This window comes from Patella vulgata, chromosome 5 (assembly GCF_932274485.2).
Source record: "Patella vulgata chromosome 5, xgPatVulg1.2, whole genome shotgun sequence".
Lineage (NCBI taxonomy): Eukaryota > Metazoa > Mollusca > Gastropoda > Patellidae > Patella > Patella vulgata.
The window spans coordinates 66,584-190,867 of NC_065883.2; the positions used below are offsets into that span (position 1 = coordinate 66,584).

Here is a 124,284-nt window from a genome sequence, read left to right on the forward strand (position 1 = left end):
CCCTTTCCCCCCACTTCTGCATGGGATAGAATTTCTATTTCTGCCAGGTTTTGGTGATATTCATGATATTGGGGCGGAAGGATCAGGAATAAACTGACATGAATTAAGCCGCTCGCCTACTAAAATGACGTCACTGCCTATTATATATATTCCCGACCAGCCCAAGCACAAAATCCAACTGGGTAAGCCCAGAGGCGTAAATGTGAAGCCCCCCCCCCCCCCAACCAGGAAAATCAAAAGTTGTACTCAAAATTATGCATCGCCGAGTAATCAAACAATGCCAGAATAGAAGGGGAAAATTCAAAATACTTAATATAGTCTATGTATGAATATATTTGTGTATATTTGTGTATACGTATGATTACGATGACTTGATAACACAATACGAGCCAGCTTTTTTTAAAAGCTCAAATTAGTAAAAACTGTTATGCATTCAGTAATGAAACAGGCACTCCTCAATGAACTATTGACCCTTGTGTGTGAGCGTGACCTGACGGACACGATCGGTCTTGACATAATCGTTAACGACACCTGCGCTAGCTGTGGTCATGATGGTCATGATGGTCATGAGAGCGCTACCTGCCAGGTGGATTTGTGTTGTATCAATTGCAAGGGTAGGCACTTTGTTTATTCTGGGTAAAGATCATACGAATCCTACCAACTATCGTCCGATCGCTTTAACTAGCTGCATTTGCAAAACTATGGAGATTTTGATCAATCGAAGGCTTGTTTGGTACCTCAAGTCCAACAACCTCATTACTGACCTCCAATGTGGATTTCGGTCCCAAAGGAGCACTCTTGATCATCACTTTCGATTTGAAACGTTCGTCAGGGACGCTTTCATCCAGAAGCAGCATTTAGTTGCAATATTTTTTGATCTGGAGAAAGCATATGATACTACATGGAAACGTGGTATCATGCCCGACCTCCATAACCTCGGTCGCTTACCTATCTTCATTAAAAATTTCCTGGAAGATAGGTCATTTAAGGTACGACTAGGATCAATATTCTCTGACCCATTTCCTGAATAAATTGGGGTTCCACAGGGAAGTATTTTATCTCCAACTCTTTTTGCGAAAAAAATTAATACTATCCAAGCGTGCCTTAAACCAGATACAAAGGGCGCTCTTTATGTTGATGACTTTCAGATCGATGTGCATGCATGTCTGTCCGAAACGAGGTTTACATCCAGATCCAGAACTTTTCTTGGATGGCAACCGCCTTCCAGTTGTGGATGAAACCAAATTTCTGGGGCTGATATTTGATAAGAAGTTATCATTTATCCCCCACATTAAAAATCTAAAAACGAAATGTCTGAAACCCCTAAACATATTGAGAGTCTTATCAAATACTGACTGAGGGGCTGACCGTAAGGTCTTAGGTCTTGCTCCGATTATTAGATCAAAACTCGATTATGGGTGTATTGTGTATGGGTCTGCCCGCGAGTCATATCTCAAAGAGCTCGACACCGTACACAACCATCGACTTAGAATCAGTTTAGGAGCATTTCGTACATCCCCAGTGGACAGTTTATACGTCGAGGTGCACGAGCACTCACTGCACATTTAGTTGCAATATTTTTTGATCTGGAGAAAGCATATGATACCACGTGGAAACATGGTATCATGCCCGACCTCCATAACCTCGGTCGCTTACCTATCTTCATTAAAAATTTCCTGGAAGATAGGTCATTTAAGGTACGACTGGGATCAATATTCTCTGACCCATTTCCTGATTAAATGGGGGTTCCACAGACGTGATAAGCTGGCCCTGCAGTATGCTCCGAAAATAGCTTCTTTACCAAACCATATTTCACCATATTTAGACCATATCATGAGCATTTATATCTTCTCAAGTCTAAAGTTATTCCACCATTTGGTATTCGCATACAACCCCCTTTGTCTGAGGCTGGTATCAGCCTTGACAGTATTGCGAATATCCCTTTCTTTAGAACTCCACCGTGGTCTATATCTCCCCCAAAGATCGTTTTCGATCTTACGCAACATAAAAAGAGAGATACTAGCTCTACGGTGTTTCAGTCTCTCTTTCGAGAGCTAAGGTCTAAATATGGTGATTATGCTCCAATATATACAGATGCTTCGAAATATGATGATCTGGTAGCTTCGGCTACCGTGACACCATCTGAGACCATTTCTGTAAGCCTTCCACCTGCTGCTTCTATTTTTACAGCTGAGCTTCGGGCTATTCTCCAGGCCTTGGGAGTTCATCCAGTCCTCATCAGATTTAAAATACATCATCTTTTCTGATTCTTTGTCCTCACTACAAGAAATTAATAACAGACAGCCTGGACATCCATTGGTAGCAGATGTCTATCGTAGGTTACTATCTTATGGGTTTGTCAGCAAAGACATCGTCTTTTGCCGGCTCACCAGTTACGTTGATATAAAGGGGAATGATAAAGCAGATTTTTAATTCCATATCAAGATTTTAAGTCATCAATAAATCATCTCATTTATGACCGCTGGGATCTTGCTGGCACAAATATCAAGCTTCTCCTTGGGGATTGGCCCAACTCCTATAGTACCAACAGGGGGGGATGAAGTTGTTGGGTGTCGTTCTCGCGTTGGTCATACTTTTTTAACACATTTTTTCATCTGAAAGCGAGAGCCTCAAACAGTATGTGAACACTGTCTAGTACCTTTGACGATGAAGCACACTTTGATTGAGTGCAAGTATCTTGGAAATAATAGATCTAATTATTACCGTTGTCAGGTATTACACCATTTCTTTGCTCAGCCGGAGCTATATTGTAAAATCCTAAACTTTTTAAAAGAGACAAAATTTTATTATAAGTTTTAATTGTATACATGTAACCCGTTTTCTTTCATTTTAATTATTTATATTCTTAAAGTATTTGATATTTATTTTTAATTGTATCTATTATCTGTGATATTTGTTTTTATTTATGGATATAAATATATTTCTGTGATTTCTTTTATTTTGTCTCGAATATTTTCACAATATATTTGGCGCAATATAGCCCGGTTGGAGCTGACGTGCCATAAAACCTCATTTCATTCATTCATTCATTCATAAACGTTTGAATATATCACCGTTACACCCTAATGACGGCCGAGTTCGAATTTCGTGAAAATGGAACCATAACTGCCGGACAAAATGGCCGCCTCTCGTGCGCAAATAGTGTAAAAATATGTTATATCAAGTTTGTGAACCCTCTAGAAGTAACAACTTTAATAAGATATTTATGAAACTTGAAATATATCTTTATAACCCAAAGATCTTGATTCCTGTCGATATTCGCGCATATTGGATCGTAAATCCCAGAAGTATGGCCCTTGATTGTACGAAAAATCGCTTTTTGTTTAGCTTGTTCTCTATCCATCTCTTGCAAAATGTGGGCGTATCCTGCCTGGCAGCCGCTGGTAGTTTGTCTACGTGGGATCCGTCTTGTCTATTAGTAAGTGCAGGGGGACTGCACCACACATAATTTACACAAAAACAAACATACGGACAAGACATATTACGCAGAACTCACAAACAAACGAACAATTCAGATAAAGTGAATAGATCCGTGGGCTAGCCGTAAGCGTCCACTGCGCTGTACAGTCCCGGGCCTGTAGTGACACAGACTTCACTCAAATTTGAAAACAATCAGGAATACAATCATGTGAATATTTAATAAACCTACATATTACTATCTATATGTTACCACAGATTAGTATAATAGAGCTTATTTATATATGTCACAAATTAGTCATTTATTATTTAAAGGGACAATAACACCCTTGTTGGCTTCAAAGCTCCAGAAAATAAATAATATCTCTATCTAAGTACAAGATGTATAAGTGTCCTACCTGTTGTGTAAATTATCCATTATATCCTATTTTACTTGTTCAGAGGGTTCGAAAATATTTTTAAATCGAAGTTTCATTTGAAAAGGTTTACGTTAGACGTTTCAAAACATTATGTTGAATTTTTCAAAATTTTTAAATAAGGTGTGTTAAGATGAAATTTGTATCATCCATTAATTGAAATATTGTAAAATAGTACAATTTGTTGACCAGAATAAAGATTGGGACATATTATTCAGTTACAACAGGAGTGGTATTGAGCCTTTAAGTGCAAATCTTGATTTTTTCGTTGTTGACTAAATGAAGACAGGGATCTTGTTGGTTGTTAATATTTTTATAATCAACATAAATTACAGCAAATATAAAAATTATTGGTTCAATGCTTAATAGTAGATGAGGCTCAATATGGATATGGTGTTTGGCATAAACTTGTGTCTCAAAATATCCAAATACAGGTAAATATCCAAAAAAAGGTAAATAAGTATTTATTCTATCATCTAGGTGGCAAATTAAGTGTCTGAAATCTAATAAAATACTAATTTTACTTTTTTTTAAAATTAATTTAATACCGAGAATAAAAACATTTTGTCTGGAGCGACTTTACTTTGTGCGACATTTTTCGGGTTCCGATTATTATTTGTGAATGCAGCTGCAACAGTCTGACTGGGTGATTAGAATTCAGGTCGGCATAGGGTGGGATTTCCGTTGCAAAGCCATTGGACAATTTTGAAGCTCCTCGAATAGAAGAATAACGCAATTCGTCAATAGGCAGACGAAGTGACTTATCTTCCTACCGCAAACTATTGACGATAAGTCACTTCGTCTGCCTATTGACGAATTGTGTCAGTTAAAGTAGCTAAGTATCTAACTCAATATCATCAAAAATCTTCGACATTGAAAACACGAAATATTAGTCAATTCAAATCAACATTGGTCTTGTGATCTTACATGGGAAAAGATGGGCTTCTGATATCCAATATTCACGACAAAAATAACAAATTTACCATTGGTACACGAATCGTGTATCATAATGCGTTTCAGCGCCATTTGGAACAAGGGACTCAAAGAACGCGGCTAGACACATTCCACAAGTCAGGTCAAATGGTGACGCTATGTTCTTATCTGGAGAGCATGTGCAATAAATATCATCGGTGTAGACTGGAATAACCAGACGCTAAAGATGTAATACAATATCATTTGAGACCTTTAATTTCAATATTGTATTCTTAATTCATATTTTATTTGTAACTCAATTTTAGACATATATTAACTGACAGATTAATTGTAAGATTTAATTTATATCAGGTGTAGGTTGTTGAAATAGTATTATGTAAGATTTAATGGATTGTACAAACATGTATACTCGGAGTGTCTATATGATATAAGATTCAGGCTTAACACGTATTGAAACCTTTTGTCTTGAGCTAAGATGTGTGAATCTTAATAATTACTTTTCATTGTTCTGATTACGAATGGTATTAACTATGGCGTGCCTTAACCGATATAAAAAGCCTAGTTTACAAGCAGGCAGGCAAGGGTACAAAGAAGGGTACAAAGGAGGGACAAGAGAGGCCCGTAGAGGCTGGGAGGTCTTCCGGACCTCGGGAGAGGGTCTGCCCTCGACACCAGGCAGAGGGGTCCTGTGAGGCCGAGGGGAAGCAGCTATAGCTAGACGTAACTTCACCCAACCAAAAGATGTTGTTATGTACCTAAGATAGAAGAATTTTATTAAGTAAGTATTTTTCTGATCCTAAGCATGGCCACGGTCAATGATAGTGTGATGTTTAATAATTTAACTGCCGAAATAAGCGGTTTGTCTTCAACGCTTAAACATTATGTAGTAACTCAATTAGCTCAACCATTTTCTAGTGTTAAGAAATATGATATTCATCTGTTGTATCTTATTCAAAAATTAAAGATATTGCTAGTAGTGGAACAGTACTCAACTATTTGTATAAAAATTACTAAAACAAACATTTACTTTGTTTTACAATGAGTTATGTTGATTTTTTTAAAATAATATGTAAATTATAATTGTTTTGAACACATATTTTGGCTAAAAATTAGTAGTAACTATTATATGCCTATAATTCGAAGTGAAATGTTTTATGATTGTTTAATTAACTGGAATCGAGTTATGCGTATCCTAATTGAGAGATATAACTCATTAATATTCACACGGTATAAACGGTTTTATCTCTTATATTTTTTTGTTGTTGTTTTGTCTATATATATATATATATTTTGCCCCGGGTTTTACAGGAGAGATTTTAATTGTGTTAACCCCAATAATGCCCGATATGTTACGGGAAGAGTTTTATGTGCAATTCCTATAAGGTGGGATTAGTTTAACCCCGGGATTTACGGGATGTCACGATATGTTACGTGAGAGAGAAGTTTTATTTGTGTTAACCCCAATAATATGCGATTGGGAAGCCCGAGATGTTACGGGAGAGTTTTTATGTGAAATTCCCATACGGCGGAATGGGTTTCACCCCAGGCGGGTCTTGCTCGGAATTAAGAGCGAATGTGATGTATTGTTTTGTGTTTTGTTTAAAAATTATAGAGATAAAACCACCGTTAATTTTGATAGGTTCTTTCCAAAATATCTTATTTAAGATTAGTTAAATGTGACCTCCTACTTTCAGTTTAGTTTATGTCAATTCTAATGTAAATATATTAAAATAGTCTGTTCCACTTACTAATTTGATTAAAAGTTAATTGAGTTCACTCCATGATATAATAAGCAGATGATAAAACTTGGGCACGCATGGCAGTTAAAATATTTCTCATGACACGACATGTCATTAAGCACCGTTGGCCAGGCGGTATGGAAAGGAAAAAGACTAACCGACAAGAATAATAGCGGCCAATAAATAAACAAAGAAGGTGACGATACCGTGTATAAAGTATTGAAGAAGATGGTGACGGCTAAAAGCCACAAGCCGCAGTGAGCTTGAGAAAGAAGAAATTATCCATTCACCATACCTCGACAAAGCAGAGCATACGAAATATATGCTGACATGATGAAGAATATATGCATACATGGTGATGCATACATGGTGGAAAATATAATTATGCCGACATGAAGAAGAATATGCATCCATGGTTATGCATACATGGTGGAAAATATAATTATGCTGACATAAAGGAGAATAGGTGCATACATGGTGATGCATACATGGTTGAAAATATATGTTTAAATGGTGGATTCCCTAATTTGGATCGCGTGTGAAGATGATTATGTTCGTGTATTTCATTTATCATTTATATGACATTCATTTGTGTGACGATTTTTCCGCGAACTGTGTTCCCACGTAGATGTGCCTTTATTCATAGAATATACTGATCTAGGTTCTAGGACCAGTGACGCTTATACTTTTGTGAATATTTTTAGTTTCGATGTTGTGCTTCTTGTATATAACTTTTGCGACACTATATTTACCCCGGCGTTACTCCGTAGACTACTGAACATTTTTTTTTTAACCATTGAAAATATCTGCTTTTATTGTGATCTAAATTTCAATATTGTATTATGCTTTAATCTTTTATTGTTTTAAAATCGTTTCATATATTATTTTATATATTCCACTATTTTAAAATTGTGGTTAAGGGAAGAATGTAATACAATATCATTTGGGATCTAAATTTTATTATTGTATTTTGAATTCATATTTTAAATTATATTTTTCATTTGTAACTCATTTTGGACATGTGACAGATTAATTGTAAAATGTAATCTGCATCAGGTGTGTGAGGGTTATTTCATAGTATTATATAAGATATAATGGGTTACTCAAACAATGTATAGCCGGCTTGTCTTAGAGAGAGAGAGAGAAATGGGGTTTAACGTCCACTCGACACAAACTAGGTCATTTCGTGACTAACATATGGTTTAATATTATTTACATAATTCGCTTGCGCGTAGGGGTCTTTAGCAGTGGGAGGAAACCGGAGGACCCGGAGAAAACCCACGAGGTTGGACAGGCGACCCTACTCCTTGCCACGTACAACCGGGGATTCGAAACCACGCCAGTCGACTCAATGACCGACTTTATGATACAGCGCGCGCACGCTAACCATTCAGCCACCCAACCCCCCGGCTTGTCTTAGACAAGTATATTATGATATAAGGTTTAGGTAACAAGCATTAACACATATTGTCTAGAGATAAGATGTGTGAATCTTAATAATTACTTTTCATTGTTCTGATTACTAATGGTATTAACTATGGCGTGCCTTAACTGATATAAAAAGCCTAGTTTACAAGCAGGCAGGAAATACAAAGGAGGGACAAGAGAGACCCGTAGAGGCTGAGAGGTCTCCCGGACCTCGGGAGAGGGTCTGCCCTCGACACCGGGCAGAGGGGTCCTGTGAGGCCGAGGGGAAGCAGCTATAGCTAGACGTAACTTTACCCAACCAAATGATGTTATTATGTACCTGTAAATATGTTATCCAGTATTAAAATATCTTTTTAATAAATAAGAGTTATGTATTCTATCACAAAGATTGCCATTCAATTAAGACTTCTGGCGTATTTCGTCGAACATAACTGATTAGAAATTACATCAAAGACAGAAACGGTTGAATGTAAATCAGTTTATATACATTCACATTACATTATTATATGTGTTGCGACCCATTTGTGTCAATTTCTAGGTCCCAAATATTAGCGATTTAGCTCCTTTAAATTTTCAAATTTTTCGCGGGAAGCGCAAGGCCTCTCCTTCCCCATACACCACAAGGACCGACTTCACCAGCCGTAGACTAAACGATTGATTGGTTGTTTGGAATTCAGACTAGCCAGCTAAGTTAGGCTAAGCCTATATTGGCCCACGTTGAAATTGCTGTATCCACGGGTTGGAATAACAGGAGACGCATTTGCGGCCTTTAAATGTTCAAAATTGTCTACCGACGGTTGCGTCTCTTGTGGACTGTAAACCATTGATTGGTTGATTGGAATTAAGGACAACCACCTAATGTAGTAATACCTGACTTCTTTGTTGTGTTTTCTTCGTGATCGTAAATATAACTACAGATTAAGTCGTTTATACAACTTTATTATTAAAACCTCTTAGCATCAATGTTACTCGTTCTCAATATCGTGTATATAGCTTTGATGGCTGCTCTGACAGACTGGTGAGCTCTCCTGAATTTCACTCAACACCCTCTTTTATAACACCCCAATCCTTTTACGTCATAGACGGACCTTGGTGTTAATTCCCTTCAAAGTATGGAATAAACATCCCCTATACCCCGGAGACCGAGAGGAGAACATTGCCTTATCTGGTCTACAAAACAAATGTCTGTCTGGTTACATGTATTGTTTGTTTAAACATCAGAGAAAAGAAAGTAATAAAATAGGCTAGACATATAGCATATACACATAGGCCTATATTTGAATAGGCAATTTTTTTTAAATGAAGACATTAAAATTACAGGCTATACTGTCCAAAATACCAAAGAAATAACTAACTGGGCGTCAAATCTTAGTTCCTCCCCCTCACCCCTTATAAAATTAACTGTGAAATTACAGAAAAGTATAGACGAAAATGCTATAAGTCCTATAATGTATCTTTGTATATATTTTATGATATAATTTTAGTTAAAGTAGTAATTGACCGATGTCCGAATTGATATTTCATTAATCTTTCAAGTCTTTTAACTGTTTAGGTTTATATACTTAATGTAACGATATGTATCGCGTAATTATAGTCATCCCAACAAAGCTGGTTTGGGTGGTTTTAGAAGCAGCATGGGCGTACCCTTTGTTTATTGAGCCAACGAACCTCCCCTCGAATCAGGGTGCTAGGAAATTTGCAATGATATAAATCGAAACGCCACCATAGGAAGTTAATGAACTTTGGCATGTTCATACCTTATGTGTCAGTCCATACTTGGTAAAATAAAGATCTTGGAGCCATCAAAACTAGAGTTTGTGTGCTTTTTGATGTAAAATGGACATAGGCCCCTTTGGCTTTTTTGCGTGCTCAGTTAGCCTAGTGTGCGATATTTTAGTATGTTTGCGGTAATAGTCTTGGGTTTATATGTATATATATATATATATATATATATATATATTGTATACATTATTAATCCGAAGACGCCTATAGAAGACAGACAGCTAGCGTATATGATTTAATGTATGTCAGAATGAAGTAAAGTGGAGAGTGTTTTACCAGGAGTATTTTTTATTTTTTGCATTAATATGTCTTAAAATGCCCAGTTTGCCTAGTGTGCGATATTTTAGTATCTTTACAGTAATAGTCTTGGGGTTTTCTAACTGCCAAGTGATCGTTTACGTGAACACCAATGCGTACATGGGACCTCGGTTTTTCGTTCATTCCGAAGGACTAGACAGCTGTCCTTAATTGACAGGCCCGCCATTCGGCCTTCACCAATGACAAAGGCCAAAGGGGGGAACCTTGCCATTGGGGCGGGAAGAGGATGGATATATTATGCATTAATAGGTCTTAAAAGTTAAAATAAAGGCAACAATTTTATAATAGGAAGGTAACAAGTATTATCGTGATTAATACAGGAATATGTATGCTATCTTCTTTTCGAATCCGGATGTAGGAATACGGCATTCGCTACACACAACATCCCAAACTTAGGCTGCCTATCTACAGCTAGCTCCGGCTGACATTCTGGGCAGTATGGCGTAGATGGGTCGCTGCGTGCAGTGTGTACACACAAGTCTCCGCTCACTCGGCAAACCTCGGCAGATTCCGGTACCTGTCGAGATTTGCCGAATGGATATCCGCTATTCAGCATAGTGTGAACTATGGAAGACAACTCTGTTTGGGAGATTGGGAATGCGAGTGCGAGAGGGTTAGTCTATTAGATAAGGCCAACGTCAAGTTTGGTCAAAGGTCACGAGATGTAAACACAGCTAGCGCTAATCCCAACCCTGACCCTAAGGCTTACCCTAACCCTAACCTACAATCTCGCCAACAATCACGTGCTCTAACACCTTATTGAAATCTCAGCGACCTTGACGGAAATTGAGTTGGCCTTAACAAATAGATCAAGCTGTTGAGAGATTGTTCAAGGAAGTAAATTATTCAATTTTTACGCAATAGAGAATAGAGAATTGTTTATAGACATCAGTTTAATTGTCATCATGTAAACCATTTGGAATATTACGTGATGGGTTATGTGTTTTCATTGATTGGGGTAAGTAGGCCTCTCTGTTTTAAAAATACGCTGTTCTAAAAACAAGATACTGTGTCACTCAACTTAAGATAACAGAACCGTATTACCATGAAAAGTTTTACTGATTCTACGAATTATGGCCCAAACCGGAGCAATCATACGCATCAATAAATAAGATTTCTGTCGTAAGAGGTAAACAAAGAATTGAATAACACTGTGTTTACGTTTGGCTCAACAAAACTAGAGTCGGTGGGTCGGTGGAATAAAAAACAGCATTAACTTTTAAAGGACCGGACCAGTAGTAAAAAAGAAGAAAAAGTTATGGATCAGCGATTGGTGAAGCGGTAGCGGTAATGTATGCGATAGAGCCTTAATAATAACCACATGAAAGTATATTTAGGAGTAGTCCTACTAGTTGAAACAAATTAGTTTCATTTGTCATAGGCCTACAAACAAGAGGGAGCAGTGCCCCCCCCCCCCCAACTTTCGTGCAATTTTACTTTTTAGGCAGACAGGTAAAGTGTAAACAAAAATTATTATTTCATCTAGTTGGCAAAATAAAGTGCCCAAAATCTAATTAAACACAAATTTTACTTTTCTTTCAATTGGTACTGAATTGACTAGGTCTATGGTTTAAAATATTTTGTCTGGACCCTTTCTGGTTCTGAATCCCCGGTTGTACATGACAAGGAGTAGGGTCGCCTGTCCAACCTCGTGGGTTTTCTCCGGGTCCTCCGGGAGGTTGGATGGCTGAATGGTTAGCGTGCGCGCGCTGTATCAGAAAATCTGTCATTGAGTCGACTGGCGTGGTTCTGAATTCCCGGTTGTACATGACAAGGAGTAGGGTCGCCTGTCCAACCTCGTGGGTTTTCTCCGGGTCCTCCGGTTTCCTCCGGGGGGGGGGGGGTATGGATGGCTGAATGGTTAGCGTGCGCGCGCTGTATCAGAAAGTCTGTCATTGAGTCGACTGGCGTGGTTTCGAATCCCCGGTTGTACGTGGCAAGGAGTAGGGTCGCCTGTCCAACCTCGTGGGTTTTCTCCGGGTCCTCCGGTTTCCTCCCACTGCTAAAGACCCCTACGCGCAAGCGAATTATTGAAATAAAATTAAACCATATGTTAATCCTGAAATGACATAGTTTGTGTCGAGTGGACGTTAAATCCCATTTCTCTCTCTCTCTCTCTCTCTGGAGCCACTCTACTTTGTGGTTAAATTTTCTGGAGATGATTGATTGGTTGTTTAGGATTCAGGTCAGCCACTTAGGGTAGGCTATATTTGACCACATTAAAGTTGCTGTATTTTTGGGCTGGAATAGCAGTCAAAGGAGATTGCGGCAATTAAATTTCCTGTGGACTATGAACAGTTAGTTAGTTGGTATTCAAGTCATCAACCTAAGTAAGACCATATTAGATTACTTTGAAGTTGCTGTTTTCATGGGATGGAATAGCAGGAAAAACCGTTTGTGGCCGTCAAATATTTAAAATTTTCTTGGTGTGGGGGGTCCTTACACAATTAACTCTCCGCCTTTGCCTTTCGCAGATGACCGATGCCAAGGTCTGTAACCCCAAATTTTTCGGGCATTTCAAGTTCTGCCCCCTTCACATTCATCGAGCCCGTACACCTATGTCATTTCTTCTAACCTGGTAGTCTTAAGTTATTTTTATTCAAATACTGATGTGATGTCATCCTCTGATGTTAGAGTACCGTTATTTCAAATAATGTATGGGCAACTTGAACATCGTGCATTATTTATATTATTCGATGAAATATTGGATTTGTGCGATATATTTCATCATTTACATAATATGAAATATTGGACTCGTGTGACGTATTTCATTGAAAAGGACGTGCGGGATAGTGTCTTTATTTAATGGTCTCTGTTGAGTGATTTAGTATAACCACTAATTTGATACAGACGTTATGACGTAATGTTGAAAGAGACTATAGTGAGTCTGCACGTGTAGTGGTCAGTTAGGGACAGTAGAGTTCTGGATCTCATGAGAGTAGGTCGTCTGTCATTATGCTACGTTGATATGCTTACTTATGGTTTTGTATATTTAGTTATTTCCTATAATACAAGTAGTATTATCCTGATCCTGACTTTGTTATATATATATTGGGTCTATAATACAAGTAGTATTATCCTGATCCTGACTTTGTTATATATATATTGGGTCTATAATACAAGTAGTATTATCCTGATCCTGACTTTGTTATATATATATTGGGTCTATAATACAAGTAGTATTATCCTGATCCTGACTTTGTTATATATATATTGGGTCTATAATACAAGTAGTATTATCCTGATCCTGACTTTGTTATATATATATTGGGTCTATAATTATGAAGTATGAAATGGGGCCAGTCTGTCATGCCAAGCAACCAGCAGCACGCATTATATATGAATGCAACATGGTGTCAGAAGTAAACAGGTTTACCTTAAAGTTGTGTTAGGACATTAAATTCGTTCATCAACTGAGAAGAGGATTGTAGCACAGTTGTGTTGGGACATTAAATTCGTTCATCAACTATGTTCATAAAGCTGACAAAATACAATGGCGAAATTGAGACAACCAGAAAAGTTCCAGTTTGACAAGCCCAATGAATGGCCAGTTTGGAAGCAGTCATTTTGTCGTTATCGCAAAGGATGCAAATTACACGAAGAAGACGGAGATATTCAGGTCAGTGCTTTTATCTTCTGTATGGGTGAAACTGCTGAGAAAATTTTTAATATGTTCACATTCGACGAGGATGAAGACAAGGAAAATTATGATAAAGTGTTAAAGAAATTTGACAATTATTTTGTGCCGAAGAGAAACGTCATATTTGACAGAAGTGTTTTTAATACAATGACCCAAGAAGACGATGAAAGCGTATAATTATTTATCAGGAGATTATATGAAGCCAGTGAACATTGTGATTTTGATGACGTTGACAGGAGAATTTTGGATAGACTTGTCGTTGGATTAAAGGATAAATCAGTGTCATTAAAACTACAAATTGAATCAAATACTTTAACTTTGGATAGAGCTATAGAAATCGCGCGAAATACAGAACTGGTGAAAACGCAAAATAAATTTGAAACGGAGGAGTCTAGACTAGACATTAATTCGATGAGTAGACAAGGTCACAGAAATCGAGACAGTTTCAAACGCTATAGCCCTCAGAACGCGTCGTCACCATGGGTACCGCGTAAATACTTGTCTCCGCAAAAGACATCAAATCCACAACATCTCTTTAATAAAGGATACAATAATAAACAATGTTTATATAAATTTAACAGTAATCGTGTACAATATGAACATCAAAGGAATCGGTATAGACGTAACAACTGTTCATCGTGTAATCGACGTCATAGTTATAATAATTGCCCAGCTTCACGTGAACATTGTAGAAAGTGTGGAAACTTAGGACATTTTGCTGTCAGATGTCATTCAAAAAGAATAAGTGAAGTTAATAGTTCTCATAATAAGCGGTATTATAATCAAGATAGAGAATTTGGACAAATGTGTCAAGAATTTGAAAATGCCTCAATTCAGAATGTATCTTTAGAACAGAAAGTAGTGCCTTCGAATAATTCGTGTCAAAATTCGTCCTCATTTCTTGGAAGTGTTTATAGTGACGTAAACAAATGTAATGATAAATCAGAACCACCGTGGCATGTGAGTTTGCCAATTTTTGGAAAGCTTATTGACCTTAAAATTGATTCAGGTGCGGATACCGCAGTATTTTGTGAAGAAACATATAGTCAATTAAATCCGAAACCGAAATTAAAACCGTGTGATATTGTTTTAAGTAGTCCAGGAGGAAAATTAATGTGTTTAGGATGCTTTAGCGTAGAAACTTTGTATAAAAATCAGTGGTATAGTTTTGATGTTTACAAAATTAAAGGACAAAGTTCTCATAATTTATTAGGTCATGCAACTGCTGTTAAAATGGGATTAATAAAACGAATTGAAACGGTGAATGATGAAGTTTTTGGACCAGTAGGATTATTAAATTGTCAACCCGTTCATATTACGTTAAAGGACGATGCTGTTCCTTATGCTGTTTACACGGCAAGACGAGTCGCGATACCGTTACAAGAGAAAACAAACGACGAAATCAAGAGATTAGTTGAGAATGATTTATCGAATCTGTAACAGAACCATCAGATTGGTGTGCGCCCATAACACATATTTTGAAACCTTCGGGTCAAGTGCGACTGTGCGTCGATTTAAGACAGTTAAATAAAGCTGTTAAACGTGAAAGATACGTCTTACCAACGTTTGAAGACATTTTACATAAGTTAGCAAATGCGCGTTACATAAGTCGGTTAGACGCTTCAGGTGGATTTAACCAGGTACCTCTCGACGAGGAGAGTCGGAAATTGACAACGTTTATAACATCATCGGGACGATATAGGTTTAAGAGACTACCGTTTGGTATTTGAAGCGCTCCCGAAATTTTTATTCGTATAATGCATCAGATTTTAGTAAATTTTCAAGGAACCACCACTTACATGGATGATATTTATATTTTTGGATCAAACCTCGAGGAACATGATAGAAATCTTCAAAATGTGTTAATAAGGTTAAACGAAAGTGGTTTAAAACTCAATAGAGAAAAGTGTATATTTCGGAAAACGGAGATTGATTTTCTGGGACATAAAATTACGCCGAATGGGGTAATTCCCCAACCTAATAAAGTATCTGCTATCAATAACATTGAAGTGCCGAAAAATGTTCCAGAATTGCGCCGTATTATCGGTATGATCAACTATTTAGGATGTTATATACCAAACCTTTCGAGTGTTATGCAACTGTTAAACGAGTTATTACACAAAGATGTTGCTTGGAGATGGGATAAAGCCCAAGACTTAGCTTTCAATAAAATTAAGGATATTTTAACTTCGAAACCTGTGCTAGCTGTATTTGACATTCATAAACCAACAATGGTTAGTGGGGACGCAAGTTCCTATGGATTAGGAGGCTGTATCATGCAAGAGCATGATGGTATTTGGAAACCCGTAGCATTTTGCTCATGAACTTTGACTGACGCAGAAAAACGTTACGCCCAAATCGAAAAGGAGTGCTTATCGCTAGTGTGGGCATGTGAAAAATTTGACAAATACCTTTGGGGATTAAATTCTTATCGACTAGTTACGGATCATAAACCTTTAATTCCTCTAATAAATAGGAAAGATATTGACCAAATTCCTATTCGCTGTCAAAGAATGATAATGCGCCTTATGCGTTACAATCCAATCGCCGAATACTCACCGGGAAAAACAATGCTTATCAGCGATACATTGTCAAGAAGTCCACAACGGGAAAATTTCATAAATGAACTTGAAAGTGACGTAAATATGTACATGAGCCCAATTGTGAGTTCATGGCCAGCTTCTGATAAACAGTTAAATAATATTCGTCAAGCTACTTTAAACGATGAAACGTCACAAGATGTTTTACGTTTTGTACGCGATGGTTGGCCACAATATAAACGCGATGTTAATCCGAGATTATATGATTATTATTCTGTTCGCGAGAGACTTACAGAAGTTAACGGATTATTAGTATACTGTAGTAGAATTGTCATTCCTGTGTCTATGCGTGAAGAGATGATAGAGCGAATTCATGCAGGACATCTAGGCATCAACAAGTGTCGAGAACGAGTAAATATGAGCATTTGGTGGCCTAGAAGTGTTAAAGATATTGATCATCGTGTTCAATCGTGTGAATTTTGTCAAAGTCAAAGACCGAATCAACATAAAGAACCTTTATTACCAACACCACTACCAGATCGTCCTTGGAAACATTTAGGTGCAGATTTATTGACTTTCAAGGGCAAGGAATATATGGTAATTGTGGATTATTTTTCGCGATACATTGAAATTGTTTATTTAAGTACTACCACAAGCCGAAATGTTATTCATAAATTTAAAGATAGTTTCGCGAGATTCGGAATACCAGAGTTACTAACTACTGACAACGGACCTCAGTTTGCATCTAGGGAATTTTCTAATTTTTGTTGTGACTTTGGAATTAATCATGTCACAACAAGCCCTTACTTTGCGTCCGCGAATGGTGAAGCAGAGAGAGCTGTACAAACCGCGAAAAAGATATTAAATCAACCTGATCCAACATTAGCATTAATGGTCTACAGATCAACCCCGTTACAAGTTACAGGTGTGAGTCCTACTCAATTACTGATGGGACGACAAATTCGTACAACTCTACCAACTTTACCAAGTACTTTAAAACCGAAATGGCCTAATTTTAAAAATGTGAGGAGAAGAGATGACAATAGAAAGTTTCAAACGCGTAGAAATTTTAATAGACATCACAACACACGCGAATTAGAAGAACTGAAACCGAGTGATAAAGTTATTTCCAAACTCGATGGAGAAAAGTCGGGTACACCCAGTGTTGTTATTAAGAAATGTATTCAACCTAGATCATACATAATTGAAAATAAGTTTGGTTTATATAGATGTAATCGTCGCCACTTACACATTGCTAACAAAGTACGATTTTCTGCTAATGCCTTTGATAAGCCTAATGATGTTGAAATTGATTTCAATTTGCCAAATGAAAACGATGATTATCGTCAGAATGTGAATCCACCTGATCCGCCTGATATTCAACCTCGTCGTTCAGGTCGTAATATTGTACCACCTGCACGATTCAAAGACTTTGTAAGATATTAAAAATTTAGATTAGTAAAGCAGTAAATTGGAATTTGAACAAAGTTTATTAGGTTATTAAGTAAATAGCATTAATATTTAGTTCATTATTATAATAGTAGGCCTACATCTATATTGTATTCAAACATGTCAAATTAGTGTCTTACAGTTTTAAGAAATTCAATTTTGAATGTTAATTATATAAAAGGGGGAGATGTTGAGTGATTTAGTATAACCACTAATTTGATACAGACGTTATGACGTAATGTTGAAAGAGACTATAGTGAGTCTGCACGTGTAGTGGTCAGTTAGGGACAGTAGAGTTCTGGATCTCATGAGAGTAGGTCGTCTGTCATTATGCTACGTTGATATGCTTACTTATGGTTTTGTATATTTAGTTATTTCCTATAATACAAGTAGTATTATCCTGATCCTGACTTAGTTATATATATATTGGGTCTATAATACAAGTAGTATTATCCTGATCCTGACTTTGTTATATATATATTGGGTCTATAATACAAGTAGTATTATCCTGATCCTGACTTTGTTATATATATATTGGGTCTATAATACAAGTAGTATTATCCTGATCCTGACTTTGTTATATATATATTGGGTCTATAATACAAGTAGTATTATCCTGATCCTGACTTTGTTATATATATATTGGGTCTATAATTATGAAGTATGAAATGGGGCCAGTCTGTCATGCCAAGCAACCAGCAGCACGCATTATATATGAATGCAACAGTCTCGAGCTAAAAAAATTGTATAAAATATTTAAAAAACACTCAGTCTAACGCCCTTGTGCAGTTTCAGTAAATTACTTAATGTCTCACTTTAAACCATTTAACTACACTTATTACAATATCTCCTGCTATAACAAATAAAAATACATTACAAGAAATAAACAACAAACAATTATCAATTCATTCATAACAAAACACAACACAGGGTATATATGGATATAACTACTTCTCTATAACTATTCATAACAAAACACAACACAGGGTATATATGGATATAACTACTTCTCTATTATTTAATAACCACGTTTCGTAACACATACAATTCACTCATTGAATAAATGACTTGCGATAAATTTGGAATAACAAAGTGGAGAAAAGATTGACCTGATTTCCTTGTCAATATAGTCATCTGAAATAGTCTCAGATAAAACCTCTAGGCATCTAGATTTTAAAAAATTTTCAGAGGGAGGCCCACCAGAGAATTTATTGATGTATTTTGTTGTGTACCGTACGCTACCATATCTTTTAACTTATAGTTTTACGATTCAAAATCATAAAAATATTAGAGAAAATTATCATTATTTTATTATTTATTGATTGGCCTACATAATACGGCAAATAAAGAGGCCTAGCTCTAGGGCACACTGTGAGAGTTTGTATTACTCTACACAGAACAGGTCACTTTCACCAATACGAATCTAGCAGGAAGTTGTAGTTGCAGGGGAGGAATTTAATCTGAATGATTTTAGAACCAGCATGTCCTTCTTTCCTTCCTGTAGCTGTATAACTTTGTATTATAATTATAGAGTGTTACAATCCAAGGATTGTTGAAAGATATTGTATTTTATGTAATAATAGCCTGGACCTAATTTTATATATTTTTATTACAGGTTTATAGTGCAACCATTTAGTATTATTGATAACTGGACATGTGATTAGCAGGAAACATGTTAAGAAATTACTGTTTCTTGTTCCTGTTTACTATTCTATCCCATGGCCAGGATGCAGATGCAGATGCTACTTTATGTTTGTTCGATACTAGTAAATGCATTGGTGGTGAGTATTAGTCCCGACAATATTTATAGGGTTAGGGTTAGCCCCAACAATATTTATAGCCATATTTGTAATATTAGGGTTCAGAATTAGCAAGGCATCTGTCCTACTAAACTTAGGCTATCTGTCTACAGTTTGAGTTAGCACCGCTAGAGAACCGACACTAGGCCGCTAATCACGATTTTTGTCGAAAACACTAAGAGAGAGAGAGAGAAATGGGGTTTAACGTCCACTTGACACAAACTAGGTCATTTCGGAACTAACACAAGATTCAATTTTATTTCAATAATTCACATGTGCGTATTGGTCTTTAGCAGTGGGAGGAAACTGATAGACCCAGAGAAAACCCACTTGGTGAAAACACTTAGAATACTTCTAGATACTGTTTTTGAACCAAGAACTGAAAACACTGCTTTCCTTGGGTTTTTTTTTTCTTGTGGACGACGCTCGTCGAAAAAGCCCACGACTCCGCCAATTAAATACGATAGACATGAAACTGGCATACTTGTTCCTTGGACAATTGCACACTGATTGATGAACTTTAATTTTGGATATGACGTCACGATTCTGAGATAACAGTGATGACATCATGCTCAGTTTCTGGTCCATACTTCTCGTACTTGTTCTGTAAACCGGTCTTCAAATTCCATTTATCTAAATGCAGACATACTTTATGTAGATTGGGAGTTTTTATTCATTTAAAACTTAAAACTATCAGAAATGATTTCTTTTACTAATGAATGGTAATATTATTGCTGGCCTGCAAAATGGTTAGTGTAAAACTCTGAATACCGGCATGAAATGTATTAATATTCTCTTGTGAATTAATTTATTTATTTACAGAGTTATTGACTTGACGGTAAAGTATTTATATAATAGAAAATTCTAATTTGGTGAATATTAAATAGAATGATTAATATATAAACAAAAAGAAATGCTGTTTTATGGCCATCAGGACCCACATAATTACAAATTAATTAATATAGATAAATGTGATTTATACAAAAGGGTTTCACCATTATAATACATTGTAATTTGTATATGTGTGATATGTGATAGGCCTTGGTTTCACTATTATAATACATTGTAATTTGTATATGTGTGATATGTGATAGGCCTTGGTTTTACTGTTATAATACATTGTAATTTGTATGTATGTGATAGGCCTTTAAAGTTAAAGTTTATAAATAGTAAAACTTTTAATTTGATTGAAATTTATTTGTTGATTATTTCTATATTAAGTACTGAGGACTGAGTAATTTTGTGTTAACATTTGTAAATAAATCAACCTCTGCCCACTCGAAGGATATTTAAATTTAATTGTACAATGCTGCTCACCTTTTTAATCGAATAATAAATTAGATAAAACCAATTTAACTTTTATATATCCAAGTGTTTGCTCTTGGATACCAAAAATTGGTCTTTTTTTGAAAATTTACTAGTTAAAGAATATTTCAAGTTTATTCACTAGAATATATCATGTTACTGTTCTTTTAAAATTCCACAAACCTAAAATCATATTTTCCCACAAAGCAAATGCTTGCTTATATTCAAAGTTCCCTTGTATTCCTGATTGCACCTCGTGAAGAGTAAGTATTCACAGTCCTTCACACAGTCTTACGAACTCAGGTCAACTTCTAGAACTTCACACAGTCTTACGAAGTCGGGTCAAATTAAAATGGTGTTTAACACCAACTGGGCTACTGAAGATAGGCATATGCCTTACATTGTGCTATGAAGGACGTTTCCGCTTCTTCATTGTCGAATTCCAAATGCCAAGGGTTGTTTTATGTGAATGTCCGCGTGCAAACTGGACCTTGTTTTTTGTTCTGTCCTACGAACTCGGGTCACATTAAAATGGTATTTGGAATGAAATGGGGTTTAACGTCCTACTGTTCTGCTCCTAACCTGGGCTAATGAAGACGGGCATACATCATACAGTGTGCTATGAGGGAAATTTTGCCCGGGCAGCGGCACTATCGCCTACTCTTATATCGAATTCCAACTGCCAAGGGATCTTTTACGTGCATTCCAATGTGTACACGCGACTAGACAGCAGTCCTTGTCAGGCCCTCCGTCCTGCATCACTGACAAGGGGGAACCATGCCGGAAAATCTGGATGAACTTTCTCGGCCAATGCAGGGATCGAACACCCGACCTCCAGGTTAGCGAACCAGCATCTTACCCACTTAGCCACATGATCCCCAAAATGGTGTTTAACCTTCTAATCTATTGTTTTACACCAACTGGGCTACTGAAGATAGGCATATGTCTTACATTGTGCTATGAAGGACGTTTTCACTTCCTCGTTTTCAAGGGTTGTTTTATGTGAATGTCCGCGTGCAAACTGGACCTTGTTTTTTGTTCTGTCTGAATAACTAGACGCTGTTCCTTCCTAGAACCTGTTCTGTATGACTGACAAGGCCCAGATTCTGTATATTTGATATACTTTAATTCATTTCTCCTTATTGGCCATTACGTCGCTTTTCTGGCGAACCGACGAATCTGAAATATTTAAGTATTGAGAATTATGCGCTTGAAATTTGCGTTCTGTTAGACCAACAATAACCCTAAGGGCTTATGTTACTAGGCCCATAAACAAGCATGCCCCCCCCTCCCCCCTCCACCCCTCCAAATTAATTAAGCTTCAACCAAAAAAACAAACATTTTCCAGGGCTTTGTGCACCCGAACCCTTACCTGAACCTGCTACCTTTCTCTCATGACATACAGTTTACCACTTGGAAGGCAATGTTGCATACTGATATCCGTTAGTTGTCGTCTGTCGGTCCATCTATGAACCCTTGTTTAGTTTTTTTTTCAGATTTGTGTAGATAGCTCATATGGTTATTAGGACGATTCCCTGGGGGAGCTCAAATGACAAAAATAAAAGGGTATCACTTATAATTGGCAACCGGTTGAATGAAGAAGGGAGGTCTTGATATGTGTTGATATTTATTGTAAAATGACAGCAAGTGATGACAAATACAACCAACATACGCCCTCCCTCATTGAAGTCATGTGACAAACAAGGCCGCTTAAAAAAATTGATTAAATTGTTTTGAGAGGGATTTGTCTAGACATCTTTGAAGGTTTTATAATGCCAGTATTTGTTTTAATAGAATGAATATTACTTTTCAGAATTAAAACCTGACAATCCATTTGTTTACATTGGTGATGAGTTGGTGTTGAATTGTTCTTTAAATACCCCTCAAGATGGTTCTTACAATGCATTGGATCTACGATTCACACATCATGATGATATAGATGTGGCGGAGGAAGACATTCATATACTCAGTGAATATTTAGCTCAGCTAAGATTAACAATAACAAGCCCCAAGAATAAAAGTCATTATATGTGCATCCTTAATAATCAAATTGTGGGAGTTCAAGATTTATCTCTAGAATGTAAGTATATTTACAAAAAGATGATGGGAACCTTTAGGCCCTAGCAAACAGATGATGGGAGCCTTTAAGCCATAATAAACAGATGATGGGAGCCTTTAAGCCCTAACAAACAGATGGTGATACATGTACATCGATTCAATGAGATGTCATGTCTGCAATAGTTAATTGTTTTATCAGCTTAATGGGTTGTGTTGTTTTTTGGTTTCTTTTTCAGATCGTCCACGACCAGTTGAGAATGTGAGCTGTGTGGTTGCTAATTGGGACACTATGACATGTAATTGGCAACTAGGACCCTATGTTAAAGTGGAAGATATTAATATTTTACCATACTGGTGGGTTCAATCGGGGTAAGTCTACGCTAGGTTCCCACAATCGTGCGATGTGTTACGACAGGATTGTCCCTACTCAGTCCATGATCTGATACGTGCAGATACGTTTCGATACGATCAACACGATTGTAACAACGGAATTCAATATATGATAGGATCAAAATGACTACTCCACGATTAAAACCCTGAATCGTGATAGAGGGATGCAAACTAACAAGCCTATGACAACTTGGTGTAGATCTTTATTCCATGAATGCCTTGACTGAGTTGGATGATAAACAGAGATGAATAATTTGATTTGTTTGAGATAATTTTGCTTCCTATATGAAATCAATGAAAATGTTGTTTTCCACAATTGTTCAGGTTCAACTTTGAGGTATTTGATTGAAAGTTAGTACACTCTTTTACATAGCAAACCTATTCTGGGAAAATCTTTTATCCGATTTTGATCAAACTTAAAATGTATGTTTATAACCTAAACTTTTTGGTTCCTTTCGATATTGGCGCATATCGAACCTTGACATCCTGGATTATGGTCTTGCTTTTAGTTTGTGAGCCCTCTAGAACTAGTAGCACTAACAATTTTTATTATACGCCCACATTGAAATGTGGTCGTATATTGTCATCGCCCCCGTACGGCGGTCCGGCGTCCACAATTTCTTGTGGGCGCTCTAGTTTAATGTTGCTGAAACTTGAAATATATGTTTCCAGTGCACTCTGTCACATCCGACATCATATGGGATCGTTACAATATGTCGGATTACGCAGAGTGTCGGAATACCCAGTTTTCTCAAAACCGGAAATATTGTAACTTTGAAAACCGGAAGTATTATTATAATGTAGCTTCGAACATAGAACTTTGAATCACCAGAATGTTATTCCCTTTAAAAATGATAAACCTTTCTGTACATTCAAAATTTTATTACATTAATTTTTGTTTCATTTAAAATGCGTAAGTATTTTGAATAGGTCAAGTCTGTCGTTAATTTATCTTCTTCGCCGTCTTCAGTTGATCGCACTCTTGTCTTTGCTATCATGTGTTCATTGATAATGGGCGTACTCGATTGAACGTTCCGGAATTGAATTCTCTCAATCCCAAAAATAGTGACAAACGAGTGAAAATGGGTACTTCCAGCTACAAAGCATGCGACGACTGGATATATAAATATCTCATCCAACCATGCAGCCGAAACCTGTTCGTCATGTTTAATTACGTCACAATTCTACTCACACCACCTCCGTTGTCGGGACTAACAGAACTGTGACAGGGCTGAATTCCGCGTCACTCGATTGCTATTCTTTCAATTCGGGACGTTCCGGACTGTGAATCAAGCATCCCCAGGTCGTCGTCACGCGGTTCGAAGAGATCCATAGGGTGACCAAACTTATAGGTTATTCAGGTTCAATCGGCATGCGCAAGGAATGTTTCCAACAGGTGCTAGGAATATTTTTACGACTGTGAATTTGGGGGTAAAATTCGTGGATATTCTTGAGTATTTGTCACAACTGTTGTACAAGAGATTAAAATTATCAAAGTAATCAACAAAGACCCACTGTAGCAAGTTTTAATCTCACAGATAATTGATTGGTGATTGCTTGTGAATCTTTTGTCGCTTCACACCCATCCAGTTTTAATCTCACGGATAATTGATCGGTAAGTGTTTGCTTCACACTCACCGATTGAGGGCCGGATTATACGGTGTCGATTCAATGGAAATCGTATGACGGGACGGCTGATTGATGTCGTAATCCAGAACGTACAGAGGTCGAATTACCCAGAGATTTTTTGGCTGAAGTAATAAGGAAATAAATCGGGACATGAAAATGGTTTCAGATGTAACAGAGTGCCAGAGTGATCAGAGGTCGGTTGTGACAGAGTGCACTGTATATCCAAAAGGTCTTGGGTCCTTTTGATATTGACGCATGTTGAACCGTAAGATCCTGGATTATGGCCCCTTTTTGTACGAAAATCGCTTTTTTTTTTAGCTTGTTCTTCGCTGTCCATCTCTTGCAAAATGGGGGCGTATCTTGCATGGCAACCACTTGTTTATGTACCAAAAAGTTGATTATTTTATTCGTAACTCTGTTTAACCCTTAACCGGTCGACGTCATTTTGACGTCATGACTTCAAGTGCTCAGGCTAAATAAAGGCTAAAGTGGAATATTTTGTATGCCTATTTCAATCGACTACTGCCGGATAATTATAAGTGATAGACTCTTGATACCAAGACAAAAGTTGAAGGGGATAAGTTGATCTATAATTTGCAAATCATTCTAAATCAATTTCATCAGAAATATCGTCTTCAGAATCGGTGTCATCGATATAATCCAAGTCGGAATAATTCATAAGGATTTCAACCACTTTGGGAGTCTTTAACCTTCCCAACATCGTTAAATTACGTTTTTTGTCAAAAAATGTTGAACAAAGACATGTTTTTCTCAATGCCCTTGACAAGACAAGTTTCTCTCTGACACACATGCGTGGCGATATCAATTAAATACAAAACTAAATACTCAAATGGGGCTTATGAAAAAGGTTCTTGTTGTGGTCGACTTTAGTCAACCGTGACCACTTAGCTGCAGGGCTGCCGACAACCAGTATCGCAGCGCAATTTGCGATGCATATTTTGTTCGTTGCTAATCAAAAATTAAAATCTAATGTTTTTGATTCGCAGTAACTGCAAATCATTACAGAATCATTAATATGCCTGTTATTTTGGATATTGACACGAAGATTTATCCACATTTCTCAACACTTTCAACGTGTATAAAATTTCAAATAAATTTTATAAGCAAAACTGAATTCTCCGTGTGACATTTTCTTCTCGAACTTCCCAGACTCAATTCATTATAATATATAATACAGGGACATAACTCTATGAATTGGGACTATTAAACCGAAACTAGGGAATCAAGTAGTACCACTCATGTTGCAAGACATGACAATTTCGAGTAATTATATCAGTATTCAATTTGAACAAAATAAATTCAGTGTATTCCCCAAGTATTGTCAATAAAATATAAAAAATAAATATGTGTAAGCGTATCGTAAAATGAGAAATCAAAGTAAGAATTCCCGTAAAATATTATTGTTTAAATCGCGTGCGTCTAGTTAATCGAGATAATTCGTAAAAATCTATGTGCGTCCGAATGAAAAAAAAATGGTAACAATAGTAACACATGATAAAAACCAGACAAAATTGTTTTCTAAAGAAGAAATAAGTTCGAAGCCACTGCCAAGAATTGGCTTCAGACATAACCAAAAGTCTACATTCAGAAATGTTCACAGCTACCTGTAGCAGTGCTAAAATTCTAAAAAAATCCGAAGAATGAAATTAATCATTTGTTATAAATTAAAGTAATCTTGTTATTTACTATATTTAGGTGTTTTATGTTGAAACCGAAAAACTGCTAATCAATTTTTAAATTTGCTAATCAAATTTGGCAAAATTGGACTTTTTGGTTAGCAGTGCTGCTAATCATCTGTGAAAAATTACCGACAGCCCTGCTTAGCTGTATAGAGTTGTGGTGATTAAAGGTTAATGTGAAATTATAGTCCTGTTTGACATTATAGCATTATAGCCCTGTTTGACATCACCTTCCATTAAATTCATCTACTTATTGTTTTTTTTTGTTTCAGAAATGGATATTATACATGTGATCGTTCAAGCCAAACTTCATGTTTTTTTAATGCTAGTAGTTACAATGAAGGAAACATGTACACTATGATGATAGAAGTTAGTTATAAACCAAAAAATCGAGAAATGTATATTACTAACGGGAATTACACAATCTATGCTGATCAACTAGGTAAGTTGCCATACATCTGCTGATCGATTCGTATACTGGCCCCAAGATTTACTTGGCTGTAATAAAAACTTTATTAATCTGTGTTTATAAAACTAACATTAAACTAACCTCACCAATCATACAATAATTGGACCATCAAACACATCCATTTAAACTAACCTCATCCATAATCGCCACAAGGAATAAATTATCACCATTAATATAGTAAAACTATGGTATTTATTATAGTAAAACTATGTTGTTTATTAAAATAAAACTATGTTATTTATTATAGTAAAACTATGTTGTTTATTATAGTAAAACTATGATGTTTATTGTAGTAGTAAAACTATGTTGTTTATTGTAGTAGTAAAACTATGTTGTTTATTATAGTAAAACTATGATGTTTATTGTAGTAGTAAAACTATGATATTTATTGTAGTAGTAAAACTATGTTGTTTATAATAATAGTAAAACTATGTTGTTTATTGTAGTAGTAAAACTATGTTGTTTATTATAATAGTAAAACTATGTTGTTTATTATAATAGTAAAACTATGTTGTTTATTATTATAGTAAAACTATTGTAGTAAAACGATGTTATTTATTATAGTAAAACTATGTAATTTATTATAGTAAAACCAGATCCTGTAGCTGATCTGACAGCTAATGCAGTCAACTCCACATGCTTACATTTAACCTGGTCACATTCTAGAAGTGAAAAAAATCTAAAATATAGATTAAGATATTATTCTCAGTGGGATAAAGAAACTGAGGTAAGTATAAATATGAATACATAATAAATCAAGAATCATTTCAAGTAATAAATACATACGACATGTGTGCTGTGGAATATCTAATCCACCCACAACATACAAATAATGATTTAATTTCATCTGGAATCTTTACCGTAATGAAGAAATCTTTGTCTCCTCGTGTTCTACTAAATATCCTATTTCAGCTTTAGTTGGCAGCAACATTTTGTCCTCATATACGTAATAAACTAAATTTGATTTTGTTCAACCTTCAGATATTGTTAAATCCTGGACGATCCTTGAAACATACAGTTTGTGGTCTTCATCCTAATACATTATATAATTTCACCGTGGCAGCACATCCTAGAACACAAGGTTTTTGGAGTGAGACAGTTCACACAAGTACAACTACATTAGAAGATGGTAGGTAGACACCAAATATAATGATAAAGTTGGCATAAGCCAAGTTTGTGTTTTAAACCTTTTGTATCCTAATATATATACAAGTACGTTAAAGACCACATAAGAGGGGAAATCTAAATTTCATGTACGTATAGCCAATGGTTACTATATCCACTTTACGGCAAGTTCACACCAATCTGATTAAAATTAATTTGGCTGTTAACGTTCAAGTATCGGACACGCCAAAACGCTTTTCAATTTTTCAATTACAACCTTAATCCGGTTGATTGGCTGGTGACGTCACAGGCACTACACATAGGATATACATTATCTATACAATATCTCACTGTCTGTACAATATAGCACTATCAATACACACCACCAGTTGACAAGGGTCTATTGACCGTCCAATTACCACGTGACTGGTCTAATCATAGTCACCAAATTATTGTCTTACATTGTTATAGATTAGACATTTGTGATTGGAATATTTTAGAGTGAATTTAAAATACAGCATCATGCCGTACATCCATTTAAGCGTCCTTTGTTTAAATTGGCCACGTGACAAATGAAGAAGACCCACGCAATTAGCGTATTTATCTGTAATTTGGATAACCTCGTAATACTTGATACCCAACCTATTCCCTGTAAGTACAGAAATACAAATGGTGCCAGTCATTTGTTGATATATTCATTATAATAATAATGACCATTTCTTTCACACAAAGACCAACTTTTATCGCAACTCCATTTGAAATTCACAGCGAATATGGTATTGTCCGATGACTATATGCATAACAATAGATCACCCTGATTTCTCAGCCAATCAACACTGGGAATCTTATTACCTTGTACGGCTCTATGCACTACGGGCGTAGTAACTGGGGTTAAACTTTGACATTAAAATTGCACGAGATTCATGGACATGAATATCAAATACACTTGAACATACGCAGAGTTCCTGATGCCGTTTGGTGAGCGATTAAACTGTCAATGTAATTGTAAAATACCTTTATTATAAAAAAGTTAAACGATGTTAGACATTATAACCTTATCTTATCACAAACGTTTATTTGTGTGAGTTAGTTGTATTTTACGTCCGCTTCTACCGAGGTGATATCGCAGACAAACGTTTATCCATCCAATGATTTATATTCAGATTCCAGGTCAAGTCAATTAAATGTTGTTTAAACGCCAATCAACAAATAATACGAGGCTACTTTATTACAAAAACATCAGGGAACAAAGCTAATTGATCTGGCCGGCGTAAAAAAAGATAATTACCTAATCAGCATTCTTAATTAATTTATGACCCTATATCTGTGCAACTTTAGTCGGATTGATTAATTAATGACAGATATAAACGACACTACAATTGCCATATTATTATCAACACACAAAGATAGTTAGACGACCCTTCTTAATCTGTTATTCCATTTACCAACAAAATTTATTTGTACTGTTAATTCTAACGTATATTGAGATATTTTTTCGTATTTCATTTTTACGGTCTATTTCAGAGTAATAAAGTCAAATCCACATACAGAAAGAAATGCGCCATACGATGGCTACAGGAAAACAAGATATTCTGATAACGGATCGACATTTACAAATCGTGTTCCAATCATGTTTGACTTTTATGATACATTTTGCATGAGCACATCTTTTTACTCGGGAAATCAGAACCACAATACTCTTCTGAAGAAAAAGTGTCGCGAATCTTTTGGACTGCGCACAATGTAGAGGGACTCTATCAAAAAGTCACTTTAAAACACAGTATTAAAATCGCTGTCGTGAGAAGAGAGGGCGGGACATTATTATACAAATTCTAAATTGGACCTTTAATTAAAATAAATTACAAAACAAACTATTTTGTAGTCAATTGTTTTATTTAATCAGGGAATTAAGGAATCAGTCAGACGTTAATGAATACACACGACGGCTATATATAGGTAATTAGGGAATAAACATTCTAAGTATGCATTCGGTCACTGTGACGTCACTGGCATCTGAGGGGATTAAGAGTGTTTTAGATAATTAACAAAGTCGTTTTTACGGGAGGTCCATTTTTGTGACTTTAAGTGAAGATAGCTGAATTAATTTCAAACAGATTGGTGTGAACTTGCCACAAAATGGATATAGTAACCATTGGCTATACGTACCTCAAAGTTTCCAGGTCCATCTTATGTGCACTTTAAATGACCCTGACCTGTCTGGTAAAATTGCACTATTTTCAATGACAAAATATAAAATTGCAAATCATCCAAGACGGGATATTCTTCAAGTAAGAGAAATTTTTCTGAAATATACATGTTCTAAGATTTCTCAATGCCACATTTCCATCATTTTGTTCCATAGTTAAAAAAAAAAACTCTAAAACTCAATGAACACAAAATGAAATGAAATGGGGTTTAACTTCCTACTGTTTTGCTCCTAACCTGGGCTAATGAAGACGGGCATACGCCATACAGTGTGCTATGAGGGAAATTTTGCCCGGGCAGCGGCACTATCGCCTACTCTTATATCGAATTCCAACTGCCAGGGGATCTTTTACGTGCATTCCAATATATACACGGTACCTCGGTGTTTCGTCTCATCACTGGTTCATAGAGAAATAAACCAATAAGGAGATATTCCCTTTTATGGCAAGGTTTGGAGGCTTTTGTGTAGAATTATCTCCCTGTGTGGTATTACATTCCACAAAATGTTTCACTTAGAATAATTTTGTAAGATTTTTTTGGTGACTGTGGGTGTTTTTCACCACAAGAGTTCCAGAAGCTGTTAGACTCCAAAATTTCTTCACAAACCCCCTTATCTCACTGTTTGGTACTACATTCCATAAGAATTTCGACTTGTTTTTCATCACAAGAGTTCCACAACACATTGGGTTCAAACCTCCTTATCTCCCTGTTTGGTACTACATTCCACAAGTTTTTTGATAGAGCATTTTTGGTCTGTGATGATTTTACCAAAAGAGCTTCACATAATATTAGGTCGGTGCCGTGGGCATTCACAGATAAAATTGACATATAGACGATTTGACCATGTATGCCTTTTGACTTCACACTTGGGTTAGCTAATAAAAATTGTTCACCTAAAAATTCTCTTTGCACCATTACACGGGCGCTGCGGAGGCAATGTTACGCGGGCGCTGCGGAGGCATTGTTACGCGCGCGCTGCGGAGGCAATGTTACGCGGGCGCTGCAGAGGCAATGTTACGCGGGCGCTGCGGTGGCAATTTTACGCGGGCGATGCGCAGGCAATGTTACGCGGGCGCTGCGGAGGCACTGTTACGCGGGCGCTGCGGAGGCAATGTTACGCGGGCGCTGCGGAGGCAATGTTACGCGGGCGCTGCGGAGGCAATGTTACCCGGGCGCTGCGGAGGCAATGTGAATAAATTACTGACTTATTAACCAGGAGGTGTCTAGTCATTCGAATGGGACAAAAAAACGAGAACTTGTTTACATATTGACAGCTGGAATTGGATATAAGAGTATGTCGTAGTGTCGCTGCCCGGGCAAAATGTCTCTCATGGCACACTGTATGCTGTCATGACCTTCTTCATTAGCCCAGTCGGAGCAGAAGAGTAGGAATGTAAACAACGTTTCATTTCATTTTGTATTTTAGTCATTCGGATTTTGAAATTAGAGTTTTTGGCTTTTTGACCATGTTTGCCTGGTAAAAAGGCATAGATCCTTGTTTTAATGGTTACTGTAGGTTAGAGGGTTTGGGGGGGGGGGGGGCTAGTAGTTGCATGTAAAACCATCAGGCCTATAATTGAGTCAAGTTGTATGGTTCTCCTTGTGCGCGACAAGAAGTAGGGTCGCCTCTCCAACCTCGTAGGTTTTCTCTGGGCCCTCTAGTTTACTCCTACTGCTAAAGACCCCTATGCACAAGCGAAATATTGGAGTAAAATTGAACAATATGTTTGTCCCGAAATGACCTATTTTGTTACAAGTGAAGGTTAAACTCTCTCTCTCCCTCTCTCTCTCTCCCTCTCTCTCTCTCTCTCCCTCCCTCTCTCTCTCTCCCTCTCTCTCTCTCTCTCTCTCTCTCTCTTGTATAATTAACATTGAAGAAGGATGTCCGGGTACAATTCTTTGACCTCAGAAACACATAATCCTCCTAACTTTCCTATTTTTGCTCATCTACACAAAATAATAACATGGTTCCGCATAGGTAACTTTCAATGGCTGTATATCCTGGTATCCTATTTACATCTACACGTACACATCCCCCATTTAGACATTCAATGTGGGTGTTTTATTCAAACTTTAACTGTGGGTCATTAGTTTAAAGGGACATGGCCAGATGTTTTATCTGTGTTTAACTAGACAGGATTTTCTCGTTGTTAGTTGTCGCAATACGTCTAACAATGCAGTTGTAAGATTTTCAAGATTCCCAAAGACTGATTTGTTCGTCAGATCCATTGTATGGTAAGGGTACCTGTTTGAGGGTTATTTAACTAAGCGTGAATGCGAAAGTGAACGTGGCGATTATATTTGATTGATTTAAAAATCCAACCATTGGTGGAATTTCTTTCGAGCCAAGATCACTTCCAGAGTTTTTTGCGAATGTTTTTCATTAGCCAATCAGCCAGAATGTAAAGTCAAAAGGTATATATGGTCAAATCTTCTATGCGGCAATTTCATCTGCAAATGTCTGTGCTCACAACACAAACGATGATTCATGGGTAAAGTTGCATTGGGCAGTAGTCACATTCGCACTCAATAGAAATGGCCCGTTACTCACTGGCACACAAACATTTAATCGCGGTTCTCCAGGCCTCATTTGGATCCATGATGGATCATTAGTGGATGGTGTGAAAAGTGCGTTGTCGTTAACACGTCAAAAACGACTAGGCAACTGGAATTTGAAATAAGTATAAGTCGTAGTGGTGCTGTCCGAGAAAAATGTCTCTTATACCACAAAAGCAGGACGTTAAACCTCCCTTCATTTTATTTGTTTCCCTTCCAGCAGGTGATCAAAAGTAAAATGTCCTGATATCACCAAATTCTACAAACATCTTTATCTAGTCGTAATATCATCCATGTGAACATTAAATAAACAAACTAAGTAAAAAAAGCAAAATATAGCTTCCTGAAACTCAAGACTTGTTTTTATCACACGGGAGAAGGATGTAATTCTACAAACCAATACTTTATATTGTAATATAATCCACATCACTATTAATTAAAAATAACTTTTTCCTTAAAGGCTCAATACCACTCTTGTTGTAACTGAATAATATGTCCCAATCTTTACTTTAATCAACAAATTGTACTATTTTACAATATTCCAATTAATTGATGATACAAATTTCATCTTAAAACACCTAATTTAAAAAATTGAAAAAATTCAACTAAATGATTTGAATAGCCTAACATAAACCTTTTCAAATGTGACTTGGATTTAAAAATATTTTCGAACCCTCTGGACAAGTAAAATAGGGTGTAATGGATAATTTACACAACAGGTAGGACACATAAACATCTAATACTTAGAATAAGGCTATTATTTATTTTCTGGAGCTGTCAAGCCAGCAAGAGTGTTATTGTCTCTTTAAAAAGGATCAAAATATAGCTTCATTCTATAAAAATCTGTTATCTGATCCAGGATGTTGTTGTTATATTCTAGTGTGTATGATGTATGATGTTTTACATCCAACTGTTTGTTACCTATATAGTAGAACCTGAGTATTAAAATTGTTTTTACCGCTGTAGAAGGCAAATCAGCAATTGATCAGTCCAAGATCTTATAGAATGGGGTAACACACAAGGAGTTCAAGGTGGTGGGGGGGAGGGAAAGAAATTTTAAAAACCTTTTTTTTCCAAGTCAAAGACTATGTGGGATATTGAACCAAAAAGATATTTTTGAAAATATAGAACTAAATTCTATGTCCAATATCTTGTGGAACTCTTGTTGTAAAAAACACTACAGACCAAAAACACTCTATGAAAATTATTGTCAAAGATCTTGTGGAAATATTTGAAAAAATTGAATTTTTTTCGAAGAACAATATCTTGTGGAACTCTTGTGGTCCAGCTTTTTGAAACGCGCCCCAAACCTTGCCATTCCAACTGATATTTTGAATTTTATGCTTCCACTTGATGTAAAATTGGTTATACAATCTCTTGTAAAATTAGCTGGTGTTTATTTGATATACCACATTAGCTGTATCGCTGGTGTTTATTTGATATACCACATTAGCTGTATCGCTGGTATTTATTTGATATACCACATTAGCTGTATCGCTGGTGTGTATTTGATATACCACATTAGCTGTATCGCTTGTTTTTTTTTGATATACCACATTAGGTTTCTAACATATAATTATTATATTTTTATATACATCTATGGTTAAGTAAACTTATGATCATTATGATCAGTAGAGCTGCTTCTAGCAAGAGACATGTTTTGAAATATCACTAGTACACTCTGTACGTGTCCACTGCTTTGTGTGAATGTTTAAAGGCTTTCTATTAATAAATGAATAATTTGTATGACACAAGATTTAACATGGTGTAACACAGATATAGCTCAGATTAATCATCGGAATGATACAAATGTCTAATCTATAACAATGTAAGACGATAATTCGGTGATTATGATTAGGCCAGTCACATGGTAATTGGACCGTCAATAGACGCTTGTCAACTGGTGGTGTGTATTGATAGTGCTATATTGTACAGACAGTGATATATTGTATAGATAATGTATATACTATGTGTAGTGCCTATGACGTCACCAGCCAATCAAACGGATTAAGGTCGTAATTGAAAAATTGAAAACGTTTTGGCATGTTGGATACTTAAACGTTAACAGCCGTAATAATTTTAATCAGATTGGTGTGAACTTGCCGTAAAGTGGATATAGCAACCATGGTCTATACGTACATGAAATTTTGATTTTTCATCTTATGTGGTCTTTAAGATTAAACATTGTAATGATACAATCTTACATGTAATTACCTCATTTTATAGTGCCAAGTTTTGGTCCAGCAACAACTAATGGTGGTTATTTTGAGTACCCGTGTGAGTATGGACATAGGAAGATTGATATATTTTTTAAGGTATGGATCTAAGATGATAGTTTAATTAGTAAAATTTATGTGGAATAATTGTGTCAGTTAGATTACCAGGTGCATAGATATTTTTGAATATTTAAAGGTAAGGAATGAGAGAAGCTTCCCATAACAATGTTAGAATTGACAGCTATGGGTGTAGTTTCATAAGGCTTGGGTAACAATGTTAGAATCAATAGATATGGATATAGTTTCACAAAGCTTGTGTATCAGTGTTAGAATCAACAGATATGGGTGTGTTCACAAAGCTTGTGTATGTTAGAATCAGTAGCTATGGATATTCACAAAGCTTATGTATCTTAGGTATTCGTGTAAAATCATGTTTTAGTCCATCGGAACATTTTCCAACCATTTCACGATTAGTATGTTAGGTTCAATTGATATCTTAACACAGGAACAATCTTGATTTTTTTTACGCCCACATTTTCATGTGGACGTATATTGTCGTCGTCCATGTCCGTCCGTCCACAATTTGTTTGTGGACACTCTACAGGTCACAATTCTTATCCGATATTGCCATGTATCAGCTCGAGACTTAGATGGATTATTTTACGGAAAATCAGGTTTTCAACTTGTGGACACTCTAGAAGTCACAATTTTTATCCGATTTAGATGTATGTTAATAACCCAAAGATCTAGGTTCGTTTCGGTATATCAGTACGCAGATTTCTGGATCATGTCACCTGATTGTACGAAAAATTAGGTTTTTAGCTTTATGGTCCCCCTAGAGGTCATAATTTTTATCTGATGTAACAAAACATTAAAATATATGACCGTTACACCATAGTGAGCTTGAATTTTGTGAAAATCAGATGGAAACTGCCGGACAAAATGGTCGCTTCTCATACGCAAATAGTGTTAAAGTATGGTATATCAAGGTTGTGGACCCTCTAGAGGTCACAATTTTGAACCAGTTTTGATGAAACTTAAAATATATGTTTACATCCCAAAGATCTTGGTTCCTTTTCGATATTTGCGTAGAACACACCATAACTTCCTGTATTATGGCTCCTGATTGTACAAAAAATCACTTCTTCTTTTGAGCTCGTCCTCTGTCCATCTCTTGCAAAATGTTGGCGTATCTTGCATGCCAACCACTTCTCCTATATTGTAGATGGGGGGGTCGCCTGTCCAACTTTGTGGGTTTTCTCCGGGTCCTCCAATTGCTTAAGACCCCTACGTGCAAGCAAATTATTGAAATAGAATTGAACCATATGTTAGTCCCAAAATTACCTTGTTTCTGTGGTCGGACATTAAACCAATTTCTCTCTGTATATATATATATATATTTATTAATATCATTATCAATCTTGTAGCATGTTGCCAAAGAGAATGAAAATGGTGTCATTATTGAATATGGGGCTGATGTCAGAATGACTTCGACTGACGTAGAAAATTTTGTAGCTGCAGCAGACTCAAACAAGATCACTGTTCGTCTTCCGTGTCATGTCGGTTATTACGTCGATTTGTATGCTCGTACAAAGATTGGAAAATCTAAAAACAACACAAAAATCTTTTTACGAGCAATAAGAACAGGTAAATGGTGTTTATGGGTAGTTATTTATTCAACAAATAATTTTATAACATTGGTGTAAAATAATTCAGGCCATACATTTCAAGGTTCACAGGAATTGACTTACTTAATTAATAAAATTCACTTACACATGCAAGAGCTAATTCTGCAGATTGCAGGTCTGAAATGTTTTATAAACTATTAATTAGACATTAATTAACAAAACAAGACCATAATCAACTCACTATGGCATCGGATACTCGAGATTTTAACTAGATTACAACGTTTCAGAATTTAAATATTTAGTTAAAAATGGGAAAGCGAGGCTAAGTTTCGAATATAACAGTGCCCTGGTTACCACTATGCACACATCTTGTCAAAACTACAAACAGTGATAACTTGGCTCAGAGTCAAGTAATTTCAATGAAATTTTTAATATCTTCATTTTACATTTTCTATTTTTGAGCTATATTATTGCAAGAATGGTCAGTTCTTTATCTAAATCGTACCATAATGTATCTTTAATTAATAAGATTTACCCTGTTGACCTGTTTTATTGTGGACATTGTGTTTGTGTCAGAAATCAACTGTACATGATCGTAACTTGACAAAGGTAATTGGAAACCACAGGCTTGTACGAGACAGAAATTAGTCAAACTTGTTGGGTTAACGCATGCATGTGAAATCATAAGGTCTGTCATTGAGTCGAGTGGCATGGTTTTGACTCCCCGCTTGAACATGACAAAGAATAGGGTCGCCTGTCAAACCTTGTGGATTTTCTCCAGGTTTTCTGGATTCCTCCCATTGCTAAAGACCACCCCTTCGTGCAAGCTAAAGACCACCCCTTCGTGCAAGCTAAAGACCACCCCTTCGTGCAAGCTAAAGACCACCCCTTCGTGCAAGCTAAAGACCACCCCTTCGTGCAAGCCAATTAATGAAATAAAATTGAAACATATATTAGTCCAGAAATGACCTAGTTTTTGTCAAGTGGACGTTAAATTTATGTCTGTTGAAATTCCAAAATCTTTCAGATATGTACATTTAACAAGCATCTTCAGCACACAATATATTAGAGGTTGTTAATATGGCTCACCTGTATAAAATATATTACAGGTTGTTAATTGTGGTTTACCTGTATATTGTATATTACCTGTATGAAATATGTATGTTATTTAGAATAAATTCTAGATTGAATTAATCACAATAATCTGATTTAACTAAACTCAACCTTTTAACACAGTTTTTGTCAGATTCTTTTCACATTTTATTGAATTTTTGGATCACAAACTTTCTCTTTAGACACGTAAATCATAATATGGAACACAATTACTATTTTAATTAAAACAACGTTTCATTCAGGATTCTCTCAGCGTTATCAAGGAAAACATTGAGAAAACCCTCAATGAAACTTCACTTTAATTTAAATAGTAATTGTGTTCCATATTATGTTTTACGTGTGTCAATTGCTAAATGCTGCTCATCGAAGAAGCTTTTCTATGTTTTTGTTTTTATACGCCCACATTGAAATGTGGTCGTATATTGTCGTCGCCCCCATCCAGCGGTCCGGCGTCCACAATTGCTTGTGGACGCTCTAGAGGCTAAAGTTAATATCTGATTGACTTTAAATTTATACACAGTGTTTAAGGTCTTGAGACGAAGAAGCCTATTGATTTTCAGCGATTTCCGATAATTACTGCCAGAGTTATGGCCCTTGATCACTTTGAAAAATCTTGTGGACGCTCTAGAGGCCAAAGTTAATATCCAATTGACCTTAAATTTATACACAGTGTTTGAGGTCATGAGACGAAGAAGCCTATTGATTTTCAACAATTGCGGCCAGAGTTATGGCCCTTGATTACTTCAAAAAATCTTGTGGACGCTCTAAAGGCCAAAGTTAATATCCGATTGACTTCAAATTTATACACAGTGTTTAAGATCATGAGACGAAGAAGCCTATTGATTTTCAGCGATTTCCGATAATTACTGCCAGAGTTATGGCCCTTGATCACTTCAAAAAATCTTGTGGATGCTCTAATGGCCAAAGTTAATATCCGATTGACTTTAAATTTATACGCAATGTTTAAGGTCATGAGACGAAGACACCTATGGATTTTCAACGATTTCCGATAATTACTGCCAGAGTTATGGCCCTTGATCACTTCAAAAAATCTTGTGGATGCTCTAGAGGCTAAAGTTAACATCCGATTGACATTAAATTTATACACAGTGTTTAAGGTCATAAGATGATGAAGCCTATTGGTTTTCAGCGATTTCTGATAATTACTGCCAGAGTTATGGCCCTTGATCACTCTGAAAAATCTTGTGGATGCTCTAGAAGCGAAAGTTAATATTCGATTGACTTTAAATTTATACAGTGTTTAAGGTCATGAGACGAAGAAGCCTATTGATTTTCAGCGATTTCCAATATTTGCTGCCAGAGTTATGGCCCTTGATCACTTCAAAAAATCTTGTGGATGCTCTAGAGGCTAAAGTTAATATCCGATTGAGTTTAAATTTATACACAGTGTTTGAGGTCATGAAACGAAGATTCCTATTGATTTTCAATGATTTCCGATAATTACTGCCAAAGTTATGGCCCTTAAGTTATCATCCGATTGACTTCAGATTGATACACAGAGTTTAAGATCTTGAGACGAACAAGTATATTGATTTTTAATGAATTTTTATGACTTGAACAGTTAAATCCATGATATTAAAAGCTTTGCATACAAAACGTTAGCATGGGGCAGAACTTTATAAAAACCAAACAAATTCTAATAGTTTTCTGATAATTACTTTGTGAGTTGTTGCTCTTAATCAGATTTTAGTGTATTATAAAGGTTTCATTACCGAAAAAAGTAAAAATGTGCGACAACCCTTGTTGACTGCCCGGACGATTTAGTTGCTGTGGGCGTATGTTTCGTTGCCTGGCAACCTATCTTTGATTTGGGTGTTCTTTTGAATTGTTTGTTTTGTTTTACCAGTTTTTTAATGTAACAATGCCTCACCTCACATGCCTTTTATACTGAAATATAAACAGGTGTAATTACTTATTGATAATACAAATATAAACACATGGAATTACTTATTGATGAAATGAAATGAAATGAAATGGGTTTAACGTCCTAATGTTCTACTCCTATGCTGGCTAATGAAGACGGGCATACGCCATACAGTGTGCTATGAGGAAAATTTTGCCCGGGCAGCGGCACTATCGCCTACTCTTATATCGAATTCTACTGCCAAGGGATCTTTTACGTGCATTCTAATGTATACACGGGACCTCGGTTTTTTGTCTCATCCGAAAGACTAGACAGCTGTCCTTGTCAGGCCATCTGTCCTGCATCACTAACAAGGGGAAACCACGCCGAAAAATTTGGATGAAATTTCTCGGCCAATGCAGGGATCGAACACCCAACCTCCAGGCTAGCGAGCCAGCATCCACCCACTTAGCCACGTGATCCCAGGTCTAAATTGATCATACCAACAGTTAACTAATTAAAACAATGAGACCACAACCATTAAATTTTCTGTTCTTTGTGGAACACAAGTAAAAATTTTCCTTATTTCTTTGAGGAAAAGACTCATTTAAAACCCAAAAATACTTTGTTGTGCTGTTCAAAAACTTTTAATTCCAAATTTAAGGTTTGAGATTTATCAAATCCCTAAAGAATAGAAACTCCAGTTGGTGTGGTAATTCAAATATTTCCCCAAATTATTTTCCAAAACACTTCAATAGACTATAACATATGGAGGAAAATTACTAATTTATTTGCGCGTCTAGATAAATCAGTATGTGTTATAGTTTATTGCTCTATCCAGTTACTAAATACCTCTAAAGAATTACTTCAATAGACATTTCAAAATAAACATGTTAAAATATTTGTTAGATGAGTGTTTTAAGCCTAGTAAAATGTTTGAGTGATATTTAGAGTTATGTGATGATATAAGTGTAGCAGGTAGCTTAAAGTGTGCTGTATATTTTGTTTTTTTATTTAAAGTTACAACAAATGTTCAGGTACATATTGTTTATTTTGTTGTTTCTTTTATCTAAAGTTACAGCAAATGTTCAACTACATATTGTTATATCTAATGATACTGGTGCTGGTAATCAAGTTAAAGCTGTATGGAGGAATACATCACCTACTCTTAAACCAGTTTATATCTACTGGTGTCAAAGTGCATTAACTAATGTTTGTCAGGTATGATATGGACTCAGACTACTAATTAATTATTTCCCCTTATTTCATGATAAAACCAATTATGATAGCGTAATTTTCCATTTTGCATGTCAGTTTTTGTTGACTTTCTGGTTTAGAATCAGAGAAAAGTTCTGCAGGTTTGGGAGAATATTTGTAGATAGTCAACCACCATTTTCGGTATTCCCAGTGGCATCGTTCCATTTTATTCCACTAACCTCTGGGTCCATCCACGGGTTTTTCACAAATTCGTAGCTTCTATGCACCAATCGAAAAACAGTTTACATACCAGTCTTAGCGTCATTGTTTACATTGACTACAATAACCTTAGTTGCAATAAATATTATATAAAATGTTATATAAATTATTAGTTAGATATTAATTAACTTATCCAAACCATAATCAGCTATCGATGCCATCACTAGACTGCAATATTTAGTGGATTGGAATACATTTTGTGAATGTTAATTAAATGTAAAAGTGTATAATTGAGACTTTGGTTTTTTTTATCGCACCGACTTTAGTAATGATGATCGAAGCTAGTCTAAAATTCAAAAGCTAATATCTCTGTTCACAGTGGAGCATTTGACTGAAATTTTCAGCATATTCTATTTAACTATTATAGCAAAAACTGTCAACTCTTTATGTCATCTCCGATAATGCTCCCTTTAAATTGAAAGATGGCCTGGGCAAATATACTAACGCTGTATTATGTATTGTTGTTTTAAATTTAACAGGGAGATTTAAATTGGTTACCAATTGAAGATGATGATACTGACATGATATTACCTGTTTCTGTGAATGAAACTGAAGCTAAAGAATATATATTTGCCATTTCTTTCATGGTCGGTAACAGTCCTAGTTCGATGATATTTTCAGAGTGTATCTACAGGAGATATTCTGGTATATTTTCTTAGTTTCTCTTAGTTTTGTTGGTTTTCGCTAGTAAATATAATTGTTTCAGGACTGGTTATAACATATTTTAGCTTTCCTTCCATCTATAAATATTTTATTTCTACTCATTCAATCTTATCTTAGACAAATAGTTTATCCAGATAATTATTTACAGAGTTAATTCCCTTGTTTGGAAAATCTCATCAACAAATTGAAGACTGAATTTTAAATGTTTATGTAATTGAAGGCATAATGTGGGAAACGGGAGGTTGCATAATGCTGAGAATCAATAGGGTTCGTGGTCCCTTGAGCCCCCCGATGCTTCAGAAATGTGGGCATAGCTCCTGAAAGGAAGGTCGCAGAGTGCTAAAATCTGATAGGGTTCATATATACTCTCTAGACAAAATTTGAAAAAAAAATCAGTTAAAAACATTTCCCTCTATCGCATTCACAAGGTTAACGTAAAAAGGTGGGGAGGGGGTAACAAGGGAACAGAAGGTCATGGCTTCACACTTAATTTGAAACAAGTGTGTTAATCTCTGTGGTGTTAACAAGGGAATTGTTCACTGACCGAAGTACAAGGGCCATATAAGAAATGTGTTATATGGGAGAGAGTCATGGTTAAAATTAATGATATCAGATTTGAATTGGTTAATTTCTTTGATTTATTATAGAAACAAACAAACCCTACATTGACAGTTTATATAGTAAAAACTCTGAATTATATTTTTCAGTTCCTGCGGACCCTCCTGAAGGATTCCAACTAGATAAAGAGAATCCTGATTTATCTTTAGGACTAAGTTGGTCATCTAAACAATGTGATCATCAATCATTGATATACATCGACAATTATAATGTTCACTATTGTCCAACTGATAAACAAGGTGGCTGTTCAAGTAGGTAGCTTTCTTACGATGAGGGGTGGGGGTGGGGAATGTACATACCTTTCTAACTATATGGTGGGGAGTTGGGTGGTACATACCTTCCTAACTATATGGTGGGGAGTTGGGTGGTACATACCTTTCTTACTATATGGTGGAGAGTTGGGTGGTACATACCTTCCTAACTATATGGTGGGGAGTTGGGTGGTACATACCTTTCTAACTATATGGTGGGGAGTCTAGTGGTACATACCTTTCTTACTATATGGTGAGGAGTTGGGTGGTACATACCTTTCTAACTATATGGTGGGGAGTTGGGTGGTACATACCTTCCTAACTATATGGTGGGGAGTTGGGTGCTACATACCTTTCTTACTATATGGTGAGGAGTCTAGTGGTACATACCTTTCTAACTATATGGTGGGGAGTTGGGTGGTACATACCTTTCTTACTATATAGTGGGGAGTTGGGTGCTACATACCTTTCTAACTATACTATTCAAAAAAAGTAGGGGATATTTGATTTTTAAGTGTTATTAAAGTCACCTAATGAAACTGACGAAGAAACAAATGACAAAATGAAATGAAGTTCACATTCATCGATTTATTCCAAATGATCGTTAGACTAAGTAAGGCACAGACTGACCATTATAAGGGTAAAATGATACCCGGGGTCAAACAGCAAAGTTACCACAGCATCACAACCAAGTCAGTAACGGGTAAATCCTCCTCTGTTTGCCAAACAAGCATTGATCCGACGTGGCATACTCCTAATGAGACGTCTAAGGTCATTTTGGTCCAGATTGTCCCATTCCTGTTGCAACGCAGCAGCAAGTTCTTGGACATTGGCAGGACGTTGTTGACGTTGACGTAACCTCTGTCCAAGCATGTCCCAGACATGCTCGATGGGGGAGATGTCGGGAATCAGTGCTGGCCAAGGTAATGTGGTGATGTTCTGTTGTTGGAGGTAACCTGTAACGATCCTGGCCCTGTGACATCTTGCGTTGTCATCCTGGAAGATGAAACGGCGGCCATGACGTCGTGCGAACGGCACAACATGGACTGCCAAGATGTTGTCCCGGTAGTACTGGCCTGTAACACGCCCTGCAACAACATGTAAAGCCGTTCTTCCAGCAACAGTGATGCCTCCCCACACCATAACAGAACCACCCCCAAATCGATCATGTCTGATGACGTTAATGTCTTGGAAGCGCTCGTTTCGACGACGCCACACCCTCCTACGTCTGTCCAAAAAATCAACAGTGAACCTTGACTCATCTGAAAACATCACATTGCTCCAGCGTCGATTATCCCAGTGTTGACGATCCCTACACCAACGACGTCTTGCCTGAATGTGATGATCTCTCAAACAAGGGATCACGCGAGGACGTCGGGCGCGAAGGTGACCCCTATGCAGTCGATTCCGAATCGTCTGGCCACTCACTCTCACACCAGTGTCTGTTTGAAGACGATCGCTGATCTGATTTGCTGTGATGACACGATTTCTCAAGGCCAAGGTACGGATAAATCGATCCTGGGCTTGAGTTGTCGCCCTTGGTCGACCTGAGCATGGTCTGTCCTGTACAGATTGTGTATCACGGTATCTGGACCATAGCCTGCTTATGACAGACTGAGAAACATTCATCGTCCGCGCCACAACCGCCTGTGTTGTGCCGATCTGTAGCATGTCAAAGGCACGTAACCTTTCATTTTGGGTAAGCCGACGCATATCAAAATTTGTTTTCTGGTCACTAAAACAATTAAACTGATGTTTCCACCCTGGAATTCAATGCCACAATGACTGTAACATTCAAAGTCAGAGTCGTGCAAATCTTGGGTTGGACCCTCATGATGATCCCAAGCATCACCTGCATTCCATGCGGTAGCTATTGGTGCGTTTGGGCGTCACATGTAACTGGAAATGTTTCTTCTGTTAGGTTCTATAGTGACTTTTTTCGTAGTCATTTGCATATTTTAGTATTATGCCCCCAAAATCAAATATCCCCTACTTTTTTTGAATAGTATATATAGTGAGGAGTTGGGTGCTACATACCTTTCTTACTATATAGTGAGGAGTCTAGTGGTACATACCTTCCTAACTATATGGTGGAGAGTTGGGTGGTACATACCTTTCTTACTATATGGTGGGGAGTCTAGTGGTACATACCTTTCTAACTATATGGTGAGGAGTCTAGTGTTACATACCTTTCTTACTATATGGTGGGGAGTCTAGTGGTACATACCTTTCTAACTATATGGTGAGGGAGTTGGGTGCTACATACCTTTCTTACTATATGATGTGTTAGTTCCAAAATGACCTAGTTTGTGTCGAGTGGACGTTAAACTTGATTGTTTTCTTGCTCTGTGGTGGCCTGGTTGCTATATTACTTATAGATACAGTCAAAATCTGAATGTCATCTTTTTTAGTATCCTGACAACATTTATCTAATTGGCATTTATTTTTTACTTTCCAGAACAACAGCAGACAGTAAAAGTTTACAGCAGTCATAGCCGATATCAATTAAATGATCTAAAAGCAGATGTAAACTACAGTGTGTGGCTTCAAGCTGAATCATCTGGTGAACTAGGACCAGAAAGTCTTCATCTATATGCGATACCAACTGACTCAAGTACGTATTATATATTAGCTTGGTTAGTTCTAAACATCAGACAAGGATATGTCCTTCATTTCGGCAACACATGGAAATATATCAACACATTAACCAACTGGAATCCCACAATGACTACAGTCATTAGATAAATGACATCACACGATGACTACAGTTATTAGATAGATGACATCACACGATGACTACAGTCATTAGATAGATGACATCACACGATGACTACAGTCATTAGATAGATGACATCACACAATGACTACAGTCATTAGATAGATGACATCACACGATGACTACAGTCATTAGATAGATGACATCACACGATGACTACAGTCATTATATAGATGACATCACACAATGACTACAGTCTGTGTACACATTGACGTGCATGTAAAAGATCCCTTGGCAGTTAGAATTCAAAGTAGAAGTAGGCCGTAGTGCCAATGTCTGTGCAAAATCTCCCTCATATCACACTGTGTGGCATATGCTTGTCTTCATTGGCCCAGTAAGAGCTGATCATTACGACGTTAAACTCCATTTCATTTCTTTTTTTTAGTGAATTATTTTAGTTAAATGTAAATTGTTGCAACATAGCGCTATTTTTAGCACCTATATTGATATGTTTTTATTTCGGGATTATGTACAGGTGCTATAATAGGTATATATGTTTATATTTCAGGATTATCTACAGTTGCTATAGTAGTTATATGTATTGTGTTGATTATCGTCGTAGCTGTAGCTGCAGTCGGAGTGTATTTCATAGTCGTTAGGTAATTATGTTAAAATATCAAGAAAATACCATGTCTACTTTGTCTTACAGTAGAAATTATCGCCTAAACAGTTCATGTGGGTTATGTAACGCCTAGGTCCCATTGTGCATTTGTTGTCACGACTTATTGGTCAATTTGAATCAACATTGATGTTATCTTACCGTTTAAAGATGGGCTTCTGATATCCAATATTTAAAACAAAATGAAAATTTAAAAATTGGCCAGAATGTTTTTCGAGCGCCATTTCCAATGAAGCTACTTGATGAACAAATCCCACAGGAGAATACTATATGTGAAGACTTTAATAACCAGACACCAAAGACTGCCATTCAATTTGGACACTTTGCGTGATACGCGGGACATAACTGATTAGAAATTGCAGTAAAAACAGAAACATTGAATGTAAATGGGTTTATATACATTCATATTACATTATTATATGTGTTGCGACCCATTGGCTCGATGGCATGTGCATTGTTTACACATTACGTAGTAACATAAGCTGGTCCGGGTAGAATGGTGCCTTTTACTCTTTTTATCTACCCATTTACAGTAAATAGGATTTATTTTTTATCCAGATATACTAATACTTCAAAAAAAATGTTCTAGAATTTAATTTGCAGAAGGAAAAATGTTAATATTACGAGCTAATTAATCCGCACGAATGTTATCCCCATCAGTGATTGTGTAGTGAACATTCACTGCTGATCAGTGTGATGTCATCCCTATCTGTGATTGTGTAGCGAATATTCACCGCTGATCAGTGTGATTTGTTGTATGTCGAATAAAGTTCCCTACTATAAAGTTGTTGACAATGTTCATAATTCTGAAATAACCATTTTATTTTAGGAGATGTAAAAAACTTATTCAACCATATAAAATTAGAGCTGACCTTGAAGTAAGTATAGGATATATAATATCAATAATATTATCATGTTTAAACTATGTCCAGTCAAATAAATACAGTGTACCATTTACAAGCAATTTGATTGGTCAAGACTTTTAGAGCACGATCACTGTGATTCTAATCGATCACTGTGATTCTAATCGAGTGAAACTTTGTGTATAATTTCATTACCTCAATACCTTGACTAGGAAAGAGAGAGAGAGAGAGAGAGAGAGAGAGAGAGAGAGAGAGAGAGAGGAATGGGGTTTAACGTCTTCCTTGATTAGGGGTGATGATGAGACTTTAATTTGCTTGGTCAAAAACTATAAGTCATTTTAATTGAGGTAGAATGTTCAAAGTTGGTGTAGATGTTTGTTACATGGATGCCTTGGCTGCAGTGCTAGATAATCAGCATTTTCTGCTTAGATTTAGTATAGATAAGCAGTTTGAATTCTCAATGCTTTACAAAAAGATAATTAAATATACAATAAAACATACATTATGCAAGAGCTAAATCTGCCTATTGCAGGTCTTTCTTTAGGCCTGAAATGTTATCTAAATTATTAACTAGATATTAATTAACTTATCCAGTCCGTAATCAACTCTCGATGCCATCGCAAGCCTGCGATATGCCTTGGCTGCAGTGCTTGATAATCAGCATTTTCTGCTTAGATTTAGTATAGATAAGCAGTTTGAATTCTCAATGCTTTACAAAAAGATAATTAAATATACAATAAAACATACATTATGCAAGAGCTAAATCTGCCTATTGCATGTTATTCTTTAGGCCTGAAATGTTATCTAAATTATTAACTAGATATTAATTAACTTATCCAGTCCGTAATCAACTCTCGATGCCATCGCAAGCCTGCGATATTTAGCGGATTGGAATATATTTTTTGAAAATTAAACGTAAAAATGTATAATCAAGACTTTCTATTTTATCGATCCGAGGCCCAAAACTCAAAAGTTAATATCTCGGTTCAGAGTGGAGCAATTTGACTGACATTTTCAGCAGATTCTTTTTACGTTATCGATTGTTTTTAACTATTATAGAGAGAACTGTAATCTCCCGTAATGTCTCTTTAATTAGACATTTATTAACATGACAAGACCAAAACCAACTCTCGATGCCATCGAATGTTTGAGATTTTAACTAGATTATAATGGTTCGGCCATTTAATGATTTAATTTAAAAATGGAGAATCAAGGCTAAGCCTTGAATATACCAGTACCGTGGTTACGATAATAAACAATCAATGCACACATCTTGTCAAAACTACAAGTACTTTGAATGAGAGTGACGATTTTTATCTGATTTAAAAAAAAAACGTTTGAATATATCTCTGTTACACCTTAATGATGGTTGAGTTCGAATTTCGTGAAAATCGGACCAAAATGGCCGAACAAAATGGCCGCTCCCTGTATGCAAATAGTGTAAATAATATATGGTATATCAAGGTTGTGGACCCCCTAGAAGCCACAATTTTGATCCGATTTTGATGAAACTTGAAATACATATTTATTACCAAAAGACCTTGGTTCCTTTCAAAATTCATGCATATCGGATCATAACTTCCTGAATTATGGCCCTTGATTGTACGAAAAATCATGTTTTTAACTTGTGGTCCCTCTAGAGGTCACAATTTTTATCTGATTGAAAAAAACTTTTGAACATTTCACCGTTACACTCTAATGATGGCTACGTTTGAATTTCATAAAAAAAAAAACGGAACAAAACTGCCAGACAAAACGGTCGCCCCACGTACGCAAATAGTGTAAATATATGGTATATCAAGGTTGTGGACCCTCTAGAAGTCACAATGTTGATCCGATTTTGATGAAACTTGAAATATATCCTTATAACCCAAAGATCTTGGTTCCTGTCGATCATAACTTTATGGATTATGGCCCCTGAATGTACGAAAAATCATGTTTTTAGCTTGTGGACACTCCAGAGATCACAATTTTGATCTGTTTTTTATAAAACTTGAAATGCATGTTAATAAACCAAAGATCTTTGTCCATATCGATATTTGTGCATATTGGACCATAACTTCCTGAATTATGGCGACTGATAGAACTAAAAATGCGTGTGGTCCCACTAGAGGTCACAATGGTTATACGATTTAAAAAAAATTCGAAAATATATCACCATTACACGATAATGATAATTGAACTTGATATTGGACCAAAACTGCCCAACAAAATGGCTGCTCCTTGTACACAATATGAAGGTTGTGGACCCTCTAGAGGTCACAATTTGTCAAATTTTGATGAAACTTAAAATATATCTTTATATCCCAAAGATCTCAGTCCCTTTTGATATGGGGGGTTGAATGGCCGAATGGTTAGCATGTGCGCGCTGTATCATAAGGCCTGTCATTGAGTCAACTTCTCCTATATTGTAGATGGGTGGGTCGCCTGTCCAACTTTGTGGGTTTCTCCGGGTCCTCCCACTGCTAAACACCCCTACGCGCAAAAGAATTATTGAAATAAAATTAAACCAAATGACCTAGCCTGTGTCGAGTGGACATTAAAGCCCATTTCTCTCTCTCTCTTTTGATATTTGCACATTTCAGACGATAGCTTGTTCTCTATCCATCTCTTCAAAAATATGGGCATATCTTGCCTGGCAACCACTTGCTCTTTAGTGATATAGACATGAAATAAACAAATTAATGGAGTGATTATACAGGTAGTTATATTATACAGGTAGTTATATTATACAGGTAATATGTGATATCTTATTTTTAATTACATTTTGTTTATCTTTCAGAAACACAATTTTATTTCATCATCAGGTGATTTTATACCTAACAACTCCAATAATAATACTTTATCAACAGGTAATCAGAATGATGATGTCGAAGTGGCAGAAAGGAATTTCAATAATGATAAGAGTAAATTACCAGGTAGTACAGGTGGTACAGGTAGTAGTAAATCTGACACTACAACAGAGATGGATTATCAGAAAATAACATTTGAAAGCTCAGGTGAAACTGATGATGGTACAGAAAAAAATACTGTAGTTAGTCAAGTGGCCATTGATCAGAATCCATTTCCAGTATTTACACATAATAATGAAATCACACGAACGGATAAAATCGATAGCACTAGGAATGGTCGACTTAATGGAATTAAAAATAATGGTTATTTTACACCAGAAGAAATCCAAATGAAACAGTTATCTCCAGCTCCTGATATTACGTCCCGTACAGATGAATCGAGGAGATCGAATCTGGATTATTTTCAAGTAGCCATGAAGAACTCAGCAGACAATGACGATAGTATTGGTGATCATAAGATAGAAGATGAAGTTTCTGGTGATCATAATATAGAAGATGAGGTTTCTGATCATAATATAGAAGATGAGGTTTCTGGTGATCATAAAATAGGAGATGATGCTTCTGGTGATCATAAGATAGAAGATGAAGTTTCTGGTGATCATAATATAGAAGATGAGGTTTCTGATCATAATATAGAAGATGAGGTTTCTGGTGATCATAAGCTGTTGACAGATCCTGAAAATCATGGTAAAGTACAAATACCAATTGCTCAAGAAAATCATGGTCAAGCATTAAGTGCACAAATACCAATTGCTCCACCAGTTAGAAAGTCCAATGATGGTTACTGCACTCATGAAGAATTACAGAAGAAAATAGGAAATCCACTGCCAGATAATCGTAATCCGTCTGGAAATGGTTCAAACATTAATCAAAATTTCACAAAATCACCAAATAAAGAGGAAAGTATGGAATTGAGAGACAAAAGGTTAGAATCTGATTCTAGCGAGGAAAGTATGGAATCGAGAGACAAAAAAATAACCCTTCCAAATATGGAGAACCTCAATGATAACAGATTGGATGAAGTTAACAATGATGAAATTGTTCAAATAGAATTAGACAATGTAAATAATAATTTTGTACAAAATAACGAAACACCTAATTTGATGAATGGTTCACCTTTTAGAATGACCACAAATGATGATTATGTAACACAACAAAATATTTCACAAATGACAAATTATGAGTTAGATACTCATAATCCCAACAACGACCAAAATCAAAATCCGCTAATATCCAATTCCTCGGAATATGTAACCAATGAAGAATTATTAAGAAAACAAAATGAAGGCCTTCCTAAAAGTTAAAAAAAACTTGGATTATGTTACAATTGATAATATTTAAAACATTTCACACAATTTATTGTTCCCTGTCCCCCCGTCTCTCGAAGAAATCAGGGGACTATTAAAATAGGTCTGCTCGCCTGTCGATCCGTCTCTCTGTCCGTCACACTTTTTGGAACACAATAATTCTCCTAATTGAGCTACAATGTTAATTGCACATTTTTCACCAAGCAGTTTGATTGGTTGAGACTTTGGAACATGATAACTTTGATTTTAATTGAGTGAGAGCGATGAAACTCTAGGTATAGATTGATTATATCAATACATTGACTAAGTTCGATGATGAGAATTTTTCTGTATAGGCTAAGTAGTGATAAGTAATATAATTGGTAAAGACTTTGGAACATAATAACTCTGCTTTTAATGGAGGTGATCGTTAGCTAAATGGAGGGGTTGGATGGCCGAATGGTTATGACGTGCGTGCTGTATTATAAGGCCTGTCATTGAGTCAACTGGCCTGGTTTCGAATCCCCGGTTGTACATGACAAGGTGTAGGGTCGCCTTCCCAACCTCGTGGGTTTTCTCCGGGTCCTTCGGTTTGCTCCCACTGCTAAAGACCCCTATGCGCAAGCGAATTATTGAAATAAAATTAAACCATATGTTAGTCCCGAAATGAATTAGTTTGGGACGAGTGGACGTTAAACCCTCTCTCTCTCTCTCTCTCCCTCTCTCTCTCTCTCTCTCTCTCACATAAGGTAAATGTCTTAACTGAGTTCAATGATTAACATTTCCCAAGAAAGCTAAGCAGAGCTAAGCAATTTCATTGGTTGATGTTTTGGGACAAGATAACTTTGATTCTAACTGATGGAGAGTGATGAAACGTAGTGTATAGTTTTACTACCAGGTACTTCAAAACCTTGACTGATTTTGATCTTGGACATTTTATGCTTATTAGACTAAGAAAAGATAATCAGTTTGATTGCTCGATACTTTTGATAAAGATAAATGTCCAATTAATTAATAGGTGTCATCTATTTATTTTGGGATTTTGGCGGGGGGACATCAGCCTAACTGTTGGCTTGTTTTCATATCCATGTCTCCAATTATATTTGATTGTTTTCATTATGGGAATCATCATAACTTTCTTTCTTAGCCTGTTAGGCTCACTACTTTCCATTGTAAAGATATTCGCCTAAATTACTGGATAGATTTCAATCAAATTCAGTAGGGATGTTGCCATGAGGGCTCCCTCCATGAACCCCTTAACAGCAAACGTCCTCATCTAATCTTCTTTCAATTTATGTTCTTTCTTTCGTCAATTGCAGTGAATCAAAATTATAATAATCTCTTGAGTCTTATTCATAGAATTATTGCCTTTGATTATGTCAAAGAATCCTGCAACGTGCAGATTTTGCTTTATTTAAAGGTCGACAGTTACTTATTTAACTTCTGTTGTGATCGTAGGCTTTCATTTTGCCCACAAAGCACAGATTGGCGAATTATTTTAGACCTGGGGATCACGTGGCTAAGTGGGCAAGACGCTGGCTCGCTAGCCTGGAGGTCGGGTGTTCAATACCTGCATTGGCCGAGAAAGTTCATCCAGATTTTCCAGCGTGGTTTCCCCTTGTCAGTGATGCAGGATGGAGGGCCTGACAAGGACTGCTGTCTAGTCGTTCGGATGGGACGAAAAACCGAGGTCCCGTGTACACATTGGTGTGCACGTAAAAGATCCCTTGGCAGTTGGAATTCGATATAAGAGTAGGCAGTAGTGCCGCTGCCCAGGAAAAATATCCCTCATAGCACACTGTATGGTGTATGCCCGTCTTCATTAGCCAAGTTTAGGAGCAGAACAGTAGGACGTTAAACCCCATTTCATTTATTTTTTTAAGACCTTCACTGATAAATGGGGTATTATAAGATGGTTGACTATAGCTGTAAATACGGTATTATAACATTGTTAAAAATGTTAAAATTACAACTTTTAACAAAGTCACAAAATCTTGGAATTGTCTGAATAGTTAGTACCAACAGACGGTCATGAAGATATTTAGTCATTTGGTAATTATAAATATACCGGTATGCAAATGTCAAAACTTTATCGGCATGTTAATATACGCCAAGTTCACTAAAATATCAGGAATTTTAATGTGTTAAAGTTTATAAAATGTTTTAGTTAAGTCTTGTGCTACAAGTTTATAAAATGTTTTAGTTAAGTCTTGTGCTACCGGTATATATATGTTTAAGTTAAGTTTTGTGCTTTTTATATGTTGGTACATTAGAATTATATTAGGTCTGAAATTAAGATATTAATGATAGTGATCTGATATTGAGATATTAATGATAATATATACATGTATAAATATACTACTGGCAATTTTATCAGTATATAAGGATTTTAAAGGGACTATCCCGATTTGAACAGAGTCTCAAAATTAAAGTCTGAGTACGTATGAAATTTAAGTGCCAAATTTTAGAGGAATGGTGTTTTTACCTTGTCTCAAAATTTCAGCTCAAAATATTGAGTCGGTTGGACGTGAACGTCAAAACTGCTTATCCAGACACGTAACCCTTTTAAGATTTCAGGTCAATTTTTTTGTTGGGTGACCCGATAATCGATTCCCATTCCTTTAGAGGTCTATAGAATGAATGACCCATGAGCTGTACTTGATAACGAATGGTAAATTCCACTTACACATTATTTTTATAAAATAAAAGTCTGGTTTTATCCAGACACCGCATAATACAGCTTGAGACACCGGTCTCCATTTCCAGATGAAGACTGGTGGGTTTAAGTTGATTGAAAACGTATAACGTGTATTGAGTTAGTTGCTCTAAGGTAGAGGATTTTAAGGGGTTGTAACACAAAATTAAGCAGTTTTATTCTCAAAAATATAATCAGGATTGGCCCTTCAAATGAAATTGTGTGTGTTCAATCCCTGCGTTGGCCGAGAAAGTTCTTTGTGATTTTCCGGTGTGGTTCCTCCTTGTCATTGGTGTAGGATGGAGGACCTGGCAGGGGACAAGTTATACCGTGTACGCATTGCCGTGCACGTAAAAGAACCCTTGACAGTTGGAATTCGATATAAGAGTAGGCCGTAGTGCCGCTGTCCGGGCAAAATTTCCCTCATAGCATACTGTATGGTGTATACCCGTCTTCATTAGCCCAGTAGGAGTAGGACAGTAGGACGTTAAACCCCATTTCATTTAAAAGAAATTAAAGCAGACTGATATAAATTCTGTCTTCCATTAGTCGTATTAACAGATTATTTTAATATTTTACTGCATATTATTATTACATTAATTATTTCTATATTTTATTAACATATATTAATTTTAATATAAAAAACGATATTTACTGTATAGATATGAATGTTATTAATGAACTTGTTTGATATCATATTGGGTATTCTATATCAATCAACTTGTTTGATAGGGAAAGGGATTTTACATAGGCTAAGCTGTTCCCCAATCCCATTGGTATTCTATGTTATAAATTGGGTCTTCTTATCAATCAACTTGTTTTATATGATATGTTATAAATTGGTCTTCTATAGATAAGTGCTTCCAAATGTATGTAGTCCATACAGCATTAAATAGCCTTTAATTGTCCTGAGAATTCATTTATTACCCTAGGCCCTGTTTCTCGAAAACTTAACTAAAGATAAAATCCAAATTTTAGTAGATACTTTAATTTTGATTAAATAAGCACTAAAATCAGTCTAATATTATCCAATCAAATTACTAAAATTTGGATTTTATCTTAGTTAAATTTTCGTGAAACAGGCCCCTGAAACCCTAAATTCTCATGAAACAAATCATCTGTGACCCTAAAAAACCCGAAGAATTGCCAGCTCTTAATCTAATCTTCCATAATGTATCTTTAAGTAAATATATACATGTAAATCATTATAAATCAGAATTTAAGAAAATAAATTATTTTGAATTGTCATATATATGGTAGTAAAATAACCATGTTTTAAGTCAATGACTTCATGTTTTGAAGCTTTTTTTTGTTCATAGCTGAATTGTTTACTTTTTACAATTAGAATCAAAATACTTTTTATATACCCTTCCCTTACCCTAACCCTACTTTTTATATACCCTAAACCTAACCCTACTTTTTATATACCCATTTATAAACGTATATTCATGTAACCTTGGTGCAACTTTCTTGTGAACACCCTACATGTCCGAGTTATTTTCAAAATTTGCAGCAGTTGACTTTTAAAGCTTGCAATCATAAACAATATTTGTTTACTGTTGTATATTCAAAGCCCAGCTAAGGCATTGTAGTCAGGCCCAGGGCCCCGCTCCTTAGGCATTGTAGTCAGGCCCAGGGCCCCACTCCGGTTAATCTGGGCTTTGTGCATATTAATCAAATTTCTAAATTTTCAGAGTGCAAGTTCTGATTGAGTTACCTGTCCATTCAGATTTCTAATTTTAAATCTTGTGAAGGGTTCTGAGTTCCCTACCAAATATCTTGTGAAGGGTTCCAAGTTCCATACCAAATGTTTTGTTCATCGATATTAATGTGCATCACTTAATTTCAGGTTTCATTTTTTGTTTTCATTACACATTTTAGTGCAGTAGACACTATACAATAATAATTTGTTAATTAATTTTTAATTTCATTTAAAGTATTTTGTATGGTTTTTTTTTTGATATTAAAGGTTTTACATAATACTTTAAACATTTGTTGATAAAATTGAAACTTGGTTTCACTAAAAATAAAGAATTAAATATCAGACTCCCCAAAAAGTCATTTATATGCAACATTCATATCTTTGCAATCTGATTAAGACACAGATCCTATTTCGTTTCATTTTTTATAGTTCATAATTTTCGTTGTAATGGTCTTTACTACACTAGGGTGTGGAAGAGTTGTTATAATTGGCGTGTTCTGAATGATGTGAAGTATTGGCCAATGAAACGGTCAGTTACGATGAGCTTTTGGCATGAGGTGCACGGAACTGTTGGTAATCCACTTGAAACATCAATGCTGATTGGGGGTTTGGATGGCTGAATGGTTAGCATGCACGCGCTGTATCATAAAGTCTGTCATTGAGTCGACTGGCGTGGTTTCGAATCCCCGGTTGTACGTGGCAAGGAGTAGGGTCGCCTGTCCAACCTCGTGGGTTTTCTCAGGGTCCTCCGGTTTCCTCCCACTGCTAAAGACCCCTACGCGCAAGCGAATTGTGTAAATAAAATTAAACCATATGTAAGTCCCCAAAATGACCTAGTTTGTGTCGAGTGGACGTTAAACCCCATTTGGCCATCCAACCCCCCTACTCTGTTACTACAACTACAAAGGCTGGAAAATAGCAAGAATATGTCCGATGTGTCCAAAGGATTCAAAATAAAATGAACTGGGGTTTAACATCCTACACCGACTAGGCTAATGAAGACGGGCATATCGGTACACCATACAGTGTGCTATGAGGGAAATTTTGCCCGGACAGCAGCTCTATGGCCTACTCTTATATCGAATTCCAATTGCTAAGGGATCTTTTACGTGTGCGCCAATGTGTACACTGAACCTCAGTTTTTTTCCCACCCGAATGACAAGGGGGGAATCACGGGAAAAATCCAGATGAAATTTCACGGTCAATGCAGAGATCGAACACCCAACTTCAGAGTTAGCGAGCCAACGTCTTATTCACTTAGCCACCGTGGCTCCCCAAAGGGTTCATTTTCCAGCAAGTATAATGACTGAACAACTAACATAGTAGTCCGAGATCTATCAATATAACTGATCCTTAAAATGGTGTACTGATCGATTATTTGTTTTAGATCCAACCTATTTCTTGGTCAACTGTCTAGGTCATTTCGGGACTAACACATGGTTCAATTTTATTTCAATAATTCGCTTGCGCGTAGGGGTCTTTAGCAGTGGGAGGAAACCGGAGGACCCGGAGAAAACCCACGAGGTTGGACAGGCAACCCTTCTCCTTGTCACGTAGGCTACAACCAGGGAACCAGTACATGTTACATTTCAAGCTAGAGATAGATACCGCGCCCCCTCCCCCATAATGTTCTGTTCATCCTCCAAATTTTAACTTTTCTTCTTTTTTTTTTAAAAGTAGGATGAGTTGAGTAAGAGAGAGAGAGTGAGAGAGAGAGAGAGAGTGAGAGAGAGAGAGATGGGGTTTAAATCCACTTACACAAACTAGGTTAGTTTCAGGACAAACTAGGTTTAATTCTATTACAATAATTTGGTGCACAGAAGGGGTCTTTAGCTGCCTGAGCTCCCGCAGCTTGCTATATTCGTATGAAAAGTTACTAAATATTTTGACAAAAATTATTATTATTATTATTATTATTATTATTCACCAGTGGTGGAAGAAAGCTTGCTTAAGTTTAGGCTAGATCTATTACTTATAAGGCCATCTCAAATTTCATCATGGTTGCTGAGATGTAAATAAGGTTAGGGCACGTGATTGTAGTCGAGATTAGCGCTAGCCCTGTTTACATCTCGTGACTTGACGAAATCTGAAGTTGGCCTTATCAAATAGATATAACCGTGTGTTCAGGAAGTCATTATTATAGTGTCATGGTATTCGAGACTAAATTGTAAACAAGAAGCCCGCGCGGCAGCAGGTGTATTACGTGAATTTGTGGAAAATAAAAGATGTGTAAAATCAAAGTTTATTGACCGATTCGTCTGAAATTTGATGTGTGTTCTTACAAACACGGGAAGAACTCGAACTAGGCGCACAAAGCGATTTGTCCTTTTATAGACTGGTTAATAAAGTCTACATGCATGTTTCGATGGTATTTGTCTCCCTTAAACCATAACCGGACAAGAAATATTTTGCATGTTCCTGAATTGTCTAAACATCAATGAAGGTGAATTTAAAGACTAAACATAGCTAGTTGTCATGAGCAAGACAGCCGGGAAGTAAGAAAAAAGACGTTTTTATTATCTATTTGTGATTAATTGGAAATTATGGATTACTGCGACCGTCAAAAACCACAAAATCAACCGACCTCCATAGTGAGCCAATGTCTTACCCCCAGAGCGACCGTGGCTTCCCCAAAAATCATAATTATTTTGGAGCAGTGGGTTTCATCACTTCTCTTCAGGTGAGGTTGGGGTGGGGTGGGGTGGGTGGCAGCGGTAGAGTGATGTGTTGCAGTCAAAATATGTCATGGCAATTATAGAGTGGGACAGGGAAAGAGGTCGAAGTGTTAAATAAATTAATCATAATGATGATGCTACTTCTAGTAGGGTGCCCTGTGCAGCACAAATTTTCCCTATCGGTAGGGAAAGTTGAGCTCAACATAGCGAATGTGCATGCTTCAGTGGCCTTTCTCGACAAGTCACACGGTGCGACAACACTCAGCTATGAGTCTATAAATAGCCATCGCACATGAAATTCTCTACACATATCTACCACAGTAATGTGTCCCTGGGTGACGAATCCAAACATGCATTGAAATCTCAAAAAAACACTAGGATTTTAAATAAAAAATGATAATTTCGTCTAATGAATAGTAAATTATCAAAAATCGATATAAATTATTGTGATATGAGTTCAATTAATATTTGATTTGGCTGGGTTGGTTTGGGTTAGGGTGAGTTATTAGCCTATTTACACCAACATCAAAGGATGGCATCAGATATGTGAGCCAAGGCTAATCAACTATTTGAATTTGTCAAGGTTAAGTTGTATTTCGTGTTAAAAGATTGAATTTGTTATGTTTCAGGTTTGTTCTGGTTGTGTTGGAGAGTTTATCTGGATCGGGTCATAAAATTATAAAAAAACGACCGAAACTTGGAGATAAATTAGAAGCTGTTATGTTTGATCCTATAGGTAAATATAGGAAAATTTTCTCCATCTTAAATATATAACTGTAAATCAGAAGCCCAAGCAGAATAAGGTTTATAATCCTTAATACACCAGTCTTACTGGACAGGGGGGTCTATTGGTTTAAAGTGTGCACATGAAATGACAAGGTCTGTCATTGATTCAAATGGTGTGGTATTGATTCCCTGCTTGAACATGACAAGAAGTAGGGTCGCCTGTCCAACTCCATGGGTTTTCTACAGGTCCTTTGGTTTCCTCCCACTGCTAAAGACCCCTGCACTCACGCGAATTATTGAAATTAAATTGAACCATATTAGTCCAAAAATGACCCCTCTCCCCTTAATACTTACGTCTTGATTTTGCCTATCTAAGAACTGCATCTTATTTTCTTGTAATATCTTTTTTTGTTTCAGTACAAGAGAATGTATTATTCAGAGAGATGAAAAAACTTAAAACATTACGACGTGGAAAATGAGACCACAATGTTTGATTTTATAAAACAAAAGAAATGAAATGACATTTAATTTTTCCTTCAGCAAGTCGTCACTTTTATCCAATCTGTTGTTTTGAAAACATGTACTCTAGACCGTTGTTCGTGTGTGAGTGGGGTGGGGGTTATAGAATTGACAGTAGATTGAACATAAATAAAAATGTATAAATTTGTAGATTTATTTGTGAGTTGTCATGTATAGCCCAGAGGTCTAACTAACAAGCTATGATGCCCCCTAGCTGTGTTTAAGTGGACATCTGGAAGTTTAAGGAAATGAAATGAAATTAACGGGGTTGAACATCCTACTCTTCTGCTCAGAATGGAAGAATGAAGACAGTGTCCTTCCAGGGAAATTTTCCCCATACAGCCATGTTTTATATCAAATCCCAACTGTCAAGGGTTCTTTTACGTGCACACAGGGATAACCACGACAGATGAACTTTCTTAGGTAACATCATACAAACTGAGCCACTGTTGCTATCACACAGTGTTCAATAATCCCCTCACATGGGTTAAATCAGTAATAACAGGTTAGTGTCAGTGGCATAATGCAGGTTGTCATTGAACGAAAACCATTGCACCTCCTAACCAGTCTGGTATTAAACTCATTTACCCCAAAACCACATGTATTAGTTAGAGTCGAAGGGAAGCATGAGTCGAAGGGAAGCGTAATCTCCTTGTCAAATACAGAAGCGGGGATGCAAGCCTCAAAAGAGAACAAAAATCGAAAGTCCCGAAAACCAATCCTGAAAGAAAACACTGAATATGAGGAATATAGACCCCCCCCCGTCACATCCTCCCCCGCCACCACCAAGTCCAATGGAGAAAAATGGCCCCGTTGACATCAGTGTAAGAGTCCCTGTGCATTTGTTCAATACTAAGGCCGATGCGTCACCCCAACATTATTCATAAGTGCTGTTATGTGCAGGCCAAGTTCTCTTATAAGTCCCTGGTTGTACTGACAAGGGGGAAACCATGGTGGAAAATCACGATGAATTTCCTCTGGCCAATGCAGGAGGTCGGATGGCCGAATGGTTAGCGCATGGCATTGTTTTAGATTCCACTGTTGTACGTGACAAGGAGTAAGGTTGCCTGTCCAATCTGGTGGGTTTTCTCCGGATCCTCCGGTTTCCTCCCACTGCTAAAGACCCCCACCACAAGCAAATTATTGAAATAAAATCGAACCATGTGTTAATCCTGAAATGACCTAGTTTGTGTCGAGTGGACGTTAAACCCCATTTCTCTTTCTCTCTCTCTCTCTGACGATATGTTAGTCCCAAAATGACCTAGTTTGTGTCCAGGGGAGTTAAACGTGGAGTTAGCCCTCCCACCTCTCTCTCTCTCTCTCTCCCATTTGTTTGTGTTGTCTTTGTTAATGTGCAGTGCAATGAATTTGGTTTCTGTATAAATTAATTTCATAGAACATTTGTTGTTTATTACTTGCATTATCTCTGTATTTATTGTGTATCATGTCTTATGGGTGTTTGTTTATGTGTGGTGCCATCCTTACGCACTTATTATTGGCTATGGTAGTGACCAAACGGCAGCATGAATCGCGGATCCACCTAGAGTCTGATTAAGATTGTCTCTTCCCATCTGAACTACAGATACTGTGACCTCCCGGCACACTCCTGCCAGTCATTTTTTAAAAAAATTGTAATTTTTAAAAGGCTTAGGACATTTAAATTCAAGCATTTGCTTTGCCTTATTTCTTTCTAACAAATTTATCCAACAATTGAAATAACCTTTAACTTAATCTCTGGAAGCCCTCCAGCTGATGAAAGCCCCTACAGAAGCCTTTAAATGATATTGATCTCGAAGATCAACATTTTTACAAGTCAGACAGCTTGAAAGAAACTTATGTGAAAACGGAACCATGGTGGCTCAGTAAGTAAAATGTTGGCCCGCTAACCTGTTTGATCCCAGTGTTGGCTGAGAAAGGTTATCCGGATTTTTCGGCGTGGTTAACAGTGGTGCGGGACAGAGGGCTTGGCAAGGGACAATGGATAGTCGTTCGGATGGGAAGGAAAACTGAGGTCCTATGTACACATTGGCATGCATGTTAAAGATCCCTTGGCATTTGGAATTGGATATAAGAGTAGGCAAAATTTCCCTCATAGCTCAGTATATGATACGCCCATCTTCATTACCCCATTCGGAGCTGGCATAAGAGTAGGAAATTGAACCCCATTTCATTTCATTTTTTGTAAAATGTATTTTGCATGTCCATTATCTTATATTTAGTGGTGCGGTATTTTACCGGTCATATTTGTTTCAGAAGTGTGATTGATTAACCATTGCGATACCACTTTCCAAATAGATCCCTCCATCATTATCGGGCTGAATTTCTCTCAAACTGCATGGCGTATCCAATGGGGCTTTGAACCCCATTTCATTTATGTTGTAACAGATTTGGACACCGAAATCGTCAATTCCTTAATCTTAACCCACAGGAAAGTGGTCTTTAAATCTTATCTACCGCGATGTCATTTTTACAATTTTTCGGGGATGGACACGAAACCCCTGTAACCCCCGTTGGCCACCCCTTAATCCGCCCCGAATGTTTCTCGAGTTCCTGCTAATCTGTATATGTTCACTACCCCACTACTTTATAACTAGACAGGTTTTTTTTATCAGACTCGTGTAAACGACCATTTCAGTTTTTATTTTAATAATTTTAATTAAGACAAAGAGAATTCAAACAATAAATGTTGTTTTTATTGATAAAAAAAGAAATCCTTCTGGAAAACTTGGTAAAGGACCCTTTCCGCCTTGCTCCATTCATTGCCAGAAGCTAATTCATTATGGGTCCACTCATTGCTGGAGAATAACTCATCATTGTTGTATTAACTGGTGGAGGGCAATTCATCATGGACCCACTCATTGCTGGACTCATCATTGCTGTATTGGCTGATGGAGGGCAATTCATCATGGGTACATTAATAGCTGCAGAATAATTCATCATTGCTGGATTGGCTGATGGAGGGCAATTCATCATGGGTCCATTGATTGCTTTAGACTGGAGGAGTGTTTTCATGCTATCTCTAACTTCGTTTCCATTAAGTCGATCACGCCAATCACTCTTGACCATGTTAGAAATAAGTCTTCGTAACTCTGCTTGCATCACAGGCTGGTCTGGAATTTCTATGTTCTCTCTGATATAATCTTCCTTTTGTTGTTGAGTGGCTCGAGCTATATCTATGTGTTCTATGGACGAATCCCCAGCAATAAATGGTGCTAAGAGCAGCTTTCCATCGCCCCAGGGAACTGTGGTTTCTGAAAACATCGCCATTACCAGACACCCAGAGCTGAAGATATCGGTTGTAATGGTTACTGTTCCATAGATAACTCTTGGTGGAATGCTATTTCCATAGTCATCCACGGTTACAATTCTATCAAAAGACTCTGGCGGTCTATAATAACGCGGCGCTCTAGGGCTGTAGTTGAATTCATAGTAAGGCTCTTCAATAGTTAGGTTTGGACAAGATCTTGCTAAACCAAAGTCTCCTATTTTGATTGTACAACGATTCTGTAAATAATTTATCATTATGTTGTCTGGTTTTATATCGCGGTGTATTATCTCACGCTCATAAAGATATGATAGGGCATCGATCGTCTGTTCAGTCACATACAGCTTGGTCAAATAATCAGGTTTATTATTAAGAATAAACCCATTCAAATCTCCTGCGTTACAGAACTCCAGCACAATGTAAAAGTTAGCATCTTCCAAGAAACTATCTATGGATCTTACAATATTAGGATGATTTAGAGCTTTTAGCACCTTCGCTTCGTTCTTCAATTTGTCGAGCTTTTCTTTCTCCAAATTAGCTGGTATTTCTTTTATAGCGTACTGGTTGCCATATTTACTTCCCAGATAAACTTGACCAAATGCCCCGTTGCCAATTGCTTCCATGAGGCTGTAACCATGATCTAAATACCTGAAAAGATATATATATATATACTTGTATTAATTCTTACATAAATAACATAAAAAGGGTTATACACATAACAGACATAAACCAAAACTGACCCAAAATTTAGATGTCATGATTAATTACAGGGTTGAAACTAAATGACTACTATATAAAGTCCTCTATTGGATCAGAATTGGAATTTTCTGTCCGAGATCCAGCGTCAAGGCCATATTCGTTTCCTATACAATAATTCTCATCGCAGTTACTGTAAATAGCTACCTCGATATCATTCTTTGGCATGTCTGTCTGAGCAAACTGTCTGGAATTGCAAATCCGTGAAACCAAATGGGATGGGGTGATCCTCAGTCATCTCCCATCCATAATCGGACATATATTAGCTAGCATTTTTACGGTTCACCGACTCTTGAATTGCCGCAGCCGCAAATAAAATGGGGACAATACACCAATTCTAGCCAGAAACTTATCAGTGTGGAAAAACAGAATTATGCGAGAAGTCTTAAAAATCCAAAAACACAAGCCAAAATTAAACAGAGACTCAGGACATTTTCTCCCAAATCTTTGGGTAGGTTTTCTTAATCCCTAATTAGTGTATGGTTTGTATTTCTTTCGATGTTAATCTGTTTTATCTTGAACGACAGAGAACACCAAAATCTACTGGACATGATACGAATTATGATAGACGAAACTGCCCAATGCTACTATGAGATGGATAAGCCCTTCCAGTACATAGGTAAACCATGGAAGATCGACAACTGTCTGAGTCTCTTCCATGAATCAACCAGTATCTTTTAAATCTATGTCAACCAACAATATATTTACCATTAATTGACCATTAATATAATTCATGAGTAATTTCTCCTATTCCATTTATTATTCTTATTATTTATTTGCAATTCATTTAGCAATTTATTTTCTTTTATTCCATTTATAACCGAAGCCTTACTAGACGAAATAAAAACAAAACCACAGTAAGACCAGATACTCTTTTTTCTCTAGCTTTCTTTTTCAGGTACTGGATTCTTCCTTTAGAGAACCAACAATAAAAGGAATGAATAACAGAAACAAAGATGTAACAACGCCACCATACCGGACAACAAACCCAAATGGAAGGAAGAATGGACCAGGACTCAGGCTCACCAACAATCCCCAAGGAAGAGTTGCACCGCCCTGCCATTCTACCGGACAGAACGACCAGAACAACAAAAGGGTTAGTATATATATGTACATAATATGTTCATGTCCGTGAAAATGTCCGTCATTGTCCATGTCTGTTCTGTGAAAAATTCGTATGTTTGTGAACGTATACTGGCACTTTTTTCGTCCTTTGCACATGTTATCCTACTGTTGTCTATTGTCCTATGTACATATATATGAAAAAACCTAATTATCCTCTTTTTCTCACTAATCACATTGTAAATTAATGCACCTTGTACACATAACATGTTATTGTCTGCGATATCACCTCGGTGGAAGCGGACGTAAAATACAACTAAGAAGATGTTTTATCTTGTTTCATCTGCTAAATGGTTTCTAATTTTATCTTCCATTTTATTAATTCTCTACAGGTATTGTTTTATCGACCAAATGGTTTCCAATTGTTATCTATATATTGTTATCTATATATTGCAACACATTTTTGCTAACAAATCTTGTCTGCGAAATCACCCTAGGTTGAAGTGGACGTAAAAACCCCTAACTTTCGGGCAAACTGACTTTTCGGCCAGAAGGGTAAAGTGAAAAAAATTTTTTTATTTCATCTACTTGGCAAAATAAAGTGCCCGAAATCTAATAAAACACTAATTTTACTTTTCTTTTTGAATATCATGAATTTGTACTGATTTGACTATGGATTAAAACATTTTGCCTGGAGCCACTCCACTTTGAGCCAAGGTAAGCTCCGCTTCTTCGCCCCTCGAGGAAGATCAACGCCGCTGTCTGTAAACTCGAAATTTTTTTGGGCATTTCGGGTTCTGCCCCCCTAATTGTCATCCAGTCCGTACGCCTATGATATCCATATAAGTGTTTTAATTTTGTGAAATTGATTTCTATATGTCATATTAAGCATTATTGTCTGTAATTTCGACATTATTCACACTTTGAACTATCTACTCAATGAATAGACTCCACATGGTGTCTGTAATTGAGTAAACCTATCCTTAATGTGCCCTGAAAGCCCGCCATATTAAATAATTGCTATATTATTTTGTAATACGTTTCTAATGCGTATTACTCCTTTACAGGACGAAATAAACGTATTCAAGTTTATTAAATATGAAAATGAAGGCGCAATAAACACTTCTGAAAATTCGCGAATGAAATCGTCGATATAGGAATTAAAATGTCCGCCAACTAGTGTGTATTTTTGGAACATTTTTAAATGTATATTGATGCAAATGAACTACAAGAATAAAACTTCGCATATTACTTAAGTTTTTGCTACATTTAGCAACTATATAATTATTGTACATTAATCAATATTATAGTTTATTTTTATCTTCATTGGATCAATATTATATAGACTAGAATTACAGTAGGTCCTATTTTGATAAAATTCGTCTTGACTTAAATATAAAAAAAATATTGGAAAAACTGTAAAATTTGACTACTCGACTTGTACCACCGTATGCTACTTAGCTAACTAGCGTGGTAGTTTAGATCTGGATGTCGTATGCCGACGGCGAAAACCAAGGAACAATTACTCACATTTGAATACACATGTATTTGAAGATATTTACAAGGGATCTGTGATCCCAGAGCGGACCCATAATAAGTGTAAGATTTATCGTACCGAAACATCCATTACGGACAGCATACAATATTAAAAATTACATATATAACGACCAATAACAACAGGACAAATAATGTATATTATATATATTTACAAACAAAACTAATGAGCTTTTTTTTTTTAAAAATTAGCCTACATTTACAAAGAATGACGGGCATATGTGTCGTTAATTTGTCTAGTATGACAAATAAATAGATACTTTATTTGAGCTGTGGTGGGTGTGCTCTCCATTTCTATTTTGTACTAGTAACACAGTAATTATTATCCAACTTGTGTCGATGATGTTAAGGTATTTAAAGGTTTTCAAGGAAACACACCTTGTATATTTCCCGGTATAATAATCTATATTTAACCTTCATTTTCTTTCTCGTCGAGTTGTTCCAATGGATAATTCACGTACATGCATAGTTAAATGGACACTAAACACATGTTAAATTCGAAACAAGGACCATAGGCGTACGGACTCGATGGATAATGGTTGGGACGGGGCTTAATCTGAAATGCCCGAAAACATTTTGGGTTACAGACGGCGGTGGCGGTGGTTATCGAGAGGCGAAGGGCCAGAGCTATAAAATGCACCCCTATACCTGGTTGAATCACTCACACTACAACGTCAGCAGTATGCCACGACTCACGACAGCTCAGAAGAGCCAGATGCTTGGAAGACTCAACGCTGGCCACACTGCCCAAGCCATTGACAATCACTTCCAGGTCAATGTTAGGACCATCTACAGGCTTCAGCAACGCTTTCGGGCCACCAACACCACGGATGATCGCCCCTGAACTGGTAGACCAAGGGTTACTACAAGGAGATAAGTCCGCCATATTGTGCGACAGCACGTCCAGAATCCCCTCACACAGGCATCTGCACTGAAAAACCTCTTGTGTTGGAGAGAGAGAGAGAAATGGGGTTTAACGTCCATTCGACACAAACTAGGTCATTTCGGGACTAACATATGGTTTAATTTTATTTCAATAATTCGCTTACGCGTAGGGGTCTTTAGCAGTGGGAGGAAACCGGAGGACCCGGAGAAAACCCACGAGGTTGGACAGGCGACCCTTATCCTTGTCACGTACAGCCGGGGATTCGAAACCACGCCAGTCGACTCAATGACAGACTTTATGATACAGCGCGCTCGTGCTCACCATTCGGCCACCCAACCCCCCTCTTTTGTGTTGGATCTCAACACAAGGAGTTGTTTTAAAAATATTCTACGCAAGCTTGTGTTGTTTTACATTGCTTTAACACAAGTTTGTGTTCTTTTCAATGTCTTAACACAAACTTGTGTAGATATATAAAATATTGTGTGTTTTTCTTTTCATATAATTAATTACGTGGAATTTTAAGATAATATTTATTATGTTACTTTATTATCTGTAATAATATGAGTTTTATTTATCGAGAATCTGGATGGGATTGGGGAACTGGCTTAAGGTGCTGGCTTAACCTATATGTAAAACCCATTTTCCTGAATTTGAATGTCGAGGAATTTAATAATTTTTGTAATTATCTAAAACCTTATATTAATTATTACAAATTTTAAGTAAACTTCGTCATGTATGTATAGTGCGATGCGTATTTTACAGTATACTGATATCAAGAGATCAAAGTTTTAGTCGATTAATTATCTAATTATAAACTATTTATTTAATTAGACATTTTGTCTCAGACAGAGACAGAGACAGGTTATTACAATGTCCGCATTTGGAAGTGTCTGATTTATCAATATATTATATTATATTATATAAAATGTTATAAAATCTCAAACGGCACAATCAACACGTCCTTTTGTCAAAGCCGGCTTTATTTTGTAAACACGTAGAATTATATTTGTATATATCAAGATTCAAAGAGCTAAACAAATTTGTTTTGTTGGGTCCGCTCGAGGTTCTTTCTTTTCTCAGCCTAGTTCAAACTATAAACTACTAAACACGGATCATACAGCAAAACTCGACAGACAATTTAAATCTACATTAACAACCCTTCGTGAAAAATATGAAACAACTTTATGATAAACTAAACACACCAAATTCAACGACACAATCAAAATCAGGCTGTTTTAACATGCTCTCATAGATCAGTGTATTACAACCACCCGATTAGATTTTATTACATACTTCGAGAAGGTATTTGTTGAGTAATAACACCTTCTAGTAGTTTATCGAGGTTCGGGTGCTTCCGGAGTCCAAAATGGCCGCTTTATAAAAATGGGAATTTTGGGGATAACTAACCTGAACCCTAATCCTAACCCTTTTAAAAGACTGAACTTGGGTCTAATTTAGTTTTTACTTCTCTTAAAAGGGTTAGGGTTAGGGTTCGGGTTAGTATTCCCCTAAATACTCATTTGTATAAAGCGGCCATTTTGGTATGAGTTCTGGCTTGTTCTGGAATTTGTTGCTTCTAGTGGTGATAATATTTGTACTGTGCGGTAAGAACGGCCAGCCCTCGATAAACTACTAGAAAGTTTTATTACTCAACAAATACCTTCTCGAACTATGTAATAAAATCTAATCGGGTGTTACAACACAGTACAGTATATATCTTTAAATTGTTATTTCCTATTACAACCACTGCTAATTCCTATATTAAAGATTGAGCAGAATTCTGTGGATGACTTAAACAAAACGATGAGAATGGTCAGTTAGTTATGATGTTAACTAATCATTATTTAATTTGCTTGATAACGATAGCTGTATTGAAACGTGCCATGGTTCATTGTTTGTTAATAAATTTCAGAAGTAGTATATTCATATAAGTGTTTTAATTTTGTGAAATCTATTTCTATGTTTTTTATTAGAGTTATAAAATCATAAAGGCTGGAACATGGTATCGAAGTATAAATTTTCTTCTGACATTGTTTTTGTGAAAAACTCGCCCCCGACTCTTGTAATTTCTCGGGGAATTTTACATTACTATACAAAGGACCAGTATGTCGATATATTGCCCAATCAATAGGTAGGCTACCCTGTATTCTATTTTAGTATCATTGTTATTGTTATATTTAACACGTATATATGACGCATGTCTTATAATAATGTTTCACACATTGCGTAATTAAACAGATCTTTTTGTCGTGAAAGCCGGCCATATTAAATAATATATGTACTATTTTGTTATACGGTTCGAATTTGTGGTACTTCTCTATAAGACCAAATAAATATTTTTAATTTTATTAAAAATGAAAATGAAAGCGGAATAATATGTCAGTCAACTAGCTTTGTAAATAAAGAACAAAACTTCGAATATTACTGAAGTTTTTCCTACATTTAGCAACTATATAATTATTGTATATTAATTAATATTAAAGTTTATTTTTATCTTCATTGGATCAATATTATATAGACTAGAATTACAGTAGGTCCTATTTTGATAAAATTCGTCTTATAGCCTAAATCGTTCTGACTTAAATATAAACAAAAATGTCGAAAAAACTGTAAAATTCGACTACTCGACTTCTACCACTGAAGACTATTTAGCTAACTTATAGTGCTGTGATCCCAAAGCGGGACCATTGATGGGTATGTGTGCCCTTATTTTGTCCAGTATCATGAAAGAGTAAATAAATAAATAAATAAATAAATATTTACTTTAGCTGAGCTCTGGTGATACTCAATTTGTTCTCCATTTCTGTTTTGTAGCTAGTAACACAACTATTAGCCATCTTGTGTCGATGATATTAAGGTATTCAAAGCTACATTTAACCCATATACGTCATGTTGCTAGGCGCGCGATTCGAGAGCCTGACAAGCGCGAGACGGAGTTTGCCCTCTTATACTTAGAGTACAATAACGAGAGTTGCTGATTAATATGGTGTTAGTTTTTCTCAGCCAGCTGCTTGGTTGGCTACTCCCACACCTCTACAGTAGTGAACCCTTAACGGAACTAACAGATACAGCCGAGCTCACTCATCCACAGTAATTCGCTCTATCCAGAGGACCAGTTCACTACAGAAGTTTTCTGGTGGCAGAGGTGGGATACAGACTGACAAACCCCCAGTCGGGATACAGACTGACAAACCCCCAGCCGAGATACAGATAGACAAACCCCAAGACGGATACAGATAGACAACCAGGGATACAGATCGACAAGCCTGCGCTAGATAGAGATAGTCAGATCGGATGGAGCCAGATAGCCAGACTTCAAAATTGAAGATGATCAACGCAAACCTGTGTTTCCCGAGGGAATCCATGGAAGAGCCAAAGAGGAAGAATGCATTAGAAAGGCCTCGCGATACAATTTCGATGCCAAGAGCGAAACTGGTTAGTTCTGATGCACAGAGCGTGATACCGAACAGAAGAAAGAGTTAGTATATGAACAGTCGGATATGTCGACTTCAAGGAACAGCTCTGAAGCTCCAGTATGTGATAACTGGTGATCAACAAGTAGTTATCGGCCCGCCCCACCCCCAGTCAGAGCTGAGACTCCTGATGTCATGGGAAGTCCTGATTTAGTGAGAAGTGAGAACAAATATCCTGAATTGCCGAAGCTCAGTAAAAACGAACGATTTAATTTCTGGACCGGCCAGCCGTATAAGAGAATTCAATAACACCAAATGGTATGAACATGTATGTCCTAGTATGTCCAGAAGGAATAGGATTACTCCTCAGCCATTTGATGGAACGATCTCTATTATGGATTATCAGATTCATTTCAAGACCCGTGCTGAATTGAATGGATGGGATGAAACAGAAAAGGCTTTGTACTTGGCCGGAGTCTTAAAGGGCAGTGCGCAATCTGTGTTGCCATCCATGCTGACGGAAGAGCGAAGAAATTATAATAGACTAATAGAGGCTCTCAGAAATAGATTTCTACCTCCAAACCAAACCCTCCAACCTCGTGGGTTTTCTCCGGGTCCTCCGGTTTCCTCCCACTGCTAAAGACCCCTATGCGCAAGCGAATTATTGAAATAAAATTAAACCATATGTTAGTCCCGAAATGACCTAGTTTGTGTCGAGTGGACGTAAACCCCATTTCTCTCTCTCTCTCTCTCTCTCTCTCTCCAAACCAAACCCAGATGTACAGAGCAGAGCTTAGAGCTACGCGCAGGAAAATTGGAGAGACCCTCCCAGAACTGGGGCAGGCGGTAAGAGGAAAAGTGCAACATTGACAATCGTTTCATTGAGATTGTATGAGAGCATCTCGAATCGACCAGAGTTATCACCAGTTGGAGACGTACTAAGAGCTGTCAATTTTCACTTTTAATCTTGATGGAGCTGAATATAGACAGGAAGCGGTAGTAGCCGAGATTGGATCCCAGTGTATCATTGAACTTGATTTCATGCAAGCCCACAGATGTACTTTGGATATTACTGGGAAATGATTGACAGTCGAAGATGTAGAGCATCCCGCCCAGATGCAAGGATGTATTGATATTTGCAGAATCCAGTTAGCTGAAACAGTTACAGTACCGCCAAAACATGAACAATTGGTTAAAGCTTATTTGAAACCAGTCAAAGCTCTTTATGTCTACCCCAGGAATAATTGAGCCTGTTGAAGATTTCGTAAAATAAATAATGTTATACCTGCCCGTACTTTAGTTGAGGCGAAGGAAGACAGACATGAATTTACCATCAGAGTCATTAAATTCCACGGTTGTTTTAAATGATTCTTCAAAGTTTGCATGTGAAACTAAAGCTTTGGGAGATCATAACTAAAGAGGTTAATATTTATGGACAGGTTGCAATTGGTGCGAGTGGGTGACTATCATACTGCCTATAACGGGCTAGGCATAGTAATTGGCTGAGCTAGAAATTCAATTATTGGACGGTGGTGGTCGAGTAAGGGGATACTTGTGATCAAAGTTTTGAGGTCGGATCGGGAGCATACAATAGCAAATTCTTGCATTTTCCAAACTCATCTAATTTGATACCAAATTGTGGTTAGAAGAACTAAAGGTAATTTAAATTAACTGTGTGATGAGTTTTATGGGAGTTTATTCCGAAGTTTTGAGACACGTATTCTCATCCATTCTGGAATGGTTGACATTGCTCCCAACAAGTAAAGGGTCATCCGACCTGTATCGGAATTAGTGTAAATGTGTTTATATTGATACTGTGCGTATGTGTTAGTTATGTGGTAAATATGACATAAAATTAACCAAGACTGATATACGTATAAATACGTGTATATTGAGGTATTGTATGTATTATAAAGTACGACGCCCGTCAGTTACAAGACTTTTTTTTTACTATTGTTTGGTTGAATACGAAATATGCAGATACTTTATTTAGGGCTTAGTTCAACTCGGTTGGTAGTTTCATAACTACTGAGGCGTGAGTTAAAGGGCCATTCATTCACGTGCAATTACTGGGATGGCTGATTGTCTTTTTTGAATACGCCACGAATAATTTTATTTCAGCATCCATTTTATGTAAACCATATAATTAAACACGGTGGGTTTGACGTCATATAACTAGAAAGAAACTGTTTGGTGAGATGTTTGATCCTACAGTCGAGTCTTGTTTATAGTGTAGTGTTAGAAAAGGGGATAAACTGTAGTTAGACGTTCTTAATATTGAACTCACATCGTTTTTAGATCACGTTTGTGTATAGAAGATGGCGTATCAAACTATTTCTGAGACACAAGCATAACCGAACATAACGATGGAAGAAGGATATTGGAAAACCTCGCAGTTGGAGTATATTACATGTCAAGCAGTGCGTGACTTACCCAAGAAATATAGTGATATAATATATTTATTCATACCACTATTTAATAGGTGTGCATAAATCGGGGGCATAATATTTTAAAAACGAGACATACAGACTATATATAGTCTAACAGTAGGAATTTATAATCATCTATATATCTTTAATCACAATAAATGGGTACAAGTTCTTCATTTTTACATTACTTGCTGAAATTTTGAACAACACATGTACATGCTTTATATGCACACTTTTTAAAACTAACCCCATACAATACAGAGTTTCTAATAATTGGTACCAGGCAGCAACCTGTTTGTTCGTTAGCATTCGCGTTATCCAGGGACGTACATAACGATTTTGTTTGAGAGGGGGGGGGGGGTGTTCAGCAAAAATGCGACCGACTGATGCACATGTCCCTAATACCACAGATGACAGCTTTCTAGGGGCCAGTAGCTGATCTGGAAGCTGGGAATAGGGGGTTGGGGGTAGGGCGGTTCCAAATCTAGGACACCATCCACAATCCCACCCCACAATGATGGTCAACAAAATACTGGCTATAACACTGTCTAAGCGCCCTGCTAGAACATAGATCGTATTGTCTATATAGTTGTTCAAGTTTATTCAAGTTCACATAAAGTTTATGTCATATAATATGATGATTGTGAACCTTAGGTGCAGTGGCTATAACACTGGGCAACCTGAGAAAATTTTGAAAAATTGAATCAATATCCTGACACTTGAGGTCATTGCTGTGAGCAAATTCTTGTGAACAAGAGAACCAGAACATTTGTACTGTGGTACTACTAACTGGCCCAGGCAGTTCACTATAACCGTGAATACTATCGCACTTTCTATATTACGAATTGAGAAAATCCATCATCAATCCAAGATGGCGAGAAATGGCTTAAAATGTCAAATATCTCTGAAAGGAAGAGTTTTAGAACATATAAATGTGCCAGTTATCGGCCGCTTTAGAAAAATTCTGTCTTTGAATAGTAATGACTAATCTTAATATTGTTGATACTATTGGGATACAATGTAGATGTTTTCTGGTATAATATGGAATCCCTGTTTCAATTGTTTCTTTGACGAGTATTGAATCCCAAATTTTAAAATATTATCATATTGAGGAAATATCACTATTTTTACAGTTATCGGCCACCGACAAATCTAATTCCGGCTATTGTGATTTCAGTTTTTGGTCATAACTATACCGATTACTGAAATATTTGTTTGCTTCTTCGGCCACATATTCATCTGTCTATAAATATATATTGAAATCACGTGCCTCACACAGAATTTTATATCTTCTGTAGAATTGCCAGGATCTTCAGGTGCAACAACTGGTTCAATATTTTCTGTAAATGGGATGTGTGCTATATCAACTCCCATCAGCTAGTATTACTTTCTCTGCGTGAACCGGATCTACACCATTATCTTGAGTTAGCAAGGGGTTTACTAACTCCAATGGCATAATGGGATGAACTTGTATTCTCACATTTTCTTTCTGGTGATAACAACAGCATCAATATCACTCTACCCGTTTTGTATCAAGTCTGTTAACACTATCAATGTTATTTTGTAATTTGAAATGTCCGTTTCATTTTTAGATACTATGTCAAGCCTACTAGACCTAACCAGTCCCTAAAGAAGCTATATCAAATGGTTTTAAGGCCTGTGGGTTATTCCTATTCCATCCCGACGCGTTTGATTTTTTTTTCAAAATGTATTAGAGATAACCATTCATCTCTGTCAATGATACGAAATTTTAATATTTGAATCCCGAATAACGAAATACGTTCTGTCTCGTTATTCTTTATTCAAAATTTGAATCCCGAAAAACGAAACAGGTTCTGCTTCGTTATTTGCTATAAGTAAGGTTCCGCAGGCAGTACGAACTATGAACTGCGAAGTGTTTTTGTGCTGATGTCATGACTTCGTGTGGTGTCATTGACATAAGGGGCGTTCGGTTCGTCCATTTTCTACGAAGAAATCGGGAAAAATTCGTGGTTAAAAAACAAAGTGCGAAATCGTGATTTTCTCGCCTGATTTGTGGATGAAATTCGTATTTTTGCGGTTTTATAGAAAGCTTGGACATTCAGTAGAAGGTTAATGAGCGTCAGAGTGGTAGGCAATTGTGCTGATTTTGGGCAAATTTTCGGGCTATGAAACTTGGTTTATTTTTTCCGATAGTCGGTGATAAGATCAAATCATCTCGAATTCGATAATAAAAAATAAACAAAACAAAAAAAACAAAACACAATGCAATGAGCTTCTTGGGGACTGAAATTTGATTTGATTTGATATTTTATTCCTTGTTTCAGGTGAACAACCGTGGAACTAAAGATCGTACTTCGGACTTCGCATTTTGGCGGAAACGGAAAATCTGTCAAGAAGGAAGTACAAAGCCGTGTTCGTTGTTCGTACTTCGTACTGATTAACGAAACACGATTTAAATTCACACTTCCTGTTTGGTCTTCCAAAATGATGATAATGTACTGATCACATGTGATGCGAGCGTTTTTTTTTTATATGACAGTAAATGTCACGTGTATCAATTAACTAATTGTGAAGATGTCTAAGTTGAAGCACAGCATTATCACTGTTAATTAATATTAATTTTTAGATGCAAGGACTTGTTCTCAACGTGGTGGGGGTTGCCTACCGGCTGTTGTTTGCACCGGCACCGGCCAAATCATAGCGGCTACCGATTGTGCTGAAACAGTAATATGTTGTTCTTAAAGGTAGGTTCAGTTTTAAGTTAAAATAAAATGTTTAATTGCGTTGTGTTCGGGCAATCACTACACGATTATTTTTTATACGTGGACGTACATCGCCGTCGCCTACAGGCCGCAATTCTTAATTAATACTTATTCCTTATACCCTAAGGATGATCCCTAGTGTGTTTGGTGCATGCCCGACCCGCAGGGGCAGAGCCACGCCCATTTCATGTATTTGTTAGTCGTCTATAGGCCGCATTTCTTAACGCATCATCTTGATACTTATTCTTTGTACCCTCGGGAACACCCCTTTTGTTTGTGGTGAATGCCCAACCCCCAGAGGCACGCCCTTTTTTTTTGGTGTGTCTGTGTGTCACTTACAGGTCGCAATGCTTAATCGATCGTCTTGAAAACTTTTCATACTTATTCGTTATACCCTAAGGCTGACCTACTATTTTTGGTACATGCCCGAACCCCAGGATCAGAGCCACGCCCAATTTTTGTGTTTATCGTTTACAAGCCGCAATTCTGAATGCATCAGCTTGGTACTTGGCATATGTATTATGAATGGATTATCTTGGAACTTGGTATACTTATTCCTTATACCCTGAGGACGGCAACTATTGATGGTGGTGCACCATCCCCTCCTCCCCTGCCCTGCCCTTTTCGGCGGTGTCACACCCATATGTTGTTGATATTTTGTCTGTAAATGATATAAGTGTTGCAATTATTAACAGATTTGGATCCAATTCGGAATGATCCAGCATAGGGTTGCACCTATATATATTGCTCCATTGCCAACCACCAGGGGCAGAGCTATGCCCAGTTTTTGCCCTTTGCATTCTTGTCATATTACAGCCATTTCATATTTCATTCTCTTCATTTTAAAAAGTACCATATCAATCAAAGCAGGACGTTTATTGCAGCGTTAGCGATGCTCTTGGGTTTTTTTTCGAAAGTCAGCTTGTTTACTAGCTGAAGTAGGGCGCGATATACATACGATTTTCACCTCACCGATAATTGGCAAAACTTCTGTGGTTCCCAGAACGATCAAATGAGCATGAAACAGTGTAGAACAATATCGCCGGCATTACTGGAAAGTAACACAAAATATACCATTACTTACATATAAAAATGAGACTGCCATGAACAATACCTACAAAGCAAATGTATTAGGAGAGATATATATGCGGACGGCAGTAGCAACAGGCATTCGCGGAAAACAAAAGAAAGTTCTTAAAGAATACAAGAAAGCTAGTGCACAAAGATTGGGGTGACAATACAGGCCTCAATACCCCCTCACTATAGATTAGCTGAACAAAGCATTGCGGACCAAAGTTCAGAAGGACTAGACTGTGTTAAATACGCAATGCTAAAAAATCTACCCGAGAAAGCACTCGAGCTAGTCCTGGATATCTTTACAATTTGATTAAAACACAGATCCTATTTCGTTTCGTTTTTTATAGTTCAAAATTTCGTTTTACTTGTCTTTACTACACTAGGATCTGGAAGAGTTGTTATATTACTGGCGTCTTGTTTGAAGTGGGGGATTTGCCAATGAAACGGTCTGTTACGGCGAGTTCTTGGCTTTTTGATGCACGGAACTGTGGGTAAACAACTAGAAACGTCAACGCTGATTGATTAATCAATGTCTGACGTCATAGGGTCAACTCCCACTACAACTGGTCAGATCTTCATGTAGTAGGGGCCATCGAAAGTATAAAAAAACCCGAAATAAAGATCTGTATTTTAATTAGATTGGATATTTGTAAAATCTCTTGGTCTGAAGACAAAAACCCAAAAGAATGGAAGACTGTTCACCAGGATATTTTTTTTTTCAATCATTTGTATTTGTATTGCTTCTTTATTTTTTCCACGGCTATCATATAATAAAGTTTAATGCGTTAAATTCATTTATAAAATTTGATATTGCGGTGGCATTCCATTGTAGATTTCGTAAACAATTATACTTCCATGAGAAACAAGGCATGATTTATTTTTAACAACTGATTCTCATATACATATTAGAAGTTAGCTGCGAATTGACAGTAGTATTGATGTCAACATGTTCTTGTCTTCGTTTGTATAGAAATTCACAAATATTCGATGATAACTGCTGGTAGCATGGTGCCACCAATGTCTTACATATAATTTATTGTACTTATTGCGTCTTAATCGGTTGTATTTATTTAGGTAAAAAATAACGCCACGTGCATCTTTCGTACCATCAACGCCGCAATGCGTGTGGGATTCTAAAGTGTAGGCACTGGCAGAATTTCTATAAATTTCTCAAATGATAGATTGATAAAGGGGAAGACCAACGATTTCCAACAAGGTTTCCATAAATCTTAAATATATATACATATATAACCCCCTCTGTAAAACAAGCAACCAGTGGCTGCCAGGCAGGATACGTCCATATTTTGCAAGAGATGGATAGAGAACAACCTAAATAAAAAGCGATTTTTCGAACAATCAAGGGCTATAATTCAAAAAAGTTACGATCCGATATCCGCGAATATCGACAGGAACCAAGATCTTCGGGTTATAAAGATATATTTAAAGTTTCATCCAAATCGGGTCAAAATTGTGACTTCTAGAGGGTCCACAACCTTGATATACCATATTTTTACACTATTTGCGTACGAGGGGTGGTCATTTTGTCCGGCAGTTTTGGTCCGATTTTCACGAATTTCAAACTCAACCATCATTAAGGTGTAACGGTGATATACTAAAATGTTTTTTTAAATCGGTTAAAAAGTGTGACCTCTAGAGGTACCACAAGCTAAAACCGCGATTTTTCGTACAATCAAGGGCCATAATTCAGGAAGTTACGATCCGATATGCGCAAATATCAAAAGGATCCAAGATCTGTGGGTTATAGACATGTATTTCAAGCTTCATCAACATCAGATCAAAATTATGACCTCTAGAGGGTCCAGAACCTTGATATACCAACTGATTTCAACATGATCTCACTAAGCAGGGTGGAGCGTAAAAATGTCCCCAAGAGGGTTACGTAAACCACCCTGCCCCATTGATGCTATATTCTTATGTTATATTTTATGTAAACTTAAATTATGATTGATTGTACATCCACGTGACTAGCCTTAAATGTTTTTTTTTTGTATTTAAATATATTCATATAGATTAATTTTACTAAGTGTACAATATGTGATCATAGGACCAAAGTTCTATACTGCTATATTACTCTTTTGTTTCCATTTATTCACTTATTGTCCTTTCGAAGAAAGCAGGGGACTATTAAAACGGGTTCGTCTGTCTGTCTGTCTGTCCGTCCGTCCGTCCGTCTGGCTGTCTGTCCGTCACACTTTTTGGCACACAATAACTCTCCTTCTAATTGAACTAGAATATTCAAACTTGGTGTAGGTGTCTATTAGGTCACTGCCTTGATGGAGTTTGAAGATTAGCATTTCCTTCTTAGCGTAAGCAGAGATAAGCAGCAATTTGATTGGTTGATGGTTTGGGACACGATAACTTTAGTTCTAATTAAGTGAGAGTGATGAAACTTGGTGTATAGTTTCATTACATCAATACCATGACTAAGTTCGATAATGAACATTTTCTGCTCAGGGTAAGCAGAGCGATAGGCAATTTGAGTGGCCAAGACTTTGGAACACAATAACTCTCCTTCTAATTAAGCTCGAACTTAGTTCTAATTAAGTGAGAGTGAGGACACTTGGTGTATAGTTTTATCACATCAATACCTTGACTAAGTTCGATAATGAGCATTTTCTAGTCAGGGTAAGCAGAGCGATAAGCAATTTGAGGTAGAATGTTCAAACTTGGGGTAGACGTTCATTGGGTGAATGCATTGATGGAGTTTGATGATGAACATTGTCTGCTTACGGTAAGCAGAGATAAGCAATCTGATTGGTTGATGCTTTGGGGCACGATAACTTTGGTTTTAATTAAGTGAGAGGGATGAAACTCCGAGTATAAATGACTAAGGTCGATGATAAGAATTTTCTGCTTAGGCTAAGGTTCGATAAGCAATTTGATTGGTCAAGACTTTTGAACATAACAGCTCTGCTTTTAGTGAAGGTAGAATATTTAAACTTGATGTCGATGTTCATTAGGTGAATGTCTTGACTGAATTCAATGATTGGCATTTCGAGCTGAAGTTAAACAGAGCTAAGCAATTTCATTGGTCAATGCTTTTGGACAAGATAACTTTGATTCTATCTGATAGAGAATGATGAAACTTAGTGTATAGTTGATAATCAGTTTGATTGATTGATACTTTTGAAATAAAATAAATGTGCTATTAATTAATATGTGTCATCTATTTATTTTGCGTTTTCGGTGGAGGACACCAGCCTCACTGTTGGCTTGTTTATTTACATATTCATTTATTTATTATTCATTTATTATCTATTTCTACCCCCAAAGCCCCCCCCCCACCTCTCCCGGGAAGCCTTATTAAACGAAACCAAAAACATTGTAATCACAGGTACTCTCTTTTTTCATTTCAGGTGCTGGATTCTCCCTTCAGAGAACAATATCATAGGAACGAATAACAACAACGAAGGCTGTAACAACAACCATACAGGATTAGAAGGCTATACAACTGAAAGGATGAACAGACCAGATCACATACTCACCAAGGAAAACAACAACTATAAAGGAGAAGAAGGTTATATAAATGAAGGAAGAATGAACAAGGCCACATACTCACCAACAAGGAAGTAGTAGGGGAGTTAGCTGACCGTTATTCCTAAACTCACAGACAAAATTGACACTTTGCCTAACGGAGGCACCATCATGGCCGATGATCAGAATGGGAATTCTTAAGTTGCACATCCCCTGGGGTTCGGGGCTGTCCGCCCCCGAAATCGCGGAAAAGGTCGATTTAATTCACATTTTTGTTGACAAAGTTAATCTTTGCTACATATGTTCACGTTGCTAAGGCGAACTTGAAAAGTGCCCTTCAGAACAAAAAATCTTCTGGCTTCAGAACGCCCCCTAGTGACCCGAGTACGTAGGTTTATTTCAAAATATGACGAAGAACTTTGATTCCTGTTTCAGCTGATAGGGTATGGCCCCAAAGTAAATAAAACACCGACATTTCGCCTAATAGTTTGGATGCAGCTATGGCGGGTGTGGCGCCAGGCAGGGTAAGCTTACTCTTCCGGACACCTGTTACCACTGTTTGTCGTGTATTTTGTACACGAGGAGCAGTCCATCTCCTGATTACACTATTTTGCTTGAATACACTATTTTGCCTATAACGTTTTTAAAGACTTCGAATTCTGTCTTATGGTTTGGATTGTTCGTACTTGGTTTTATTTTATTACCACTTCAGAACAAAAAATCCCCTGGGTTCCTACTCCAAAACCGGTTCCAAGCTGAACACATTACGAAATCCGGTAGAACTAGTAGAAGACTGGGTTAGGATTGTGTAGCAATAATATTTTCAGTTAGCTGATAGTAGTGATAGTGAAAGAACTTCGATCAGTCAGGGGGTAATTGGTAGTTCACTAGCTAACCGGATGTGGACAGTTTGCTTGACACGGGATACACTGGATGTGGGCGTGGCCTTCAGTGTTTTTGTTAGCCCTAAGCGAAACAAGTATGGTGGTTGTTTAGGGTGTTACCTTTTTTTATTTAATTATTTCTGTAGTTTTGTAATCAGAGTTCAGCTTTAACGGTGTTTTGCTAAAATTAAGATAACCTTCACCGTAGGAACAAGACAAGACTCATTCAGTTTTCAAACGTTTATGTAACAAATACTCTCAAAAACTATATATATATCGTATCAGTATTTACAGTTTCAATGCGTATATTTCTGTTTGGGTAAACAACGTTCATCGTGTATACTTTGTAAGTGTCTTTACTTTTTCGGGCGAATAGCTGTCGTCATATTTGTTTTTGAATCTGCAACTTGTCTTTTTCGGGCAATCTTAAATCGCCGTATTGAAACAGAAAGGGCATGGACCCCTTTCGTGAGATGTGGTTCTATTCCTCCCGACCATAACTTGTCAAGTATGGCGAATTAATCGCAGATCGTCGACTACAACATGAATGGCTGATTTATAGCCCAGCATAATGTATCTCTAAGAGACATTTATTCCTACTGGCGGTTTACAAATATTACATTCAAAAATACAAATCATAAGAATATAAACACGACTAATAAACAGTATCATATTGATTATAAACGTACAATGTATATATTGGTTAAACTATATATCACTGAGATAATAATAATTATTTACTAATTATATAAATCATTATAAGAGGTAGGAGTTATCTTTTCTTTAATCTAACCAACGGCTGCCAGGCAGGATACGCCCACATTTTGCAAGAGATGGATAGAGAACAAGCTAAAACAAAACGGGATTTTTTGTACAATCAGGAGCAATAATCCAGAAAGTTATTATCTGAAAAGCTCCAATATCAAAAGGGGCTGAGATCTTTGGGATATAAAGATAAGTTTCATCAGAATCGGATAAAAATTGTGACCTCTAGAGGGTTGACAACCTTCGTATTGCATACTTTTACACAATTTGCGTACAAAGAGCGGCCATTTTGTTGGGTAGTTTCATTTCGATTTTTCCGGTTTTTAAAATCGGAAAAAAAATTGTGACCTCTAGAGAATCCGCAAGCTAAAAATGCTATTTTTCGAAAAATCAGGGGCCGTAATCCAGAAGTTAAGTTCGGGTATCCGCGATTAGCAAAAGGATCCAAGATCTTTGTGTGTAATGGTGATATATTTACACATTTTTTTTTAAATCAGATAAAAATTGTGACCTCTAGAGGTACCTCAAGCTAAAATCGCAATTTTTCGTGTAATCAGGGGCCATAATTCAGGAAGTTACTATCCGATATGCGCGAATATCGAAAGGAACCAAGATCTTTGGGTTATAAACTTAAATTTCAAGCTTCATCAAAATCAGAAGAAAATTGTGACCTCTAGAGGGTCCACAACATTGATATACCATATTTTTTACACTATTTAAGTACGAGGGGCGGCCATTTTGTCTGTCAGTTATGGGCCGATTTTCAAGAAAATCGAACTCAACCATCCTTAGGGTGCAACGGTGATATATTTAAACGTTTTTTTTTAAATCAGGTAAAAAATTATGACCTCTATAGGGTCCACAATCTAAAAACGCGACTTTTCGTACAATCAGGGGCCATAATTCAGGGAGTTAAGGTCCGATATGCGCTAATATCGGAAAGAACTGAGATCTTTGGGTTATAAACTTACATTTCAGGTTTCAACAAAATCGGATAAAAATTGTGACCTCTATAGGGTCTTCAACCTTGATATACCATAATTTTACGCTATGCGAACGATGGGCGGTCATTTTGTCAGTCAGTTTTGGTCCGATTTTCACGAAATTCGAACTCAGCCATCCTTAGGGTATAGCGGTGATATATTAAAACGTTTTTTTTAAATCGGATAAAAATTATGACCTCTATTGGGTCCACAAGCTAAAAACGTAATTTTTCGTACAATCAGGGGCCATAATTCAGGAAGTTATGGTCCGATATGCGCGAATATATGTGGGTTATAAACATATATTTCAAGTTCAAACCAAATCGGATAAAATTGTGACCTCTACAGCGATCACAAGCTAAAAACGTGATTTTTTCGTACAATCAAGGGCCATAATCCATGAAGTTACAGTCCGATACATGCCAATATCGAAAGGAACCGAGATCTTAGGGTGATAAACCTATATTTCAAGTTTCGTTGAAATTGGATAAAAATTGTGACCTCTAGAGTGTTCACAAACAATTGTGGACGGACGGATGGACAGGCGCCATTATAGTTAATTATATATGTTACAAGTCCCTGTAGGTTACAGGTCCCTTCGTTCATTGTTAGTTCTCGTGATACGAGACATCCGGGTTATCTATTATGTTATTGTAATGGTGGCACGTCGATTAAAGTTATCAACAGTTGTCGCTGTCTGTGTTTGTCCCTGTAGTACTCCCCACTAAACTGTCGTGGTGGCTGATTGTGGATTTATTCCTTACGTCTCCGTGAACTGCAGGACTCGGCAAACAAGAAATATCATTCAACAGGCAGGTTACAGTGTACTGTAAATAGATTTCTGTTGGCTCGCGTAGAAGCGCGCCATATAATTTTTATTTTTAAGACGAACCCCCATCAATTTATCAATCAATGGCTTCAACTCGCGCCCCAAAGCAGCGTGTTTTGACAAAAGATGAAACTATCACCTCGTTCGAGGCCTGGAAACAGAACCTTACATACATTTTATCTCTAGATGACAACTTCGCCCCATTCTTCGCTCCCGATATTGTATGGTCTAAGAAAAGCAGGGATAACCCAAATCGAGGCTTTACCGACGAACGTGGGAAGACTGCAGCACAAAAGGTGGTTTTTTTAGAGCTCATGTTGGGTCAAATCGCCAATTTTTGCCCGGTGATAGCCCGCAACACCATTATTCACAAGTCTGTGAGTATAAGCTCTGTTTGGCAATCAATCCGTGCTCACTATGGATTTCAGAATAGTGGGGCACAGTTCCTTGACATCTGTGATATGAAACTAGAAATGGATGAAAAACCAGAAGACTTATTTCAGAGGCTGATCGCCTTCGTTGATGACAATCTATTAACTGTCGGATGCGGTCTTACACACTATGGAACTCAAGTTACCGAGGAGGAAATGTCTCCATCCTTAGAAAATCTGATAACAGTATTATGGCTTCGTTTAATCCACCCCGGTTTGCCCAAGCTCGTTAAGCAACGGTATGGAATCCAATTACGTACATGTACTATCGCGTCACTTAAACCAGAGATATCAATGGCCTTGTCATCCCTTTTAGAAGAGGTGGAAACTGCTGAAGAGGTTCGTTGCATGCGTATGGGTTCCCGACCACCGTTTCGCCCAGACTCCAGACTGCATAACCCCCCGCCAAGGCCCAGGCCACAAACCTTAAAGCCACAACGTGTTACAAAAAGATCGCCTACAATGTGTCCTCTATGCTTACAATCCAACCGAGGTTCCACTGACCATTACCTCAGTCTATGTCCATATTTGCCCGAGAGCGACAGAAAGTTTATGTCACGAGCCAGGCAGGTTATCGTCGATTCTGACGATGGTGAGAACACTGATATCATTTCAGATGCCAATAATGCTGATACGCCAACTTTGTCGGTTTCATCACGAAGAGTCCAAGTCGATCAGTCTCCCTATCTTGATGCATTCTACGACCACCATGCCATCCGCATAACCGTCGACTCTGGTTCCGAAACGAATATGATAAGTCATCCTCTCGCTCTCCAGTTGGGCATTCCTGTTACTAAAAGTACACAATACGCTACTCAGGCTGATGGCCGAACATTGTTAAACGTTGTCGGAGAAACTCGCTTTGAGTTGACAAGAGACGATCATATCTTATCATTCACCGCATTAGTCGTGTCCTCTATGGATGTGGAACTACTTGGAGGAACCCCTTTCATGTCTGTCAACGATGTAGCCGTGCGACCTTCCAAGCAACACGTACTTATTGGTGGCCATATTTATCCATACGGTTCCTCTTCTCCAAAGTCAAGTCCATCGGTACGACGCACTCAAGCTTCTGTTTTAAGATCGAATACTGCTACCACTATTTGGCCTGGTAAATTCATAGAAGTAGATGTCCCAGCTGAACTCGACAACATCGACACAGTGGCCGTAGAACCCCGGCTAGATCTCTCTCCCCATCAGACCGAAGCATTATGGCCTGCTCCGTCCGTCTTACGACCGATAGGCGGAAAGTTACGTATACCTAACTCTACTGATTTACCAATCATCGTTCGCAGAAACAGCCACTTTTCTCAGGTGCTACCTGTGTATAACCCCCTGGTATCACCGAATTCAGCCAATGACATACACACACTGACCACATCCATGCCCAATCCGCCCTCATCTGCTGTTACGCTTGATCCGGATGAAATACTGTCACCTCTTGTTCACAAGCAGTTTCGCACCCTACTACGACAATACGACTCTGTTTTCAGCACAACACCCAAGGGCTATAACGGTGCATTTGGTCACTTCACCGCAAAAGTCAATATGGGTCCAGTCCTTCCACCCCAACGAAAAGGGCGTGTCCCCCAGTATGCTAAAGATAAGCTAGATGAACTACAATCCAAATTTGATGAGCTTGAGAGCATCGGAGTCTTCCGGAAACCCGAGGACCTGGATATGGTAGTCGAATACTTAAATCCGTCATTTTTGATCAAAAAGCCCAATGGTACATACAGACTGGTGACTGCGTTTGGCGAAGTCGGCAAGTATGCTAAACCACAACCATCCCTGATGCCAGATATCGATTCAACCTTACGGTCAATTGCCAGTTGGACTTACATAATTGCTACAGACTTGTCAAATGCCTTTTACCAAATTCCCTTATCCGCGGATTCTATGAAGTTTTGCGGCGTCGCTACCCCATTTAAGGGTATCCGGGTATATACTAGGTGTGCCATGGGTATGCCGGGCTCAGAGACAGCGTTAGAAGAGTTAATGTGCCGTGTGCTGGGAGATTTGATACAACAGGGATTTGTCGCCAAAATTGCCGATGATTTGTACTGTGGGGGGAATACTCCTGAAGAACTCCTAAAGAACTGGCAGGCTGTTCTCAATGCCTTACACACAGCCTCTCTCAACTTAAAGGCCTCTAAAACAATCATCGCACCGAGAAAAACTACCATTCTTGGATGGACCTGGTGTCAGGGATCTTTAACTGCAAACCCTCACAGAATCGCCACCCTATCGACGTGTGCAATCCCTAAGACTATTAAAGACTTGCGAGCCTTTATAGGTGCATACAAGTTCCTCTCACGTGTACTTCCGCAGTGTGCTAAATATTTGAGTCCACTCGATAGCCTAGTGGGAGGAGGAGCTCAGTCTAAAGATATAATCGTCTGGACGGATGACACGACTGCTTCATTCCACCTGGCACAGGCATATTTAAAAGATGCGAAGTCTATCACTTTACCAAGACCCAACGATCAGTTATGGATAGTCACAGATGGGGCAGTCAGAAGCTTTGGATTGGCCTCCACATTATACCTTATTAGAAACGACAAACTACAATTAGCTGGTTTCTACAGCGCGAAGCTCCCTGAACGAAAACATGGATGGAGTCCCTGTGAGATCGAAGCTTTATCTATTGCGGCATCCATCAAACACTTTGCTCCTTATATCATTCAGTCTGGTCACGTAGCTCAAATTCTTACCGACAGTAAGCCTTGTGTTGAGGCTTATTCCAAGTTACAAAGGGGTGAATACTCTACTAGTCCAAGAGTGACCACATTTCTATCCATTGCCAGTCGATATCAAGTTTTCATTCGCCACCTAGCCGGCAAGGTCAACATTCCGTCAGATTTTGGAAGTCGAAATGCTCCAGATTGTGAAGATATGAGTTGTCAAGTGTGCTCATTCATATCGGTTACCATGGACTCTGTTGTTCGTGCCGTGTCTGTGAAAGATATTATGAATGGATCGGTCAGGCTGCCATTTGTTAATCGCTCCATGTGGCGCCAGGCTCAGCAAGATTGTAAGGACCTGCGTCGAGTGCATGCCCACCTTGCACAGGGCACTCGACCATCAAAGAAATCTACCAATATTCATGACGTCAAACGGTACCTCAATACCGTCTCCATCGCATTAGACGGAACCCTAGTCGTTCAAAAGTCTGACCCTTTAGCTGTGACTCGAGACTTAATCGTCATCCCAAGGGACCTGATACTAGGTCTACTCACTGCGTTACACATTCGTTTGGATCACCCCTCAAGCTACCAAACACGTCTTATCGTTCGTAGATATTTCTACGCATTGGATTTAGATCAAGCCGTGGACGCTGTATCTAGAAACTGTCAACAATGTGCAGCTCTTCGCAAAATACCATCTTCTATTATTCAACAAACTAGCGAACCCCCACCTAAAGCTGTTGGAACCTATTTCGCCGCAGATGTTTTATGTCGCGCCAAACAGAAAATTCTCGTACTCCGTGAATGTGTTACCTCCAAAACTTCTGCGACCCTAGTTCCGGATGAAAAGCACCAAACTATCCGGGACGCCCTTCTCCAATTGTGCATTGAGATGGTACCAGTTGAAGGCTGTAGTATTATACGCTGTGACCCAGGCCCCTGTTTTCAAGCTATAGTTAATGACCGCTTACTGAACCAACATGGTGTTTATGTCGAACTTGGCCGAACAAAGAACATAAATAAAAACCCTGTAGCTGAACACGCCATCCAAGAAATCGAGGATGAGATCCTCCGACAGGACCCTTCAGGATCCCCCATCACCCCAGTTTTATTAAGCTGTGTCATTGCGCGCGTTAATTCTCGTCTTCGGGCCAGTGGTTTGTCGGCTAGGGAAATGTGGTGCAAGCGGGATCAAATCACCAATGAGCAGTTACTCATCGATGACAGTAATCTCATACATGCTCAACAAGTGCGACGTCACCAAAATCATCCTTACAGTGAACGGTCAAAAAACCCTCTTGGCAAGTCTGGTCCTCCACAGAACGTCCGTATTGGGGATTTAGTTTATTTATTTTGTGATCGTGATAAAAACAGGGCACGTGACAAATATATTGTCTCGGGTGTTCAGAACGGCTTTCTACAACTTCATAAGCTGAGGAACTCTCAAATCCGCTCGAAGACATACTCCGTCCATCCTACAGAGGTTTACAAGGTAAATATTTCCCCCACAGCTTGCTCCGTTGCTTCAGATGATAGCGAAGATGATACGGTCATCATTCCTTCTGTATTGACCACACCACTCGACCCGACTGCATCAGCTCAACTACCCGACCGTGGCGAGGCAGAAGCATCAAGCAGTTCGTCAGAATCTGATCTTATCGATGATACCCTGAACATCCAGACCCTGTCAAATACAGCAACAAGTGTTTCTTCTAACATACCAGGATTACCACGAAATCGTACACGCCAGTTGCCTAAAAAACTAATAGACTATGTTCTTTATTAAGACTTTTAAGTGTTTTCATGTCTAAAAGTTATTTTTAATTCCATAAATTGTTCTACAAGAAAAGGAAAAAAAAGGGTCGCGCCATTATAGTTAATTATATATGTTACAAGTCCCTGTAGGTTACAGGTCCCTTCGTTCATTGTTAGTTCTCGTGATACGAGACATCCGGGTTATCTATTATGTTATTGTAATGGTGGCACGTCGATTAAAGTTATCAACAGTTGTCGCTGTCTGTGTTTGTCCCTGTAGTACTCCCCACTAAACTGTCGAGGGGCGACGACAATATACGTCCACATGAAAATGTGGACGTATAAAAATAATTATCCTGGTTAGAAAGGTATGGACAATTAAGGTATTTAACGAAATTAATACGAAACAACATATATGTTTAATAAATGACAATATAATACGTGTATATATATATATATATATATATATATCCAAAATTATTAGCACAACCGCAAAGCTGCACTACTTTGTTTCACGGTAAATGATGAAAAGATAAAAAAGGGTATGCCGACACAAACTGATTTCAACACTGGTTTAATAACATTTTAACATTTTAAAGTACTTTTCGTCCGTCTTGGGACTATTCATAAATAATGTCATTGTATAAAGATGGACAGTATAGTATATTTATACATATTTACATAGTAACACTGTGGTTTTAATTGGCTATAGTTACCATTGTCTATGGTTACATAGTATATCGTTAAAAAACATGTACACACATGTGTTAATCTGTAATATATGGGGTTCAATTTATGAACAATGAGTGGAAGATAATCATGGGATAGATTTAAGAAAATTAATGAAGCTAATGGCCAATTGTTACTTATATAAAGCGGTGGATACACTTGCCGAATGATTCAGTCCGATTTTCACGAATTATGGTGTAACGGTGATATATTCAAACGGTTTGTGAAATAGGATAAAAATTGTGACTCCTAGAACAAAGATTATAAAATGTTATTTTATTGAATAAAGTAATACGGAACAAAGCATCTTTTTCTGCGCTTTTTATTCGGCTGCATAGTTATATTCAGAGAAATATCAAACCATGTCAACAAATCAAACAATAACGTAAAATGGACGTAAAAGTGATGTCGATTGGGTAACTACGTCATTGAGTGACGCTGCAAGCTATAAATAGACCTACAAAGACAATTGATCCTAGAGAGGGTAACGCCTGTTTAGAGTTTGGGCCAAACAATAAGCAATTTCGATTTTGTATTTCATTTAGAGATATAATTACTTATAAATTTTCATATATAGTGCAAGGGTCTGGCCCGCGGGTCGAAGTTTGCCCATCAATGTCATATGGTGTCATCCCTGTTCATCAACGACAATGTTAACTGTGCTAACTGGGTTGTTAACTGGGTTGTTAACTCGGTTGTTGGCTGGGTTCTTAACTCGGTTGTTAACTTGGTTGCTAACTCTGTTAACTCGGCTAACCCGGTTGTTAAATCGGTTAAATCGGTTGGTTGCTGGGTTGGCTGCTGGGGGATAATGAATCCCTGTGGCACTGTAGCTGCGGAATAATTAATTCCTGCTGGAGGATAATTAACTCCTGTTGGTTGCTGGGTTGGCTGCTGGGGGATAATGAATCCCTGTGGCATTGTAGCTGCGGAATAATTAATTCCTGCTGGAGGATAATTAATTCCTGCTGGAGGATAATTAATTTTTGCTGCGGGATAATTAATTCCTGCTGGAGGATAATTAATTCCTAGTGCGGGATAATTAAATCCTATTTTAATTCCTGCTGGAGGATACTGAATTCCTGCTGCGGGATAATTAATTCCTGCTGCGGGATAATTATTTCCTGCTGCGGGACAATTATTTCCTGCTAGCGGATAGTTAATTCCTGCTGCGGGTGTAATTATTTCCTGCTGGGTTGGTTGCTGCAGTATTGTAGCTTCGGGATAGCCCTTCCCTGCTTGAGGATAGTTAATTCCTGCTTGGTTGGTTGCTGGAGACCGGAGGAGTGTTTGCATTCTGTCTCTAGCTTCTTTTGCATTAGGTCGATCACGCCAGTCACTCTCGACCATGTCAACAATAAGAGCTTGAAATTTTTTTTCCATTACAGGCTGGCCTGGAATTTTTATGACTTTTCTGATATAGTCAGTTGTTTGTTCTGGAGTGGCGCTGGCTATTTGTATGGGCGGATTTACAATAATAAACGGTGCTAAGAGCGGCTTTTTTTCAACCCAGGGAACTGTGGTTTCTGAAAACATCGCCATTATGAGACACCCCAAGCTGAAGATATCGCTTGTAGCGGTTACCTTTCCATTAATAACGATTTCTTTGGGTGTATTTCTATGGTTATCCATGGTTATACTTCTTTTACTAAAACACTCTGGCGCACTATAATAAAGCGGTGCTTTTGGGCTGTACGAGAATTCGTAATAAGGTTCTTCCCCAGTGACGTTTTGACAAAATCTTGACAAACCAAAATCTGCTATTTTGATTGTATAACGATTTTGTGTATAATTTATCATTATGTTATCTGGTTTTATATCACGATGTATTATCTTACGCTCATTAAGATATGACAAGCCCTCAAAAATCTGTTCAGTAAAAGACAGCTTGATTAAATAATTAAGTTTATTATTCAGAATAAAATCATTCAAATCGCCTGCGTTACAGAACTCCAGCACTATGTAAAAGCATGCACCTTCTGTAAAACTATCTGCAAATTCTACAATATTAGGATGACTTAGAGGTTCCAGCACCTTAACTTCGTTCTTCAATTTGTCGAGGTTTTCGTGCGTCAAATCAGCTGATATTTCTTTTATAGCGTACCATTCGATGTCGTCATCTTCGAATCCCATATAAACTTTACCAAATGCTCCTTTGCCAATGCTTTTAAGGAGTCTGTAACCATGATTTTGACAACTGAAAAGATATTTACTGGTATTAATTCTTACATTAATGAACTAAAAATAGTTATAGACATAACGGTCAAAAACCAAAACAACATTTGGTTGCCATGATTAGCTGCTTAGATGAAACTAAATGACTACAATATAATGAACTATTCTGGATCAGAATCGGAATCTTCTAACGAGATCGGGCTCATCAATCACTTACGACTGATTTTTCAATATATTAGCTTATATAAAATGTTATAAAATCTCAAAAGGGAACAATCAACATGTCCTTTGTTGTATAAAAACGTAGAATTATATTTGTATATATCAAGATTCAAAGAGCTACAAAAATTTTATTTGTCTGGGTCCGCTCGATGTTCTTTCTTTTCTCAACCCAGTTCAACCTAAAAACTACTAAACACGGATCCTACAGCTAAACTCGACGACAGACAACATAAATCTGCATTAACAACCCTTCGCGACAAAAATGAAATACACAAACAACTTTATGAGAAACTAAACATATCCCATTCAACGCCACCTAGAGCACAACATGTTCAAATTCACAGACCCAATCAAACTTCAAAGACAATATTGGTGTCAGCCATTATCACATATGTCTGATAGAACTGGTTAAAATCGTTCCAAATATAATTTAACACAGAGATCATTGTTACGATAGATGCGTAATAAAGGTTTCAACAATCGGAAGTGACGAACGCAAAAGGAAAACACAAGTTATCCCTCTATATATGGTAATTCTACTTTTATTTTAACCAAGAACTATAACTCGTTTTGTCATAAAGAGTTAACTGCCTTGATAATTTCAACCAATTTTTCAAACATGCCAAAATGGTTATATCTTCAAAAATCAAACTTGGCCAGACTTCGATTGTTGATGAATAAAGTTTTTATGATAAGTTTTATCATATAATGCTAAAATAAGTTCGAAATATTGTCTATGTGTTGTAAAATTTGTTGAGCTTGGTTGGACCACTCTAATTATGTAAGAGCTAAATATGCCTATTGCAGGTCCTTCTTTGGGCCTTAAATGTTATATAAACGATTAATTAGGCATTTATTAACAAAACAAGACCATAATCAACTCTCAATGGCATCGGATACTCGAGATATAGAGAGGTCCCGAACCAGTACGAACTACGAACTACGAACAGGGCTTCGTACTTCGTTTTTGATTTCCGCCAAAATGCGAAGTCCGAAGTACGATCTTTAGTTCCACGATTGTTCACATGAAACAGAGGAATAAAACTGTTTAGTTTGGTTAAATAAAAAGTATCAAATCAAATCAAATTTTAGTCCCCAAGAAGCTCATTGCATTGTGGTTTTTCCTTTTTTTTTTTCTTTTTTTTCTTATCAAATTCGAGATGATTCGATCTTATTACCGACTGTCGGAAAAAATAAACCAAGTTTCATAGCCCGAAAATTTGCCCCAAATCAGCACAATTGCCTACCACTTTGACGCTCATTAACCTTCTACTGAATGTCCAAGCTGTCTATAAAACCGCAAAAATACGAATTTCATCCACAAATCAGCGAGAAAATCACGATGTCGTACTTCGTTTTTTAACCACGAACTTTTCCCGATTTCTTCGTAGAAAATGGACGAACCAAACGCCGCTTGTGTCAATGACGTCACACGAAGTGATGACGTCAGCACAAAAACACTTCTTAGTTCGTAGTTCGTACTGCCTGTGGAACCTCACTAAATTATCTATATTAGAACGATTCGCCATTTAAAAATTGGGGTGGGGGGGTAACGCGTGTGCGTTGTATCATAAGGTCTGTCATTCAATCAACAGGCGTGGTTTCGATTCACCGGTTGTACGTGACAACGAGTAGGGTCGCCTGTCCAACCTTGTGGGTTTTCTCCGGGTTCTCCGGTTGTCTCCCACTGCTAAAGACTCTTACGCGCACGCAAGCCAATTGTGGAAATAAAATTGAACCATATGTTAGTCCCGAAATGACCTAGTTTGTGTCGACTGGACGTTAAACCCCATTTCTCTCCCTCTCTCTTCATTTAACAATTTAATCTACAAAGGGAAAAGCGAAGCTAAGTCCTGAATATACCAGTGCCCTGGTCACCACAATGCACACATCTTGTCAAAACTACAAACAGTGATAACTTGGGTCTGAATATTTTCATTTTACTTTATCTATTTTTGAGCTATTATACTAAGAATGATCAGCTCTAATTAATAATTTAGATAACATTTCAGGCCTAAATAAAGACCCGCGATAGGCAAATTTAATTAGCTCTTGCATAATGTATGTTTAACCAATCAGAATTAAGAGGTTTCCCAAACACCGGTCAAACGAAGTCAGTATTCAGAAATTGATGTTGCTTAAAGTTGGTTTTGTAAATAATAAAGCTATGAAATGATCAATTTAGTGACATTGGGGGTTGAATAAGAATTAAATAAAGTCTAGACTGTAATAAAACGGAAAGAGAGTGTAACATGTAGTGCGTATTGTGAAATATCCAGGAAGAAATTTCTTTACCAAATCAAAACAATATGGCGGGTGGTATCTGACCCTTGTCACTATTGTAGTATGTTAGACAAGATAATTTAAGAAATGTTAATCCCTTCAAGTGCCTGTGTGTATCACGTAACGTTATATGGTTACCCTTGTATTGAGTTTCGCACATGGTGTGATTGAATCCGGGGCGTGATGACCCGTGATTTTGCACGAGGTACAAGATCCCCCCCGTGCCTCCCAAAAAACAATATTTATATGTCTGTGAAACCGCGTGATGTTTTGGCTATTTGCAAGGGGGCGCAAAACACAAAACCATGACGCAAAGCTCGTCATTGTGTCCCTCTCACTTCATCCCTGGATGGAACAGACCTGTATTTTCGTCCTGAATGGCCGCCATATTAAAAAATTAGTGTACTATTTTTTTGTTATACGGTTCTTGTCCGTTTTACTTCTTTACAAGACTCAATAAATATTTTTAATTACATTAAAACTGAAAATGAAAGCGGAATATGTCACAGAACTAGCTTTGTGTCTAATTCGTATGTAATAGCCATATTTACTTTTCGCCATGGACGAAGAGAAGAATGTGTGTATTGTGTGGGTTTTTTTAAAATAAAAACTGATGCAAATGAACCAAGAACAAAACTTCAAATATAACTTAAGTTTTTCCTGCGTTTTGCAAATATATAATTATTATACATTAATTAATATTATGGCCAATTCTTACCTACATCCGGGAGGGTGGGGTGGGGGAGAATGGTTAACGTGTGCGCGTGTGGTTTCGATTCCCCCGTTGTACGTGACACGGAGTAGGGTCGCCTGTCCAACCTCGTGTGTTTTCTCTGGGTCCTGCTAAAGACCCCTACGCACAAGCGAATTATTGAAATAAAATTGAGCCATATGTTAGTCCCGAAATGACCTAGTTTGTGTCGAGTGGACGTTACCCCATTTCTCTCCCCCCCCCCCCCTCTCTCAACTTATACACCGTATTTAGCTGCGAGTAACTAGCGAGGCAGTTTCGATTTGGATGTCGTATGCCGACAGTGATAGGCGAAAACCAAGGAACAATTACTCACATTTAAATGTATTTAAAAATATTTACTAGCGATCTGTGATCCCAAAGTAGACCCATTCACCGGTATGTGTGCCGTTATTTTGTCCGGTATCATGAAGGAATAACTAAATAAATAAATAAATAAATATTTACTTACTTTCGTTGAGCTCTGATTCCACTCATTGTGTTCTCCATTTCTGTTCTATAGCTAGTAACGCAGTTATTAGCCTACTTGTGTGGATGATGTTAAGGTATTCAGGTTTCAGAGAATGCGCCTTGTGCATATATATTTACCGATACAATAATTCATATTTAAAAAGAATTACACACACACTGTCAAAAATAAGTTGTGAACTTTAAGAAGTGTAAACTTTACACCATAGCTAGTGTTTTTAAAAATGTAAAACTATCACAAGGGTAAACTCCTAAAAGAGCCACACCCAACAAGTATAACCGATATCCATGACTACTGAACACCTTAATAGGTGTAACTGTGAGGTGTTGTGGATGCGCTACCCCACTGTGAGTGTTATACTCCATTTACACCAAAGGGTGTAACTATTATTGGGGAATAAATCCTTTATCAGTGATAATTTTACACCGTTTGTTGGGTTGCCAAAGTATAACCGATATTCATGACTGGCTCACCAGAATTGGTGTTAGTTTTAAGTATTGTAATATAGCCTATTGTTTAACTTGTAACAAAAATACTGTTACATATTTGATTTCGGTATCGTCAGAAAACACAACGTTGAAGTCCAATGAAGTGCAAGAGAGTCAACCATTTGACGATCAGACCAGAAAAAAAAAACCCAAAAAACAAAACAAAACCCAGTGTGACATATTAGATTTGAAGCTGTGACTTAGGATTGCGTACCCTGGAAGAAAACATGTGGAAACATGGAAACCTGACCTAAAGAACTCCGGTGGAAATATGCATTCATGCTGATTTATGGATAAATATATTTTTCTGAAAAATTGAACATGTAATTTTGTTTAGCAAATCAAAAAAATGCTTTGTATTAAAATTGAATAAGATGTTAAAAGTGTAGGAAATAAAATATGTTCATTATTAAGGTTAACAGTAATGCTAAAAATTATTCAATATAACCAGGGTAATAAATTTAAGCGAATATGAATAATAAGGAAATAGAAAGGGGGACAAAATATAAAATTAATGGTGTCTCCGGGTCTGGCAGAAGATGGCGGCAGCAATTGGAAAATGTGCGTGATTAACTCATAGGTTTCACTGTTGGCCCTTCTGCTATTTGTGTGGGGTTTTTTTTGGTTTTTTTTTGTTTTGTCGTTATTTGTGTTTTTTGTTTTGTCCATATATGTGTTTAGCAAAGTAGAGCTAAATTTTGAGACTTTGATGTTAGCCAAGTGAAGGCTAAAATGTGTGTGAAATAGCTTTATTTAACGCCCGCTTCCACCGAGGTTGGCTAAAATGAAGTGTTTCGTCTTTAAGTATGAGTCAAAATTATGATGTTAGCCACTTAAAGGCTAAAAGGAGTGGGCCTAATTTAATCTTTGATTATAAGGTTAAATTTAAGCAAGAATTGCCAGACTATATGTAAAGCCCCTGTGTAAATCCTCACCATTTATATTCATTGTAAATTGATACAGATTGTCTAATTGCCCAACAGCAGTTAAATTTGAATCCGTCGGGTGGGGGGGGGGGGGTGGATGGTAAGCGTGCTCGCGCTGTATCATAAAGTTTGTCATTGAGTCGACTGGCATGGTTTGGAATCCCCGGTTGTACGTGGCAAGGAGTAGGGTCGCCTGTCCAACCTCGTGGGTTTTCTCCGGGTCCTCCGGTTTCATCCCACTGCGAAAGACCCCTACGCGCAAGCGAATTATTGAAATAAAATTAAACCATATGTTAGTCTCGAAATGACCTAGTTTGTGTCGAGTGGACGTTAAACCCCATTACTCTCTCTCTCTCTCCCGTCGGGTGGGTATTTGTCAATTTAATGTCGTTGTAAAATGAAGTGAAGTAGCCGACTGTCTATATGTAATCTCGGTCGGGCTAAACGCCTTATACTTAATGTCGTAGAGACATATAGCCTATTTCAAGTTTTCTCAACTTTGAAGTCGTTTGCTTGAAAGAAATATCCAACTCAACCCTGATCGTCAACAATATTTTCAAGAAAAGAAACCACACCCGCTTGGTGCACTAATTAATATGGAAGTGTGATTTATAAATATCATTGAGGTGTAATACTTAATCTACTGGTTTCCTGTCTTCATTAGCCCAGGCGGAGCAGAACAGTAGGACGTTAAACTCCATTTCATTTAATCTACGGTTATAAACTATTTAGGTGTAAATGAAATAAAACCAAGTACGCTTGATTTAAGATGCTTTATGGTATATATTCTATGTGTGTACTCCAGTGTGGCGACATTCATCCCCTTCCCGGCCCCAAACAAATCAGTAGGACTAATTCACAGGCACTTTAAGGGATTAAAATAAAACTTCTTACTACTGCTTGACTATATATTATAGTATATAAAAGGTATTTCAGCCGCCATCTTTTTTTCACGTCTTCAAGGCATTACGTCTACTAACATCTCACAATACTCACTAGTTCTAACACTACCCGTCGTTTTTATTGCCAACGAGACCTTATTTGATCATTATTCAGCTTCCGGTGTAATTAAATTGGCCATTTAACAGCGTTATTAATTACAAATCAAACGCGTAACGGATAGGTTTATGAGGGACTGGGTGATACAGACTGCTACAAACACAACTTATGTAACTGAAGATTTTATTTACAAGCAACTTTGTTCTCTTAATCCGAAAAAAAGTACAGGTCTCGATGAGATCCCGGCAAGATTCTTAAAAGATGGCGCTGACGTCTTAAAAGTTCACATTCAATTTCTTATCAATTTATCTATATCAGAAAACACCGTACCTGGTGATTTGAAGCTAGCTAGAGTTAAACCATTGTACAAAAAGAATAGCTCTTTGGACGTTAGTAACTACCGACCTGTAAGTGTCCTGAGTATTGTCTCAAAATTACTTGAAAAATCTATTTACATTCAATTAGAGTCATATCTCACCCAAAACAACCTTCTCTATGAGTATCAGTCCGGTTTTCGTGGAAGATACTCTACTGACTCATGTCTGATTCACCTTTTGGACCACTTGAAAGACCAAAATGCAAAAGGTCTTTTTACAGGGATGATAATGCTTGACCTCCAGAAGGCATTTGACACTGTTGATCCTGATGTCTGATGTGAGAAACTAAAACTGATGGGCGTTCAGTCCACTGATTGTTTTTTTTCATATCTAACATTTAGGAAACAAGTAGTTAGTATTGGTGATACGTTATCCGAACCTGCTTCCATAACCTGTGGCGTGCCCCAGGGTAGTATCCTGGGACCGTTATTATTTCTGTGCTATGTAAACGATATAGTTATCAGTATCCCCTCAAAATGTAAACTTATTTTATACGCAGATGACAGTACAATATTATTTTCCGATCAGAATCCTGAATTTGTTTCACAAACACTTGGCTGTGCTCTTGATTCCTGGTCAGAATGGCTCATCGATAATAAACTGTCGCTCCATCTCGGTAAAACCGAGTGTATTCTCTTCGGGCCTAAACGTAAACTAAGAAGTATTAAAGAGTTTACAATAACCTGCAATAACCATACCGTAAAAGCAACAGATAACCTAAAATATTTGGGTCTACGTTTTGACAAATACTTGTCTGGTGAGGACACTGTTAACAGCATTATTAAGAAAGCAAATTCAAGATTAAAATTTCTGTTTCGCTATAATAAATGCCGTAGCAAAAAACCAAAAAATTTACTTTGTTCTGCACTTATTCAGTGCCACTTTGATTATGCCTGCCCAGCCTGGTATTCTGGTGTGAATCAATCACTTAAAAATAAATTACAAGTTGTTCAAAATAAGGTTCTTAGATTTGTGAATGGGCTAGGACGTAGAGATCATGTTTCATATTCTGATTTGAATATACTTAATGTTGAAAACCGAGTTAAACAGTTAAAACTCAATCACGTACATAAAATGTTTCATAATAATTGTCCATCATACCTTAAATCAAAATTTAAATGTGTTAGAGATACTCATCAATATGGCACAAGATCTAGTTTATTCAATTTTGCGGTTCCAAAATGCGCTGGTAGAGATCAGTTCACATCATTTTATTATACCGCCATAAGTGTCTGGAACGATTTACCGAATAATATTAAGTCTTTAGATTCACTTTACAGCTTTAAAGCTGCAGCCAAGAAGTATTTATTGTTAATACAATGTTAATCTGTGATACTACAAGCTTGATAATCTACTATTAATAAAATTGGTTGATGTATAACATGTAGACATAAATATATTTTATTATTTGTGATACAATGCTGTGATGGCATGTTTATTAAGTTTTGCCTCCCAATGATGACCTGACGCGACCTTGGCAACTTTGGACCCCATTGGAAATAAGCAACGGGTGTTATATACGTCAGGCTTTATGGGCTATCCTAAGTAAAGGTCTCTTCATGACACCATAGCTATCATATTTCTCTATGCTTGTCTCATATGGCATCCCACATTACAATGTAGCACATAGTTCTTATTTTCATATACATATCTGTATTTATTGTTGTCACTTTCCCAGTCGTGTAATGCGACACCAGTTCTTATTATAATACATTAATTTATTGTCATGTTGTAACCTTTACTTGAAGAATAAATAAATAAACAATCCTAAAAAAACGGTATAGGCAAAATAGTGTAATAAGGCAAAATAGTGTAATCAGCATATGGGCTAATTACATTGTCCGAGTGTAACACTCATCCGAATGAAGCGCAAACTGCCTTATTATTTTTAACAGTGTATGTTTAATTTTCACAGGGAAGAAGTTATTCGAAACCATAATAAGCGATTGTCCACGCATGTGTTGAATGCAATAGGCCTGCACATTGACCTCATAATCTGATTCACTGGTGGTTTATTGCCCATTGAACCATGCTTGAATATTCCATCAGAGCACGAGACTCGATGTTTTAGCGATATTGCAGCTCAAAGAATTACGGATATTCTTCGGAACTATTTAAGAACGTGCCAGCGAGAAGACGAGGGGGTGATAAGGCTTTAATTTGGCATTTTGCCAGTTTTTTTTTTGTTTTTGTTTTTTTGTTTGTTTTGTTTATGGCCTATCTTAATGCTCAAACATAAAATATTAGACTGGTTGATCCATCCAGGGTCATAGAAATGGCGAGATGGGTGTTGTAGCAAGATAAGTAATATAAGGGATTTATGCGATAAAGGAATACTAGCGGTAAAAAAGTTTTTATTTGAAACACAATTTAATTTGATATTTTTTATTTGTATTATCCATTGTTAGAATATTACCTATGGGATGAGTTTATTTTAAAACGCAAATTAAATTGTTTATGAAATATTGTAACAATAACAAGATATAACATAATGACATATGTCATAGAGGCGTCCTGCCATATTAAAATACGTGTTAGTGATTGTAACATAAACCTGTCGCTATCAATACCCGGCTGGAGATCTTGGTAGTATTCCTTATGTCATTGCGTAACTATAACTTGTTGTTGGCATGTCTTATCTAACTTTCTTTGTCTGATAAACTATATTGAATGTTAAACCTTCATATGATGCTTGATACATTAGACAGGTGTCTAATGAGCTCCTTTGTCTCGAATACGTTTATAAACTCAGAACAGAAACGAATCTTCAGGCGGGTCCAGGAGGCCATGCTAGGCGGGTGCCTAGATCAAGGTACCTAATGGATACTATTGAGGTCCAGGCAGGGCTAGGAGTTAGGTCCGGCCAGGACTGAGCGAAGGCCATGGGCGCCTTAGCACGAGACGGTACGAGACGACAGCTTCTGGAGTTAGCACACTCATGCTAAGCTAAGCTAAGACATTCGACTCCCTCCATTTTAGTTAGTTCTACGGTCGTTTACATTATGATGTTTGTACCTAATATGTAAGAAGAATAAAAATATTATATTCGAAGTCACACCAGTGTTGCCTCCAGAACTTGATTTAAAGAAATAGTGTCACATATTAATTGGTGCCGTGACCAGGATAACGTGCAAAGTCGTATACCACTAGAAGATCACAGGCCACAGATATTAGTCTACACGGGTAAGTCTTTTTCTAATCCTACCATGGCCGGTTAATAATGACATTGTGCTATAATGTATTATAATTTAACTGGGAAATCAGCAGTTTATCATCACGCTTTATTAAATATCATGGTGTAGTTACTAGATTTAATATATTGCCGTTCAAGCTAGTAGTGGAACAGTCCTTAACTATTTGTAGGAAAATGACTAAAACAAAATTGTATATATATTATTTGTTTTAAAATGCGTCATGTTGTTTTTAAAAGATTATGAATTATCATTGGTTGTTTTGAACACATATTTTGGCTTTTAAATTTAGTAGTAGCTAAGTATTATCAGGCTAATAACTGCGAAGTGAAATGTTTTATGATTGTTTAATTATCTGGAATAGAGTTAAGCGTATCCTAATTGAGAGATATAGCTCTTTAAACATTCACACGGTATTAACGGTTTTATCTCTTATAATTTTTTTGTTGTTATTTTGTCTATATATATTTATGCCCCGAGGTTTACGGGAGACCCGATATTTACGGTAGAGAGTTTTATTTGTAATACCCCAAAGTTTTAATGGGAAATGCCCCGATATGTAACGGGAGAAGTTTATGTTAAGTGGTTTAACCCCAGGAGGGTTGTGCTCGGATTTAAGAGCGAACGTATTGTCTTGTTTTGTGTTGTGTTTAAAAATTATAGAGATAAACCGTTAGTTCTTTCAAAAAATATCTTATTTAAGATTGGTTAAATGTGTTCAGATCATTCATTATTCTTGAGATAAAACAATATGACTCCCTAATTTCAATTGTATCCATGTAAATAATACTGTAAATATCGTTAGATCGATATCTAAAGTCAAATCTGTTCCACTTGCTAATTTGATTAACTATTAATTAAGTTCACTCCATGATATATATGATAAGCAGATGATAAAACTTCGGCACGGGTGGCAGTTAATACTCTTCATATGCACATGTCATAACACGCCGTTTTGCCAGACGGTGTGGAAAATGAAAAGACTACCGGTCAATAAGAAGAGCTGAACTAAACGGAGCAGGGAATATTCTGACCCCTCAACATTACTGGAACGAGGAAGGGCATCATATGTACCCCACCCCTACAGTTGGCTACGACAGTGCAGTAGCGGTCTAAGAAGATAATTACAGTAGTTTGTGTTCGCGATTCCACCAAATAATCGGTCTAAGAAGATAATTACAGTAGTTTGTGTTCGCGATTCCACCATTTATGTGAATAATAAGAGTAGTCTGTGTTTGTGATTCCAGGATCTCGTTTGTTTTTTTTTTCATTGACTCGCGTGTGTGACCGATTGTGTGTATATAACTTTTAAGTTCGTGTGTTTTTCATTGACCTTTTCATTTTGTTTAAAGACATTTTTGGATATTATGACATTTTACATGTATATATAACTTTTAAATTCGTGTGTGTTTCATTTACCTTTTCTTTTTGTTTATAGACATTTTTGTATACGACATTTTACGAGTGTTGTTTGTTTTTATATATTTTTTCATTATTATTATTGTTGTTTATATCTTTATAAGAGTAGTAATTATCGACTCCATAGGTATCTAATTTTGTAATAGTCTTTAAAAGTTATTTCATATAATTCATAACTTTATTTAAACAAAGAGAGGTATATAACATAATGACATATGTCATAGAGGCGTCCTGCCATATTAAAATACGTGTTAGTGATTGTAACATAAACCTGTCGCTATCAATACCCGGCTGGAGATCTTGGTAGTATTCCTTATGTCATTGCGTAACTATAACTTGTTGTTGGCATGTCTTATCTAACTTTCTTTGTCTGATAAACTATATTGAATGTTAAACCTTCATATGATGCTTGATACATTAGACAGGTGTCTAATGAGCTCCTTTGTCTCGAATACGTTTATAAACTCAGAACAGAAACGAATCTTCAGGCGGGTCCAGGAGGCCATGCTAGGCGGGTGCCTAGATCAAGGTACCTAATGGATACTATTGAGGTCCAGGCAGGGCTAGGAGTTAGGTCCGGCCAGGACTGAGCGAAGGCCATGGGCGCCTTAGCACGAGACGGTACGAGACGACAGCTTCTGGAGTTAGCACACTCATGCTAAGCTAAGCTAAGACATTCGACTCCCTCCATTTTAGTTAGTTCTACGGTCGTTTACATTATGATGTTTGTACCTAATATGTAAGAAGAATAAAAATATTATATTCGAAGTCACACCAGTGTTGCCTCCAGAACTTGATTTAAAGAAATAGTGTCACAAAGACATTTTGGGGTCAAAGGCCAAGGATAAATTCTATAGTCTATTACACTGGTGTGTGGAATATTCCATTCCATTCCATATTTGGCTTAGTCACGTGCATGGTCATTGGGCTTAGTAACAAATCGCCATAATTAATCACGTCTTATTTGACCAATCAAATAATAGATAGCAAAAGTCAATGCATATATATTGCTTGAAGTCTGGGCGTCTACAAGTAGACACCAGATAGATTTGAGAGAGCAACACTATTTAGAAATTAGTTGAGGTTCAAGTGGTAATATCTGGGTTGAGAGATAGAGAGAATGACTTTATTTTGATCTATGCCTGTAATCTATGTATCCAGCTTGATATAAAACTGTAGAAACCGTTCTTTTGTTTCTTTCATCTTGTTTGTTAATCATACGATATTTTGGGACTGATAAGGTGGGATGTCATACGAAGTGCACTACAAATACAACCAGAGACAACGCTAGACGATCAAGGACTGTCCCAAGATATGTAGTAAGGAAAGAGTGCATGGGTTATACGCCGCATATGGCGTCCGGTTTTTGAAGCTATAACCGCTTTCCACATCTGACCGACAACCCATGGTACTATGTTCCGGTCTTCAAAATAGCCCCAAAACTGTCGTTTCACTTGTTTTCTTTTTGACCATCAACTTAAGTGCTGAAAATCAGGGGAGCATGCAGAAAAATGAGCAGGGAAGGGAGTCTTCTCGTCCAGGCGTGACTGACCGCGGAACCTCAATGGGAGTGTGGGTGGTACCCCCATCCCCCCCCCCCACACCATAATGTTGTGAGAGTTTGAAGTCGATTTCCTTGTATCTGAGGTCTTGTATCTATAATGGGTCTCTCCTGTACAGGCTCCACATGAGGCCGGGGGAGAGAAGTTCTATCGAAAGGGTCTGAGATCTCTGGGATATAGGGTTGGGTTTAGGGTTAAGGTTATAATGAGTCTCTCCTGTATAGGCTCCACATGAGAGGAGTCCTATCGAAAGGGGCCGAGATCGCTGGGATATAAACATATATTATAACTATCATCAAAATCGGATACAAATTGTGTTCTCTAAAAAGTAGAGGGTCCACAACCTTGGTATTACATACGTTTGCCATATTTTCTTCAAAGGTGGTGCCATTTGATTTTCTCAAAATTCGAACTCGGCCGGCATTAGGGTGTAACAGTGATATAGTTGAACGGGTTTTAAAATCGGGGAACAGCTTTGACCGCAAGAGGGACCAAGAGCTAAAGACGCGATTTTTCGTTCAGTCAGAGGCCATAATCCAGAAAGCTATACTCCGGTATGCGCGAATAACGAAAGAAATCAAGATCTATGGGTTATAAACATACATTTTAAAGTTTCGTCAAAATCGGGTCAAAATTGTTACGTAGTCTGTTCACAAACAGATTGTGGACGAACGGACAGGGATGGCGACAATATACATCCACATATGAAAAAAACCCTGATTTATTCATTCTTGAACACTTTTATGTTTGAAATTGTGAGTCCTTCTGAACATTTTCTTTTAATTTACCCCTTACATTCAGATGCACGATCTGTGGCAATATCAAAACTCCCAAAACTTTATCAAAATTCTCAAAAATAGAACTTTGAAATAGACAAAAATCCTAAATCATTTATTAAACATGCATTATGCAAGAGCTAAATCTACCTATTGCAGGTCTTTCTTTAGGCCTGACATGTTTTCTAAAGTATTGATTAGACATTAATTAACTGATCCAGGCCTTAATCAACTCTCGATAGCTTCAGATTTCTCCGATATTAAATAGATTAAAATGGTTCAGCGATACTTTTATTTAATCAAATATGGAGGACCGAGACTTAGCTTCGATCAACCAGTACGGTGGTTGAAATTATTGCATACGTCTGTCAAACCTTCAAAGGCTAATCTTCGCTTGCAATAGAGTAATTTGAATGAAATTTTCAAATTATTCATTTTACATCATCTACTTTCGAACTATTACAGCAATAATGGCTAGTTCCTTATCTAAATCTTACATAATGTATCTTTAAAGGACCTAAGTCCGTAACTCAAAATCCTCCAAAATCTTCGACATCGAAAACACGAATTATTGGTCAATTTAAATCAACATTGATGATGTAAACTTACCGGGAAAAGATGAGCTTCTGATATCCGATATTTAAGATAAAATAATAACATTGGTACACGAATCGTGTACCATAATGCGCTTCAGCCCCAGTTGTATTGAGAGACTCGAGGGACGAGGCTAGACACATTGCACCAAATCAAATGGAGTTATGTAGACTAGAATAACTAGACGCTAGAAATTTGCACTCGATTGAGATTGCTGACTTATTTCGCCGAACATAACTGATTTGAAATTGGAGAAAAAACGGAAACCATTAAATGTAAATCAGTTTATATACATTCATATTACAGTATTATATGCGTTGCGACCCACTTTTGTGAATTTCTAGGTCCCAAATGTTAGCGATTTAGCTCCTTTAAGGTAATATTTTTTATAGAATATTTCCTTAGAATCTTTACTGAAACTTGGGTACGTGTTCGAAATTTTAAAGCAATTTTCCTATTTAATGAGGTACATGTAATTGTAGTCTTACCTTTTGAATATCTAATATACCATTCCTACGTTGTTTTAAATCTATATATTTAGTTTATTCTGTGGTTGACGAATCATGAAGAATGTAAAACGTATTCCAACAAGCCAACAGTGAGGCTGATGTCCCCCTCCGAAATCCCAAAATAAATAGATGACACATTGTAATGTATGGAAGCCTATAACTACCATTCATAATTTCTTCTTTTCGCCTCTTCAGAACACGAAAGTCGAAAAGTAGAAATGCAAGTCGAAAAGTAGAAATTAAGAAAAAAAACGGGAGGCGCTATTATCGCGGTGTGTTATTTCTTAATTTCCTATTTTCGAGTTGATTTTGGCTTGTATACCGTCTTGTCGCCTCACATTTTGTCGTAACTTCTACTTTTCGACTTTCGTGTTCTGAAGAGGCGAAAAGTAGAATTATTAATGGTAGTTATAGGCTTCCATAGTAATGTATCGCACATTAAAAGCCGAGTTGTGATGTTCCAAAGTCTTGACCAATCAAATTAACTCTCCTTAGTCTAAGCAGAAAATTCTCATCATCGAACTTAGTCAAGGTAATGATAAGTGGAATTTTGTCAGTAAATATTAATAAAACAAAAATTGTTGTATTTGGAAATGAGGGGAAAATATCTGGAAATGAAACATGGAAATTTGGCAATAAGAAAATAGAAATAGTAGACGAATTTAAATATCTTGGAATATTACTAAACTTTAACGGGAAGTTTCTTAAGACACAGAAACATATATCAGAACCCTGAAGAAAAGATTTATTCAGTATTATTAAAGTTTGCAATGAAAATTATTTTAATATTGAAACGAAATTAAAGAATTTTTTGATATTTATGTCAACAGTATTTTCACTTATGGATCTGAAATTTGGGGTTTTCATAAAGCTTATAACATAGAAAAGGTACATTTAAACTTTTGTAAACGGTTATTGGGCGTAAAAAAGGTAACTAACAATAATATGGTTTATTATGAACTGGGTCGATATCCATTGTATATCCAAAGAAAAATACACATTTTTAAATATTTTTTAAAAAATTATTATGTACTAAAAATAAATGGTTAAAGTTGTGTTTAAATGAAATGGTAATGAAGAATGATGTATGGTTCACCAATGTAAAAAGCGAATTGTACTCAATTGGATTGGGGTTATATAATAAATCCTATCTTCCTATTATCAGAAAGGGTGCGGGTCGTTTCATCCCACGACCGGTTCACCCCGGGCTGTTTCATCCCACACCTAATTTTCTATCGGGCTGTTTCACCCCGGGCTGTTTCATCCCCCTTGTTATTATAGTAGCAGTTAATTAACTGAGTTGTACTTATTGTTATATAAACTGTTAAACACTTACTTATTGTTAAATAAACATGTACTTCATTGTTTATTATTAAATAAACACGCAATTAATTGTTATGGATTAGTAATAAAAACATGACGGGAGAGTTGAGTTGTATTTACACATTTTAAGTAAGAAGCCAGATAAATGATCAATTAAAAATAATTACTTTGATCTAAGGCGTTATCTAACTATAAATATGATCCGAAAGTGAAAGATTGGACAGGCCAAATGGAAAGATTGCAAAATCATATTCTAAAAAACAGGAATCAGCTTCGGCTCTCCTATGTCTTGTCTGCGATATCACTTATGTGGAAGCAGACGTTAAACACCAAGAACGAACGAACGAAAGATTGGACGTAAAATACAACTAACTAACAACAACACGAAAAATTATCATTCATCTTTTGGATTTACACCATGGCTGATCTTTGTATTCATTGCTCCACCGTTGTTCGACCCCGTCAACATGCCGTGACATGTGACATTTGTGATCGTTGGCAGCATCAGACATGCAATACAGGTGAGTTGGCTTGAAATATTATTGATCTATTTTTTTAATTTTATTTATTGATAGTAAATCGAATATATTTATTTAGTAAATCGAATATATTTATTTATTTATTTAATTTATTGATAGTAAATCCAATATATTTATTTATTTATTAATTTATTGATAGTAAATCTATTTTTTTAGGCATTTCCAACAAGGATTATCTAGCTGCGAGGAAAATGAAGATAGAACTACATTTTGCTTGCGCAGATTGTGTTACAAGAGAAGTTGCTGATATACCACCGACAATAGACGTCGACGAAGCAGAAGAGCACCACTTTTCCGAACCCACTGCCACTACCACTGCGTCAATGGTTCCTGATTTTTCTCTGGATGTTTCTGACGTGCTATCCACTGCCACTACCACTGCGCCAATGGTTCCTGATTTGTCTGACGTGCTATCCACTACCACTGCGCCAATGGTTCCTGATTTTTCTCTGGATGTTCCTGACGTGCTACCCACTACTGACGAAGCAAAAAGGGGACAGTATGAAGCAGGTACCGCTATGTTTTGTCCTGATGACAAGGAGGACGTCCGAATACTATGAAGAGGTGGGTTAATAACATTTACATATTGTAATCTTTTGTTATTGTTGGTACTAAGACATATAAAGGAACGATATCAACATGCAGTAGAATGTGGCATGTTGGACTTCGAACTAGGTTGCTGGTCAGCTATCAGAAAAGTGTTCCCCGGGATGAAGTTAAAGGGCTGTGTTTTTCATTGGATACAATGCGTTTGGAGGAAGGATCAGGGTGTTGGTTTGGCGGGTACCTACTACGAAAGGAAGACCATCTATAATTTATTTAATTTATTGATAGTAAATCCAATATATTTATTTATTTAATTTATTGATAGTAAATCCAATATATTTATTTATTTAATTTATTGATAGTAAATCTATTTATTTATTTAATTTATTGATAGTAAATCTATTTTTTTAGGCATTTCCAACAAGGATTATCTAGCTGCGAGGAAAATGAAGATAGAGGAAGATAGTGGTATACCACCGAAAATATCAGCATTTTCATGATGGGTTTCCGAACAAATAATGATTGTGAAGGTGAGTTAATTTAATTACTTACATTATACTTACATTCAATATTATTTACATTCAATAGTATTTACATTCAATAGTATTTACATTCAATATTATTTACATTCAATATTATTTACATTCAATAGTAATTAGTAGTTTAATTGAATATTCTTATTACATGTTGACATTCTTTAATATGAGATTAAAGTATTTCAGGATGGCACAGGCGTCTTAATTCAAGATGTATGGGAGCGGGTCTCAGTTTTTATATTTTAGTACCAATTTTGAAGGAAGAAGGAGAATTAATAGATATGCAGTGGACAATGGTTGAGGAAGGGGTGAATTTTAGAAATTGTAGGAAAAAAAATTGTAAAATAAACACTAAAATATTTGAAGCCTGGGGGAAATACAATGATAGATCAATCACAACGAGTAGTTTTTTAAAACTAGCGGGTAACTTGTATGGCTATAAATAGTTTACTAAAATTTATGTACAAATTTATTGAAATAGTTTAACAAATAATTTAAAGAATTTAATTTAACAAATACAATAAATACATAAAATAATTTAACAAATACATTTATTCATGAAATAATTTAATGAAATTTAACAAATACATTTATTTATAAAAGCCGTAAAAAGATAATTTAATGAAATCAAAGTAATTGATTTATGTATGATTTATGTATGAAATGATATAATATAATTTAATGAAATCAAAGTAATTGATTTATGTATGATTTATGTATGAAATGATTTATGTATGGAATGATACAGATAGTATTACTAAAAGTGCCATGACATGTTGTTATTGTTATTGTTAAGTTCAAAAATTTCAGACATAGATAACCAAGACTATTTCTTGATACGTATGTTCTACGTCACAGCTTTTTTGTTTCTGAAGAATTTTTTCTGTCATGCGGGTCTCTTTTAAATAGTACAAGCCGCTCTGTGGTACTCTCTGATTATAAACTTGTTTTGGAGCCTTGGTAGTAGACAACTTGGTATGTACATTATAATTGTTTTATTATAAAGATTTAAATGTATTTATAATAAGATGTCATATAGTTAATGCTAAGAAATATTGTTTTGCCTGTCATTTACAAGTGATTGTGCTCGGTGCTGTTATGTCTTTAGTGCACTGATTGGGATCTTTGTATTAATTATTTCTTGCATATTTTGTATGAAAGGTTTTTGCTATTTCTATGTGCTACTATTAGGTGATAATCTAAGAATAATATGGTGTCTTTGTTTCTTCAAATTTGAATTACTTAGTGTATATTTTAATATAAAACTAAGTACCATTCATTTACATTGCGTCTGCAAGTTGGTAATTTGGAAGAGTCCATTTTAGTACATATATGTACTATATAGACCACCCTTACAGAATCTTTACTGTCAACTTAGGTCAAAGGTGATGAAAATTAATGTAGTGTTCCCAGAACTGATAAGGATGTATAGAAAACATAAATTTAAGATAGGGTGTGTGTGTACTTATTCCGGTACTAGTTAAGTGGCCTAATAATAAACAATATATTTTGTTATAATTTATTAGCAATATATTTTATTTTATTTTCAGTTAATCGTCTCCAATATACTCCGTCTATATCTAAAATTACGTCTCCTAGATAGGTGTACCTTCCAGTATTGATGTCAATAAACTGTATTTTCCTCTAAATGTATTGTCACTGTTTTGGGGGGAAAGAAGATTATTGGTGTGTGTAGGGAAGCGTTGGGACGCATTGAGCAAACGCCTACAGTTATAAATGTATAAATAAAATATTAAAAATACGTAAAACCTGTTTATTGATTTGTGGGATGAAACGACCCGATATGTGGGGTGAAACAGCACGGGGTCCATTTGGGATGAAACAGCCCGGGGTGAACCGGTCATGGGATGAAACGACCTGCTCCCATCAGAAATAGATATATGTCAGTCAGCTAAAGGTATTCTATATCAATATGTTATTTCTTATTTTGATATTCAATATTATTTGAGAAAACATATACATTATAACCATCAAAGATAAGGCGTATGACTTAAAGAATTGAATCAAGTGTCAAGTATAGCGATATAATGAATCTATACTCGGAGTTTCATCACTCAAGCATCAACCGTAAGCAGAGGTTGTTTATCATCGAACTAGATCAAGGCATTCACCTAATGAACGACTACACCTAGTTTGAACATTCTACCTCAATTAGAAGGAGAGTTACTGTTTTCCAAAGGCTCGCCTGTCAAATTGCTTATCGCCCTGCTTACCCTGAGCAGAAAATGCTCATTATCAAACATAGTCATGGTATTGTTCATTCTCCACACAAGTCTCGCTACTGCAAGGGAAGACAACTCTGTTTGGGAGATTGGTATTGATGGTCTCAGACTAGCAATTATTTGACCATTGACTTCAATGTTAAATGCCTGTAACATCACAGGCTGTAGCTTTTTGCTCAACATTCCGTTGGTTCCAATCTTTATAGGCACAATAGTGACAACATTTGGCAATCTCCTCATCATAATTTTGTAGGGGGTTGACCATTTAGATTTTTTGCTACGCGGATTTGAAGTTGACTGGGGTGAAAATCTCACTTCCGACACAATGATTGCTCTGCAGAAAGATACTTTACACACCCTTTCCCTCCGCTGTAATATCATCAGTATTACCCAAAACTGCTATGAAATTGCAAATTTGATCCCTTTTCTCCAATTCTAGACGAAAAAGTCAACCAAAAAATGCAGGAAGAGGGCAGAAAAAAATTAAGGGAAAAATTGTCTCTTTATAACTCGCATTACATTCGTACCATCATGAAATAAGTCTTAGTCCTGATGTGATAAAACTATTCACCAAGTGTCCTCACTCTCACCAATTTAGAACTTAAAAGTAGCCAGGTCTCTAACTCAATATCATCCGAAGTCTTACACAAATACGAATTATTTGTCAGTTCAAACCAACATTGATGTTGTGATCTTACCAGGAAAAGGTAGGCTTCTGATATCCAATATTTAAGACCAAATAAACATTTTACCATTGGTCCACGAATTGTTTACCATAGTGTGTTTCAGCTTCATTTGTAACAAGTGACCAGAAAGAACGGGGCTAGACCACTGATCTCTATTTATAGAGATCAGTGGGCTAGACATATTCAACAACTCGTGTCAAACGGTGACGCCACATCTTATCTGGAGAGCATGCGCAATAGACTGGAATAACCAGGCGCTAGAAATTGACGTAATCGTTGCACATAACTGATTTGAAATTAAGAGTCCAAACGGAAACAACTGAATGTAAATCAGTTTATATACATTCATATTACATTATTATATGCATTGCAACCCAATTTGGTCAATTTCTAGGTCACAAATATTAGGGATTTAGCTCCTTTAAGTTATCGTATCCCAAAGTATCAACCAATCAAATTGTTTATCTTTGCTTACCCTCAGCAGAAAATACTCATCTTCGCTCCATCAAGGCATTGACCTAATAAACACCTACACCAAGTTTGAGAGATAGAGAGAGAGAGAGAAATGAGGTTTAACGTCCACTCGACACAGACTAGGTCATTTCGGGACTAACATATGGTTCAATTTTATTTCCACAATTCGCTTGTGCGTAGGGGTCTTTAGCAGTGGGAGGGACCTGGAGAAAACCCACGAGGCTGGACAGGCGACCCTACTCCTTGTCACGTACAACTGGGGAATCGAAACCACGCCAGTTGACTCACTGACAGACTTTATGATACAGCATGCAGGTGCTAACCATTCAGCCATCCAACCCCCCACACCAAGTTTGAACATTCTAGTTCAATTAGAAGGAGAGTTATTGTGTCCCAAAAAGTGTGATGGACGGACAGACAGGCAGACAAACTCATTTTAATAGTCCCCTGCTTTCTTCGACATGGGCCCGACAAGGACAGCTGTCTAGTCGTTCAGATGGTACGAAAAACCGAGGTCCCATGTATCCATTGGCGTACACGAAAAAGATCCCTTGGCAGTTGGAATTCGATATAAGAGTAGGCCATAGTGCCATTGCCCGGGCAAAATTTCCCTCACAGTACACTGTTTTCGGCATATGCTCGTCTTCATTAGCCCAGTTCGGAGCAGAACAGTAGAACGTTAAACCTCTTTTTATTTCATTTCCAACAATGTATGGTGACTTAAATATTTGTAAATAGGCCTTCATTCCAACAATATGGTACATTCCAAAATTTAATTCCATGTTAAATATTTTTAAATATATGTAAACATAAAATACAGACTACATATAGAGAAAGAAGCATTTAATTAACAGGTAACAATCAGGTAAAATTTCAATATATTCACTTTTATTACAGATTATGTTATAGTGACAATATTCAATCAGGAAATATTAGATTGGTAGCCTTCCTGCCTTCCTGTCCCTACTCTTTGAGAGAAATATTAGGGTGTGTCTATAATGAGAAATTATAGCTATACCACCCGACACCAACCTAAAGAAACATTGGATGAACGTATTTATGATGACCCAGTGTTGAACCCAAAGTAGCATAACTTTCACATACTAGAAGTAGTAGGCCATCACTACCAGGCCTGTGTTACTCCCCAGTCCGAGCTATCCCTCAGGACAGCCTTAGTGTAGACACCAACCATGAACAGACAGACAGACAAACAAACGTCACAAATATTAGTATAAATTCTAATGTGACAATTGCACTATTTAGTTGACTTTATCATATTTATTTATTTCAAAAAATCACTAGAAAATATCCAAACAAAATATTTGTACGCTAGTTTGCATTAGTTGGCACCACCACACACGGGCCTATAAGATCTATTTGAGAATATTTACATAACTTTATTTATTAACCCTTTAGAACACCTGGAGCTCCTTCTCTCTCTAGGCCTTAAACTGTCAGTCATGTGACCTATTTAAGAAGGAGGCATTGGGTGGCCGAATAGTTTAACGCATGCGCTTTAGATCATAAGGTCTGTCATTGAGTCAACTGGTGTGGTTTCAATTCCCCGGTTGTACGTGACAAGGAGTAGGGTCGCTTGTCCATCCTCGTGGGTTTTCTTCAGGTCCTCTCAATATCATCAATGATATTTACATGAACCAGGTGCCAAAGGGTTAAATTAAATTAAGGCAATCATAATAATTAATAAAAACAGGCACATAGATAGAGGTATATATATATATATATATATCATTTCCAGGGCCGGATAAAGAGGGGTGCTAACCTGGACTGCATCCAGAGGGCCCCATTATTAAAGGAGTCCCAATTTTCTGTATATCAAGCATACAATTTATGATTTTATTTATTAAGTTGTACGGTATTTGTGCCAAATAAATCTATCTACCATACTGACATACACATTGTATATTACCCCACCCACTCCTTTTCACAGTTGATGCTAGGGCCATGGTGATATTTTCAGTCTGGGGCCCTATATAAGCTTAATCTGACCCCGATTATTGCTTAGTTATACATAAAGCAGAATATAATCATGAATAACAAGCAACTGTACTACAATATATACTGGTTATATAACAAGCTAGTGATTACAATATATCTATATACTACCGATAGTTATACTGTACTAAAATATATACCCGGTTATATAAAAAGCTAGTGACTTCTGTACTACAATACATTGTTTTATAAGACTATATAGTGACTACATGTAAATATAATAGATACATAAAGACTGAAATATTTCCATTTATTCGGATGTCCAGAACGAACTAAAAAAAGCTGCATATTTTTGAATAAAAACCAATGTATGTCAAAAGGTTGGCGGACACCCGACTCTCGGACACATTGGTTGTATATAGCGGACATATGCAATAGATTCCTGAATATATCTGCAGTTTTTCTGACATCCAAAAGAAACTAAGATTTCGAGAGAATGTTGAAAAAATAAATATTTTCTGCTTGTCGAACTTTGCTATTTTTAGCAGCGTTTCTCCATATTTTGGTTTGCCTTTTCAATGGTGATTAAAATCCAAAATATCTAGATATAAATATATAATTTCAAAAATATTTTGTCAGTTGTAAGACATAGTTGTTGTATTTAGGTAACATATTTAATCAATGGTTTACTTAATATAATCCAAATTATATAATAGAATTTAAATATCTTATAGTTTATTTTGGATGTCAGTAGACCCTTTAATTCTAACCACCATTTCAGTTACACTACCCCTATTACACAATAGGTGTTATATATATATCTTCATGGTATACATAATTTCCAATGATCGTTACCTTTATTATGACGTAATAATCAAGTAGCATTTAGTTACTCAGCACAAACAAAATAATCACAACATTTCTATGGAAAACAATTATGATTATTACGAAGACCTATAGCGCTTTATCAACCCTCATGCACAAAATAAATGAGATCAAAAACACAAAAATAACAATTAAGAACTAAAAAATGGAGTTAAAAGAAACATTAATTTAAAGAGCTGGGCAAAAAAAAAGTAAGTTTTTAAAAGACATTAAAAATATGAACTGTTTCCACATTGTATCTTTCTACAGTAATCAAGTATTATACTTGATAACACAATAGAATTATTGTACGGTATTGAGAGCTATTTTTCTACAGTAATCAAGTATTATACTTGATAAATACAATAGAATCATTGTAGAAATAAAACACTAATTGTCTTCCTTAGTATTATTGTGATTATTTTTATTACGACTTCCTAATATGGTTAAAATGTAGTGTAAGGAGCTGTAAACCTATCATATCATAATATGCAATGAAATGGGGTTTAACATCCTACTTTTCTGTACCGACTGGGATAACAAAGACGAGCATACACCATGTAGTGTGCTATGAGAGAAATTTTGCCCGTACAGTGGCGCCAAGGCCTACTTTTATATCGGATTGCAACTGTCAAGGGTTCTTGTACGTACACACCAACGTATACACAGAACTTAGTTTTTTCGTCCCATCCTAATGACTAGAAGCCATCCTTGCTAGGTCCTGTGTCCTACACCCCTGACAAGGGGAAGCAATGCTGGAAAACCCCTGAAACCTTTCTTGGATCAAACCCCTGAACCTCCTGTTAAGTGAGCCAACGTCTTACTCACTGAACCCTCGCGACTCGGACCTCAAAATACAATCAGGCTTCAACCAATAATATAAACATAAGTCACCCTACACTAGGTCTTTGGAATGAGACTTGCTAAACATAAGTCACCTTACACTAGGTCTCTGAAATGAGACTTGCATTCAGAGCTAATCATCAGTCACCCTACACTAGGCCTCTGGTATGAGACTTGCATATAGAATTTAAACTTACATCTAAAGTAGACCTACTGTTAACATCTATAATAATTACTGAACAATTTAACCATCTACCCTCACGACATTTTAATGAACAATTTAAACATCTACCCTCATGACTGATTTTATTTATTAATATACTTATTCTCACCTCTTACGTATTAAAAGAAGAATTTTTCAACGTTTTAACAAGTACGATCATACTATGGACCAGGTACTGACCATGTTGTAGGATGAAATTCAAAAAACTAATTCACCAAACTGATGCAGATTTATTCAAAAAAGAAGCATGAATTATTGGAGCCTTAAGAACGACAAGATGAGTAGAGGTTAACGACTAGTTCCTCGTCTAAAATTCATGAAATAATAAAAGACTAAAAGGACATACATATAAAATTACTGGTATACAAAATGTATCTCATGTTGACTGATGATGGAAATAAAATTACTGGTATACAAAATGTATCTCATGTTGACTGATGATGGAAATAAAATTACTGGTATACAAAATGTATCTCATGTTGACTGATGATGGAAATAAAATGACAATAAAATATTATGCAGTGTAATAAATTGCAATAAAACAAAATGGAATTCATTCATTCATAATAATCAGAGCGGCCATCTTGGAATACCAAAACTTAAACAATCGAATGATATAGATTTAGTAATGTATTTTCTAAAAACTTAAACAATTGAATGATATAAAGTATAATGATTTATTTATTAAAACAGGTGGAAGACCACATTAATATAAATAATCATTAATATAAATAATCATTAATATAAACAATCATTAATATAAATAATCATTAATATAAATAATCATTAATATAAACAATCATTATATAAAAACATATACTGAAAACAAACAACATTATATATCATGAATAACTTGCTAAATTGAAACTCTGGGAACAGATGATTAAGGAACCCAATTTTACAAGAAGAACAAATTACAAAATATGTGAAATACTAAAACAATTAAATTAATTTCTTCCTCCCATAATAGTTATAAAAGATGGAGAATTTACATAAAAAAATAACTGAATTCAATTCAGACCAAAACAAGTACTATATGTGTCAGGGTCAGGTCTAAATATTAAGGCCAATTGCAGATTTCCATAAGGTCATGAGATGTAAATAAGGTTAGGGCATGTGATTGTTGACGAGATTGTAGGTTAGGGTTACACTAGCCTTGTTTACATCCTGTGTCCTTTGACCAAATCTGCAGTTGGCCTTAATATTTAGACCTAACCATGAGCCAGGAACCAAGCATGAAGTTAATGCAGCCATCTTGAAATATTGACATAATATCAAAAATTGAAGTCCACAAATCCAAATGCAATTGTCCCAGCTTGCCAAGATTTAACTGCTTGGAGCTTTTTGGAAGAGCCACAGCACAAGAAGTAGAAGAAGATTTCCTGGCAACCCCAGTTTAAAATATAATAAAAATGTTTATGGTAGCTGGATTGGTTAATATGAAGAGTCAAAAGACCACGGAGCAAAAACAAACTGGAACGTACGCCCTCTTTAAATTGCTAAGTTCAATAATGATTAGATTTAACACATGGATTTTCCCATAACCATATTCTGTGAGCATGTTAACGGTAATTTTAAACCTCGTTCTAATAAATTAACGAGCTCCATGCATCCATGACAACAGGCAGCAAAAGGACTAATTAAAACGAAAAGAATAGCACAGAAAAATCCGATCGGAAAGCCGAAGATAATTAGGATAATAAACCATATTATACTCCATAACCAACCACAGTTAGCCATTTTTATACGTCTGTCTGTTCACACTGAAAATATAAAAAAATAAAATTCTCATTACTTTTAAGAGAGAGAGAGAAACAAACTAGGTCATTTTTGGGACTAACATATGGTTCAATTTTTATTTCAGTATTTCTCTTTCATGTAGGGGTCTTTAGCAGTGGGAGGAAACCAGAGGACCTGGAGAAAACCCACAAGGTTGGACAGGCGACCCTACTCCTTGTCACGTACAACCGGGTAATTGAAACCACGGCAGTTGACTCAATGACAGACCTTACGATACAGCGCATGTGCGAAACATTCGACCGTCCAATCCCCCGATTATTTTTAAGGAAATATTAAAAAATTAAGTTAAAAAATTACTACTAAGGTAATTACAATCTACATGGATAGCCATTTCAATTCTCATCTGTATAGGAGAGATGGTGACTAGGTGACTCAATAACCAGTAGGTCTTGTTTGATCCAGCTGTTAGTCTAGAATGTTTCTTAGGATTTCAATTCTCATCTGTAAGAGAGTTAAGGTGGCTCAGTGGGGATGTGGCTCAGGGAGTCAGGCGCTTGCTGACTAAACAAGAGGTGGCTCAGTGCATCAGGTGTTAGCAGAGAAAATATCTCAGGATTTTCCAGCTTATTTGACTAGTCAGTAGTGAAAGATGGAATGTCTAGTCATTTGGATAGGATAAAAACAGGTTAAAAGATCTCTCTATAATATAGTAGCGTAGGATAGAGGGACTGGTATGGAAAAGTTTCTAGTTATTCGGATAGGTTGAAAATAGGTTAAAATTCACACTTTATGGCAGATTGTCGTTATTAGACTGGTTGGATGCAAATAAAGTCGAACATTAACCCATGTGTTATTTTATTTTATTTTTAAGACATCTTGGTTACAACCATCTTCACAACATCAAATCATTTATAACACAGCCTATACCAAGACTATATCATCTTCAGTACCCTCCTAGTTCTTCACCACTCACTCACCCCTACGCATTTTACTCAATATTCTCATATAACATGTTCACGTAAACCACAGTGTCAAATAAAACGTCCTAACTGTAACTGGGCTAATGAACAGGGCTGGTTTTTGGCACATCTGACCAATTTCCTCAAATTGGGCCCCGCACTAGAAAGGGACCCCGCAGCTCACCGACCAGAAAACATTCATACACCATCAATTACTAAACAATCAAATATTTCATAATAACTTAACATTGTGAAGATATTTATCAACTTCCTTCATTATTATAACAATTCAACTTCTATAAAGATTTATAACGCTAACGGTAATGAGGTTATTGCTATAACCAAGAAAACCATAAAGACATCTAATAATTATTGCTATGAGAATATCAATTTATTCTATACACTAATCAATATTCTCCTCACTCAGTGACCACCAAATGTTTCCTAGTCTGGTGTTTAATAAAATATCCTATGAATATTGCTGAAATAGCACAATATATGTGCAATATTATACCACAGGCTATATATATATATATATATATACTTTATAACTGATTATACAGCCGGCGGGTGGAGAGAGAGAGATGGGGTTAACGTCCAATTGACACAAACTATGGCATTTTGGGACTAACACGGTTAATTTTTATTTCAGTAATGGGTCTTTACCAGTGGGGGGGGGGGAACCAGAGGACCCAGAGAAAACCCACTCCTCGACTCATATGAGCAGGGGATTGTGGGTAGGTGGCCAAACAGAATGGTATAACGCAGTGGTTCCCAACCTACTGGTAGTTGTGACCCCATTCTAGAAATCAGTATTTGATTGCGATCCCTTGAGGAACGAAGTCACATTTAATCTTCCACACTTGGACAGAGAGGAAATCTTCTAAAACTAGTTTAATTTTGCAGATCAAAACATTGTAATGAGAGAAACACGATAGAGTGGGAATCCCCTAACCCTAGTTTCACTTTCCAGATCAAAACATTGTAATGAGAGACTGAAGAAACAAATAGTGGGCATGAAACCAGAGGACACAGAGAAAACTCACGAGGTTGGACAGCGGACCCTAAAGACATTGACCACAAAACGTATTTAAATCTACTTATATCGCAGCTATCCGATGGCATTGAGAGTTGATGGTCTTGATGAGTTCCTCTAATTAATAGTTTAGATAACATTTCAGGCCTAAAGAAAGACCTGCAATAGACAGATTTACCTCTTGTATAACGTATGTTTACAAGTAGGTGAATTATTGAAATAAACTTGCACAAGTGTTAGTCCCCAAATGACCTAATTTGTGTCTAAAGCTAAACACTATTTTTTGTTTGTATATATTCTACCATATTCCGGATCAAACCGGCGTATTTTCTCCGTTATATATGAGGTGAATATAACATGTGAAACTGTCTATAAGTGACGATAAACGCCCGTATATTCAATAATCACCAGTAAATATATACAATGTTGCAGATTTGATCACATACCGTGGAATAACTCACTGTAAGAAGATTATACATACATCGGGCGATATTCCATTGACCTAGATTTTATTATACACGCATATAAAACCAGCAGTACAAAGACACGTCTTTATAAATGGTACATACCTGTCGATTTCAAGTCCAGTTCTAAACAAACCTCCACAACCGATATTCTTTAATCTGATCGAGACAAACAAATTCTGGGATAGTCTGCTGTACAGTCATACAAACAATACACTCATACAGTGAATGGCCGGAACGTTTGAACTATGACCTTATCATGTGACCAGCCTTTCGCTGTACAGAAGTGGCAAACATTTTCATAATAGATAAAAAGCGCGGGAAATTACTGTAGCCTAACTGGCGTTATAATATAGTATGGTTATTTATATCAGCTATTATGACATTAATAAAGACTGTATTATCTGCGTAGCTGTCTATAGGTTGAAAGTTTATTGTTATAAATTTAATACCCAACAATAATATGTTATAAACTGCGTAGCTGTCTAGTCTATAGGCTGAAAGTGTTATAAATTTAATACCCGACAATAATATGTTATAAACTGAAATAGGTTTAACGACCGACGTATATCTGCTCAACCGGGCTAATTGAACCGGGCCAATTGAAGACAGACAGATAGATAGATAGATAGATAGATAGATTTTATTACATAAAAAAAACCTTTTCGGACAGCATGTAAATTACACATTACAGTCAGCATACATTAAGAAAAATGGATAAAAAATACATAAATTGAATATACGCAACAAATTTGGCCCAGGCATCGGCATTTCCGCCTATGATTCTTTATTTAATCGAATTCTGATAGTCAGTGGTTCTTTTATGTGCACGTCAATGACTACGATTCGAATGACTAAAGAACTTTCCTTGCAACCCCCACCTTCATTAGCCCAGTCGGAGCAGTGCAGTGGGACGTAAAACCCCATTTCATTCCCCGCCACTGTCAGGCGCGGTGGGTCTGGGGCCAGATTGGAATTTTCTCGTACAACAGGGTATCGAACCCGGTAACCAGAGGTTAAGGATCCAGCGTTTTTAAGATCGAGTAGACTTTAACGGGCAGTGCAGATCAACCAGATCAAAGTTTCTGTTTCACAGATAAACGTACATGGTAGTCGTAAGTAATCGAGTAGAAGACGGGGGTGGGGGGGGGCAGGCGGGATGTTTTCCTAAATAAAAATAAAGGTAGGACCTATCTAATGAATAAATCGATGCCATTTGGTGGATTCTGACCTATATCTTTGGGGTAACAAAATATCATGTTTGCTATCTTGAAAAAAAGTCACTGGACAGTGATAATTTAATGAACTATAGAAAGTCGACCTATTCTTTGTCATCAATTGAAAGACAACCATTATATATGAAAGAGGACGAACCTGACTGGTTGGACAAGACAAAACTCTTCATATGTGGTATAAATAACACAACATGTGATATATTGATATCAAAACAAAACATAAAATCACCCCATTTCTTGTAGACAAAGTCATTATTACAAACTATAAATGACATGGAAACATCGAGCCTATCCTGTTGTGGGAGAAAAAATAACTGCATATGCCGAGCTTACTTCCAAAACACCCCTGGGTCTGGGCATCTGACCATACGACAAAGTTTGCATTCGAAGTCAGTCATATCGCCATATCATAGGCCTAAAGACTCCATTCCCCCCTTTCTGATCTAGCATACGCTATGGTACAGTTAGTTCCTCTTCTTATTATGTTCCTTTTCTAGAACCGACGATTCAAATCTGGAATACTCACTCAACGTCCAATGTGTCTTCCTGAATTTCTTGAAACCATGGCAGTGTGTTCAGCATAGGCGTAGGAGCCGGGGGGGGGGGGGCATTTGCCCCCCAAAAAATTTATTTTCGGGCAATGAAAAATTCGACGACCTTTTTTTTTCTATTAACGTTTAGAGAAAAAATATAACTAACTTATTTCTATGAGATCCACACTGCCCGAAAAGTATTTTCTCGTCTTTTTCTTGTCCACTGCATATGCCCGAAAATATGCCCGAAGCTCTCTTATGATAGGTATGCCCGAAAAAACGGTATTGCCCGAAAATAGGTATTGCCCGAAAAACGGGCATCGGGCCGGAAAGCGGCAAAGGAAACTAGCAGTAAAACGCGTTTGCGACCGTCAAATATTCCAAAATTTTCTTGGCGGGTCATTCGCCTCTCAAAGAAAACCGGCGCCGCTGTCTATATAAATCCGAAATTTTTCGGGCATTTCTAGTTTTGCTTCCATAACTGTCATCGAGCCCTAATAAAACACTAATTTTACTTTTCTTGTAATTGAATATCACGAATTTGTACTGAGTTGACTATGGATTAAAACATTTTGTCTGGAACCACTCTACTTTGTGCGACATTTTTCAGGCATCGATTATTATTTGTGAATGCAGATGCAACAGTCTGATTGGATGGTTAGAATTCAGAGTGGGATTTCAGTTACAAAACCATTGGATACTTTTGGAGTTGCTTACACGGGCTAGAATAGCAGAAAACGCATTTACGGTGATTAAATTTTCAAATTTTTCTCCGGGAGGGTGAGGCCTCCATATACCGCGCGACGATTGATTGGTTGTTTGGTGGAATTCGGGTCAGCCAGGTAGGCTATATTGGACCAAATTGAAGTTGCTGTATTCACAGACTGGAATAACAGGAAAACGCGTTTGCGGCAGTTACATTTTCAAAATTTTCTCCCAACGGTCCCGTCTTCGTTGACTGTAAACGATTGATTGGAATTCGAGTCAGCCACCTTAATAAGGCTATAATATATATTCGACCACTTTGAAGTTGCTTTGTTCACCGGCTGAAATAGCAGGAAAACGCGTTTGCGACAGTTAAATTTTCAAAATTTTCTCCTAACGGTCCCGTCTTCGAGGACTGTAAACGATTGATTGGAATTCGAGTCAGCCACCTTAATTAGGCTATATAAGACCGCTTGAAGTTGCTTTGTTCACTGGCTGAAATATCGGGAAAACGCGTTTGCGGCAGTTAAATTTTCAAAATTTACTCCTAACGGTCCCGTCTTCGAGGACTGTAAACGATTGATTGGAATTCCGAGTCAGCCACCTTAATTAGGCTATATTAGACCACTTTGAAGTTGCAATAGCAGGAAAACGTGTTTGCAGCCGTCAAATATTCCAAAATTGTCTTTGGGGGGGGGGGTATACAAGGTCGCTGCTGTCTGTAAACCCGAAATTTTTTCGGGCATTTCGGGTTCTGCCCCCCTAACTGTCATCGAGCCCCTACGCCTATGGTGTTCAGCTGCAGAAATCATTGTATGGGATATATTTTTCTCAAATCACAGAGGCCTGTAATGATTCTGGACAAAAGATATACTACACACGGACTCACAGTATTCATAGTAAATTGAAAATTGAAAATGAAAGACTTGTTTGACAAACAATTATTTACGTGTTTTCCAGGGAACTAGTGTTTGTGACGCCCGGGTGGTCCGTAGGTGTTCCCCCAGGTACACACGACAAACACAGCACATGAAAATATACTTTACAAATAAGGCAGTCTTCGTGGAAATACAAAATTATATCAGACGATATTTATCATTTTACTATCCAGAGTGGATCCTTATTAAACATACATTATTCAAGTTAAATATGCCTATTACAGGTCTTTCTTTAAGCCTGTCATATTATCAAAATTATTTATTAGACATTATTATTAACATGACAAGACAATAATCAACTCTCGATGCCATCGAATGCCTCCGATTCTCAACAGATTTGAACCATATCTGCTGTTCAACGACCATTGATGAAAAACCGTAAAAATGTTGGGGGGGGGGGGGGGTGTTCGTTTTGACTTTGAAGAGTTTTTTTTTAATTTCTGTTGAAAAAGAAACAATCACTTAACTCGACAATAAAAACTGTGTAAAGTCAAAACAAACCAAAACAAAAACAGCCAA

The 124,284-nt window shown here is 36.9% G+C and overlaps 3 protein-coding genes and 1 long non-coding RNA gene across 8 annotated transcripts; 1 reads left to right on the top strand and 3 right to left on the bottom strand.

Annotated features, from left to right (window-relative positions):
• The first annotated feature begins 10,624 nt into the window (after positions 1-10,624).
• Positions 10,625-59,590, top strand: LOC126822648 (interleukin-6 receptor subunit beta). Of its 5 annotated transcripts, XR_008788052.1 has the most exons (19): positions 10,625-11,012; positions 19,299-19,464; positions 22,601-22,867; positions 23,082-23,214; positions 26,837-27,006; positions 27,621-27,760; positions 28,015-28,162; positions 35,125-35,213; positions 36,542-36,761; positions 40,795-40,940; positions 41,675-41,840; positions 42,566-42,727; positions 45,186-45,341; positions 46,012-46,102; positions 46,952-47,000; positions 49,768-50,424; positions 50,482-58,015; positions 58,825-58,931; positions 59,339-59,590. XR_008788052.1 is itself a non-coding variant. In XM_050551628.2 (8 exons), the coding sequence occupies exons 2-8, from the start codon at positions 19,356-19,358 to the stop codon at positions 29,664-29,666; spliced, it is 972 nt and encodes a 323-aa protein (XP_050407585.1). In that variant the 5' UTR covers positions 10,649-11,012; positions 19,299-19,355; the 3' UTR covers positions 29,667-30,011. The 5 variants fall into 5 exon arrangements, 1 of the variants encoding a protein (XP_050407585.1); XR_008788050.1 differs by having other exon boundaries at positions 49,768-58,015; XR_008788051.1 differs by lacking the exon at positions 10,625-11,012 and adding an exon at positions 11,046-11,341 and having other exon boundaries at positions 49,768-58,015.
• A 2,527-nt stretch (positions 59,591-62,117) lies between these two features.
• LOC126820956 (cyclin-dependent kinase 7-like) lies at positions 62,118-69,861 on the bottom strand. The gene is made up of 2 exons (XM_050549178.2): positions 69,727-69,861; positions 62,118-63,353 (listed from the first exon to the last, which is right to left on the bottom strand). The coding sequence occupies exons 1-2, from the start codon at positions 69,798-69,800 to the stop codon at positions 62,210-62,212; spliced, it is 1,218 nt and encodes a 405-aa protein (XP_050405135.1). The 5' UTR covers positions 69,801-69,861; the 3' UTR covers positions 62,118-62,209.
• A 3,838-nt stretch (positions 69,862-73,699) lies between these two features.
• Positions 73,700-91,348, bottom strand: LOC126822197 (serine/threonine-protein kinase PDIK1L-like). Its single transcript, XM_050550942.2, has 2 exons — positions 90,260-91,348; positions 73,700-73,709 (listed from the first exon to the last, which is right to left on the bottom strand). Exons 1-2 carry the CDS (start codon positions 91,315-91,317, stop codon positions 73,700-73,702), a joined length of 1,068 nt encoding a protein of 355 aa, XP_050406899.1. The 5' UTR covers positions 91,318-91,348.
• Positions 91,349-113,031: 21,683 nt separating this feature from the next.
• On the bottom strand, positions 113,032-120,645 carry LOC126820870 (uncharacterized). Its single transcript, XR_007680180.2, has 2 exons — positions 120,460-120,645; positions 113,032-117,918 (listed from the first exon to the last, which is right to left on the bottom strand). It is a non-coding gene; the product is annotated as an uncharacterized LOC126820870 (long non-coding RNA).
• Positions 120,646-124,284: the final 3,639 nt, after the last annotated feature.

Bases quoted from the DNA above. Each gene is read 5' to 3' on its own strand.
- LOC126822648 (XM_050551628.2), top strand. From the start codon at position 19,356: ATGTTAAGAAATTACTGTTTCTTGTTCCTGTTTACTATTCTATCCCAT. The intron at 22,868-23,081 runs GTAAGTATATTT...TTTCTTTTTCAG, and splicing joins TCAAGATTTATCTCTAGAAT to ATCGTCCACGACCAGTTGAG. The intron at 27,761-28,014 runs GTAAGTATAAAT...TTCAACCTTCAG, and splicing joins AGTGGGATAAAGAAACTGAG to ATATTGTTAAATCCTGGACG.
- LOC126822197 (XM_050550942.2), bottom strand. From the start codon at position 91,317: ATGGGATTCGAAGATGACGACATCGAATGGTACGCTATAAAAGAAATA.
- LOC126820956 (XM_050549178.2), bottom strand. From the start codon at position 69,800: ATGGCTAATAGTTGTGTTACTAGCTACAAAACAGAAATGGAGAACAAA. The intron at 63,354-69,726 runs GTAAATATTTAT...ATATCTTTTCAG, and splicing joins ATCACCAGAGCTCAGCTAAA to GTATTTAGATCATGGTTACA.